The following is a 131,279-nucleotide window of genomic DNA, read 5'->3' on the forward strand; positions in this document are numbered from 1 at the left end:
GCATTTTCAAAGTGGGTGAATTATTGTTAGGTGCAAAACTCAGGCAATATATGCTTTAGGAGTGGTTGATATGCATGGGGGTGCGGTGTGCCATGCACTAATTCACGCACACATAGCTAAGCAAACTAGTGAAGTAACCTCAAAGTATGGCAAGAGATGGAACATATTTATTTATAAAACAAAAACGCGACACCCCGAAGCATTATATTTATTTGTTAAGTTGGGAGGCTTAACAAGTAGAACTGTAATAATTAATATATATAACAGATCATTCCTGCATGTGCCTATTGGGCTTAGAAAATTAAAAAAAAATATTAAGGTTAAAGATAATATGTCTCTCTACCTTGAAATGGAGAACATTACAGAGGATCGATCGATGTTGCTTAAAGCATTTGCTTATATGGACTTGTAACCTCGTAAACTGGTTTGAGAGAGACTGTAGCTGCATGCGTGCTCACGTGCATGCAAAACCATGCACGCTATGTCGGTCGAGGGTTGAGTTTGGTCCAAGTCGATTTACTTAAATTCAATATTTTTATCCAATAACCATCAAATTTTGGGTCAAATTAAGAGAGCTTTTTTGATACACCAACAATTAATTGATTATAGACTTATATAGTAATAGGACATCATCACCCCCGTTACGAAACAACAACATATTCTCTTACCCAATATTGATTATTATTGTAAGATATTGTCAATTATCTCAAGTCTAAGTCCAAGCCCGAGCCATCAAAAGGTTTTCAGTACCTTTTAGGGCTCTTGACTTTAAAACACGTTTGACTAAATCAAGAAAATCCCGATTTTGAAACGTGTCTCATTAAGTTAAGAAAGTTGATGGACTTATCACTTGTTTATTAGATTTTTATTTTAGTAACGTGGAGTTTTCTCCATGCGTCCCATAAAATTAACATTTGAACTATACTAATTGCACGCGACACAACCTTGACCAGTCGTCCAACCTTGTTTCTCTCACTCACTGCTTGTCGTCCGTGCAAGCAAAATAAGCAAACAAGTTGCTTTTTGCCTCCCACTGCCAAGACAAGTACTCCTTCTTTACGTGAAAGGCCAAGGTAAGTCATCCTTATTCAACAAAACCAAGGATATTATGGTCATTACACACGTTTCTATAAGTTTAAGACAGCCCAGGATGGCGTAAAATCTGTGTCATTCTCATTCCTTAATTTTCAATTGATGTTAATTAATGTACTGGGATTTGTGAAATTTAGCGTAACGAACCATAAATTGAGACAGAAGTACGAATCTCTCTCTCTGGGTTTATGTGTATGAATTCCCATTGAAGCTTAATTAAACACTTGCGTCCCAAAATGCTGGAGTGATATTTAAGTCATCTAAATAACATTCTCCGACCATCCATTACTTGCCATTTCTTACATTTAATTAAACTTCCACCATAAATATTGTTCAACCTTTCGTTTAAGGGTGTTAAAATCGAAAGGTCGAACAATATTTATGGTGGAACTTTAGGGTTTTATTACTTTATACAAGGTGTCTTGATTTGGTCAAAATCGAAGACAGAGATGAAGTTGTGTTGATCTAATTATTAGAATATTAAATTAAATTAATTACAAAAGTGACTTATCCTTTTGAAACCTAGTTAGAACAAAAAACAATGAAAAGTAAATTAATTATTATCACATTTCATACATTTATTAATTTATCCAAGTTTTTCGTCAGTAATTAGATGGAAAGTGCTAATAATTATAGACGTGGCTACTACTACGACCTCCTAATGCATGTAATTGCCGGATCACAACTACTTTCGCGTCACTGTTGATAGCTCCATATCATCTAACTTCTTCAGTTCTTATTTGTAATATTAATTAGCACATATATAAGTCTATTTAATTAACAATAATAATAATGATGATATATATATATATATATCATTGTAAGTTTGACTGCGACAGAACATCCAGCCATCCAAAAGACCGACATGTCGATAGTATTCCTGTGATGAGAAAATGAAATACCTAAGATTAGTTGGTAAACATGATGCATCATTTACACATAACAAAATCATTATGTTCTGTCGGTGTTTGTTCAGTAACCTCCAAATATGTACTAATCATGTTGAAAATTTTATCTTAATGTGTTCTCATAGATCATTTTCGGCGTAATCTGAATTTGTGTCAAGAGTTGTTGTACCTAGCTACTAGAATCTCTTGTGCCTAAGCAATACCAAATTCCATTTTTAAAAATTCCTAATTTGTAGGAATCTATATATATTTGGTTGTCATAATAATGAGGGAAAATCAAAATGGAGTAGAATTTTATTGTCCGCGAAACACCAAAAAATCCTGTTATGATCAAGCTAATTATTGAATTAAGGAGTGCATGTTTTATTCTATTTGGATTTTTTATGCTAATGTCTCACTTTCTAAGACAAAATCAACCACTTGGTATGATAATTAATTAAGCGATGGAGCCTTTTACAATCTAAATTAACCACGAACGATATTTTCATTACGCTAATAATTAGAGCAGGCTAGTTTAAGGTTTTGAGCATCAATTTTTTTTCCAGTCCATATGGGCAATTATGATGTATATAATCGTACGTCAAATAACCATGAGTTAATGATGATAATAAAGCGAGTAATGCTAAAGCTCCCAAATGTGAATCCCCAATCCATATGACATGTGGGGTATCTATTGATTATGAACATAAATATAGGACCCATCATACATATAACATGCCCCATGATTAAAGGTTAAAATGAGTGTAAGAAATTGGAGGACGAAGCATTTTCCTAATATTGTACATCATACATTTTAAGATAGTTTGAGCAAGTCAACTAGTTGAACTTAAAAATAATTATGGACTTTCAAATTTTAATATGTGGGGCAGTTAGCTACTTAACCTACAATAAATGTTACACTGACGACTTTTATAAATATATATATTCAAGTTTTTTTTGAATATAAGGAAGGGGATGGGTGGGTCTCGAACTCGAGCCCTCTATAAGATATCACACACATGAGTGTCATTTGAACTACTTGTAGTTATATATATAGACTTATTAGAGTACATATAGAGTAATAGAGATTTAAGGTTACTTGGATAAAGTCATGTTATATTTTGCATAACAAATTTCATCTTAATTAATTTTAATATCAACAAATATTACTTGGGTTTTCTGCCATTTAATTTTCATCAAAAACATCGTACTAATCATGAGTAATAGAAAGCTTTGCTGCAAATTACGTTGCCAGCATGTGGATATATTATGAGTTCTATACTTTTGGGGGACCAAATCAAAAGACTCCCGACACAATAATCTCACTTTTATGGAAGTTGTTTCCGGTTAAACCGTGTCATGGCTTCTTTAATGCCTTTGAATCTTTCCCTTCTGTTGTGTCTTTCTTTTATCCAGTGTTAGTGCTTTTTTTATTAAGGTTATTGATGGTTGTAAGAGGAACTATTGTCCTATATAATTTCTATTTTTCCTAATAAATTCTGATTTATCAAAAAAAAAACCAAATGTTGCATTATTTACTACTTTCAGAAACCAAACCCACACAAGTCAATGATGCTCAAGCACTACTAGTCGTCTACTACTACTACTCTAATTATTCTTCGCTTGTTGACTCCGCAACCAAGCAGAAAAAAAAAAGTTAAGAAAAGAAAAAACCTAAAGGTTAATAATTCTCATGAAATAATAATTAGAGGACTATATCTTTTGATATAATTTTTGTAAGATATAATTGTGGTACTAATAGCTATGCACATGCATCAAATATATATATGCATCTTGTATATATAAATTACATCATTTTTTATTTGTCCTAATTAATTGGAAATTTTTTTAATGACCACATGCGGTGCTTAATTAGTGACTTAATTGTGCATGTTTTTTTATTGACATTGTCAGATAGTAAATTTTAATTCGAGTTTTTTTTTTTTTTTTTGTGTTCATGACCATTTAATGTTTTACACACTTGTATGGTTGTATATGCATGAAAATGGTAGCTAGCCATTTAAGTGAGTGTTTTTTGAAAGAGAAGGTTAGAGAAGGGAGTTTCACAAATCATGGGATATTTCAATATTTCCAAGGCTTGATCAGTGCTGTTTGGAAAGCCAATCCAATCATAAAATATCAATTTTGGGGCTTTGGGGGCAAGTTCGTGGATAATGCCATAAAAATGTGTGTGGATGTGGACCTTAGTTTTATCAAAATGGGAGGTGATGATTTGGTGAGAATTGAAGATAAAAAGGAAGTTGTGGCATCCAGGGAAAAAACTATATTTTATTCCTTTTCTTAGTCGAACCTTTTATTTTGTCTCATGTTTCAAATTTATCTAATCAAATTGAAAATAATTCGTTTTGTGTTAGTAATTAGTATTTTAGTACCATAGTTAAAAAAATATTATCTATTTATTTGTATATTTTATTGTACTGGGCTTAGTCGCTCTTAGGTCGATAGAGCCATTGGGCTTCTTGTTTCGGCTATTGTTGTCCAAATGTAAACCAATTGGTACATGTAAACCCGAATACTTGGATGGCACTATTCTCTCAAAATTAGGGATAGCAAAAAAAATCGATCCGAGCACTATTCACAGGGTATCCGATCCATTTAAAACCCAAAAACCGATCCTATAGGTTTTGGAAACTGTTTTTGTTTTGGTTTTGGTTTTCAAACCCCGTAACTGTTTAGGGTCGGGTTTGGTTTTTGATGTCGGATTTAGGGTACCTGAACCGTTTAATAAACGATCCATTATAGTAATAATATTATAAATAATCTATAAAAGTATACTACTAGGATACTAAATTATAACATGATAAAGCATATTAAAACTTATATATTTATAGAAGCATACTAATAAAACTATAAATTACACTAATTTGAATTATAAAATCATGATTAATATAAATCATACTCAATATTAATTTACATTAATATAATCATCAAAGAAAAAAAATAAAAATATTAAAAGTTAAATGGTAAACGGGTATCCGATGGTAAACGGTTATGGAACGGTTCCGGGTTTGGAAATTTAAATGGTTTTTTAAATGGTCTTGAAACGGTTTTGGTATAGAATATCTTAAATGGAAACAATTTTGATATTTACTAATTGGAAGGGTACCCGACCCGTTGTCATCTCTACTCAAAATACCTGATAAATGGCATGGTATTGATAATTTGATATCCAAGCCAAAACCGATGGGCTTTTAATTAGAAAGTTACAAAGATGCGCTGGACTTGAACTGAAGCCCAAACTAATAGGCTTTTTGGGTAGCTTGGACTTGCATTTTATGGGCCTATGGCAGTCTTAATTTTATGGGCCTTGGCCCGCTTCAGGATAATCTTTAGATCTCCTTATACTTCCATGGTTATGTGAAGTCTCAAACTCAAACGATTCTACTTGGAAGACGCTGGTTTTGCTTTTCAAGCCCTTACAACAGGTATGCTCTTGCTATTCTCTTTAGCGATTTCAATTTCAGAGTTCCATGTCCGAGCCTGATCGCAATTTGACGTATCTGAAGTAATTTGTTTGATCAATTTTGGAGTTCCAATTCTGTTGATATTCTAGGGTTTGTGAATTGGAAAAAAAATTAGTCGTTTCCTTGATCGGAGTTTCAAATCTGAATGAGAAATAAAATTCAATTTTGCAATTTTGTTTTTAAGGAGGAACAATGGGATTTATCATGGAGTTTGCGGAGAACTTGATATTGAGGTTGATGGAGGATCCGAAGGAGAGAGACCGCAAAACGAGGGAGCACTTGTACAAGATGAAGGCCGCAGGGAAGAGGTTTATGGATGATAATAGCTTGCCTATTCGTCCGTACGGGTTCTGGACTTTCGAGCGTCACAATGCTCAGCTGCGATGGGATCCTCAGATCAGCCATGCTTCTGGAAGGAGGGACCCCTACGATGAGGTCCTTGAGCAGACCTACAAAGATGCATCCAAGTGAATGCAAGGTTTGTTTCTTCTTGATTTTGTCCTGTAAACTTGAATGGATAGATGTTGTGATTAGGATGCTAATTGCTAAATGTGGAGAGTTTCAGGTTGCTTGGTGAATAACCTTCATGAATCTTGGAATTTTACATATAGGATATTTGATGTAGGACAAGATTAGTAGTTTTCTTTATTAATTAGCAGGTAGTTTAGTTATTTTCTTTCCTTATTAGAAGTCCATTTCTAATAGAATTATTAGGAGTTTTAGTAATTAATAGGAATTCTAGTCAAATTAGTATTTTTAATTTTGTTAGGGTTTCCTTGTTTTTAGTATTTATAAAGGTGTAGGCGTGTAGCCATTTCGGCAAAAAAAGGAGGATTGATGAATTAATAATATCTTAGTGGATTCCGCACCGCGTCGATATTGCTTTTAATTCAATTTTCTTCTGAGTCCGTCAGATATTATCATTCTAAATTCTTGGTGTCTATCTACTGATTGGAAACCTTTTTTTTTTGTTGTTGTTTCAACAATATTTAGATTTTGTTTTGGATTATATGCTCGTTCCAGCAAGTTTTGTAGTGCCATGAACTGGATGTTCTTAGGGCATTCTATTGTCATTTCTGATTAGGTATGTTAGTGATATTGAAGCTGGGAAGTTGAGCTGTGGCAGAGAGCACGATTCCCAGTCATGTGATGTTTTCATATAAGCGGTATATGTGTAGTCCCATAGATATTTGTAGGCTTCCTTCCAATGACAAGTCTTGCATTTTAGGATTTTATTTGTGTTTGAGAAAGGTGAGGATATGTAACAAAACCGAAGCCTACTCTTGTATTGCTATTTGCTAAACCATTTTATTTGCTAGTCTCTCTACTCTTCAACTTGGCATGTATTTAGAACTTCTTTACGTCAGTTGATTATATACTGCTTTGTAATTTGACTTTAACGTAATGCTTATTTCATAACTTGAAGCAAAAGTGTACGGTGTAGAAATAGGGATACTTGTGATTAGTTGTCAATGGTAGCCCTTTCTGTTTAGCTATGTCAACTGAGCTATAAGCTATAAGGACATTCTGGATGAAATAGCACATTTGCATCAAATGGAGTGGCGCTTTATCATCATTAACAGTGGACATGAATTCCAACTTTTGATCTTTCTATCTGAACTTGTGTCTGAGGGTCTACTGAATTGGGAAGGAGTCTGTTTACTTTTAGTAGTTTATACTAACCGACATTCAAATTTCTGGTATAAGAGTATCAATGATGAGATGCTGTGTGTAAAGCAAAGCTGAGATGACCTTTAAATTTGTCAATATCGAGTGTCGTTTTTAACAATATTGTTTCATTGATGCAGAAAATTCTAGAGCCATTAGCGGGTGGATGTCTCTGAATTGGTGGACATTTGAATGTAATCCTGTCGTAAACTATGATGATGTATGCAACAGAATACTGGTTTGTGATTTTGTGAATGTTCCAAACTGGTTCATGAGTTTAAATAATTTGTCCATGTAACACTGCTATCGTGGAATTCGTCTTCCTTTAAAGATGTTTGATTGTCGTTACCTAAATATCGTATTAGTTGAGTATATCTGCCTATTACCATTAATTAGCATGTTAATGTGTAATGTCTAAATACATATCTTGTCGATACCAAAAACATATAAGATCTGTAATCATCCTGATTCCTGAAGAAGTTCTGCACAAGGTGAGGCTGTTGTATTGCAACCTTGTCTTGACTATGTGGGGTGGATGGTATGAAGTATGAACATTGAGTTTTATAACAGCTATGACCGTATGTGTATATATATATATATATATATATATATGTAGAGAGAGAGAGAGAGAGAGAGGATTAATTAAAGGACATATGTATATATATAGACAGAGGATTAATTAAAGACCAAAGATTTAGATCTCCATTGCATGATTATTCATAATATATAGCATAAGCCACACCCAAGACTCCCAAATTGGATTTTTAGCAAACCAGATTGAAACCCACAAAAGGAAATGAAGAAAAACAATTTGATTCCAACCGAATTGGGATTAATCTTCTTTATGCTTGAACATTCCGGCAATCTTTTGAAAAGGATGACAGAAGATTCCATCGAGCTTGTGCAGCATATCCTTCATTGCTGCAATGATGAACTCCTTCGTGATAGCAATAGTGAGACCAATAGTGAGACCACGCATTGCTGCCAAAGGATTTTGGACGGTTTGTATGGCCGAATCAAAAAATTTCTTGGTCTCCTGTTGTGCCTTCTTCATAGCATTGTCGCTTTGAGTCACTGCCTGCTTTGCATAACTACTTACATTTGTGCCAAACTCTTGAAAGGCTTTGTCCACCTATTACAATCAAAGTTTTACCACTCCTGTTTAATTAGAATCCTTGCATGATAATTAAATGTTAAGAGCGTGTGATTAAATGAATAAAATTGCTCTAGGTTATCAGAGTACTTAGAGAGGATTATACGATCTATCGGGTGTGGAAGTAGGTCAACATTTCTATTGGAAAATAGGAAGTTTCCAAATAAATACTTACTACGTCTTGGGTGGAAATTGCTATCTTAGTAGGTTCAGTCATTGTAACTCTTCGAAACCATTTCGACTAGCAATCATAATTTATTCTAGTATGTTCTTGAATTCATTCCAGAGGTGAGCAAAACTTAGATTGGAGAAGAACCAGAATTGGGTTGATTAATTTCGTAATAAAATATAAAATAAAATTTTAGAGAAGAAAAGCATTGTCATTCACCTTCAATTTAACATAGTATGGTTCAAGAGAAATGAATCAAAAAGAGAAATGTGTAGTATTGAATTCCACCTTCTTATCAGCAAACACATCAGGGATGCCCTTGAACTTGTCATAGACAGGACCAAAAAAGTTGGTGACAGCACCTCCAACTGTGGATTTCTTGCTCTCAATCTCCATCTGCATTTTATCAATATTGATTTTTGATTGAAAACCATCGAGGAAATTCAAAAACCATGGAGAAAATTACATAATTAGAGAGATCAGATCGCCCAACCTTGTTCATAGATATAACACAATGTTGTTTACGTTTGACAAAGAATGCTCTATATATAGCACATAAGATGAAAACTATCACTATGATCGATCTAATAAATTGGACGGTCGAGATGGGATCTTGTTAAAAGTTTTTGTGGGTCCAAAAATTGATCAACTCACCTTCATAATGCTCAACATTCATTGAGATTCTAAAGGGTTTTGGCAGTGGGTCCTATTAATATGAAAGGTTATTTCTCCATATTTCTTATATTAATTTTTAGAATTATATATTTATTAATTTCCTATATAAAATCACGTGCATGGTTCAGCCCATAATCATAACAAATAGAGGTCAAGATTATAATTTCAATTAAAATGCATTAAATCTTCATTCGGTAGTAGGCCAATATATATATGATTACATGGGAAGGGGATGATCGAGGTTTGAAATCGAGACCTCTATACCACACACATCTGAGTTATTTGTGGTTCTCTTAATCTATATGATTAAACGTACCAAATTATAATATTATATATAGTATATATATGAAAAAAAATATTGAAAGATTCGTAGTCATTATCATTTTTGCTATAGTCTATTAGGCCTACTTTTGTATATTGTGATTATTAAAATTGCAACCGTTCAATTTTTAATCTCTATAACTTTTAGAATTTCCCAATTTGTATATTGCTAGAGATCCCCACTTGTCAACATGGTGCGCACCAGATCAAATTACATCATTGCGGCTCACGACCCAACTTCAGCTTAAATAGGCCAACGGCCTAAACAATAACGGGCCTAAGGCCCATGGTCACCACAACCCAAATACATGTTCCATGGACCTCCCCAAAGCCCAGTCCAACCCCAGCCCCTGACATGACCTGCAAGAACTAGGTTCACCTAACAAGAGCAGAAAGCCAGAAGATCCAAAGGAGCTAGTAGGATTCTTAAACCTCCTCGACAAGACGACAACTAGGGATTTGATAAGGATTCTTGGAGGTTGCAAACGGGCCTCAAAGCCCGTCAATGCAGCCCCGACCGGCCCAACATCTCTTCAAGGGCCGTACCGACGTTGATCAAATGTCTCATTAAAAGCTCAAAAATTATGTGACCAAGGGAACAAATAACCAATTTTATCCAGAATACACACACACATACATGTAAAGATCTTAAAAACAAAGTAATACTAGTACTCGAAAACACCCATTAGAGATAACTAGAACATAACACATCCTACTAAGTAAAACAATATTACATGCATCTAGAAAACACAAGAGTAGATAAGAGTCTTGATTTTAAAATAACAATAATAATAATAATTCAAGAGTGTAGTGTCTGATCACTGATCATATATCATGACCTAAACTCAAATCCTTTTTGGCAATGTCAAATGACATTTTCAGCTAAATCAGTGCCTATCTTGATTGGATCCGTCAAAGGATCAGTGACTTTAAGATCGAGCGACGGGAGAGACGTTGGCAGATCGAGCGACGGGAGAGACGTTGGCATCCCTGGAAACGTTGGCAATGCAGGGAAGTGACCCAACTTAACCAGTAATTGCATAGATTCAGTCATCACAAATAATGCAACCTTTATTCCTACGTGCATTGTGACACTACGTATCCCTCCTTTTCTGGTCTTGTCACATAATTCCTCAGTTGTCTGGGTAGCCCATTGGACTATGCTCATAATTTTCTTCACGAAATTCGGTCCATGCTTGTCAATTATAACAGTAACTTTGTCCACCTGCATGCACCACAATTAAGTAGTTAACCATTTGATGCTGCCAGGAACCACGAACAAGGACTAATCCAACGTTTATTCAAGGAAACAAACACTGGAATAATATCCATCAGACAGAGAGAACATTCTCAAGTTATGATTATTTTCTTCAAAAGTAAAAGATAACAAGTTCTGGAGCCTAGTTGAGACGGAATTTGTCAAAAATATGATGACATACTGGCATATATTGTGAATCACGTCGAAACGAGTCTCCCAACCAAATTTCGCACAAATATGACAAGGTGACTTTTCAATCCTACTAACTGTTTTTCTTTGTAATTATTTCGACACTAGTCCTACATCGCCATTCATATTCAGTCATCTAATTAATTAATTAAGCAATAAATTAACTATATATGTTTATACAACTTTAAATCATTAATTACCTGGGCGTCGGCAAACAAAAGGAGACTATAGAGGCGTTTGTTCTCCTTGTAGAAGGGACGCACTACAGCAATGATTTTACCCTCCAGGAAGACGACGGTGGGTTTTAAGGAGCCGGAGTTCTGCTTCAAGTACTCGTACAGCTTGGACATACATGCCAAGAAGAGCAATGTGCCGGACCACAGGAACCCCAATTGTTTCAAGTCTTCCCCATCATCCTTGTTTTTAATCAGTGTTGGAATTTCCATCTGCATGTATATATATATATATATATTTAGTAGCCATATGATGTTGGAGTTATGAACTGTATATGTAGTATATATATAGAACGTGAAAGAGTGAATATATGCAAAAATAACCAATATGAGTGCTCCAATTGAAGCACCCGACCATAGCCTCTGCAATGTCAAGCTTAAGCTAAGTAGTGCTGGGCGAGTTACTAAGTGACATTGTGACAATGAGATTAGGTATTATTAACGCGGAGGAGAGGGCTGTTACACCAACAATTATCCAACACAAGTTATTGAAATTAGTTATTAATGTGTTACATTAATACACAAATGGTTGATGTTCCATTTGCACATCAATTAGAGGATTAAGGTATGCACATGGAGCTAGCTGACTCGAGATGCTTTAGATTTTGTGTTCATTAACTTGGAGACCCCTATTGTACGAATTCCACAAAAGGAAAAAAAAGAGAAAGAAAAAGGCGAATGCATTTTTTTGTCTTTTACTTCTTTTTTGAGTTTTTCTCCATCACCACAAAGCTTCTTTTTCTTTTCTTTTTTTTGAAAACACACCATCTTCAAGACTTCATCAATGATCAAACCAAATTCAGTCGTCTTTTTTCTGTACTGTGCAAGATTTTCTAGATCTAAACATATATACCTCAAATATTATCAATTTCTTAAAGGAAAAAAGAAAGTATTTTCTTGTTTTCATTTCCGACACTGAATATATATATATATCCCAGCCACCACTGATTCCCTGCCGCTCGAATTCCATTAAAGTATAATATTTTGCTAGATTCTACTCTTGAAACCTTAATATGAAGTCCAGAAAGGAATAAAAAATAAAAAAAAACTTTTACAAGAAAAAAAAAAACCAACAATGAGAACATTATTGAGGTTTACCTTTCACGATGTCGGCAGGATGTGTTATGTCTCCGGCGAAAGCAGCGACACTGCGATGGAGTGTTCGCTTGTTTGTTAATCTGTTGGTACTAGAGTTGTATAATACCAGCAGTGAGGAAGACAAATTTGGTTTGGTTGATGAAGGAAGTGAGTTGAGATTGTAAACTTCTAGAGAGTGTCCTTGTGTGTGTCCATACATATATAGGAGAGGAGAGAGGGGATTGAGGTTTTCTTGGAACTCTACTTTTATATCTTCCGTTTAACTGAACAGTTAAAAATATGCGGTCCTTGAGAGGGATTGGGACTTTAGGAAAAAGTGGGGCTGTGATTACTAATTAGTTATAATTACAGTCCTAAATCCCTCCAAATCCTTTTCTTTAAAAACTTTTTTTTTTAATTAAGATTTAAGAGTTACTATGATTTAATATTTAGGGTTTAAGAACAAAAAATCGTTGATTCTAAATTTTAATAGTTAAGTGAGATGTTTGAACCTCTTAGTTCATGTGCATGAGAAATTATAGGTTTTAAAATTCACTCTTGTATGATTTGACATTATTTTCGTACTAAATTTTAGTTTAAGACTTAAAAGTCTCATGTGATTTGGTTACTTTTACAGACTTAAGTATTAAAGTTGTTTGAGGTAAGGGGATATTTGATATTTTTCAAGGATTCCTTGTCAAAAAAAAGATTTATGTTTATGATTTTTTTTACAAAATTATTTATATTCAAAGATTATAATGACCAAAATACTCATTAACACAAAAAAAAAGGGGATTTGGGTGTAATTGTAACTAACTACAACCCCATCCCGGAGTTTTGGAGTTTGGGTGGTTAGAAATTTCAGAAGTTGGAATCGTGTTTCACGTTGCTTTGATGTGTCAAAATCGTAAGCAGGACCATTGATTTAACGTCTTTGTCCTCCTCATAATAAAGTCTGGCACCTCATTATAATAAAGTCTGGCAGGTGAAATTACTGTAATAGTATTTTTTTTATTTTATTTATATTCATTGTAAACTTGGAGGACGGTGTCAAAATCGTGTGTGGGCCCAAGTTTTAGAAATAACACAGAGGTGAGATTAGTAATAAGTACTTTTTTAATTGTGAACTTTTAGTTAGAGATTGGCGTGAAAATCGCGTGTGGGCCCAAGTTTCAGAAAGAACACGGGTGAAATTAGTAATAGTATTTTTTATTTGTGAATGACTGGCGGGCGCTCATTAGTGAATTTTTGAACGTTTAGATAAAAAAAAAAAATACACAGACATACAAATAACGATCACCTTTATAATGTCTCTGCACAAAGTGATTTTTTTCTTTCTATATCTATTTTTTCACAATTTAAAGTTTAAAAAATTTTAGATATATTGTTTATATTCTTCATTATTTTCATTTAGGTGTAGATATTGGGTACAAGATTTTCATTCTAGATCTTCTTGAGTTTATGTGTGTTGGATCTTAAACAATTTGTCAAGTTTTGTCAAATCATTCAGACATGTTCATGTTACAGTTTGAATAATAAACAAAACTTTGTCATGTTTCTTAATAGAGCAAATGACCTTAAAAAAAAGACAATACATTAGCATTATAATATAGATAAATATTAGTCTAATATTACTTTGAGACATTTTATCTACACACCACAAAAATATTATATTTACATCACTTTTTGAATATGATAAGTCTATACACAAAATTATAGTGAAAAGATCAAATTATCATTTTTATACAATATTAGAAATATTAATGTTATGATTACGCACTATTAGTATTAAAAAGTTACAAGCTCACATTTCTCTCTCTTTAAGTAACTCCTGTACACCTTCTGCAGCTTCACCGCTGCTGTTGACTCACACGGGCCTCCTATATTCTGCTAATGTAATTCACAATGATGGAGAAAAGACAGATTTTACTGAGGGGCAGGAGATTGAATTGCAAAATTTACTGTCTCAGTATGAAAGTATATTTCATATTCCTACTACTTTACCACCTCAGAGAGAGATCATGATCATAGGATTCCTTTGGTAAATGATGCTCAACCACCATGTAAGAGACCATATCAATATGGTGCATTGCAGAAAGACGAAATTGAGAAGGCAGTCAATGAGCTTTTGCAAGCTGGTTTTATCAGACACAGTCATAGCCCTTTCTCCTCTCCAGCTCTGTTAGTCAAAAAGAAAGAGTTATGGCATTTGTCGTATTTTTTATTTATTCATTGTGAGCTTGGAGGACGGCGTGAAAATCGTGTGTGGGCCCAAGTTTCAGAACGAACACAGGTTCATGTTCAGCTGGCTATTGCAATGCAGGCCAACAAGAATGTGAAAATCGTGCGCGGTCCCATATCCGGAAAGAACACAGGTTCATGTGCAGCTGGCCATTGCAATTCAGGGCCGCGCAGCCCGTACTCCTGCCTGAAGGCTGAAGCCGTGGACGAACTTTCAGAGCTTCTTAATTGGGCTACCGTTAAGTAGGCCCAATACTCGAAAGGCAAATAATTTCACCTCCCGAATACCATTACAATGCAGGCCCACACGGCCCAGATTCTTTCCCAAACGAACAGAAAATACTCGAGACAAACTTGCCTTAGCTCAAGAATTCACGTCATCTGGCTCACAAAGTCATGCCCACTTGCCAAAACTATATCGGCTCAACACAATCTCACAAATGTATTCGCAGTATAACCAACTGCCCAAGTTCTAACAATATGAGGTAGTCGTAGTCCCTACTCCTTACGAGTCATTTGGTTCATAATTGAATTGAGTGTACATTTGATTCATAATTGAATCAGTGTAACAATGAGATGAGCATGAAATGAGTTTGACAATGAGCAATTCTCACCCTCGTCTCATTCACATTTCACGTTGTAAATGCCAACCAAATGTCCCGTCAATCCCAAGTGCTGCCAGCACGTTGCAAGGACGACTAAATGGCAAAAACTCGAAGCAGGTTGTATGTGCGGAAAAAGGGACTAGAATTTGCCACGTACCAGTAATATTAAGCAACTCTAATTAAGAACATTCATAACTTCAGACTCCACTTACTTGAAAACAAACTACGCATACACACTTGCTCCTACTCTGTAGAATCTACCAGCCATTTTCGTTCATTGACACAAGGGTTGAGCGTCTAAAACTCATTTACAAGGTTCATATCTACATTGCTAACACACCAACAACAAACCTACTTAGATTTTAGAGCACTGCGACCAGAAATAAACCGACTAAACAAAGGACACACTTTATTCTGATTCATGTGAAGGTGTAACTTCCTCATTCCCTGCTTCAGCTTGGTCGAATGCTTTCCCCATCTCTTCAACAGGAACCAATGGGATATGACCAACGATTGGATAACCTTTCGAAGCCAGGGCCTTCACTACATTATTGTACTTCTCCGCCCAGTGGGCGACAGTGGGCACAGCTATTTTGGTCACAGAGTGTACCTGCGGATAGTTGTTTAGTTTAGCCCATGTCTTCACAGATTGACTCAAGAGGAACTGCCTAGATTCTGTTGCAGCATAATAGAATGCAGCGCGCGGCCCACCTGTCCGAGCTTCACTAACAAGTTTCTGTGCCTTCTCTGATGCCTCTCGCACAAAGCTATGGGCTAGGCCGACAACTTGCTTGACAAGAGATGGGGCATGCTCATCAAACTTATGAGTAGCATCATCCACCTGCAACAATCACAATTAATTGGTCTTGCTTAAAAAAAATCTAACTACTGAGATTTTCACATACAGGTTAGGCACAAAATCAAATATATTCATCGATCCTGTGCTGTAGTGTAAATGAAAATAAAACATTATAAAATCAGGCTGAAGATGCAGTTAAAATATAAATTAGCAGCCATAAAACGCAGCTTCACAGTCCAACTAAATGACCAAGCATGAAAATAGCAATTACTCTTGAACACATATTGGTTTAAGTATGCAAACATGCGCGATAAGTGAGTATGGAAGATTTTCAACAAGTTGACAATCAGACATGCAATATTTCTATAAAAAACTAAACTAGCAAGTCAGACTTCTACCTTTCCATCAACGAACTCAAGGAGACCCTCAGGTACACCCTTTAACTTCGCGTAGACGGGACCCACAACGGTGGTGACAGCACCCTCCACAGGCCCGACAGTGGATCTCAAAGGCCCCGAGTTCTGCTTCGCGTACTCGTAGAGATTGAACACGTATGCCAGCGCGTGAATCGCAGCGATCCTCACAAACCCTAAATGCTTCAGCTCTCCACTCTTGTTCTCAGTCTCCATCTGCAAAAATCAACCAAGAAAAAAATCCCGCCTCAGATCGATTGCACAGACAAGTGAGTAGCAAAGTTCTAAGCAATATATATATAAGTTATCATAAGAACAGGAAAAACAAAAAAAAGAAAGATTGACAAACCTTGTTCGTTGCAGCAGTGGTCATGAAGTTGGTGATTTCTTTCCTTTCTCAGCTTCTTTGCGTGCAACTTGAATATCAGAATCGTTGGGATCCCTTATTGGAAGGTACCGGGCTTATATGAACCAATAGACGGGAAGGGAAGACGGCCAGCCTCTGAAATCTTCTACATTAAGAGTCTGGCCGTCAATCTAAATCGTTGACTTTATCTGACGGCTAACATGTGATCTGATTGAACTTCACATGGGTCCCCTGATTGGATCCGCCTCTGTAATATTCTACCTTGAGAGTCTGGCCGTCAATCTAAATCGTTGACTTTATCTGACGGCTATCATGGGATCTGGTTGGACTTCACATGGGTCCCCTGATTGGATCCGCATCCGCCTCTGTAATCTTCTATGTTAAGAGTCTGGGGTTTCGTTTTGTGGGGCCCTCACGGGTTGCTAGGTTCGTATCGACAATTCGTGAAGGTACTGTGAGGGACACGTGGAGGCTGTTGACATGTAGATTGGAAATATCTTTGAACTCTTCTGCAGTGTTTGTTGACTTATCCCGAGTACAGCATATCCCGCTGTAATGAGTTTAAAGTCATTGCAAAATTATGTTTTTTTAAAAAAAAATTATGAATGTGTTTTAATTGGATTTATAATCCTAACAATATATTTTTTTGTCTCAAAAAAAAATTAAATTAAAGATTAAAAAATAAAAATTATAAACTTTTGAATAAAAACCTGAAACATCCTATATCTATATGATGAACACTATTTGCACTCCATTTTTTATTAATTAAATTTCATTAACTATTTAAAAACACACTAAAGTAGGGTGTACTTAATAAAAAATAGGGTTCAAATAATATTCATCTATCTATATTATGATAAACTTAAATTTTTGTTTAAAATAAAAATTATATCATTAAACTCGTAAACACAACCAAAACTCATTAATAATTTTATTTTATTTTTTTAAAAATTTTAAATTCATTATATTTATTAGGGTGGGGTCTACTGTAATTTGTTTTACAGCAGACCTCGACCCCCATTTTTCCCCGAAGACCGAAACTGAAGCCCTAAACTAGCATTGATCATGCGGATGTCCATCGCCCAACCTAACTTAATACACAGTTTACAGTTTGCTAGGGCCAATTACTCACTCAAATCCATTCAAACAAGTTGGAAAAATTAGATAAATGTCACGCTTTGTCTTTAGTAGTATTGACCTTATTGATATCCTCAAATTATGGAACCTTTGTTCCATAATTTGCTCCTCAAATTATGGAACAAATTATGGTACTTTTGTCCCATAATTTGCTCCTCAAATTATGGAACCTTTGTCCCACAATTTGCTCCTCAAATTATGGAACCTTTGTTCCATAAATTGCTCCTCAAATTATGGAACATTTGTCTTAGGGTGTAATGTTTGATCCCTATATATATGAGATTGTAATTGTAATGTTTCATCAATATACATACACACCAAATATTGTCTCTATTCTCTACAATTGCTTCTATTTTTTCTACATGGTATCGGAGCAGGTTTATTGTCTTGTTTAAGTTCTTGTTTGCTCAACAATTATGGCAAACGACGATTCTATCTTCTCTGGCGCAAAGTCGTATTCTACAGGTGCTTCAAGTGCTCCTGAGTTAGAGTCCAATCCAAATCAACGGTTGTGCTCTGTGCTTCTTAATGAGTTTAATTATCTTCCATGGTCCAGATCTATTACACTGGCTCTTGGTGGAAGATCTAAACTCGATTTTATTGATGAAAAGATTCCTTCTCCTGATGAAAAATCTCCAGATTATGGAGCATGGTTATCAAAAGACCAATTGGTGCGGTCATGGATTCTTAATTCCATGGATTCTTCTCTTGCAGAGATCTTTAGTTACTCAGAGTCTGCTTCTATCTTGTGGTCGGCAATTCGTGATATGTATGGCCAACAAAATAATTCTGCCAGAATTTTTGAACTTCAGCGAGATATTGTGAATCTTCAACAAGCCGGAAAACCTTTTGTTCAATTGCTTAGCTGTCTTAAAAAGATGTGGAACGAACTTGAGTTGTATCGTCCTCACACAGTTGATGCCACGATTCTTCGCAATCGTGTAATGGAGGACAAAATATTTCAGTTGTTAGCAAGTCTTGGACCTGAATATGAAGATCTCCGCAGCCGAGTTCTCATGTCTCCAGAACTTCCATCGCTTGCTTCTGTCATCTCCATGATTCAGAGAGAAGAATTAAGAAGGAAAGTCATGAATGTGGAAGCAAGGCCTAACCTTTCTGAGTCTCGTGCTTATGCATCATACAAAGGCAAGCGACCGGATTTAAAATGCCAACATTGTCATCATCTGGGACATCTAGTTGAACGGTGTTGGGTTCTCCATCCAGAATTGAAACCAAAGTTTGCTAAGGATAAGGGACTTTCTAAACCAAGAGTCCATGTTGCAAAAACATTACATGGAGATATGGTAAATTACACCTCAAATCCAATTTCTCTTATAAATGAATTTGCAACCTATCTTCAGGAGAAGGGAGGACATGGAGTTTCTGGTACAGAACACTCTAATTTCACAGCTCTTCTTGGTAAGTTTGCTGGGTTCTTAGCAGACTCGGGACATCAATTCAATGACAACTTTGAAGGTATTTTCAGTGCACTCTCTACTGCTATAGAATTTAATATTGTGCATGATTTTTGGATTGTTGATTCTGGTGCCACCCATCATATGACAAATAAATTAACAAATTTGTCTGACTTCAAAAAATTTTCTACTCCCCCTTCTCTATTCTCTACAATTGCTTCTATTTTTTCTACAAGTAGGAAGAAAGGATTGGACAACAAGAGTAATTACTGGGCCATCTCGTCTTCAATGCTTTCAGATGGAATCGGAGCACAGGATTGTGGTTGTGGGGTTACTAATGTGTACACCGTGACGTGAGTGGTTCGATATTTGTTGCGGGGGTTGATGCCTTGATGAAGTCAGTTAACAATTCACATGACGTGAAGGATCCGATGAGCCTTTTGTCTTGGTTATTTTAAAAAGTAGCTTATGACGTTACGTTTGAATAAAATTCTTCCACTAAAGTATACAAGGGGTTCCGATTTTCCTCCCGAATGACGACAAATCTTCTCCCACTGAGTTTGATGAGACAATTTTATTGATAAACTAGCATGTTGAGGCTCAACCATTGGCTCTTTAGATTGTCCAATGTAATCGAACTTCGAAAATGACCCGAACCACCAAGGAACAATCGTTCTGATATTGCAGACGATTTGGTTTTGGTTCCATTAACTTCACTTCTTATGCACACTTTCTTGGATGACAAATTTTACCCCAGGAGACTAACAGATGAACGGGAACCCATTTAAGATTTAGGTCCAGACACCAAAGCTGAAGAAAATAAGAGCACTCATTGGGAGCTTCCCATTCATTTATCGAGAACAAGTCATTGAGCTAAAAATGCTCTTTCCAATTTTTTTTTACCCAGTACCAGAAGAGCCAAAGCTAGAGAAGTCATTTGGTTTCAATATCAATCAACTTCTTGTTCTTTTAGAATAACAAAATCACAGAAAACACTAACAGGCCATGATGACAGAAACAATGAAATTACTGTAATAACTTTCATCCTCATGGACCAGGTGCCTTAAAGTGTAATTAGCAAGTAATTGAAGTTTATGCTAATGTACTATAACTAAAGAGGAAAATTACTGTGTTACGATCCAAGGAAAATGTCAAATAAACTGGTTAAGGGCAGACACCTGGATAACATGATTGAAGCCTCTCAAATAGCTTGGGATTTCTGTCGCTTCAAGAACTGAAGGATAGGTTCCTTAACCTGCCAAGGGTTAAATAATGGTTACATGAAGAGTAAGTTCAAAAACTTGTTCAGTTCAACACCCTCACAACCCTTAATATATCATTGGAACATACCGTGCTTGTCTTCCTGGATCGCTTGTCTTGTGATGTCCTGCTACAGGTTACTGTGTCTGTCTCATCGCAGAACCTTGTGTTTCCATTAGCTCTGCTGTTCTCATTTCCAGGTATGAAACTTTCTCTTGAAGCTACAGGCTGCAGGGTTCCAGTAGCAAAATTGTCAGTTAGTTGTGGTGCCATTCAATGAGTCCTAATGGTTACGATGCCTGGGAGAAACTTTGAACTCTGAAGTCTGAACTAACCTCTGCTCTGCTAGTTGGAGTGTTGCCGAGCTCCCTTGTCTTTGAAATAGTCTGCTCACTCCTGATTGAACCGTTTTGGTTTATGTCAGACCTGACTTTCATTCGAGTGAGATCAGAGCCAATGGAGTGCAGGACACCGTATGTGGAGGTATCCCTTTGGTTCTCACCTGGCAGTCAAATAAGTATTTTCTCGCTACAAGAGTTAGTACCCAAGAACAGAACATTATAGGGAAACCAAATACTAATATGAAGAAAACTGATTAGATACCCTTAGTGTAGAATTCAGGATTATTGGACTTGTTACTGGGTTCATTGGTATCCACGTCCTATTCAAAGAGTTAAGAACTACATAAACCATACATCCAAATATCCAGTTTGAGGTCTCACAAAAAAGTTCATGGTTATCACCATACGGTTGTTGTCCAAGGCTTTCTTGACTTCATTCAGCTTTTTCTCAGTTTGAGTGGAATGAATCACACGCTTGCCTGTATGAGCAAAGGACACAAACTTAAAATTAGCTAATTTGATTCTCCAGCGATATTAGAAATGGTAATGAAAGTGATTTGGCTGCACACCTAGCCTTCGGTTGACCTTGGGTTCAACATATCCATCTTGTGTCATTTTATCAATCAGTTTGCGCACTGTTGTCTGATTGGTTTCTCCACCTAACTTATTCTGAAGCTTTGCCACAGACACATATTTCATTGGAAGAGCGTGATATAAAGCCTGGAGGGGTAAAATATTGGAATCAGGAAATGCCATGTGCAGTTTAATATCTGCGGAAATGTCATCCAATGTTCTGTTGTTTTAAAGTCAAGGGACACACATTTATTTTCAAATTTTAAAAGAATAACTATCTGAAAAGTCAAAAGTACAACGATATACTACACTGTTTAATATTTTGTGATTCAGAACAAAACTGAGAGATTAGCTGGGTTTAATATTTAGAAAACCATGCACGGACCACACAAGAGATGGGAGAAAAGAAAAAAATAACACTCTTTCGGAGAGAAAGCAACATGAAAGGCATATCAATTACCATTGATTATTAGAAGTTCTTCAATAAGGTAACCACAAATTAACTTGAGTCCAAGAATTATGTAAAAGTATTTACCCTCATATACATTCTGTCAGCTGCTGAGCCATCCATTTCTTCTTTCACGTCAGTGAATTCATAGCAGGATTTCTAGTTTTTTGTTTGGTTGAAAAGAAAATGACTATTAGCAAAATGCAGGTACATGAGCAGATGAATTTGAAATATCAATAAAGTAACTTGAACAACATAAAAACAAAACCTTTTGCTTGGTTATGGTGTAAGTGTCATTTCCAACTTTCGCTAAAGCATCTTCCTTTACAAGCTTCTCAACTATTTCTGAAATCCAGTCGCAAGAGTATCAAAATGTAGGGGAAACAATTTGTTCAAAAGTCGAAAATGTAGCAGAACCCGCTGTGCATAGATGTTAACAAGGCCTAAAGCTTCCATTTACCTTCTATCAAAATCTGCATTAAGATCAATGTGACCAATAATTACTTAAATACAAATTCCAACAAGTAAATACACTTTAGAATCCTAGAACAATTTAGATTGCCAATTGAATATGCCCTTTTTCTATTCAAAAAGAATTGAAATTAGAAAGGAGAAGAAGCCTTTTACCACTGAGATATCTGGGAAGTTTGAAAGAATGTCAGTAAGTTCAACAGTATCAAGATGGAGACAGCTGATCCAGTCTTTCACTCTGGCCAATTGTTGTTCGTCTTCCTCTGGATCCTGTGTATTGTCTGCACAGTGTATGAATTGTCATCGGTCTGATCATGAAGTTATTTTTACTATCCAATAACTCAGTGAAACTTACCCTATTATTTTACCCAAGGAAAGAGAAAAGGAAAGAAAATTTATGTTTTCTACATATGTGAATCATCCAACGATTTTCTCATTTTTAGAAGGCACTATATGCATGATTGACCATCTTATTCTTGAGTTGAAATTGTTCAGTTGAACTTGAAGATTTTACCTTCGTCACCCATCCCTTTATCTTCCTCCATTCGTTGTTTATCTGTGAAGTATAACTAGTTACTTTACAATGATAAGGATCAAGGAGTATGGAGAAAACTGGCCAGAAAAAGAGTTCTCATAATTACCTATTGGTGCAATAATATATTGATTTTCTTGTGATTGGTTAACCTGAAATTAGAAGCATTTAAACAGTTTTCTTTTGACTGAACTGCGGTAATTGTCATTAGCAAAGCTAAAATAAAAGTATATTGCAATTTAACCTCCGTGTCAGAATCAATGGACTCATCCAGTTGTAGAGAATCAGCTCCCAAGCTTACTTCATCATCTTGAATATTTTCATTTTCATCCTCACAAGGATCAAGCACACTCTTTACCTGCATCCACTTCCACAAAAATATAAACCTAAAATATGAGCCATGAACCTAAACGAATGCTGATCCAAGAAAACTATTCATGAACCCAAATATTTTACACTACTGAGAATTAAATTTCTTGCCTTCAGAGCTAATACAAAATGTTTGCTGTTGACATTCCCGACTTCCATTTCTAAAGGACTTTTAGTCCACGGATTCTGAGCTTCTTTTTCTGTGCAGCCTCTGAAAAATGGAGGCTCATAATCTGCAGGCTGCAAATTCAGACTCAGAAAATCATATGACCAAGCTCTTATAGTTGTACAGTTTTCCTTATAATAGATAAGATAAAATACAGAAATGCAGCCTGGAAGTAATTCTGCAAAAAAATAAAGAAATTTATATACGCCTTATTGCATAGCATAGGACACGTGAAGTGGATTCTTGCACCCTATGCTTATAACCACAAAACCCATGTGTGCAGGACTCTATGCACAATTTCAAGATCATTTGCGGATACTTCACTTATTTGTTCAACCAAAACTTGTGACTAAATCATCACAGAATAGCCATTACCGAGTTCAAAGGACTGACTTTGAACAAGCAATTAAAGGAGCATACCGTCATGTCATCATAGTAGAGAAGTTTCATCAATATGGTCCGCTGAAAAACATAACAAATAATGGTCAAATTTTCAAATCTTGTAGAGCTTACAAAATCTCATGCATCTTTCAGTGTTCAGTTGCTAAATTGTTAGTTACCTCCTCAGGCATTTTATCCAGAGTTCTCATTAACTGAATTAGTGTACGCACCATTTTACAGGCAGAACTCCTGAAAGGGTAACATCATAATAAAATTAAGAAATGCCAAAAGCTTAGATGCCATTAAAAGAAAAACAATCTGATCAGATTGATAATTAAGAGCTTCAGTTCAATAACCTCATCTGACTGGGAGTGATTTCTGTAATGGAGTTACACTTGAATGTTCCTCCCTGTTTCTTGTTTCCAGTGCGATTGACATTCATTGAAACCTCTTGGCTATCTGAATTTGAATACCTGAAAGAAACTGCAGTAGAAGACACAGCATCCCCCATCAATGGACTAAAACTTTTCAAAAAGCAACTAAAATCGCATGAACTACAATATGCGGCAATTTTAGGAACAATCGTAACTATAACTGATAAACAACTGCTTTTCCCTAAACAATCACTGCTGCGCATAAAGTACCCTATGTTTGTTAGAACCTCAAGCACAGTAAATTCTACTATCAAGTTTCTGCAGAAAGCTTACATGCATATTCCTCAATAGTTGGGCCCTCTATTGCCTCACAAACGCAGAACAAAAGTGTTCTCAAGTATTTCTTCTGTAAAGCATCGTATACACCTACATAAAATAAACAATGACATTAAATGGTTCAACAACCAAAAATGACTAGTAAAACAAATCTAGTACAGCATCTCTATCAATGAAATCAGCATGCCTTTCTCCATCCAATCAATGAGTCTGCGAGATTCTGCATCCATAGGCATGAGCTTCTTGATCTTCATCTCTGTTGATAATGTCACATTATTCAACAAAAAACAATGGATATTATAAACTTGTTTTCGAAAATGTAAGAAACTTACCAAGAGCAGGAACATGTTTATCATTGAAATACTTCTCTGGAAACAGGCCTCTGATGTAAGTAATATTGAATATGGCAATGCGGAGCAGGTTCCTTGTCTAATCAAGGCAATTCAATTTACAAACATGATCAGCAAACTGTAAACACAAAAAACTACAAAGATATCTTGTAGTACACAGATTGAGACGGCTGAAAGCGTTAAGATCAAAAGAAACGTCAAGTAAATAACAACAAACAAAACTATATTGGCAGCAACACAAAAAAATAAAATAAAATAAAATAAAGTGATCCATTCAATCTCGATGCCAATTTCGCCACCAAAACCACAAAGTCTTTGATTCAATGAACTGACCATGAACTACAAAAGCACTACGAGAGTTAATTATCTTGATTTACTTAAGCACGTAAAACAGAGCATTCATGATATAGAGGAGAGAAGACAGATATCGAGGAAAATAGCTGGCTGTATTAGATTGTATTAGATGTAAATTAGATCTACGGTTACAGTCACAAAATTGTCTAAGACCGTCTTCCAAGTGAAATTCAAAACAACTAATCGTGAATTTCCGTAAGAGAACAAACTAAATCGAGAATAATTGATACAGAGACCTACTGACTTCAGATCTAATAGAGACCTTTCTTTCAAGTGTTTACGGTCGAATTAGGTAAAACTCTATAAAATCGAACCAACAAATAGCGGAAGAGAGAGCATTCGCATAAACCGACTGAAGCATAAGGAAACCGCTAGCGAAAGAAAATCAAAATGCAGAAATGAAGGCTACAAAAATAACCATCACACAGTCATGAATCCGACACTATCAATTGGAAATTTAGCCGAAAAACAACAAATAAGTTTTAAACACGTCTTACGATCGTAAGAACACAACACGGAAATATGAATGAAAGATCTGATATAGTAAATTACCAAGAGAAGCGAGTCCTGCTCAGTGATCTCCGCTTCCTTCACTTTCTGTGCAACCACCTGAGAAAACCGATTGAGTTACCGTGAGAAAATACCGAAGTAAACAATCGTTTTGAGTACAGGATCGAAAGAGGAGACGCAAAGACGAACGAGTCAAAGAGATGTTCCGACTCACCATGATTTCAAGTATCGAGAGAAACTAAGAACTATGCAGCGAGAGAGAACTAGAAAGTTGAGAGAACAAGAATTGAGCGAGAGAGCTCGCTTTGAAATATTCGAATAGAAGTAAAGAATTGCAGAAACTGGCGGGAGCTATATCTGAACCCGGTAAGAAACTTAACCATCGTAAGGTGAATGTGACCGCGGTTAAAAGGAACCACGCTCATTGCGTGAAGGTAGTGGACAGTGTTGGTATTTTAACTGCTGGAGCAGACTACGTGGCGACATAGTAATGGCTCGCGGATGTAATGCAGCTAACTGGAGAGGAATCCGTTGGGCAATGGACCCCACGCTATGTATCGTCAGCGACACACGATCAGTTAGTTTGGTTTTGCAAAATAATTATCATCGTTAAAGTAACTACACTTCCAATTTCAATCTCAAGAGCTTGACTTGGCGGAGTTTATTCCTAACATTTGACGAAATTATTCGAAATCACTTGTCAATACGTTGACGGAGTTGATGTTGATTCCTAGCATTTCATGAAACTATTCAAAATCCCTCACGTTGACGGAGTTTATATTGATTCCTAACATTTCATGAAACTATTCGAAATCCCTCACGTTGACGGAATTGATATTGATTCCTAACATTTCATGAAACTATTCGAAATCCCTCGTCAACACGCTGAAACTATAATCCCTACGCTGACAGAGTAAAATGCGGACCTATATACGGTGTAACACACCTTCGAAAGGTTTCATACACGACATCTGGGTACCTTGGACTCTTGGAGAGGTTCCAACGATAGAAAAAAAGGGTAAAAACTGCGCTTCTAATTTCTCGTGCACTGAGACTCAAGGAGGGAGGGAGGGATAGTGGTACTGTACACCAAGCTGCATTATTCTTCACCATGAAAAAAAAATAGCAGGCAAAGGCGCACACATTTCACCGACAAACAATCCCATGCAGTTTCCCACTTAATTTAGAACAAAAACTAGAAATTATTTTATTCTGAAGCTTGTGAAATAATTAATGTACTACAACGTCTCTGTATAAAATGTTTCAACTGTTTCACTCAAGAGCACAAATTACCTATCTTCTCAGATCAATTGAAAGCACAAATTATTCGTCACAAAGACAGTCTCATGAAGAGTTCTCTTAAAAGCAACTCCCCAATACTTATGGCAGTATCGGCGAACCTCCAAAAAAGTCGTTGCAGTCTGTAACTGGGTATAAGTACATCGTGGATATCACCTTTAGAAGTCATGTACTCTATTTGAAATTAAAGTTGGATAAGTAGCTGCAGCAATCTTCTCCTGCAGGTTGAACTTGTTAGCTATCAACGGTCTAACATCTTCAACATCCACCAAACTCTCCAAAAAGGGAAGCAACAGAAGTAATTCTTGATCGTAACAATTGTCAAACCAGCTCTCAATGGGGATTCCATTATCCACTTGGAACCCAAATGCCTGGCAAAACAAAAGATTTGAAATTTAATACAAACTCAAAGCATATTAGCATAGATGGGGACCAAAAATAAAGGAAAAAATAAATAAAAAACAAGGCATCGTCTTTTGTTATTTCTGGGTACAAGACAAATGATATCACTTTGTTTTACGTATACGGTATACCACAGAATTTGTGCAAAAATCATAAAATCAAGCAGGTACAGCAACTAACCAAAAAAGGGAATTACGGCAATGAGTGCAAATTGTGTAATCAAGAATCAAATCCTCTAGATTGCTCCAACAGTAATTAAAACCTTTTATCCTATAAAAGGTAAAAAAAAAAAAAAGATTGGCACACGAGAGATACTACAAGAATACCTGTGGAGAATTGTCAATTATAATAACATGTGCCAAATCACGGCCATGTACTGACAAATCCTTGAGGTAGTTCCCATCGACATATACACAGGATTCACGAAAAACACGATGACGAAATATCTTCCTCTTTGGATCTAGCACGTTCAATAGCTGCTCAGCATATATACTTTGACTGGCAGTAAATATAATGATTTCGAATAGACAAGAAACTCTGTCCATAAAATCTCTTAAGTGAGGACGGCATCGGACAGAGACTGTATGCTCCTGGAGATTAAAATTAACAGGGAAGGTGAAATCTGCATCAGCACAAGGTTCTAGTGTGGAGTGCACCAAAGTCTCTGGAAAATCAAAATATTTCAATCAGCATCCTTAGCAAGCATCAGTAGCCAAAAGAAAGGTAGGTAAAATCCAGAATAATACACAAGCATAACTAATAAAAGAGTAAAGACAAATATTTCTTTGAATGAAACAATGAATAACTTCAGTTTTCCAAAGTATGACGCAACATCAATTATGAAAAGAAGCCTAAAACCCAAATAGTCATCCCAGAAAAAAATGAAACCATACGGACAATAATGATCAGAAGATCTACCACGTAAAAATACAAAGTAAATATGATGCATTCTTTCATTTAAATTAAAGGAAATAAAACGTATAAAAAGGCCATATCCCAGAGAATAATGAGAAAAAAGTGTTCTCACTACACCCAGGGTCCCAGGGAGAAGCAAAGAACTAGACCCAAACCATTGAGCTACATTCTCAGGTCCATGGGCAGCAGAAAAATATAAACGGCAGTCAATGATGTGCACGAGGTTTGTGTAATTTTACAAGGGAAAATGTAACTAGTTCCGTAAATAACAGCTGGGGGGTACCCCTTTTCAGAAAGATTTCAGTAACCCAATTATTGTATGCATGCAAATAAAACATAATAGATACACCAGATCAAATGTCTTACCATCCAAGTCCAAAACAAGAGTAGTAGGAGGGCAACTTCGAGTCTGTCTAGGAAGTAGCATATGCCGAAAAGTGGGGACGACCGATGATAAATCCGGTAGTTTCTTTATGAATAGATAAGGATCAAAGTCATCAAATTTCTCGTAGTCTTCATCCTCGACAGAAGCATCAATTGACATAGAATCTTGACTACGCTCATCAACACATTCCAACTTTGAGTTCTTCATGGCAAGATATATTGCGGAAACTTCAGATGAAAGCCCAGCTCCTTCTGAATATGTATTACAACATGTTGCTATATTTGTATCCATGGTAAGCATCTCACTGCAGTTCTGCCCATCAAAGTTGTTAGCTACCAAGTTTGTACCCACTTCTATATCACCAGGACATGATGCATTAACTGAAGTTAATGTATTCTCAATCCCTCTGTGACGAGTATCTTGAGCAACATGACCTCCATGAATATCAATCCATGAGTTCTCTATTCCACAATCCTGCTGGAACTGATCTACACTTGGAAATAATTTGGCAAAATCAACTAATATGAAACAAGCATCAACATTTCCATATTACATATATGTACATTAGAAAATGCACCCGCTCTTTTGATTTTTAAAAGAAAGGGGAAAACAAAAGAGGTTAACTTCATCACCTACCTTCACCGGGTATTTCCCCTTCAGAAACTCTGGAAACATGAAAGACAGGAGAAAATATTGTCTCCGTTACATATCCATCATTGCAATCCTGCAGTATAATTTAAGTAATCACATACTGCTATTGCGACTGATTATAAAGTAACAATTCATGAGATGAAATCTAAAGGCAAATAGCAGGAGCATATCAAAAGTTAATGAACACAAGTACTAGAGTGCAAATATATTTCTAAGCATATACCTTACGAGCCATGGAAGCACCAACTATCTCATCATGCACCACACAAGTATCAGAAGTCTCGGCTTGGGGCAAGTCGTACCTGGTATTCAAGTTGGATGCAGCAACAGGTACAGCACTTCTCTTCACTGAAAGTTTGAGAAGATGACAATGAACATCACCAAATAAGCTAATTATTACTATCAAATAAGAATATTCTATTGCTAAAAAAATTGTAGCACCCTAAGTTCCATATACCAGCCCATCAAAGAAACAAAGTTCCACGATATCAGAATCACCTCTGTGGGGCTTGATGCAAAAGCAGATAAGAAACATATAAAAACAAAATATGCTCCTGAAAAGAAGGCAGCCTAATGACAGACAAACATACAATACCTAATGACCAGGATGAAAATGATATACTTTATAGGTAAAGACCTAAATGTAGAAGCAAATTCAGAAAAACCAATAATGGGTCAAAGCCGCCTCAAAAGTAGCTAGCAGTTTCTCTTTTTTCTACATTTTGTTCCGCTTTATAATTGATCCACACATGCATTAGTCACTGTACACAAATCAAATGCAGATTAGTAGGAATAAAGGAATGAAGTACCACATCTCTGCCTTCTGGCTGAAGACGTAATTAGCTCTGTAACCTTCTTTTCTGCGACTTGTGCATTTTCAGCTGCTTTCTTCTGAGCTCTTGACACCCTTGGGCTCGCAACTTCTCGAGAAGGAATTCTTTTCTTGGTTTGCATTTCACCAAAGACTATATTATCTACCCAATCTTCTGGGTGTTATTGGTACCTAATTCAGCAGCAGATAGAGCATAGAACCAGAGATACAACCCCGATCAGAGTTTTTGTGCTCAGTAAAATATTTAGTCCACAAAAAAATAGCCAATGATTCTAGAATAGTACAATAATTCGACTACTTTTTGATAACTAAACTAGACTGCATAAGACAAAAGAACCAAATTGCAACCATCATTTAACATTGCTGTAAAGAAAAAAAGAAAGAACCACTAGAGTACTTATTCTACAGATAAAGATAAAACTATTGCAGCAAAATTGAAATATAACTTGATACATAACTCAGAACGCAAATACTTACAGATATATCTTTAAGGTCCCTTGAAATATTCAAAAATGCTTCAGGGGAGTGATCAAACCAAAAAAAGAAAAATATATATATTTTAATCCAACTAAATCTCATAATTTGGCAAAAGCACATTCAGGCAGCATCCCACATTTCTTTTTTTTTAACAGTATGGCTTGGAGGTTGAAATTTGAAATGGGGAGAATAAATATCAAAAGGTAAGCTAAGTGGAAACAGTATACTATATCAGAAATTTGAATTTTATATCGACAAAGTGAGCTTTTTGAAAATTTTGCCATGTTTAAAAGACATCAGGTTTATCCTTTTCTTTTTTCAATCCATATTCAAATTCTGATTTTCTCTCTTTTTTCTTATAAGCTATTTAATAATATTCTGAATCAAACCTTGCACAAGGTGCAAGTGAAAGGAGTTTTCTAACACCAGGCCACAACCTCCTTTCATTCCAATTTTCTCTTCTTACACACAAGATAGCAGCATAAAAATTAAATCTGCAAGTCCAAACTTTCTCCTAACTAATTAAATGGCCTCCGTGTGTTTAGGGTATAAACTTCCGACAGCAACAAGTATAACAATTTTCAAAATTTCAAATTCAAACGAAGAATGTGAACACAAAGTGTTAAGGGTTCACACCCACAATAAGGTAAAACCAGCAAGAACTGAACTGAAACCCTAGAACATAATTAAACATTTCAAAGCTTAAAGTAACAAATAACAGAAACAAAACCCGAACCAACCCAGAAATTCAATAAAACCTCAATTAGAGGTCACCACATCGTCATGCAGAGTTAAGCAAGCCGTCATCGCAACAAATCGTAACAAATTAAACCCAAATGCACGAAACAGACAAGAACAAACCATAAAAACTACAAATACAAGAAGGTTTAAGCTCAAGAGTACTTCACTTCAAAAAAAGACGTACCAGAATACGAGATCGGGGATGAAAAAACTCAGAAGCTCAACTAAAAGCAACACCTCCTGTAATCGAACACAAAAGAACAAAACAGTGAGTGAAGTTAGAGCTGGAAGAGGAAGAAAAAGCAAAGACTGAGCAGCAGAAACCCTAGATTTGTCACCAGTAGAGAGAGAGAAAGGCCTTGGTTTTGGTTTTTCCCTCCAATGACGGGAAAAGAGAGGGAAAGTAAAGAGGGATCGAAAATTTTATTTTTGTCTGAGCGAAGAATTCGCGATGATTAAGTAAAATTGGAAAAAAATTCTTGGATAATGAAATTCCTTATATGAAGAATCTAATTGAGAAGCTAGTTACCACTTACCTACTCGCCGTTTGTGAGAATAATTTCACACTCGCTTCTGGGAACGAACGCGTGTCCTTTAGGGTTGGCGGATTCTAACAGGTGTGCCAGGAGAGAGGAGAGTGGATTATTTGGTACTAACAGAGGGTGGCGCAAGGTGCCGCGATTTGAAACGGCGTCGTTTTCAATTTAAATTGTTTGGAAGAAATTGATTCCGAAAATAAGGAAGAGAGTGGAGCTTATTTGGACTCTCAAGTTGGGCTTCCGCCCACTATTGTTGTGGACAGACTACAACGGGCTGCAGATGGCCCATTTACTCACGTAGATTTTAGATGATCCATGCCCATGGCCCATGGGTCTTAGAAAATTAAACTCTACTTCTTTTTTTTCCTTTCTTTATTACATAGAATCCGAAAGTACTATAATTTCCTTTTAAATCGAGAAAGACGAAGTACAAGTTAGCTTTTTTTGTATATTCAATATGGATCTAAACTCATACTGTAAGCTCGTACCTACACAAATTTTTCACCTGACGACAAGATAAGTTGGGTCAAAGTCTAACGTGTGGCTACAAAAATATTGTTTACGGTGTAAATCAAACTCAACCCATATGAATTAGCAATTACTATCGTTTGAATGTGCACTACATGAATTCATAGGTTTGAGTAATAGCTCTCAAACCAAGTGTCAAGCAAGTACCCCATAATATTTGGGATTGCCTACGTCTTCACTTTGTGTAATCATGTATTAATTATAGTGTGGCAATCACAATTATATCCCCCAGTACTAATGCAATGACTATAAAGAAATTTACATCTGATGGTGGGGGGGTCCAAGCTCAATCATATAATAGATTAATGGAGCATTTACACATTTAATATGGTGAAAGGACTAAGCCTTTCAAGCTGTCATAAGAAAAAAAAAAAGTAAAAGGCAATAGATTTATATCTTCAAAAGTCTTAAACTTTTGGCTTTTTGGGGAGCATATGATTTTTCTTCCAAATAACATCACAATAATAAATACATGCACGCACAGTTAAATATATAAATTGTAGTATAGAAGTCTCACATTTATCGATTCGTTCGATCATTTATATACATAGTTATTGTGCCTACCTAAAACTCAAACCCTACATACTAGGAGAGGACGCCCTTCACACTGGCACCAATTTGTCCGTTTTGGGCCGAATCTCGCACGGCTTTATCTTCTCAAACCTAGCACCCACTCAGACTAGTTTGAGTCTAGGAAAATCGATTGTTACTAGTTAAGAAGTTTCGACTCAATTATATTTTACACTAATTTCTAACATCGAAGCGATGCGGGATCGTAACAAATACTAGAGACGAGTGTATGTTTGATCTCCTTAGCTGGTGGTCGAAATATATATGCGGCATCGACAACTTCCATTTTCCTTGGTTGTTTTAACTATAGGGGTTCATATTATGGTGTTTCAAACCCTCCCCTTCCTAAAAGTGGATACTATGAAGACGGCATCAAAATTGTATATTTCGTTTATTTTGCAAATGTGAATCAGATATAATCTGCTTCAAATATTGCTTTTGATCAAACTCATGCATGGGTCACCTTCTCAGAATGCAAGCAATCAATGTTTTGATTAATTCGATCATATTGTATTCTTAATATTGAAAGATATAACTATTTTAATTTGGTACTTGTTCTACATAGGAGTGACAAAATTATGTTCGGATGATCGAATTTGTCCGATCCGGATTAAACCAGATTTGTACTTAAGTTATATGTCCGAAATATGGGTCCAAACACAAAATGTTTGTCCGGTTTAAAATCGGGTTCTGGTCCAAAACACATAAATATTGTCTAATTTACTTATCCGGACTCTAACTCGGATTAGGTTATTGTCCGATTTATTTGTCTGAATTTGATTAATTAGGTACGCCCGAAATCTAATCCGGGTTAGGATCTAGCCATACAAATATTCCTTAAACACATGTTATCGACCAACCCGGAACCTTTTTTTTTTCCAACCAAGTTTTTTCTCATATCGTCGTAATAGTCATAATATTTTACATTTTTTCATGTGAAATATTTGTTTTTGTTTTTTTTTCTTCTCTGGATAAACAATAGTTGAGTTTTTTTTTTTTTTTTTTTTCCTTTGAGAAGAGTAGTTGAGTTTTCTTGATAGAAGGGATTTAACAATACAAATAAAATAGGAACAATAATTTACAACATATCTGCATACTTGCTCTTATTCTTAGAGCATTTACAATCTCCAAACCCAAATTCTAATATGCTAGACATTGAATTTGTTCTTCCAGAGAGAGAGAAAAAAAAAACACACAAGCAGAGATAGAGACAGAGAGATATAGAGAGAGAAAGATGGGGGGAGAGAGAGAGAGGGGGGGGGGGGGGAAGGCAAACCATTCAGTAGATGGCCTTGTTGAAGCGAGGAACGACGCGACAAGCTAATGGTTTCTTCATCTCAAGAGAGAGTCTCAAGCATTCCGAAAGATCCACTGGTTGGGCCGAGGCCCAATTGAATTGTTGTAAAAGCCTTGCTACCCACAGGTGGACCGTGGTCAGGCCCAATGCTCTGCCAGGACACACCCTGCGGCCCGAACCAAATGGAGCAAGCCTCAGATCCGAGCCCATTATTGGCACGTCCTCTTCCATGAACCTGTCAGGATTAAAAGCCCATGGATTCTTCCAAATGGATGGGTCATGGGTTATGGCCCACATGTTGACCATGGCCGTTGTACCAGCTGGTATGAACACCTTGTCCACGTGGACATCGTGGATTGCAAGCCGGGCCCAGGAAAGAAGTGGGCCCGGCGGATGCAAGCGGAAGACTTCTTTGACTATGGCTTGGAGGTAATGGAGATTGGGGATGTCGGTGTCTTGCACGTGCCGATTGTTGCCAACGCACGTGTCGATTTCTTCTTGTGCCTTTGTTTGGATGTCTGGGTGTAAAACCATCCTCGCCATGATCCACTCGAGAAGTATAGCAACTGTGTCTGTTCCTCGGAATATCATTTCCTACACAAAATATCGTGAGAAAGTATAAAACAACGAAAATTTAATGATTTTAGTGTTTTTTTGTCAAAGTTATCTCAAATGTTGAGATAATACACGTGATTCAGGTGAAATTGTGGACTCCACATGAGATTCATACAAAATTGTGTGCATTCATTCAAGATTTAAGATAGCACAAATAACGGGTTAATACCATTTTTGCACATCGAAAGATAGTCAGTGTTTCAATTTACACATTATTGTTTAAAATGTTTCAATTTGATTACCCAATGATAAAATTGTGGCAATCAATATTTGGACAGTCAACGTGCCACATGTGCAGTTGGACTGCCTCAAAGTGGAAAAATCTACCCGAAAAACAATTTTATTATTGGATGACCAAATTGAAACATTTTAAATAACAGTGTACAAATTGAAATATTAACTATCTTTCGATGTGCAAAAATGGTATTAACCCCACAAATAACATTAAAATCCATAAGAGTGTCAATAAAACAATCATGTGTTTCACGTGTACTAATAACTTAGCACATCCACAATCATATCAGGCATGCCGTGGTGGAGCCTATGAAGACGTGATTTTCACATGATTAAAAACCTTATATCAACAACAAACATTATGCGGGGTTTATTGGGGTCATATCATCAATTTTTTAATAAAAAACGACATCATATAAATTTATCGTTTAAAAATTCGATATGGGTCTAAACTCAAACTGTTAGACCCACACATACAAGAAATTTCTCACCTGACGACAGGGCAAATTAAATTGAAGCCAATGCATGGCCATAAGAGTTTTCCTCCCAATGAAAACAAAACCAAGTTAATGGGATGTTTAAGCTTTTAAGAGTTATGTCGGATGACCAAACAAGTATTACCGACATGACCTTAATAAACTAATGAAACAGTCGTGGGAAGGAAAAAAAGAAGTGGAGATCTCTAGTTGAAAAGAACAGAGAGCTTGCTTTAGAACAATCATCATAAGAAAACAAAAATAAACCTAATGGGAAGCATGTAAAGATATTTTGCGAAGATAATATCCCACTTTTGGCTCTCTATATGTCAACTCCCAATAAAGTTCGTGCTAGAAAACCATGATCACTCGTTGTTTTCTGGTATGTATATGTCCTGTTCCAGTGATTTTGGTCTAAATTAATTGAAGTCACAATGGTGTGTGTGTGTGTATATATATATATATAGAGAGAGAGAGAGAGAGTTTACCCACGAAACAGCCACCATGTCTGCATCATCTAACTTGTCCTGTTCAGGCAAAGATAGCAAAGCACTAAGAAAATCACTTCCACTAATGAAGTCTCCAGCTTGTTTTCTTTCCTTCACAACTTGACCAACCACCCTGCCAACATCAACTGCAAGCCTATGGCACCTCCTCTTCACACCATACAAATCCAAGAATTTAATATTAGGAAAATAGTCCTCCAAATTAAACTTGACAATCAACTCATACCCTTCCCTAACCATATCACTCACCAACCCTTCTTTTTCTGAACCCAAACCTCTCCCAAACACACTCTCAATCATATTTCTTAATGACCCTTTTTGTAATATCCCTCTTAACACCACAACCCCTCTCTCCTCCATTGATTCCAACACATTTTCCACCATTTCATCCACCACTTGTTGCCTTAATGGCTCTAGACCAGACACTTTTCTAGGAGAAAACATGTGAGTAGCTGCAACCCTACGCAGATTGCGCCAGTAAGACCCCGATGGAGCAAAACCAATGGCACGTTCAAACATCAGCAAGCGGGCTGATTGCTTGATCGGACGGTCCGAAAACACGGACCCGCAAAGGATTTCCTTTGCTGTATCAGGGTGGCTACTGATGATCACTGGGGTAGAGCCTAGGCTAAATGCCATGAGCCTGGATGCATTGAGTGAGTTAGCCATGTTAGCCAGCTTGTGATGAGCTAGTGAACCCATTTGAGGCAGGGTTCCAAGCACAGGCCAACCAACAGGACCAGGAATAATCCTTGAAGGCTTCGTGTGGAGATAGTTATAGTTTCTCCATGCAAAGCCTCCAGGGACCAGCCAGAAGTTGAGGGAGAGGGTGAAAAGAGAGGAGACTGAGATGAGAAAGAGAGTGAGAAACCATGGAGAATATTGATTTGTAAACATTAAACAAAGAAGTAAAAGAGGGATCAAGAGGAGATTGCCTAGAAAGAAACCCCTGGCCTTCATTTTTTTTTCTTGGTAAGTTAATAGAGACCCAACACTAGTAGACTTGGTTACAAAGAGGGTTGCAAGGGTTGGTATTTATATATGTAGGAGTTGAAAGTGATTCTGGTTAATTAAGGATATATATGTGATTAGTTTTTTAACCATGATTGGTGGATATCACAATCATGGTTTATGAGCTAATTAAGCATCCAGCTAGCAAAAGCAATATACTCATTGATCAAGCACAACGCCCAAAACCTAGACCAGGATCTTTTTCCTCCTTTTTTTTTTTTTTTTGTACGGACCTAGACTAGGATCTTGCTCCAACACCATAGAAACCAATTATCGAATAACATCCAATATATAGTGCACGAGTGTACGACACTACGACTAGACAACTTTGCACAAAGCGTGCTTTTTAAAGGAGGGTTTACTTTATTTCTTACTACAGGGCTTTTGCGTTATATTTATTAAGGTTATTAGCCAAATATCAAATCCTCTTTTACAAAACTTGGGCAATTGATGGCCACGTATGCAAGATATAAGATCCGATCTGCTTCCTCTGCATCACTCCACATTTCCACGCATGCTACGACGATCACACCTTGCATTAAACATGTAGTACGGTACTTGCCCACAAAGACACATACAGAACGATAATTGCTCACAAAAATAAACGTTTCAATGTTTCGCCAATAAACTCATTGATGTGGCATAAAGAATAATTGGCAAAAAAAACCGATTCAAATTGAATATGGTTGGATCATCGGCATGAGCGTGCACGCAAGTGTCTACATGTCAAAAATTATATATATATATAGGTCTGCTCATATGGGCAGACCCGCATAATACCAAATGTGCGGGCTTCTATTTTAAGCCGTTAGATCAATCTAACGAACTAGGTTGACTTGTCTAATAAAACACAAAGCCCCTAAATTCCTTTTTACTTTTGTCTCCCACATCCGCGACGCGAGTTCGGCGTCCCACCGATGGGACGAAGCTCAAAGAAACAAAGCCGGAACTCTCAGTCGTCGCTGCCTTGCAGTGTCTTCCGTCTCCATAGATTCCTTCCCCATGGTTGGATAATGTTTGTTCGCCCTGCTTCTTACCTGTGAAGGTGAAATTATTGGTTGTAATCTTGAACTGGGTGTAATCTCGAACCATTTTTGGTGTTGCTAAGTCAATACTTGGATGTAATCTCGAAATGGGTTTAAGACGGAATTAAATTCTAGGTGTAATCTCCAACTGTTTTTGAGGTTTCTTAGTCAATTCTTATGTGCTTCCTCTCGCGATGATAACGGTGAGAGGCAACAACCGTTCTCTGTGCTTCGTTGCTGAGTCTGTGCGAGGACTAAGGAGCTGTATCTGTAGGAGGCGGAAGAACGTTACGCGTCTCTATCTCAGACATGGAAGAAAATTGATACTTTGTGGGGATATGTAAATAAATAAATAAATAAATAAATAAATAAATATATATATATATATATAGACGAATTCTCTTATGAGATCCTAAAATGAGTTTATAACTTTTAGGGATTAAAACATTTTTAAAAAAACTTGAAAAAAAATATATTTGTATTTTGATCTGTTTTACAAACCCGACGACATTTTTTATTCGAAACAAAAATCAAATTCAACATGAAAAATGTATGATAATCCTGAATCATTGGATATAAAACAAGACATTTCATACTCTTTTTAGGTTACATTCAATTTTTGTTTCGAACAAAAAAATATCGTTGGGTTCATAAAACGATCAGAATACGAATATATTTTTTTTCAGAATTTTGAAAAATATTTTAAATCTTAAAAGTAAATCCTAAAAATTAGAACCTCATTTTAAAAACTCACTTTAAGACCTTAAAAGTGAATCCTACAAGTTAAGACCTCACTTTATGCAACACCCAATTGTTTGGAATCAAAATGCAATTTCTGCACACAAGACCACTTTGAGCAAACTAAAAAGTTCGAAGATTAATCACAACCATAAACAAAACCATAGCTGGTCCATGCAACCAAAGGGAATCAATCACCACACTATATAAGGTCCTAAATGAATTAAAAATTATCGTTAGAGCGGCCTGAGCAGTGAGCGGGCACAGTTGTGACAAAAACAGCTGGTCCAACGAAAACCATGCAATTCTCAAATAGGAATGACAAAATATGCAGACAAAACGCCAACCAATAAGATTTCTAATTTCCTATCCAGCAAAAATTGTTTTAAATAATGAAATCATCATCAAAGTACCATAGAGACCCTTCACACCCCCCATTAGCTCACAAATTAAATATAAGTAACCCCAATACTCACATTCAAACCAAGACAAAATCTCTGAAAGAAAAGTATGTCGCTCCCACCAGTGAATTCCTTCACAAACTTTGATGCAACAGTGTCCACTTCACTTGGAAAAATAATCAAACATAATTGAGAGGACCATATCCAGTATATTTAATATGGGAGGATCATATCCAGTATATTTAATTAAAAAAAAGCTCAGGTATACGCGTGGAAGCCGTTTCTCCTCTATAATTACACCAATTTTTTTTGCTGTTAGATCACAAGCACTCTACTTTAGGTAAAGCATGACAACCAAGGGGAATATAAAACATCCCACTAAGTCCTAAATAACTCCTATAACCTCATCTATTGGATGGAAGAGGCACGCAATAACAAATTACACAACAACAACCAGTAAAGCTATCAGGGGACCAATAACGAGTATTGTTTCAATGATGCAAAAGTGACCTCTCTTTGCAGCATAAAAATAATCCTTACCAGGTCCTTCTGGGAGTATCCCTTGGAAGAAAAACCTGAAAGCTAAGCAAAGTGCCAAAGTGGGATGCTTTGTTAACTCAATAATAACACCCACCCTATCATATAACTTCTAACATCCACAAATCAAATCCGTGCACATAAAATACTTCATTCTCACACCATTTGCATGGTGAGATTCTTTCCAGCAAGGGAAAGTGCCCAACTCAAATGCGCCAGCTTTACCCTCCCACCTTATTCTATAAATGGTAAGTGGTGGACCTGCCCCACTAAGATACCCTTGATTGCTAAGGAAGTCACAATTGAACAAAGAATATGTAAAATATCATCCTATAGTTGCACAGTACATACAAGACCCCAATTTGGACATTCTTTCCTCACATAGGCCTAAAAATAGTTCACATCATCTTCAACTATCCTGCAGCAGTGAGGACCTAATTAATGTAAAAACAGGTTAATGTGTCATCCTAACAGAGAAAGAGAAATTTTCCCAAAAGTTGAATCCAACCAGGTCTGAAGCCACACAGGGAAAGAACCACAAAGGGACTGAACTTTAATCTAAAAGTGTTTTTTTTTCTTCAATTGGTATATATCTGCATAGGCAAAACTACTATGTTCAAGAGGAACAAAGTTCAAGGGTGAGAAAAGGCACAAAAATTGGCTGCTTATAATATTATTATCCGTATTGTTGGTGAAATAAGCAATTTAAACTTGATGTAATGCTCATGAATGAAGTCTAAAAGCACAAGATGGGAATGTAAAATATAAACGAAGAAAGATCCTTGTATCAGTGATGCAACAAAATACGTCATTACATAATCAGGCCAGAAGTTTAGATCATGATAATAGTTGGAGTACAAAGCTTCAAGGAGTACTACAATTCAAAATTTCATTATACATTGTGCAAAATCGAGCACGAGGTTATTACGTGGTGTCCTTCCAACTTAAGTGGGCGAGTTTGGGTTGGGGACCGAGCGAATACTTGAATTTGCAACTAACCTTCAATGTTTTTATTTAAAGGGTTTCTACTGTCATTGGGCGGCGCATGCATGCAATCCTACAGAGTTGTTCTTTCCTCTATCTCAAACTTAATTTTCCCATGAAATAACTGTTTCCTATCTCATACAAACAATAATTTGGATAAAAATCAAGCGTAGGAAAAGTAATTACACAGAATATTAGAACTAAATCTGTTAGCAGATCTTACTTGTGCTTTATAGCTTTCATGGTTTCATACTTTATATGGATTGCTATATTGCTTTCACTGCATTCTCTATGCTAGCTCAGAATGAATGATCATGATGCACAATATAATTCCTCGTATTTTTGGGCAATTATAAAAATTAAATGCTACAAAATGGCAGAAAATCTGAAAATAACTAGCTATATATATATATATATATATATATATATATATATATTCCTGTAAATCAATTACAGCAAAGAGAAACCAAGTCCGAACGAAAACAAATCATTTGCTAAAGCCATAGAAGATGATAAAAACAAAAATAGTTTTCCTCTTTCGCAGACAATTATAGAGTACATGGTGAAAATATTAAATATCCATGATGAGAAGTCATAATTTAAGAAAAAATTATCAGCTTAACAAAATTAGAAAATAATACATAAGCAACAGCAATCAAAATAAACGTGGCTACAATGCGACATGCAACATTGAACTTACTATAACTTCCCCGGTTCATTTGGTTCATTACTTCTTCATTTTTGAAAACATCCAACAAAAACAAAGACATGGTTATTTTAAACATGGAGCAAGTTTATGGGCTTATCTTGGAGGAGGGGGAGGGATATGGGATTTTGCCATTCCCACCCATGCAACAATTCCAACTGCTAGGATTATCCATCCAAAAATGTCGTACTTGAGATCATTGCTCTTATTCTTCTTCTTAGAACTCTGGGAAAAAAGAGAGAGAATAAAACAGAAATACAAAAAACAATCTACACGAAAAAGGAGTGCCCATCAACAGGCAGTAGTCAATCCAAACAACCATATCACAAATGTGAGAACGATCAATTAATTCATTATTTTATTCTTTCTCCACAACACAAATTCAGGGCCTTAGCATACTTTAACCCATTTCCATTCACAGTTTGTCACAAATCACACCTATAATGGACCATCTCCAATTAAATTAAAACCTAGGTAAGAAAATTGCCTATACAGGTGTCCAAGTGGGCTTGGCATTGGCAATCCTCAATAAAAAGTAATTGCTCAAAACTTTCTGCAAAAATAAAAAATATTTCACATATTATCCAACTACACCAAGGAATATATATGGGATTAGACTAATAATTTACTGAGAGAAGAAGGGGTTCAGAGTCTTCAGACCAACAAAGTCCATCAATCTCAACCATGGCTAGCACTAAACCAGATTGAAGAAAGACTTAACTTTTCACTTGAGTGTATATTAACATGGAAACATGTACCATAACACCATAGAATGATCTAGAAACACAACAGACAATAATAGCCACGAAAAGTACCTAAATTAAGATTGTGATGGGTAATCATTTAAAAAAGTATTATTTTGATAAGGAAGACGAGGAACAGTTGAAAGAAACTAAGAAAGTAAAACAATATTTTCTAGGAGAGGAAAAAGGACATATGTACAAAGTTTTATTTTCCACAGCAGGTTAACATAAAAAGAGGGGAGGGCCAAGAACCTCGAAAGAACGAAAAACTACGTCAAAAGACTCTGAAAGTAAAGTACACACAAATGAGAAAGCTGAAAGAAAAGAAAAAGGTAATAATTAAACAGCAAATATTACATATTTGTGTACAGAGAAAATCATTTGCTTTCACCCACCATCACCAGCAATTGATCATAGTTAACGACTTAAGGCAACCACAAAGATTCTTTTTATTCAAATATTATATATGCAAAACAGGGAAAAGGTCCTGAAAATGCAAGTCTAAAATAAACTTGTGCTTAGGTAAAGCTGCATTTCTCTCACCTTTGCATTAGCAGAAGCAGACGATCCCCCATCCCCACTCTGCTGCTGACTAAATCCATGCTTATGGATCTCCTTGTGCAACTCTGGTGCCTAAAACAAACAGCAATGAGTTCAGCCATGGTCACACCATGATGTCAACTCGAATCGATAAAATAAATATTATCAAAATCATTGTTGAAGCAGTTCCACTAATCCTAAAAATCAATTGATTTAGAACATCGACAGCAAAGAACACCTCCAGCTCAAGGCATCACAAACAAACATAACATCACCAAGGAATCATCCCCACAAATGTCCAACAACTTATCAAGTAACTGAACCTCATAGAGTCCAAGATATTCATCGCACGACCCCTCTGTAAACCAATGATTCCCCACAGAGAAAAATACCAGCCTCTACCAAGTGCATGCTACCGACCACCCAAGGTCACTAATTTGTAAAAAAATTTAACCATGTATTTAAGGTTGTGTTCCATATATCTCGCTTGTCAATATATGTATTTATACAATAAACATTCAAATTATGTAAAAAAGAGTGGAGAAAAATGGTTACATGATGACCACCATAACCACCCTCATACTCTCATAACTCTCATCAATTGTATGGGGCATATGAAGCAAAGCTATTGTGAATGCCACAATATCAAGCCTTGTGGGTTTGGGATCCCTAATGTATCACATCCATAATTCCTGCTCTAAATCAATGGAGCAAATCTATCGAAGCAAAAATTCTAGAGTTCATAAACTACATCCCCAAATACTCTAAGACCAACACATTAACTAAACTGGAAAATGAACTTCAAAGAATAATACACAGATACATGTTCTGCATGTTCTTGGTGGTTCTTCAAAATTATCCATAAAAAAAACTTTTACTGAATAGATAACAGCCAGCTTATATATGCAACCACCAAATTAGAGCTTTCGGAAAAGTCATATTGGATCTTAGTCTAGAATTCTTGTATGTCAAGTAATCATATCCGCATAAACTACTAATCAGAGAAGGTTACAAGAGAATACCTTGGCAGCAACTTCTAAAGACTTGCGGTAGAGTTCATTAGTCGAATCCTACAGTAACAGGTTCCAGCTTTAAGCTTCGGTTAGCACAATGCATGTTCAGAGCTTTAAATTGAATGTTACCTCATCTACTGCTTTTTGGAAAAAATCAGCAGCCTTATCAAAATAACCCTTAGCTTCACCAGGGTCAGAGAGCATAAATGCAAACGAAGTGTGTGCATTCCCCAGGTACCACAGAACATCAGGCTTTGCAGGGTCTATAGACAAAGCCTCCTCTAACTTTGACATTGCATCTAAGCAATTAATATTCATGCTGTCAGTAAATAAAGAAAACGTATTCCAAACAAGAAAACAGCAAAACATGCCAAACATTCAGCCAAAAATACATACCATTTAACATATTCTTTGCTTCTGGAACAGTTTGGAATTGAGACAATTCAATCAATGCTGCACCCCATTTAGCGAGATTCTATGATCATATCCACCATACCATAATATCAAGGAACTTCTCCACGGAAATAATTTCATTTAATTACCCGCCAACACTCAAGAAAATTAAAAAGTTGACGATCAATCATAATAATTGAGAAAAAAAACCATCAAACATCAAGTATATTTACATAAACAATAAGAAGGTAAAATTACGATCAATAAACAGTAAAAAAGAAGTAAAGGGTTCTGCAAAAAAAGAGACGTACATCGGCATCCAACGGGTCCTTGGCGTAGGCAGCCTCAGCGGACTTTCGAGTGTGCTCGAACAGAAGCAACCGATCGAAGTCGCTCTGCGAAAACTCCATTTTTCACGTTCAGGGATGCTGCAACGACGAGTTCTAGGGTTTTCAAGTGAGAGAAATTTCACTCAGTCCGTGGCCGCTTTCTGGAGTTAGGGTTTTAAAAAAAGGGAAGAAAAATATCTTGGAGGGTTTTAGACTTTATCCTTCTGCGATGTGGACGTACAAAAAGTCTTCTGCCACGTGGACGTCGTTGGGGGTTCGGGGAGATAAATCTCTATTTCGTTGCAGCAGGATTGCAGGAGGTCGCCTATGACCGTGCCGGACGACACCGCCAGCGAGTATTTTTTGAGAGAACTTTTCAATGTGAGATTTGAATTGGTTCACTTGGAAAGTTTAACAGTCGAGATTTTAGGAATTCTCGGAATTTCTCCGATTCCTCACCGAGAAATTTGCAGAAACTGTAAAGGAGAAGAAGTGAAAGATGGTGAAACTCGAGCACGTGCGAATCGTCGTTAAGAGGCACCGGTCAACTAGCGATGTTCTCATCGGCGAACTCCCGGTGCCAACTCAGTCATCGGATCGGCCGGAGACTGATAAGTGCCATACTCGGCCAGCCGCTGGAAAACTGGCACCTCCAGGTACTCGCCGAATTGACCATTTGTTCTCTAAGCCTGCAAGCGACACCACAGTTCAAACGAATGAACCCTAGATTCTCTTTTATTTTCCATTTTCATTGTCGAATTTAAGTTCCATCTGTTGTGATTATAGAATGGCTAGATTTAATTCGAAATCAAACTTGCAATTCAATTATGTGTTGACTCAATTTTACATGTTCACTATGTGTGCTTGTGCTTTGTGTCAAATATTTCCTGCATAGACAATGAAAGTCAGGAGAAGTTCTGCTTTACATGCCTAAAAAAGCAGTAAATTGCAAATACACAAAATCTATACATGCCATAGAAGTAGCATCCTCAAAGCTCTTATTTTTGCCTGCAGTCACGAACTTGAGGTTCTGGATGCATAAATACTCAAATTTTGTTCTTAATAACTTTATATGACATTATTGTTCTTCAGGACATAGTCTGTGCTTATTTTAAACGATTCTGCTCCATGACTCCCAATGGCATTGGAAATCTAATTCAAAATTCAGGAGACAAAGGGCCAGAAAATGTTGACACCACTGAAGCTGTTTCATCTCTAAGATGAGAAGCGAAGTTGGATCGAGCAAACATCTTTTGGTTATGAATTTTCCTTCCTTCTTTTACATAGGAAATGCCTTGAGTTGCAGAATTGATACTGTTGGATTCCATCTGTTGAATACCTAGAGAAAGCCTTCTGTTTAGAGGGGTAGCAGTACTACAACCTCCATTTAAACTCATGTTTAGAATACGGCGACTACTGGTGCCTGGCCTGAACCCTATCACCTTTTCATGCTCGAGTATGACTTGGGTTTGCACCTTCTTATTTTCCTGCATCATCAGCCTCTAGAATAGGTAAGCTCATTATAGATGCCCTACCATGCTGGTTTTTCTTTTTATTATTTTTTGTCATTACATGCTTATCTTTATAAAATGTTTCGAAGGCTACTACCATAGGAGGAATACAAAACATGCATATTACCCTTTGCTTTTGCTTCTCCTCCTCCTTTTCTTGCCTTAGCATGTTGTATTCTTCCAACATTGCCAGGAGAGGTACCTTAGAAAACCATAAATCATGCAACAAATTTATTAGGTCTCCTAATAGGAGCTTAAAATCTATTATAAACCAGTGCAGGATCAATTCATGGATTCACAACATTTGAAGTATTTCAAACTTTTCATGGATTTCCTACATTAATATAGATATTTATTTATTGAAGATACATTTTTTTTTCTATTAATGAATTTGACTAAGAATATCCCTAAACAGGACTTTTGAACTGATGGTGCTACTTGACTAAACTTTACCATTGCAAAACGAGCTTTTACATTTTATCGTGTCCAGCCAAGGAGAATGATTCTTATAGCAGCTCTCCATTGATCTAGAAGACCTTATTGCTGTTAGGAAAACTTGCTTTATAACAAATGCATTTTTTTGTTTGATACGAAATCAACGCCATTGGAAAAAGGAAAAAAAGAATGTTAAAACAAAAGAGTTGACTGAGAATGCTTTTTATCCCCCTCTCCCCCTTCAATGTTTAGCCGGGAAAACAGCAGTTATTAGAGAAATGAAAACCTTACCTTTGTGTTCCTCGTACAACATTAAGGACATTTCCTTTTGCTTTCAAACCACACACATAAGTAGCAGATAGTCAAATGAAATAATAGGTTCAATACAATCTCCTGTAATAAATTATCTTACCTCATCATACAAGAAAACTTTGTTTCTTTCTTCTTCCCAGCTTTTAGTCTTTTCCATAAGTGAGTCCACCAAAGCTGCATAATGTTTCTATGTAACTAACAAATACATATATGCATACATTGACACACAAATGTAGATAGCTATCTTCACGCATGTATCCATAAATGTTATTTGCAGGCCCTATCACTGTATGTTTTGAGATTAAAAGGAATTGCTTGCAATCAATACAGATATTAATTCCAACTCATCCAGGTAACATCCTACTTGGTTAAGCTTGCATGTAACACCGCTTTAAGTGCATCTTCTATGTATTTTCTGTCATTTTACAATTTGGTGAAGGAGTGCTGGAGTGGTGATGGTATGGAGAATGTATTAGGGTAAAAATTTGCTCTACAAAAATTGTTTTTCTCGTTTGACATAACTAGATCAAAGCATAGAAGTTTTGATGTCCAACTTCCTTTTGGAGTTAGAATTGTAACATATTGGAAATTTCCAATTCTACCTTGGATTTTTTTGACCATTATTCGGGCGCGTTCTGCACGTCTCAGGTTTTTATGAGCACCTCTGCTAACTGAATATCGATTCTGATCCTGAAAACATGCGGGCAATAGGAAACATGATCTGGATACAGCAATTGGAACCTATTAAACTTGATGTACATCAGTTTGTGGGAGAACTAACCATGCTATATTCTTCTAACCAGTGCTCTTCATCACGTGCTAACAGCCATTTTTCCACCTTCTCCATTATTCCCTTCCTGCTAGAGGCTTCTTCTCTTACTTTTGAAATCTGTTCATCCATGCTCATGAGGAGATCAGCGTGATCAATCTCCCCTATGGTACGACTAATGTCAGTATCTGGGCCATAGCAGTTAAAAAGTTGAAAAAGAACAAATTTTTTAACTGAACCTACCAGAGTTTATAAGCTTCATGATATTTTCCATTTCTAATCTTGAAGGGATCCCCATATGTGAGTTGTTGCATATCTCCTCCAGTTCATTCTGTTTCTTGAGAAAAAGTTCTTTCATTTTGCTTGCTTTTAACTGATCCAGTCTCTTGACTTCAGCCTCGGCCTTAAAAGGAATTTAATTAACTGTTATGTGTAGTTGCTTCCAAAATGTTGCAGTCAATAAATCATATATACTTACCTGCTGAATTATATTTAACGTAAGGCTTCCGGGATCTGCTACTTCCACTGAGGAGACTGATAATAAGCCAGTAACATGTGAGAACAGTCGACGATCTTCATAGGGTGTGTCCATAAGATTCCACAAGTTTGTCAGTGCTGTTCCAAGATGGTGAAGCTGACAAATTCAGGAAAAACAGAGTGGGCTGAATCTTAGTGATAAAGAACAAAAGGGGTGGAGACGATGAGTGTGGCTGGAAACCTGGAAAAAACCTTGAGTGCACTAACTATATCATAAACTTCTGATTTTACCATATTTTTGGTTGCTTCATCTTCACATTTCAAGTTACATGTCATCATTCTGAGTATTTATATCTACATATCACCTAGGCAGCATGATTTTCTGCTGCATAGGTGCCAAATCTTGTCGAAATAGTTTGCTTAAAAGAGGGTCTACTACATAAGACTCACCTTCTCAAGTCGCTTTTGTTTTTCTTCCTCGAGGGATACCACAGTGCTGTTGAGTTTTTCCAAAATGCTGTCACTTATGTTTTTTGATATTCCACAAAGTTCATTCAAGCTTGGATGAACCTTTGTTATAATCATGGAAGACTCCATACCCAATGTTGCAGATAAATTCTGGATTGTGCCTATATATGCTTCTACTCTCTGGAGCCTGTCGCTCTTTGGTGTCAATACGAGAAGGATACATGTTTAGAATCCTTGTTAAAGGAGGGTAAAGACCCACATATATTTAAAAAAGAAAGTCTGCGGAATGTACGCAAAACATTCCCAAATCATTGTCGTGGTACCTTCTCATTATGGAGTGTTTGTAGCTCAGTCTGACATTCTTCAAGTTTCTTCAGTGAAAGATCATTCTCGTTTATGATCACATTTGTTGATGAATCATCATATACTGACTGACCTGCTATTTCTGCTGATATTCTCTGAATCTGCCCTTGCACAGCTCTGAACTGGTTGACCCTCTCTTCTTTTCTTAACCGCATCTCCCTCAATGCAGGTGTGATGGCATCGAGCTGCTCCTTCAGTGTTCCAGAAATCTTTTCTGGCTGTATAGATGGTAATTGTAACGAGCATGGAAGTATGAGCCAGGTAAAAATCATTAGGGCAAGGTGAGCACTTGTTGGAATTTGGCGATTAAATAGGCAGTGTATATGCCCAGTTTAAATTATAGCATGCTTGGCCTTTAGAATTACAGGGAAAAAGGTATTGTGATGCATATGATTCAACTTTAACAAGGTAATATATGAGTATAATATATTTGCATCAGGAACTAGATTTTTTTTTCCTTGATGTTTTTATATAATATGCAATGCTGTTCCTGGATTCATACGCTGTTGAATGATTTGAAGTTCTGATTACACAAGGGCTATTAAAATAGGTCCCATTTACGGGAAAAAACCTGCAATTGTTTTCTAATGCGTGTCTGACTACTGACAGAGATTGATGGATAACCTACCCTTCCAGGAAGCACTCGTTCTCCGAGCGACAAAAGAAGGTGGGTAAATTCAGCTTCAGATTCTGCCAACTCCTGATGCAGACGAGCCCTTGATATATTTGCATTGTCCACTTTTCTCCTATAGACCTCTAAACACTCTTGTTCTAGATCCAGCAGAACCTTCTCTCTTTCAAACTTATCCTCACCAACTTCATCCCATATCATCTGCTTTGTATTAAGGAAAATGAAAAAAAGAAGTTAGAAAAAGCAAAGCCCATTAGATTATAAATATCACTATAATTTATAAACGATCACTTGCCTGCAATTCTTGAAGTAAATAGCCACATGATGTTTCTATTAACGTAGAGCTTCGCATTCCAATAGGTGTATTAGTTGAACCCATCTACTGTCTTTTTGGTTTTTGGTGGAACTGGAGAGATGCTAGGATATGTTGAAGGAAATGGTTTTGGAACAGATGCGTCCTCCACTACTTCTTTCAGTAGCTGTGGGTCTGCTCTCATTGATAACTGTGGAGAAAGACAGAGATGGTGGGGGCTTTGGGTGTAAGTTTTGCTTGAAAGACAAGGCTGACAGTGGTAGGTGTTGTTGAGGCTGGCTTTGTGTTCAAGGATCAGCCAATTCAGTTGATGCTCCAGCACAGCTATTTCCCATCCTTTCTGAAAATTGAAAAGGTAAGAGACACATATTTGTCTTTACCATAATTCATGAAAGCTAAAGAGTTTCTTATTCTGTGATGTTTCACTTATTTGTCACAATCGAATTAATCTTAGATAGAGATTTATCTAAATGCTTGATTCCCAAGCAATCCATACTCGGATGAAAAAGATATTACATCCAATGCTAAAATCTGGACAACCAAAGCTTTTTGCTACAAGTTAGTATTAAATCACCCTAGTACTAGGGTTCGAATCTCCCTTCTCGTTTAAAAAAAAGAAAGTATTGAATCATCTCCAATCATGACCCTGCACGTGTTAGAGACATTTTGTCCAATTCCAGTAGACACCTAGTTTTTCAAAAGCAGCGTCCCACCTTATTCACCTTTTGTGTACCACGAATAAGTGATGATTAGTCTTCAACTCCTAGCTTTAAGATTGAATTACTTGGAAGGGATAGACAAGACTCTTGAATCTTTATGTAGCAATGAAAAAGGTCGATTTTTTATATTGAGAACACATCGGGAACACATCAGAACTTAACCCAAATCCATAAACAGGAACACGCCGGGAAAACATTTGGAATGCGATTCATGATGAGTGCGGCCCTCAGACCTAAGGATAGGCCACCTCAAATTTGGGTTTGAAATTTATCCAGCTTCGGAGCATCAAAATTGAAAGGAAAAAAAAAGCAAAGATATCGACATGTTATAAGACTTAGTAAGATGCATTTTAAAATCGTGAACCTGTAAGGTCCTGGAAGGCCATATGAAAATCTTGTGATGGGTTGGGTTTGGATTTGTGTTTGGGAAGGAAGACAAGATCTTATAAAGATAGTCAAGGTCAGGTTAGGGAGTCCTAACACAGAAGCTCCTAGTTGTTTCCACACGAACAAAGCACTTGTGGAATGGTAGAGCAAATCAAAGCCAATAGCCATCCTCCATAGGTTTCGTTCATGCATCTAGAGCTAAAATAGACCATACCAAGTACCAACAGTCTGTAATGACAATTCATTTCAATATCCTTATCCAAATTACTTTGAAGGCCGCATTCTTCTCAGATGGAAATACACAATTTAGAAAATAAGAAGAAGTTGCTGCCTCACCATTGTCTTTGTTCTTTAGCCGGGCCACACCCATCAGAATACAAAGCTTAAAACTAAATGGCAGGGCCAGGATTTGCTGTATACACTATACAAAAACAATTGAGATTTCACTCCAGTATGTGTGTGAAAAAGAGAAAGGGATGTACAAGTTTGAAGTTAAATAAAAGCGTGCAGGAAAATGAAGTTCCAGTTGACTTGCTAACTGAGAAGGAAATAAGAAGGCATGTCTTCAATCCGTAGAACATCATCCATTAGAAGTTCTCTTTCAAGCTGAGCCCTGGTGGATTTCAATACATCCTGCAAACAATAAAACATTGTATGATTCTGTAAATGGCAGAAGATTCACTGTCAATTTTGTTGAATTAGGAAGTAAGTAGAGTACACACGTTGAACTCCATATAATTGGCATTCCTCTCTAGCCACTGCTTGTCCATGACCACAAAAGCCACACAATACAGCAAGTCAAATGCCCATTCATTTTCTGGATGAGAATCAGAACAATGTAACCGCAGAAAGAATCCAGTGAGTTTAGGCATCCGCTCAGCTTCATATAACATGACTCAAAAGTCAAAACAGAGTTTAGGGTGCACTGCCGGGCTCTTACCTGACAACATTTGTAAGAAAACTGATCTGACAAATGTCCTAGGTTTTGCTGCAAACAAATAAATGGACTTTTATTAACAATATTCACACCAAAAAAAAAACTAAAAAGGGACTTGAGCTTCAAGCTAATTCACAGATAAAAATGTGTTCATGGATCAGTTCGGTCTATAATGAGCTTGACCCTCCAAAAGCTCAACTTCGGAAATTCTAGTATAAAATGGGAAGAAGAACATCAGTTTCTTACAGGCCTCAAGGTCAAGCATTTGCATGATCATGAATGTGATATTTACACCTGCAACAGCAAATGGATACTCCCAAGAAGATCGCTTCCCTCCTTGTTTCTTCAATAAACGTTGAAACGATGTCTGGAACAATTAATGGAAGAGAGTATAATCAAAAGACAATGTATGTTTGCAAAAAGACACCCACAGCAAAGTCTGAAGCCCTTAGTTATCTTATTCCACTTTCCAGCAAATGGTATTTAATCTATATGATTGGCAAGAAGATTGAATATCGAAGTGCTTTTACTGTATGACAGCTTATGTACTTACTGAGAATGTCTTTGCAAAGAATACCAGGTTTTCCAAGGAAATGAATCCAGCCCCTCTGTTTATCAGAAAGAAACAGAAAAAGAAAAAAAAAAAGAAAAGAACGTATAGCTAATTGTTTTGAGATGCCTGACTTCAATAAAAAAATTGTATACCATACACTGAAAGAAAGCAAAAGACAAAGGAAAACCAACCTGAAATCAGTAGATGGATCTCTTCCTTGCCATCCCATTTCTTTCCATTGATCAGATATCAAACCATGCAGTTCCTGACCAGGAAATGTAGCAGACCATAAAGCTTTCAGAGCTTCCTGTTTTCAAGCAGATTGCTTTGTGAGTTCCTAGATAGAAATTCTTTAATCCTTGTCCAGAAAGAAAACCCAGTTTGGAAGCTTATATTATGCCACCCTTGGGTTTAGCCCCTGCCATCTAGGCATTCTTTCATGTGTGCAATTGGTCATTTGAAAAGAGTTCCTACTATGGATGTTTCATTTTTGTTATCTTGGACAGTCTCACAAGCATTTCTATGCTATATTCAACTATCAATTTTGTGAACACCAAAATGCACCTGGTGATCCGGCCTAGAAGAATCAAAGTAAACCTTCATCCGGTGCTTCAACCTTCTCAGTCTTTCTTCCTGCATATATTTGGACAAGTCCATCACATACAGATACAGCACACTATGTTTATGCAAGAACAGTGGCAACCTAACAGCCAGCTAAAAGAATAGCAATATATACAAGACTAGTATTCCCCAAAATTGTATGCACTCTTTCACCAGAATTTGATGCAGTTTTAAGCTGAAGAATGCATTCTTTATGCTATGCAAAGGGCACAATCCAGAAAATAGAAAAGACACAAAATTCCAGCAGATAGGAAGGATTAATGAGAGAGAGTGACCAACTATACAATTGTCAGCTCCCGTTAATATTTGAGGCATTTTGCTAGGGGTAACACAACCACTTAACCATGGAAACAATTCAATAGAGAAGTTGTCAAGTGACTTCAAACCAGTAAGGCATGGCCAAGAAGTGGCAACCTCATTGGTTCAAATATGAAAACTGATAATTTTTTTATAAAAAAAGAGTGTTTCGCGCTCCTTTCATTTATTTCTTGATAAATTGGCGTACTTGCCTGTAGGGGAGTCAGGTTGATGCAAATTCTTTCATAAACACCCTTTCGCTTAAAACAAACACAAGTGAGGCCCTTACCAATCCAAGTTGGTGTCCCACAAGTTACATCATCTGCATAGAACGATGAAACCAGTTATACAATTGCATCCACAATCTACATACAAGCCATTGCCCAAATAAACATCCGGGAAGAACATCAAAACGTGCCAGAAATAAACAGAGCAAGCAGTTCTTATCAACCTGACAAAGAAACCAGACGAAGGCATTTCATAGCAGCAATGTGAAACAGCAATACTATTTAAAACTCACACCAAGAAGTTCAACTGCTCTAGAGACCAAGTTGCAGTTTCTCTACAAAGCGGGGACACTCATGGTCACTTGGGTATGGCCAAAATTTATAACCAATCAAGCACTTCAAAAGGTAGTAGGGGCCCACTGACAGGCGGCTGGACATAATAGCCCCACGTGCCCCACGCAAGAGACGTTACGGTTTTCACTCTAGTCCATATAAACCATAGACATCAGAGACAAAATCAAGTGGTCTTTTGCGTGGAGTGCCATCCCAACTCGGCAACTCCTATTAACGCACAACCAGTGCAGCTTTAACACCGCCCATGACAAAAGCAAACTGGAGAGTACAGGGTTTAAGCTTTCAACACCCGCTGCTCTGGGAGATTGCGGATTGGGATCACAATTCGACAACAGGGGAACATATAACATGTGTTGTAGAAATGAGTACTTAAGCCAATCTGGTCGGAAATATATACACGCGCTCCTAATGCGTGTGACGGAAACCTGAACCATTCCTCCTAATATAATGTTGCCAGAAAACGCACTATCTGTCGTCCGTTCGACACGTCCTCGTGAATAATGAACCTCAGAACAAGGAGAAAAAAAAAAGCACTAAAATTTAATAAAGTTCTAGAGCCCAATAGATTGACGGGCCATGAGTCCATGACCGTCCACATGAATGTGGGGCCCAATAAATTCACCGGCCACGAGTCCATGACCGTCCACGTGAATGTAGGGCCCAATAGAATTGATGGGCCATGATTGGGCTGAACCCCCCAGTGACCAGTGTGATGTGCCCTGATTTGCGCCAAATTCTGTATGGTCCCTATTCCCGGTGATGGCGATTTTAAACTAATTTTTCAGGAAAAAAAAAAAAAACTCCCATCATCTCTCACTGTCTCTGTCTCTGCAACAATAGTACTGGTAACATTCACCGATTTCACTAACGCCTGTCCTTAATTTCATGATTTATTAATCAACAAACATTTAGCGGTTTCAGATCGCTAAACTGAGAAGGAGCCGATCGTGGAGGACTTGACATGTCCTAGTGAATCCACAATAGAAAAGTTCTATTGAAAAATCGTAAATATGAACCAGAATCCTCTAAATCAATCGACTAAGAACACGTAGAAGAATTTGACAAAAACAAAGGTAAAAAACTAGATTAAAGTGAATCAACATAGCATCGCATAGTCACAGATAGGGTGAGAGAGAGGAACCTGAAGAAGCAGAGCCGTGTGAGCATCGATTGATGGATGAAGAAGGAGAAAGTGTAAGGATTGCGACGCAGTTACCTTGAGCCCTAACTACGCTCATCTGGAACCACTTGCTCTCAAATTCGGCAGTAACAGGGCGCTGATAGTACAGCAAGAAGAGAGAAACGGAGAAGGGAAAGGACGGGTAGTGTTGTTCGTGACCTTTTTGTGATTGCGAATTAGTGCGATTGATAAATTGTGTCGAATGACGATAGCAACCTGGTCCGGTCCCGGCAATTATGTACACTATAGAGTAAGAAAATGTATTTATTTATTTATTTTCCTTTTTCGTCTCCAGTGGCAATAGAAGGTATTTAAATTACTGGAAAAAAGATGTGAAGATTTATTTATTCCAATTTAAAATCAAAGTTTTCAACGTAAAAAAAAATCCGGATTTTTAAATTTTGAAAGGTAGTGAATGTTTGAAGACTTACAGCATTCACATTGAGATCCATAAACACACCACTTGCATACAACTGAGCAAAAACTTCTGTTTGAAACGGCTTGGCAAGAACATAGCAGCAAAAGCAATTGCCATTCATATGAAACATAAGCCAAGTAGAAAGACAAGGGTTAGCTGCTCTAGAGTTTTCTGTATTTGATGACTTGTCTATTGAGTAAACTTTGTGGAAAAAAGAAGAGAGAAGATAAACAGCTGATTAAAAGCAACTCCTCTCTAAACTCTCTGCGTAAACAGCCGAGGATGCCATTGCATTATCAAGAACTCAGTTGAGCACCCTTCTAAAAGAAAGGAAAAGGATCAGTAACTATGGTACAGAGAAGATGATGGGATTGAGGTATTTGTAACTATCGAAGAATCTGATTCGCCGTATTGATAAAGGAGGTGGAATGGAAGAAAGGGTAAAATCAAATTTAAGATGAAATGAATCAGAAAAGCTGGTTGAAGTTCTGTTTGGGGTTATAACCACCTCTCATGGTTCCCCTCATAGGTTGTCAGTATGAAAAGGTTGGATAAGGTTGTGAATGTACGACGTCACGTAAGCCAGTTCAAGAGATCATCTCCTCCACCAGTCTGGGACTTTCAATCGCTGGCTTCTATGAATAGAAAGTTCGACCCAAGGAAGCTTGTGCTTTACCTGTCTCCATAGCATATCAACAGCATCTTCTTTTTTCGGTGGATATTGAAATTCGTAGTGATGGGAGATATTCTTAAGACGTCTCCACATTTCAATCCATCTCTCCTTTGGAAATTTCCGGAGCTGATTGACAATGTACCCAGGTTCCTCTGCCTCCTTAACAGAGAAGAAAACTGAGAACTGTTTGTAGTCGATTTCATCCTCATAAGGGAGCTCAATTCTATCACTCACGATAACAGGGACACAGTGACTAACTATAGAATCAAATAGACGGCAAGATGAAGGGGTGTCTCCAGCAGGGTTTAGGCAGAACTTTGATGAGCGCATTCCTTGTGTAGACTGGCATATAATACAAGAGAACAAATGAGTTAGGGAAGACTTTACTCAAAATACTTCAATATATACATATATCAATTGATTTGGAGGTCCAGACCACTCATGAAATAAATAAGACTCCTATCCTGGTGCAAAAGACAATATTTTGTTCCTTTGGACAACTCACAGATCCCACTAGGAATTTTTTTCTCCTTTTTTTTTTCCTCGAGAAAGGATGTAAAATATGACAACAGAATAGAAATGATCAAGCGCTTGATAACAATGCAATGTGAACATCAAAAAAGATTTATTCTAGGGGGGGGAGGGACTAGATGTCCAATAAAAATAATTTTGAACCGCCTGTATAACTTTACTACATACCGCTTTTATTGTTTCCGATGTTGCAGAGCTCCTCTCATAATGAACATCATCATAACCAGATAATATCTTGGTCAATTTAGCCCGAACTATGCCCCCCTGGAACAAGCAAAACCCTTGTTGATCAATGCTTAATCTAGACGGAGGGTTTTAATATGAATATGAAAGTATCCAACTTAAAAACATACATCCTTCCTGACAGTATTCCCTCGGAAGAAAAGAAGCGTGGTACGAGACTCAAATGGATCAGGAAGGTCATCGTCTATGAAGGACTCCACAACGTGTACATAAGGTGATACCACATCTTTGCTGAGGTTTGACATGTTCCTTGGATAGCGACCAAAATCTACAACAAAGAAAATAGATGCATTCACCTGGTCCCGTAGAAATCTGAAAGCATTTGGATGTGTCATGGGAATGACATGATCTCTGCCTCCAGATCGCTGCCAGTATGTAGATTTGTGCAAAAATTCCACTAAATCAACCTGAAATCAGAAGAAACCCATATTCAACTGCAACTAACAACAGAACTTCAGACAAAGATATCATGTTGAGATTGTAGCATTTTGAACATCTTGATTTGTGAGGGGTAACAAAAATGCTAAAAGTAGACAGCACTAAAGGCTGGATTTAAGTAATTAAAGGGTTAATTACAATTGATACTGTTAACCACAATTATGAATTATCCACCACAGTTAGAATGGAACTACTCCACATCACCATGTCCACAGTGCCCTGGTCCACATCATACCCACCCATATAAATTTATGCTCTCTCTCCTGATGGACTCCTAAGTCCTAATAGAAAATGAAAATAAAAAAGCCAATACAGACAGCTATCAGCCAATTATCACCATGCTCAGTCTCCACTCAAAGCAAAGGATTGAGCCAAACTGCAGAATTTGAGTTTAGCATAGAGTAGCTTGCACAAAGCTGGATTTGTTCAAGAAGATGTTGGTATTCTACTTGAAAGATGATTTGAAGAGTGATAGAGGGAAGTAAGCCTCAAGAGACAAATCTTAGGTGAAATATGTGGCAAGAACATCCTAAGGCTGCAGCTGATGACATTAAGAGCTATATACTTCACACAAAAGTTCTTGTTTTCTTGCCCAAAAAAGATCTTGATGAGAAACACCCACTCTTGCCCTCCCACTCCTACGAACTCTTGGAAGTATTCTCAATCACAACTTGACCTCGTTAAAATTGAAGAAGGTACGAATTGTTGATTTTTCATAATCCATGAGCACATGTGTTCTTCACACATGCAGTCCATAATTTCTAAATTTTAACCTCATTGAGATTCACACAATTCCCATCTCACTATACGCCAGAAAAGGTCCCACTGTCAAGTAAGGTAAAATTATTAGACTATATTTAACATACATTCCGAGGAGACTAACAAAAGAGGAGAAGCAAAATTGAATTTGATTTTAATAGATCATCTGTGAAAAAAGAACGGCCAAAATACTCTTGGTTGCTTTCCTCCCCTTCCCAAATGTTCTGGATTTCCTAAGATAAAGAAGCACAAAAGAAATCCCAAAAAATGAGAAGTCAAAAGGAGGCAGCATTTTGAACTCACCGAAACTAATTTAATGTCTTCGACCACATCATTTTCATTTATATAGATAGTTCTTACTTGCAATCCTGAATTTCTAAATTTAGTCCATATCAGATCTCACCAACTCGCATCCACCTATATGAGCCAAAATAAGGCTCTACAGTCGCAAAAGGCAAAGATGATGGAATTCTGTTGTTCAGCTAATCCAATCCAAGGAATGAAGGGAATATCCAAAATGAGATTCAGAAATCCAGTTTGTTCCAAATAGTCATTTAAGAGATTATATGTGGACATAATACTAAACCATGTTGGTTACTTGTTTATGCTTAAAAAATGTTCAGAATTTCCATAGACGGCAAACAGCCTAACACAAAACGAATTCAACCAAAAAAAAGGGGAAGAAAGCATTTCAAACTCAAAAAAACTAATCCAATGCCTTGAACAACAGATTTCAATGCCACCAATAGTTCTCCATAATCATATCACTGTCTCGCACAAAGTGCAGTAACCAAATTACAACTAACCAAAAAGAAACTCACCACCAATACAATGAATCAATTAAGTACCTGCAATTGGCGATCAATTTCCGTCTCCGGATCTGTCATGGTATGCCCGTGACTATTAAAACTCAGCGACGAGAAAAACGGCACGAAGAATGCATCAGCGCTTTCTGGATCCATAACCCTAACCGCCTCTCTCTCCTCTCCACCACCTTCATAAAAGAGCGACGCCATTAACCAGTATTCCACACTGTGTTGCTTCTTCAGCCCCCAATTCGATGGCCAGGGAGGCAAATTCACAGCAGTAACCGGTTTGTCGTCAGGGCTTCGGCGATCAATCATCCCGACATGGAACCTCCTCGGGAGTTCATACATGTAGACCCGGAGAGGCTGTCCGTTTGCACAGAGAGTGCGTGCATACGGCGGTGACTGTAGCAGAGGGAAGAAGTACGGTCTAAGATCGACGGTGCCGATGTAAACTGAGCATGAAATCAAAAGGAGGAAGGCAAATATGAGAGAGGCTATGACGTTTCCATACATTTTTTCTGCAGATCTAGCGGTGCTTTCTCATATTTTCACATCTCCCTCGCAGAGAGGCTGAGCTCTGCCGTTGCTCGCACCAACTGAATTGTCCGTTTACTGTTATATTGTAGAAGGCAAAAATGAGGAGTAATAATTGGGAGTTAATTCCAACAGTCCCTGCAATAATGATTTATTATGCCTTTTTTCTTTTCCTCACGAATAAGAATGAGTTTTTTCTCCAAAGTAACACTCTCACAACAAGTATTTCCCAATATAACACTGGGATGAAAATATTTCTCAATTTAGCACTACACTCCATTTACACCGACATGATTATTGAAAGTTTTTTACAATCACGTCATTCGTATTGACGTGTTTGTTTTTTGCATAGTCACGTTGTTGCTACTGACGTGACTAGTGTTAGACTTTAATCACGTCATGAACAATGACGTTACTTAAAAAAGATTGAGTGACGTCGTTCTCAATGACATCACTTTTAGATCTTTGATAAGTCATTCTGGTTCTCCGTCACTTTGTGTCCTTCACGGATCCGATAAAAGATCTTTGCCCATGTTTGTGGTACCGAAATCAATCTTTCTAGAGGGTTCCTACTCCAAGCGCTTGAAGGATCTGATCATCACTTGTGAAACCCAAATCGTATCAAGAACTCAAGCCTAGATCTACTCAGCCATGAAGTCAAGATTTTCAACACATCCAAGCCTAGATCTACTCAGTTCTAACAATCACAAACCAGAGAGGACTTTCTCTTTATTTCAGAATACCCATTTATGCTGCGCAGGTCATCGATTAGGGAGGAGTATTTGGATTGGGAGCAAAAATAACAACGATGATGGGGTTTTGCTGTTGTAGTAGATGATGGGTTTTGATGTTGCTCAATCAAAAATTCTGATTTCTTTGGTGGTGTTGGCAAGGAGGGGATCAAAATTTATGGGTCCATATGGTGTCATCCGTAATGATCCTCCAGCTTCATACCCCTCAACTGCTTCTACCTTACTCAAATGGGTTTTGTAGTGTATCAAGAGAGACATAGGAGAATGGTCGGGCAAAACACAAGAATAAAGATCACGTCAATAACGTTGGCGTCACTTTATGACGCCATTGTTATTGGAGTGATTGTTGAAAAAACAATTACATCATTGTAAAAAACTCACTAATCAGGTGTTATATAAGGAAATATTTTCTTCTCAGTGTTATATTGAGGAATACTTGCTCTCATAGTATTAGTTTGAAAAAAAATTCGAATAAGAATTATGTGAATAAAAAACGTTTTTGATTTTTAAAAATTTTAACTTTCTAATGTTGTAAGTGAGCCGGTCCGGTCCGGAAAGGAACGGCCCACGAGTGGCCAGATGCGTTCGTGGTCCGACTCGGCCTATTTGGTCACAGTGTGCGGGCCGGGCCCTAAATTTTTGAAGTAATTGTGTTTTAGCAAGGGTTAGAACCATGAAGACTGCGTTACTTCTGCTTCTACGACTTCACAGTTCACAACCATCAACTCCTCCGTCGCGGGCTTTGTCTCTGTATCTTCGACGATCTTTTAAATTTTCTCGGTAAGTTGATTCTCTATTCTCCTCGATCGCCGTAATGATTCGTCACTCTGATTTCGTGCTTTTTGGTGCGATTATAGTGCTCCATGTCCGATGTTTGGTTCTCCTTGAGAAATCCAATTATGAATCAGTTAAATTTGTTGCTTAAATCTGCATCCAAATGAAGCGATTAGATATCTGTTCTTGATTTCGAGTGTCTCATTTTTGTGAAACTTTGTTTTTCGACTTCGTTTTCCGGTTTAGGGTTTAACAATTTATGTGATTGAGCGATAATTTTGTGCGGAGATGGATTGGCAAGGGCAAAAGCTATCGGAGCAGCTGATGCAGATAATTCTGTTGACGTTCGCTGTGGTGGCGCTTGTGTCAGGTTACGTGACGGGATCGTTTCAATTGATGATTGTAATATACGCTGGTGGTGTGGTGCTCACCACATTGATTACGGTCCCCAATTGGCCTTTCTTCAATCGCCACCAACTCAATTGGTTGGACTCCAGTGAGGCTGAGAAGCATCCCAAGCCGCAGAAAGCTGTGAGTGCAAAGAAGAAATCTGCTAAGAAATAGGTCAATTTTTTGATTGATCCTAATATTCGTTCTTTCTTAGGTCACAGTCTCTGCTAATGGTGTTGTTCATGTGTTTCTCAGTGAATTGATATGAACAGTTAACTTATTTTCCATATATTCTGAACATTCAAGCAATGATGATTGAAAGAAATTCTTGGTTTCAATCTGTTATATTTTCCAGTCGTGCTGCTGTTCTTGTTGATTTTTCTGTTTCTTTTGATGTTTCTTCACTAGTCTTTGTCTTACTGGAAAATTTATAAAAGAACAAAAGCGAAATAAAATAGCTTCCTTATGTAATTATCACTTTACTGTTGATCTAATTTATAGGGTCAATCTTTTCATTACATGGATATCATGAAGTAGCTTGATTTAGTTCTCAAGCTAGCGTGTTTTCTATGGAAAAATCAATGCATATGCTTCTAATATGACATTTGATATTTAGTTTAGATATATCTTTCAACCTTTGTATGTTTTGAAAGTTGAAACCTTGGAGTCATTTTGCTGTTTAAGAGAATTCTATCCATCCTCTTTTGGCAACTAGTGAAAACCTTTTGTGATGAAAACCTTGGGGATTGTAAACGGCTTGCATACACGACTGTCATCTCTGGTTGTGCAAAGATGCATATATCAAATATATGATATTATTTATGAATAATGAATAATGATAAATCTTCATTTACTGAGTCTAAAGGATTAACGCAAGAGAGATATGTTGCGTATGGTTCGTCTGCTGTTGGTTATGTTACTGGAGAACTAAATGTAAAACCCATCTGTTCACATGCCATCATTTGATCCTGATGTTTGGGTCATAGTTTGTATTCCGAACATCATTTGAAATCCTGATGTTCAACTTTTTAGTTCTTGTGGTACCACTTTTCCGCTAAAGATTCTGGTGTTATTCCTGAAAGCTGCTGTGGCCGCATTAGATTGTCTTTCTAGTGTATCGTTTGTAAATTTGGCATGTAATTGATTTGGTTTTTGGATTATACTGTTCCTCTTCTTCACAATCAAGATTTAGGTCTTATGCTTAGTGTGCGTGCTCATTTTGATCAAGTAGCAAGCGCCAAGATCTGCTCAAGGCATGCTATGACTGCAATATTGACACTTTGATCAAGTACCAATACACCCAGTTCAACTTTTTTCTCTATGATAACTGCCGATGGTTTTTGATTTCAGCTAAGATCTATAATCGCGAATGCTTCTCGAAGATAAACTAGTCTCATTGGAAATTCTGCGAATGCTTCTGGAAGATAAACTAGTATCATTGCAAATTCCGAGGATTCAGCTGTCATGAAAGAAACCAGTAATATTTGCACCATAAAAGACCTCACAAAACAAGTTGGGAGTCCACCATCGTATGTAGTATGTACAGGTAACCACATTCCGTGAATGGGTGTTCTTCATTCTCTTTTATGGTTATGGCATTGCCTCGGCATTTACAGTGTTAAACGCAAGGCAGTTAGGTTCTCATTCCTTATTGGACGATTCGCGGTTAAAAGGCACAGCGGTGAGAAGAGGACTGAATGAGGGCAAATGCAATGGTTTCTTATTTATTGGGCCAATAAAAATGTTGACCCGGTCTCACCTTTATTACACAAAAAATCAAGTCAAATACGTATTCTAATACAGTCACATCAACAAAACACATATTTCAATACAACTACATCAACAAAACACAAATTTCTATATAATTTCTCTTCCCACCCAACATGAAAGCCAACAACATTTCATTCTTCCATATTATACACAACAAAACTACATCAAATATCAATACATCCACATCAATAAAACACTTATCCCAATACAACCACATAAACAAAACACATTTTACAATACAACCACATCAGCAAAGGATAACATCTTTGTTGGCCCAACAACACTTTACCATTGCTTTTGCCCTGACTGATAGAATTGAGAGGACACGAGCAGCGCGTGGTCGTTCTATCCCTTTTTTGGGTAAAATGTAAAATCACCCCCTAAACTAATGTCGCGTTGCAACTTGATCCCTGAACGACAACAAAATAACAATCAGCATGAAAATCAATTATTAATATTACATCGTTAAAAGGAAACTAAGAACCGACTCCGGGGGCCCAATTGCCCAAGTCTCTTACCATTTAACACGCGCTGGGCCTTCAGTTCAGACGCATTGAAATTTCTGCTAGTGGAAGAGGCAAATAATCAAACACCTGAGCTGCAACGCACTGTAAATACCAAAAACCCAAGAATGGAGCCATCTCCCTAAAAAGGTTTTGAAAGTACTTTAGATGCGCCAATCTTTCCTTTCTCATCTGTGCGACTGTGTCTTTCACAATGTTCGGCGCTCAATCTTCTACTCCGGCCTTCGGTACTCCCTCGTCCACCCCTGCATTCGGGACTCCGTTGTCGACACCGGCTTTTGGTACTCCGTCATCGACACCGGCTTTTGGTACTCCGTCCTCTACGCCGGGTTTCGGCACTCCGTCTTCGACCCCAGGCTTTGGAACCCCGTCGACCCCGGCTTTCGCTACTGGTTTTGGCTCGTCTCTCTTTTCTACGCCATTCGCGTCACAAACGCCGCAGCAGCAGACTTCGCTGTTTCAGCAGCCGTCCACTGGCTTTGGATTCCAGACTCCAATTGCCGCGCCGCAAACGACGCCCTTCCCCAATGCGCAATTGACCACTCAGATGGCACCTGTGGCGCCCCTTCCTTTCTCTCTCGCCGATCGCGACATTCAAGTGCGTTTCCTTGTAACTTGTTTCGTTTTGTTGTGTTAAAACCCTAAACTAGTTCTGCTTTTGGCCCATGGTAGAGTTGCAACCTAGAGTTAGAGTTCATAGGTTCATAGGTTGAATTCTTGGAAAGAGTCTCCCCACATAATATGTGTATGGTCTGCGTACATATTGACTATCTCTCCCACGCGCCCACGGTGATAGGTTGTGCAATGGTGTTGTTTACCTTTAGACTTATTTTATTTTCTCTGCGTTTTTGGAACCAATGCTAGGCAATTGTTGATGCGTACAAGGACGAGCCTGGAAACCCTAAGTATGCCTTTAAGGTGCGTTTTCCAATTCCTGACTTTGAATGTGCTATCGTTCTCAGGCAGTAAAAGTAAATCAGTGAGCATTTTATTTTGATAAAGAAAATGAGGTTTTTGCGTTTCTGTTGTGTTATCTTTGTTTCTGCGGGGAATTAACTAGTGCAATATCTAGGATTCAGAATGATATACAACCGAACAACATATTGGACTATTGGAGGTTTAAATGGTGTGTTGATATTGCAGCATTTGTTGTTCAGTGTCACTGAGCCGCAGTATAGGGTGAAGCCTGCTGGCGTATCAGATGTGAGTTTACTGGTTCATTGCTCTATCTTTGATTGTTGGGTATAGTTTGTTCTGTGTGTTTTCCTTTAAAGCATGTTTTACTTTCATCGAGAAGTTTTTTAATTAGACTAATTATAGAGAATAGCTTGCATTTCTAGATCATGTGGGCAGAGGCTATGGCAAAACTGGAAGGTATGGATAGTACAGATCGGGAACGTCTTTGGCCACAGCTTGTTCAGGGTTTCAAGGATCTCTCACAGCGCCTGAAGGTAGTTTTTCTGAATTAAAGTTCATGTATATCGAATTTGGAATCCTGGATGTAGAAATTTGAGGGTCAATTTTTTTTTGTTTCTGAAACCTGTTGAAACTGTGACTCTGTGACTGTGAGACACAGAAGCCGTTGGTGATTTACTTGGCACAGAAAATAGGTAGTTAACTAGTTATACATAACCATTTGATTTTCCTCTAAAAATGGCTCATATGCACTGATAGGACTTTGTGGATTGAGAAAAGAGAGATTCAAAATCTTGATATGGCATTTCTAGGAACCAATTTGCCATAGGTTTTTGGTATTTGGAAATACAAATTGGACGAACTGGGCTTTTAATACTGAAAATTTGAGAGAAAATCATGGAACTTTTAAGAAGTACAAAGTACAATGTGTTTGATATGTTGAAGGGAGTGGTACACTGAAACAAACACCAATGGGGCTAGAAACAATGTTTTCAGGCTCTCAATGTGGCCTTAACTTCAGGAGCTGCATTTTTTTCCCTCGACAAATTTGGGAGGAAGGAATGTTGTTGCATTCAAATGTGTTAGGGCCTAGGGTAACTGGGGATGTAATGTTGCCTGACTAAGTTGGAAGGAAGGAATGTTGTTGCAGTCAATGCTGTATCTTGTTAGGAATATAGTGCCTTACTGGTTACTATCTGTATTAGTGGCCTGGGGTAATTGGACTTCTATTTTGTATTGCAGATCCAAGATGAAGTTATTCTTTCAGATGCCGAGAGATTGAGAACGACACAAAGCAATGTGAAAATGGTATTTCTGTCATGGATTATCTTCATAGTTGTTTTTTTCTTTTGCTAAAAAAGAAGAGTTACTTTTTCTTAATTTGCCTCTGATACACAACATTCTTGGCAGCTCCAAAGACATTTTCAGGCAGACACTCTTCCTTGGATTGAGAGATTGAGACAGAAGGAGCAAAGTCTTCAGAGGCGCTTATTAAGGGTGAGAATAGTAGTATCCTATATTAATAAATTTTTTCTGTAAACTAGGGGGTATGTTTCATACACAGCATGAAACTTTCTGCTTGCCCATGTGTCACAGCTACACAATTACTATCTGTGGAAAACAAATTTCTTATTATTATGCTTGAGACCTAATTTTTAATTTCTTCCTTCCCTTTTGCTTGTTGACTCGTGGTTTCCTTACTTTATGCTAGCTACTCATAATCTACTAGAGATGGCTAACTGACCACTGTATAATTTCCATTGTTGGGCGGGTCTGTTTTAATCAAGCTGACATTTACCAATGTGACTCACTTTTGCATATAAAGCTAATTTACTTGCATTTCTCTTTGTTATTTTGCATCCCTAAAGGTGATGAGAATAGTTGAGGCACTGGAGAATAAAGGTTGCAGGTTTCCCTTAATGAAAGGGGAAGCAGAATTGGCTGAGAAATTAGCTGCAATAACCAGGCAGGTAAAAGTCCAATATTCTTTTCTTTAATCTTTGTACTTGGCGCACATAATCAGCAAATTCTACTAACAAGCGGAGTTGTCGCAGCTGAAAGGATCTGGAGCAGAGCTTTCAAGGAGAGTTCAGAACCTGCTTACTGTATCTCGTGTACAAGCAACTGCTATTAGTGGTGGTTCTGTTTATCTTCCAGGGTCAACCAAAATTGATGATCAGTCTCTCGCCAATATGCAGGAGGTAAGCATTTAAACATTTAAGGTTGAGTTGTGATTGCTTTTATAAGGTGGTGATAATTGCTTTCATGAAGCATATTGCATCTTTCTCCTTTACCAGGGAAATGAGAGAAACAATAATATATTGCAATATTTGTTTCGAAAAATTGCCATTAAATCTTTTAAATTGTCCTCATGGTTCATGGTAAAGATGATTATTCTACCAGCGGCAATAGCAATCTGGTATTACATGCTTATGTAAAGTAACAAAGCATCTTTGCTCCTGTGCAGGTTTTACAACAACAGACCGAGGTGATTGCTAGGCTTGGCACTGTGTTGAAGCGTGATATTAGGGATATGGAAATTATAATGGCGGAGGACACAGAAATGACAGAAGATGTGAGCTTGGGAGGTGAGATAGAAATCTAAAAAATCTTGCTGATTTTGTTAATCATATTTTTTCACATGTTGAAGTTTTGTCATTTGATAAAACAGTAGTAAATTTATTTACTGACTGAGATTACTGTTGATCTTGAGAAGTTTTATCAAATGTTCATAGATTTTGGTCAAATTTTAATGCGGATTGCCAATAATATTACCGCAGTCCTACTTTATCCAGGGTTGATAGATGTCCCTAGAAAATCCTAAACGTTGATACAACTGGCAAATCACAGATGATAGTATAGCAGTGAATCTCTCTATGTTCGATTCTCACTGAGAGCAATATTCTTGTGGAGCAATCCTCGAGACCATCTCTTGGTTAACTAGTCCCTGGTGTCCAAAATCACATCCATTATGGTGTGTCCAACCATATTCGCTCAACTCATCCTAGTCTTGGCAAACATTCCGCATGAAGTATATCTCCCATTTGCTCAACTCATCCAATCTTTGTAGCATGATAGACAAGCACAGCAAAGAACTTCTGAATTCTGATAGATGCAGATTTCCATTACTTCTCTATTGAGTTGCTGGATGAAAAATTCTCATATAGATTGTCAAAATAATTTCATAAATGGTTTAGGAAATACATCAGGCTAGCTTCCCAATTTTGAAAATTTATAAGCTGGAGACCAAGTATGAAGGCAAGAGAGGAAATTGAACAAAGATGATAGCTACAAAAATATAGTATACACACATAATATGCAGAAAACCTAATGCTTGGCATAAGCATTTGTGGGTATTGGAAGATGAGGATTCCAATACATTTTTTTGGTATCATCACATAAATAGTAATATATTATACGCGTCTGCTAACATGGATGTCCATAACTTTATATATTACGAAGGTCCACTATTGCCCGGACGTCTGCACCTGAGAACTGGCCATAATATCATATATGTATATCTTGTAAAGAATCATAGGCAGAAAGCTAACCAAACACTTGCAGATAATGTTAGCTTGGCCTACAACCCACCAATGGGGGGTCAGGTTTGCCTCTTTTTCCTCTCACTCAGGCTCCGCACCAAGTTTGGAATTGAAAGGCAGCATTGCGAAGATTGCGTCGATTTCACTTTCCCAGTATTTGAGCCTCTGTTCGAAGTTGTTCTGAAATTGCAAACAGAGGAGTTTGCTAAGGATCCGCATCTACTTGGGTTTGTAGATTTTGGTGAGAATGAACAAGTGATGATAGGCTTGGCATCCACTGCTACTTTGAAACTTTGATCGGCATTATCCGAGTCATCATCGCTTGATTTTTCATGGAAAAATTCAAATAATTGCTTCTTCATATCCGTTGGAGAGGGTTCCGGTGAGGAATTAGGAGTCTTATTGACGATCACAGATCTTTCGCTCAGAGTGTTTCCTGGTAAGCTGCTCTGTTTAGCTGGAGTTTTTTCATATGATGGAGTAGAATCTGCAGACATACAGAGTAGGAAAACCATTGATGAAAGATACATGAATCGTTAGAAAAAATAAATAAAAATTCATGTAACCTTACCACCATTTAGGCTAACGAAATCTTCATTGTCAGAATCTATCCAAGCTTGCGAATCGAAATACAGTTCATCGTTATTAGCTGCACAATATGTTAATAGAGATGTAATTTGAATCAATGATATATTTAATTGATGTTCTTCCAACACTAATAGTTATGGCACATACATAGTTAATACAACTTCTTCGTGAATCTGAACTAGAGGGGTAGGGGTAATGCAACTTTTGGTCATTAAAAAAGTTGGTGAGGTTTGACTCGGTAACCGAATGTTTAAATGTTTCAACTTGAGAACTCAAAGTTGAAAATTGTTTCGACTTGGATAAATTTTCAACTATTTGGACAATCAATGGCATAAAAAATAAATATAAGAAATATGTCCGAACAATGAGAAATATGCTCGTGTGTGCATATTAGAACATTTTTCAATTTTGGGTTCCCAAATTGAAACATGTGAACATTTGGTGATTGAGTTGAAAATCGACAACTCTTTTAGACTTTAATGACCAAAAGTTGCATTACCCTAGAGGTGTACTGAAGGTTTTGCTTGATTGTTAGAGTATTGTGTAGGTTACTCTACTTTCTTAAGAAAAGCAATATTTATCTCAAGATTTAATATATATTTCTGATGAACCAGAATCATAGCATGTTTTATCATCATCATCATATTATCATCATTGGTATAACCACAGAACTGGCAACATTGTTCATAAAGTCACAATATTGAATCACTAATGAATTTTCCTAAGATTAAAGCATTCAATTCTGAAAGGCCCTCTCCCCTTGTTTGAAGAAAGGAAATGATAAATATCGAGAAATTTAAAGCATGAAAGCACTGTTTCCCTATCTGGGTTCAATGACAAATTTTCTAGGTTTATCCCCAAAAGAAAAGCACTCAAACACATATAAAAAGCAATGTTTATGATTCAGAATCATACTCAGATCCTTGAAACTGTCTCTGTAAGGCAATGGAGATGACTGTGGCTTGGAATTTACTGCATCCATCAAGTGCTCCTCCCCATCAATTGCCCTTCCCTTTATAGGTGATTGAATTTGAACTTTGTCTTTCTGTGAACTGATAGAGCAATTAAGCTCCATTGTTGGGTCTTTCCTCTTCTGAACGGAAAGACAATCTCCCATGCCTTCAACAAAATGCTCTTCTTATTCATCACATAGCTTGAAACCCAATTTTCTTCAACACAAACACAGGATCATTGCTTGGAGGATATTAGAGTTGTTACTCCAACAACAATCTGGATAGTTAGTTGAATGGTCTTGAAAGCAAAGTTATGGAACTGGCAGCTGGTGGGGGACCTGCATAAACTTTTTCTTTTTCTTTTAAATTTTCTTTTTCTTTTTCTTTCTTTTAATATCTGCTTTTGCAGGACAAGAAAGAAAGTAAAGCTGCCTTTTGGGTTGGTTTGATTATATTTTTTCCTTTTGGCATGGTAATGATTATTCTGGTTTATAACAATTGACCTAAATTCTGAACTATTTCCATGCATGTATTGGCCTGAAAAAGAAATCATTTGGACTTGGGATGGGTAAAAGAATTATCTAATATCTATTATCCTGACCGTTGGATGGAGCTGGAGATGGTAATTTGTTCTCTTAATTGATGGGATGGAAATGTAGCTGATTAGTAATAAAGTATCACTCATAATCACATATCCAACTAACTTGTCGTGTAAGTAAAAAGATCACACATTTGTATTGGAATATTTATTAAGGGATAATCCACTTGGGTGATAGCCTAATGATGAATCTCTCTCTGGTCAAACATATGAACTCAGAGGGCCCATCCGAGTTTAGACCCACATCAAATGTCCAAAAGGCAAATCGTATAGGATTGGCTCGGTTGTCTAAAATAATTCAGGCACAGTAAAAAACAAGGGAGAGATTCAAAACTTGTAAATACATATTCACACAGCAACATATTATTGGTATGCTGGACTTAAAATTTTTCACTATATATGGTAAAGGTAAACAACTTCCGTGCTTGGTGCCACTATCAATGTATGCAAACCGATGATCTCTAGGTCGCACCACTGGGTCACATGTTCGACTATATATATTCTACTATACATAACCATATATGTATGCTTCAAAGATCACAAAGAAGTACCCTTTCATTTGCCATCCACTCCTCTCTGTGACTTGACAATCATGTATCAGAGACAGAACGTGACACTGATTTTCCTTCCCTTTGCCAAGCAGTCTCAAAAAGCTCTAGAATGTCATCTTTGCTTCCAGTAGTTTCATCACTTTCATTATCGCTTCCTCCTTCTTCGTTGGTTTTTTCCTCTCCGATATCAGATTGTTGGACGTGCGTCTCCTTTTGATCTTCTTTTTCTTTGTTTTCAGTTGTCCCCATCTCTAATGCTTCCTTGTATGTGCTCTTCATGACTGTGACATCAACTCTCTCTGCTTCTTCAGGTTGTGGACTTTCAGCAATGGGAGGAAATTCCTCCATATCTTCTATTGCAACAAGGGTTGTGGTGTATTCTTGGTCCGCCTCAGCTTCAACAGTCGCCGATTCAACATTGCAGCTCTTATCGACCATAATTTCCTTGTCCTTGGTAGTAGTTTCTGTTAATACAGAAATCCAAAAGTTGAGCCAGGAAATGACACGGAGCAATGCCCAATCCAACAATGGAAATTGGTGAATAACCATATAAGCTTTGTTGGTAGCATCATCAAACTTTCCTGGCAAGATTTCCACAATTTCTACATACTGGTCAATCTTGTTGAACACATACTTTGATGGCGGAAAAACTGTCTCAACAATGCTTTCAACAGCTAATATACGATCATCGACAAACGACAAGAGTGCTAGAGATTGATACTGCAAGGCATAAAGCAATGGTTCGACAAACTTGGCGATTTTGGCTAACCTTTTAGCCATGGAACCTATCGGCCCATTCAAATCTTGTGCTTTTATGTATGCTTGGTCAGCAATAGCTAACGCTGAGACTCCACATGTATGCAATGGACGCCGCCTGGAGCTCAATCTGCCGGAACTGGCAGTCTCTCTGGATTCCTGAGAATCTCAATTTCAAGAAACTCAATAAACTAAAGTGCCTCAAAAAATTTCACAGATCATCAACTTTTGCATCACAAACGAAGAATTCAACGATCAAACATGCCTAAATCAACAAAAAATTTTCATTGAGAAATATGATCAAACACATATAGAGCATCTCAAAATTTAATAAAAAACAAGATTCCTGGAAACAAACATCAATCAATCAAACAAAAACAAGTAATTTCTTTTTCGATATCAAATTAAAAAACGAAGACATTCAACTTTGTGCTTTGAATCTTACCATCAACTAGGAAGCCGCTATGCGAATTCTGGTTATGCCCACCCACAATATGGAAAACCCGATTCTGCGAGAGCTTCAGATGCCCGAAGGAACAGAAAAAAAGAGAGGAAAAAGAAAATAAAAGAAAAGCTGAAAGAATTGACAAACTTATAAAACGTAGGGGAGAAGTGATGGATATGAATAACCATCGATTCGTTTTCAGTTCTTGATTTGGTTTTCTGGACGCAATTGATGGACAACCAACGGCGGGTATGTGTTTTAGCGGGAGCAGAAGGTTGACGATTAACGGTCAATTGATTTGACCATATGAATAAAATAGATTAAAATAATACAAATATGATGAAATATCTTTGCTGAATCAAAACGGTGTGTATCACCATTCCTTAGTAAAACGGCACACTTAAGGGGAAGAGAAAAATTAACTGAAGTTAAAACTTAACCTGAGTTAACCTTTGACTCAACCTTTCGGCTTTCGCACCAAAAAGGCAATAACACGAATCCCTAATTGTAACCTAGGGTAGGAATTAGGAATCTTCAAACCCAGCAAAGGAACCCAGCAGAAGGAAATCGAAATACCATAGCTCGCAACTCTGTTTAACAGCTAGGGCTTTAAGAAGGGCATTATAGAATCATTGCCAGGGTTTAAGGTTCTCTGTCTCACAGGGTGAGAAATGAGGAAGCTAAAGTTCCATGAGAAGAAGCTTTTGAAGAAGGTGAATTTCTTGGAATGGAAGAGAGAAGGGGGCCATAGGGAAGCCCGGGTTATGCAACGCTATCATGTGACCGGTCGTGATGATTACAAAAAGTATAGTATACTCTTACTTGTTTTTCATGTGAACTCTTGATTCTGGGATTTGTTTCTGTTTTGGGTTTAGTTAGGACTAATGTATTGTTTCATTGAACAAAATTGGGAACAGATATTCGAGTATTTGTCGGATGGTTCAGAAGTTGGTGAATATACTGAAGCAGTTGGACCCAAGAGACCCTTTTCGGGTTGAGATGACTGATTTCCTTCTACAGAAGCTGTGAGTTCGCATTCATGTGAATTTCGTATCTTGTTATATGATTCTTCAAGCATTAGTTTTTTTTTTTTTCCTTGGCTATTGTTTAAAGTTTGTTTCAGTTTCCTCCAGTTCTCATGGATTTTTTTTGGTCTGGAATTATTGATATTTAGTTTGGATGTATGCATCCCGAGTGCGAGTCTGTGTGAACTCGAGAAATTGGTTTCACGAAGGAATGAGAAGAGCTTAAGAAATTCGTCTCCAAAATTTTCTGAAATGATGTGTATTGGCTGTCTTAAGACTCTTAACCGTTTATAGTTGTGGTATGTTGCTACTCGGATATGGCTGTAGAACTCTGTTGTGTTTCCATTAGTTTCCCATTATACACTAAAGCTTTCATGGGTGCTCCCGATTAATCTGAGAACAAGGTTTTCATGCAACTTAGGCAGGACCTAGCCTAGCATAATGGTTCATTGCAAGTTACGTGTTTCATGTTCATGCCACAGAAACAGTCACACTGATCATGGGGGTTAGTTCCACTTCCAGGAGCCTGCCAGGCTGCCACCGTTATAGCAGTCTAGTGCAGTTGGTTTTGTTTCCTTGCAGTTTTTTCCCTTGTAAGTTGATAGAAAGTGATTTTTCCCTCCTTTCAAGGCCAACGTTTTCTTGAATAATTCTCAGACCAGATTTTACGAAAGCTTAAATATATGTACTAAAGCTTACAGTGCTAAAGCTTAGAAACTGATTACAAAAATATGTTGACATGATCAGGAAGCTGATGTACTGGGTAAAATAAAAGACCTTTGAAATACTAGTTTATCACAGCCCTCATGTATGAGAATTTGCACATAAGTCTTAATGTCACGAGTAGTTATCAGTCCCCATCATGCTAGGTCGTCTTATTTTTAGCTTGTCTGAATTGGGAATTAGTGTTGAACCTTTTGTCTTAATAGACTTAATTCATGGCTAATGCGTCCATCCAACCTCCGTATTTATTGTTGCTCTTTAGATTATCTAGTACTGATTATAGGGTGTTAGTTAAAAGGAATATTAAACTGGACTTCATGTTGTCTTTTCTTTCGCCTTAATAGTTACCCCTTGCCTCTTTCCAATTCCTTCTTTTTCGGTTTCCCTTTTAAAAAGGTATTGAAACTAGCCTTTTGTTGTTTGTTTGTAAATAACAGCTTCGATATGGGTGTGATACCAACCAGGAAAAGCTTGGCGTTGTGTGATCGCCTCTCAGTTTCATCCTTTTGCAGGTGAATTGACGTTTTTATAGTTGCCATTGTTGCTTTAAGTGATAAATTTGTGCTAATTAGTTGCGTGATGTAAGTTAAAAATGCTACCGGATTTAAGGCTCTTCTTTTGTGATTGAGTATTGTGGAAATAGTTTTTCCACATTTCTTTAAGAAGGGTGGTAAACTTTGATTTTAATTAGTCAGTTACTCTTCTTTTTAATAGGATTTTTAAAAATGTGTTCTCTTAGCCACTCTCACCATGAACTTTCTTATACTTCTCTATTAGAACGCATTGATTTTATTCTTCTATTTTCATTGTCTTAAGACGTAGGCTTTCAACTGTTTTGGTGAAGAAGCAATTTGCCGAGCACTTGAAAGAAGCCATCACATACATTGAGCAAGGACATGTTCGAGTTGGTCCTGATACAGTTACTGATCCTGCCTTTCTTGTGACGAGAAATATGGAGGACTTTGTTACTTGGGTAGATACATCCAAGATAAGAATGAAGGTGTTGGAGTACAATGACAAGCTGGACTCTTATGATGTAATGAAATGAGTGCTTATTAGTTATTATGTTATGTGAACCATGGTTAATATGGTTTTAGCAGAAAACGAAGGCGGTAAGCTATCAATACTTTCTGTCTCATCCGTCGGTGTAAGAAAATTTTGATATTTTAGTAAATATGGTTAAGAGGTATTTGTTCTGCCTCTTAAAGAACACTTCCTTACAAGCCTATGTAATGTGGTGGTTTTTCTATAATTTTAGTACTGTGATATTGATGATCCCCCCCTTTTCTTTTAGAACTTCCCTTGAAGTTGCAGAATGCTACATTTGAACAAGACTCTGCACAAGAAGAATTTTTTTCTAGGAGTCCCCACTGTGATAGTGTTTTACTTAAGACTTAAGAGCAGTTCATTTTAGAGATTTTAGCTTTTTGAAGAGAAAGTAGGAATCTTTTTGATTTCTTTGAAAAAGTTAAGGTGCCTCATTAAAGATTTTGGTTTGATTTTTGAAGTGCGAAAATACGGAGGGTTTTTTTTTTTTTTTTTTTTTGGTGTCTTCTATAGTGCAATCCCCTTTTAAAATAATGAGGAAGTTTGGTCCTAAGAGAATCATAACCATAGAATACGACCCTAACTGAAATACATACATTTGTGAGAATTACAACCATGGAATACGACCTTAATTGAAATTCATACATTTGTATCATACATTATAGGGATTATAGGGATGGTGAGGAAGAGAGATATTTTATAATTGGAGATATAGAAGTTGTTATAAAAATGAGAAATGCCATATTTTTTAGAGTGGTTTTATTTTTGATAAATTGTTCTTCTATGAGAGAAGATCAAAAATTTAAGTGTTCAATAATTTGAAAATTAATTGTATATTCTTATGGCATACCTAAATTTATTTATACTTTTATGAGAATCTAAAATTGAAATATTTAATTGGAAAATTAAAATTTTTTATATTCTTACGGCTCAAAAATGTCTGGAATCTTATATGCGCTTTGTACAGATACTTCTTTCCACGAACTCCAAGCACAACCACAGCCATCACAGAAATGGAATCGAATTCGATTCTCAAGGCGTCTCGCAATCGCTCACCGCGAAAGGTTCCATGTCTTTTGGCTCTCTGTTGTCGCTCTCATGCCTCCGTAGTCAATCTCAAGCTGTAGCTTATCAACAGTGAACTTCCATTTCCCAATCAAATCGAAATCGAAATCAATGTCTAGGGTTTATTGTCTGATGAATTTATGAAATGCAAAAAGAAACAGGAAGGAAAAGGAAAGGAGAAATAGTGTTTGCTGTTTTGACATTCCTGTTTGAAAGATGCCGAAACTGGACACTACGCTTGGTAACGACCCGGTTCAGTTTCGATCAATTCGTATGTAATCATCGCGTTTGATGTTTACTGCTTTGTTTTTAAAAAAGAATCACAGAAGTTTGTTCCTTCTGAATGTTCACGAAAAATGAGTTTCTTTGAATTTGATACTTTGCTTGCTCTCTGTGTTTTTCGATTCGGTGTAGCTTGGCCACAATGATTTGGGTTTGGCTTATAGGAGTTTGATTCTTTACTTCATCTTTATTAGCTTGGTTGCTAAGATTTACTTGTGGTTCTATTGTTATTGAGATTTTTGAACAGTGTCCCTGCCCCCCTTCCTTTTCCTTTTTGATCTCTGGAAATTTGATAAAATTTAAAGAAACTAATATGGATTATGGGTTAGGTATGGCTCGCGTCCACAATGTTTTTTATTAATAATTGTTTTGACTCATTTTTTTTATGAATGTTTTGGGGGATCTAAATCTGAAATATTGCAATGCATTCTATATTTAGTTGATTGGGTCGTTGTCCATGATAAACTGCTATTAATTGAGCATTTGAGCCGTGTATACATGACACTATCTTTCCAATTGTGATATAGTTTTTCACTGCTTTTTTTGACACGTGATTAGTTTTTTGACATGTGATTGATTAGTTTTTTGACATGTGATTAGTTGCAACGTTAGGACATTTGCTTCCCGGATTACGGACTATTCTTAAATTCAATTTTCACAATATATTGTGCTGCGCATCAAGTAATATGTATGTTTGTTTTGCATGTGAACACTTGTGAAGGTGCTAATGTTGAACTCTCGAGTTAATGTATAGACTGAGATTTAATAAGTTTGTTGTATTTAGGGATACCTGGAGATGGACGATGTTTATTTCGATCTGTGGTTCATGGTGCTTGTTTGAGGGCTGGGAAGCCATCTCCAAGTGGTAGCTATGAGAAAGAACTTGCAGATGAGCTCAGAGCTAAAGTAAAGAACTCTATATATATATATACACGTGTGTGTGTGCGCGCGTGCGCTGTTTGTTCATTCTTTATTAATTATTGAATAAAAGGAGGCTAATGCTACTTCGGTATTTTTAATCACTCAAGTTTTAAATCTAACCATTTTGTTACTGAAATCTTCATTATCATGTCCAGAAATATTTAATTTTAGGCAGTACACATCTTCTTACTGATTGCTGGATATGTACATTTGCGCGTGCTTTCTTTAGTTCAGTTGAAACTGACTTCTGATCATGTTACTAGGTTTTGATGAGGGTGCAACAGAAATTTAAATTATATCTATGTGTCTGTCTCTGCTGTATGCATTGCTTTATTCCTTAGTTAATATAGGATGCTCATACATCCAAAAAGAATTTTATGTTGCCTGCCTATTTTCTCTTCTTCATTTTCAACTTTCTGATAGAACCATTTTAAATGGATTTAACAGGTCATAGATGAATTCATCAAGAGGCGAACAGACACAGAGTGGTATTTTTTTTCGAGGAACCTTGTGTCAATCAATATTTTCTTGATTTTGAATGGTGTTTAAATGTCCAATAATCTTGTTGAATGCTCGTCTCCTCACTTTTTGGCAAGAATTAAATAATAGGCAGTGACAGGTTTCTTGAAGATGACTTCGAGAGATATGTGGGAAAAATGCGACAAACCCATATTTGGGGAGGAGAGCCTGAGTTGCTCATGTCCTCGCACGTCTTGAGGTAAATTTGTTTGTTCCCAGCCTAGCTTCTTATTCATCTCTCTGAATGGTATGTATTGAAATAGATTATGTGGATGGCCTTACCGGCTTACCCTCATTGACAATATGACAAACAAATGCCTACCACTACCGATAAATTTTACCATTACTTTCTTTTATGCGACTTCTACTCATCAAATTGAATAAAATCGATGAGTTTCATTTTTTTTTCAGCCTTTTCTTTCAAATGTCAGACATTATATTAAACTTTACCTCATATACTTCTCTTAACGGGCTTTTAATATTATGCGATTGCTATTTCTAGGATGCCAATCACAGTTTACATGTTGGATAAGAATTCTGGTAGCCTCAATATCATAGCTGAATATGGGCAAGAGTATGGCAAGGAAAACCCCATACAAGTCCTATATCATGGTTATGGACATTATGACGTGCTTCGTATTCCACCTGCTGGTACCGAGACCAAGCTGTAATGATTTAATTTATGTACTGATGGCTGCTTTGGAGCGCATTCTTGTCTGAATTATTATATAGTCACAGTAGTTCGTACTTTTGAGTAATGAGTCTTGGTTGGGTTTGACGTTCCTAATTTCATACGTAGATCTACCTGTAAGGTAAGAGAGGAGAGGGATGCGGCTAGTTTTTTCGCCTTCCTTTTGGGCCTTCTCTCTTTTGGCTTTGCAGAATTCAATAAATGACTCGGGGGAGCTTTAGCGTTAATTGCCTTCAATCCTTGCATGCTGAATTGCATATTTTTGTTGGAAGTTAGCCTGGTCTCTCACAGATTTCTTTTGATTTGCCGTAGCAACAAAAGATGAAGGAGGCCTTCAATTCTTACTTGGATAAAATATGAAAAATCTAGATCTGTGTTTACAGGAGGAGCATCTAGGAAGCTTGCATGGCTTTAATTTCATTGGAAGATTGCATGGGCAGGTATTTGTTATTCCTGAATGAACAGCATTAATAAAATCCCAGTTAAATGGTTTACAGTGTCATCCTCCTCTGCCATGGGAGAGCCTTGGGACAACCAGAATAAAATTAATCTAATAAACAACCATGGTAAACATCAACGTTATTATCTTCCCAGACCAGTAATAGATTTATATTTAAAAGAACAAATCAACAAAATATCCGTAACATGGATAAAAGAAATTACTTTTTTTCTGTCCTTTCAGTAGATGATAGTCTGATACCCTCCCTGGCAAAGCTTTTTGACAGGCATCAACTCAATAGAGAGAGAGAGAGGCCAAGTTCAGGGCTCAGATTCCAAACTCAATTGGCTAAGAAAGAAAACTTGTGCATAGCCAGCTCGGATTGGCTGATAATTGCAGCACTAAAAGAAATTGTACCTCAAAATCACTTGAAGAACATGCCAAGAAAATAAACTTCTTCACGTCACTCTCGCTACTAATCTCAATCATTCAGACGCATTAAAAAACAGCTAATTGACCAGGCAAAAGAAGCAGAACTATCAGGTTCTACTCAAGTTTAGCACAACCACAATGCAAGCTGTACTTCAGGATTCAACTTGGAAATTTGAACCCTTCGCCTTTCAGGTTCACATCGACTAGATGGAACGTAAATCAAAACATAGTTTAAGTGTACATAAAACAAAGACTACAGACATTATTAACATGTACCAAAAGGGATGTTTGGGAAACACAAGACTTCTGCCCGGATACAACGGTAAGTCTATTGATATCTTCGCAACAGTGAATGAAGTTAATCATTGATACAGGTTCGAAATGGGGAAAAATAAATTGAAACTGGAATACCAGATGCCTCAAGCAAACAATTCTGCCAATGTTCGCTGTACTTTCTTCATCTTTATTATTCGCCAATATAGGACATTCCCTGCAGGTAAGAATACCAGAAAATTACACATAAAACAACATGATCACTTCAATATTATGCTGAAACTAAGGTTGTAAAAATGACGAGCAGATGCAAGATGCCAAACAAACATTGTGGTGTTATCATTACATAATCTCCTATGATTTCCTTTTAAGGAAGGCAGGAAAAGGGGAAAACAATATAGCACCCATATATTCCCTTCTGAAACGAGGATACAATATGATTTTCATTTCCATTAACTATAATATTGACCTCGGTCGGTCTGCCTAGGCGTCCACATATGGTTATGGCCTTCAAACATCATGGCACCCCTTGCATACCAGCCACCACACATGACCCAAGGAGAAAAAGATAGAGAGAGGCTCATACAGTAAACAAGGACCCAAGGAATGAGACACAAGAAAAGTTATTCAACGTAGTTCATACTTAAGAAATATCAGAACTAATAGAGTCTAAGAAATTGTTAAGAGTACCTGATAGCCGTAATTTCAAGTGATTAGCCAGTTGTCCATGAAGAGACCCATATTACTTGTATTCTTTTTCACAAATATCCTATTGTTTCTTTCTAACCAAACTAGCCAGCGGCAGGTTACTAACAGATTCTTCTTTAGATTTGCATAGTGGACATTTGTCAGTATTGCAAGAGTTAACCAAACAGAAAGCTTTATAAACACCATTGATACTAGTTTTTGTCTTAAAAAATATTAATGTCAAATTGCATAAGTTGACAGATACTCTCCTTTTTTCTTTTTAATTTCTTAAAAGAAAATTAATCCTCTACAAAAATAATAAAGCATGAAGAGTTTAAGAAGCTACCTCCATAGCAAACCTAAGCAGCAGCCTCCAGTAATTCCTTGTCTGCACGCTCCCTGATCCTTCTCTCCAGCTCTGGCCTAAAATGCCTTATGAGACCTTGCACAGGCCAAGCAGCAGCATCACCAAGTGCACAAATCGTGTGCCCTTCAATCTGCTTGGTCACCTCCTGAAGCATGTCAATCTCTTCCAACTTTGCATTACCGACCTTTAACCTCTCCATGATCATCCAAAGCCATGGTGTCCCCTCTCTGCATGGTGTGCACTGGCCACAACTTTCATGCTTGTAGAAATAAGATAGCCTGGCAATTGCATCTACAACATCAGTTGATTTATCCATCACAATTACAGCTGCAGTCCCCAGTCCTGATGTAACAGCCTTAAGTGCATCATAATCCATCAGCACGTCATCACAAATATGCTTGGGGAGCAATGGAACAGATGAACCCCCTGGAATAACTGCCAGTAAATTGTCCCATCCACCTCGAACACCTCCGCAATGCCTCTCTATCAGCTCCTTTAGGGGTATACTCATCTCTTCTTCAACAGTGCAAGGCTTGTTCACATGACCAGACACACAAAAAAGTTTTGTACCTGAATTATTCTTCCTCCCAAAACTTGCAAACCATTCTGGTCCACGCCTCAAAATGGTAGGAGAAACAGCCACTGTTTCCACATTTGTTACAGTTGTGGGACAGCCATATAACCCTGCATTAGCCGGGAAAGGAGGCTTCAACCTTGGTTTCCCCTGTTTTCCTTCAAGGCTCTCCAAAAGGGCAGTCTCTTCCCCGCAAATATAAGCACCCGCACCATAATGGATATGTACATCAAAATCATAACCAGATCCACATGCATTCTTCCCCAAAAGTCCAGCTTCATAAGCCTCGTTTCTGGCTCTTTCAAGGTTCTTACGTTCATTCACATACTCACCCCTTATGTAGATGTAAGCAGCAGTAGCCCTCATTCCAACCCCGGCAATCAAACAGCCCTCCAATAATTTGTGTGGATCGTGACGCATGATTTCCCTGTCCTTACAGGTTCCAGGTTCACTTTCATCAGCATTGACAACAAGATATGAAGGGCGGCCATCAGATACTTTGGGCATGAATGACCATTTAAGGCCAGATGGAAAACCAGCACCACCACGTCCGCGGAGGCCAGACTTCTTCATTTCATTAACAATCCAATCAGCACCCTTAAGTACCAAATCTTTGGTTCTGTACCAATCACCCCGTTTCATTGAACCCTTAAGAAATGGGTCATGCAACCCATACAGGTTTGTGAAAATTCTGTCCTCATCTTTAAGGCCACCGAAGTGGGTTTTTTCAGGAGGTGGGGGAGGCAGTGGAGTACTAGCAGTTGGTGCACCTTGGGTGCTGAATGATCTGAAGCCAGCACCACATCTCTCACTGTGATGTCGTACCAAAGCTGCCTGCCGCAAGGAAAGAAAGCTCCTCATGGGTGCCTATAGAAAGAAGAGGAAATCAATAATCTGGAAGAAAGATTATTTAAAAAAAAAATAAAGGAAAGAGCAATCAGTTAAACTATATTGTCGAATTTCATTTAGCTTCATGAATGTTACTAGTGGCATCTTTACACTAGAGTCGCCCCGAAATAATATCTACATGCTCGATAGTCGATACTTCCAAACAATCAAGCTGTTAGAAACACAACTCACCTAATAACATTGGCGTGTTTTTATCTCATAGAGATATTTTTCAAGACTCGGGTACCGGATCAATGTCGCAAAGACTTGAGAACAACCAAGGTAGTGGTTGTTCTGTCTGATAATATGATGAAAGAGGGTTGTAAACATGGTTGGACATGTCCAACGTAGTGATGTGAATTGTGAATGCACTGTTGTAATTTTAAAGACTTTTATGTAGGAGATTTGACAGTTAAAAAAAAAAAACAAAGATCACCAAATTCACTTACCAATACAAACAGTACTTGTCATATAAAATGCATGTCAGCACCAAAAGCTATACCATGAACACAGAAACAGCTTCCAGAAATACGATGTTAGATAATGAAATCATAAGTCCACCATTCCAACTAGTTGCACAATCATGACTTCTAAACAAACTAATTGAGAACGTGACCCTTCTCCTTACAGGCATCAGAAACCCAGAGAAACAAGAATCACAGTTATTCTAGCATAAACGATGACTGCTTGGGCTAAATAACAATAATTTCTAAGATATAAGGACATCAAATCACACTCCTATTCTGCTCAATTTTCTCGGCATACATATTGAAAATAACGCAAAAAAATTATCATCATCGCATCTGGTTTCAATACAAGACAACTCGGAATAACGATTACCAGATCAAAAACGAAGCCCTAATACAGTGAAACTTAAATGTTTCAAGAAGAAATTAAACACAATTGAACAGAGAAATGTGTGACAAGGGAGGGATTGTAAGTACCATAACGTTAAATGCAGCTGTTGAGCTCCGATTCGTTCCCGATGAAGCTTTAACACGACAAATCCAGGTATGTCGACAAGAAAGGTAGGCTCTGGAGAATGGAAATACGTATCCGCCCTCGCGACCCCCGTGCCTCTGTGGAATCGACGGTGGAGATATGTCAATCAGGTGTTGAATTTTGAGGATGGTTAAGGAGCCACGTACTCAAGTGTGTGACCGGATTCGGGGTCTATAGACAAGTGCAAATTGTGACCGTCAGATTAAACGGTATATATGTGACGGACCGACGGTCAATATTCTAGGGTTTTTCCTCCCTTTTTATATTGGGCTTATACCAACTAAAATGTGAAGCCCAGTTTGATATTCATCGTGGATTCTTGTTGTAATTATGGGCCAAAATTGAGAGTTGGATATATGGTGTTTGTACTGCTCATTAATAGGCCCAGTACAGTCCACCCAATAGTAGTTAAATATCAATGATTTAAATTAGCCTTCCATAACTTATATAATATATTTCAAAATGAATTATCAAATTCACTTTGAAATTTAATGAACACTAGTTTTTGTTTTTATTGAAACGGAGAGGGAGGATTCGAACCCTAGTCATCAGAGTGATACACCATTCTTACCACTCTAACTAGTGACTCGGCTGTATGAACACTAGTATTACTACTGTGAGTTTTATCACTTTTATTATTATAATATACGTGTTATTAACCCGAGAATTTTGATCCCATTATTATAATTACAAAATAATCTCATTAAGGAATGCAAAGGAAAAAACCCCAAAAAAAAAATTTCAATCTCCCACCCCATTAATCTAAAAAAAATTGAAAAAATAAACTAAAGTTTCTATCTAGATAATATGATTATAAATTGATAGAGTACCAGTGTGTCAATTTTTTGCCGAATTTTTTAAACTAATTTTGATTGTCAAGGGAAATGAATTAAGGTCAGCATTAAGGTTGTAACACTGTAAATAAAGCAGGCCAAGGCCGGCTCGTCTTTTGCGGTGAATCTTTATGACAAGACGGTAGTGCATGAACGGCACTTAATACTTTCTTATCGATCCAAGATTTACTCTTTTCCCTTGGCATTGTATTTAGTGCTCGTCTGTTTCTCTACTATTGATTTAGAAATTAAAAAGTTGACTAATAAGCATTTCTTAATCAATAACGATATCGTACAAATTTATTTATTTTTTAATATTTAATATGAGTTTAAACTCGGATAACCAGACTCGCATGCACAAAACAACAAAGTAAATTAGACTAAAGCTTAAGGTGTGGTCACAGAGTTATTCCTCTCAGCGGAGAATCAAACTCAGAATCTTCTGAATTCGTACGATTTGATCCCATATAAATTCACCAATAAACCATCATCAAAGTGGTTTTGGACCTTTTGGCTAATAAGTGCGAACACATATATTAGATTGCTAGCTAATTTGCATGAAGTATCATTAATTGTGTTTACTTATTTGTAAATATGTTCAATAATAAATAATTGATGTCATAAATGTATGCTTGAACTTACAAGTTACCTAATGTTAGGTTCATTGGTTAAACCAACTTACAACAACAAAAGAGAATAAGGTTTTTGAAAAAAAATGTTAATTTTTTTTGAGTAAATTATTGATAATCTAAATGATCTTTTCTTCCCTTTCCAAGTAATGGTGACCTGGTCAAATTTATTTCAACGACTGTTGGGCCGGTCACCAATAAAACCCATGCATTCCCTCCTCCTTTACCCCCTCTTCTGCCAAGGCTTCTCTCTCACGCCAAACACACATTCTACCCTCAGACCGACTTAAAGCGGGAGTCGGAGAGAACTCTCCCGCACAAAACGCACGCTCCGTTCGTGTTCATGTGCTCTTTGAATCAATAATCGCCGGTAATAGTACGGTGAACTGGAAATGACAGTGTTTGGAAACGCCGGCGCTGGATTCATCATCGGGAAACAGGTGTTTCCGGTGGACTACGAGGCGAGGGTGTCGCAGCTGCTGGTTGAGAGCTCGCATATCAACGATATGAAGGCGGCGTGTGAGTGTCTCGACGATCCTTTCGTGGACGTGAATTTCATCGGAACGGTGAGCTGCAAGTCCAGAAAGGCCGAAGTCGTGTTGCGAGATGAGTCGGCTCATGAAGTTCGCGTGGATTACGAGGAGTTCAAGACGGATATCACGGCGCTGTTTCTCTCTGCTCATAACGGAAACTTGACACTTGTCAGGAAGTTACTGGTACAATATTAAACACTATTATTTTCACTTTCGAAATTATACTATTTAATTTACAGAAAATTAGAATTTGAAACTTTGAAGATATGATGGTGTTACCGTTTGGCGTCGATTGAGGATACTTGAATTTAAAATTGAAGCTATTATTGCTGAAATTTGAATGGATATGAGGAATTATATCAGGGAGTTATGTAGGATTGATAACTGATGAGCTATGAGAATGGAGGCTTAATGTGCTATGTGCACTCAGGATCTGACTATGGATAATCTGAGAGGTTTGCAGGGGCCTATAGATTTATTTTTCTTTATCAGATAATGAAAAAAGAGTTGGTATGAGAAAAGGAAGTTTTTGGCCACTTTTTGCTTCTGTTCAAAAGACAATATGGTGATTTGGTTCAATGTATGAGGGATTGATCTTTTGTGTGCATTTCCCAATTTTCAAGCATGATTTTGTATGTTGAGCCTTGATATTGTAGCTACTAGATACACTACTCAGAGGCTGTTTCCAAGCCACCATTCAGTTGTGCCCAAGTGGCCAGCACATTGTAGGACTGGTAATATGGTAAGAGTCGCTTGATGTGGTCCATTATGGGTAATCAACAAAGTGAAAAAAAATGGAATGAAGCACCTTAATCGTGTAAGCCAAGCTTGGTATTTCCATCCTTTTATTTGATCAAAGTTAGTATCCAGATACCATCCATAGAGACTGACCATGGGTGATCGTATATCATTCTGACACTACTTTTGTCTTTTGTATTATTTTGATCCTCGTACAAAATCCTCGTACAAAAGCAACTAAGACTAGAAACCAATGTTATGGTGTCTCACATATTTGTACAATGTTAACCTTGGTATGTTGTTGCGACAGAATGTGGGAGCCAATGTAAACCAGAAACTTTTTCGAGGTTATGCCACAACAGCAGCAGTGAGGGAAGGACATTTGGAGATATTAGAGCTATTTATCAAAGCAGGCGCATGTCAAGGAGCTTGTGAGGAAGCGTTGTTGGAGGCCAGCTATCTGGGGCAGGCAAGGTCTGCAGAGCTGCTAATGGGGTCTGACTTGGTCCGATCGCAAGTTGCGGTGCATGCTCTTGTTTCTGCTTGCTGTAGGGGGTTTGTTGACGTGGTGAACACACTCATCAAGGTAACTTTGTGCTACTTTTTGTTCCTGCTCCCTATGGTATAAAATTGATTACCCTAGTGACTCAAGTTGATTAGATCTGTGGAAACCATCGAGTGTGAACCTGATATTAAGGGGATTGTTGGATTGAGCCTGTCATGAATCGCAATTCCAAATGAATACAAAATATACAATTCATCCATGAACATTATTGAATGAAATCAATATGCTTCATTCATGACAGTGTGAAGTAGATGTGAATGCAATTGACCGGACGCTGCTTCAGTCTTCCATGCCTTCACTGCACACAAATTTCGACTGTAACGCACTTGCTGCTGCAGTTGTTAGCAGGCAGACCCCTGTTGTTCGGTTGCTCTTGCAAGTAAGCGTTTTTAATCTTCTGACTTAAATGCAATTTTATCCCTTGTTACCATTTTTTTTTTATATAAATTAAAGGTTAACATTCTTAATTTGTTGAGAGAGAGGATAATCGAACCTTACATCTTGTGCAAGTGTAAGAAGGTAGCCACCACTAGGCCACGAGAGATAATAGGTAAACAACACCTGTGCACAAAGCTCCCGCTATGAGCGGGATCAGGGACATGCAAGATGTTTGCATATCTTTTCCCCACATAATATGTGAAGAAATTGTTTCCACTAAACCATGAGAGTTTCTTCCCTTATTACCGTACTTGAGTAGCTATTGTTTAGGGATTGTAATTTTGAAGAATATAGGCTGGTTTCATTACCTTAATTATCCATGGATATTCGTGCTCGCTGTAATGCTGTAATGGCATAGGTGCAGTAATTTTTTTTAAGAAACATGCTCCTCATTTTTCTCATTTTAGCCTGTTGTTGTTTGTCAAAATTCTTAGAAAAACGAAAATATTGAGCTGTCACATACCATGGTATTTACCATTATGTACTGGACAACAGGCTAATGCTAGGATGGATATCAAGGTAAGGCTGGGAGCGTGGTACTGGGACATGGAGACAGGAGAAGAATTCCGGGTTGGTGCTGGACTAGCTGAGGCTTACTCTGTTGCCTGGTGTGCTGTGGAGTATTTTGAAGCCAGTGGTGCTATATTACGCATGCTCCTCCGGCACATTTCCCCGAACAACCTTCACTATGGAAGGACTCTCATCCACCATGCCATCCTATGCAACAATCCAAGAGCAGTAGATGTGCTGTTTGATTGTGGTGCAGATATAGAATTTCCCGTGAAAACGTCTTCAAAAAATGAGTTGCGTCCTATTCATTTAGCTACGCGTCTTGGTTTACCCAAAGTCCTTGAGCGGCTCGTACTTGCTGGGTGCAATCTTAACAACCAAACGAATTTTGGAGAAACTGCAGTAATGATATGTGCTAAATACAAGCAGGAGGAATGCCTTAAGATTTTGGCATCAGCTGGTGCTGACTTCGGTCTTGTCAAATCAGATGGCCAGTGTGCTAACTCAATAGCAAAATCAACTGGGTGGGCTCTTGGCTTCCAGCAAGCTGTGCTGGATGTAATTCGAGGAGGGAAAAGGATTAAATCCAGCAATTCCTCAATATTTTCCCCTCTGATTTTTGTGACTCAAGCAAATGATTTCCAGGCCTTGAAAAGACTGGTTGAGCAGGCAGATGTTAATATTGACGAACAGGATGGTGATGGATTTTCTGCTGCCATGATAGCTGCAGCTGGTGGTCATGTAGAGGTTTTCAGGTTGCTTCTTTATGCTGGGGCTAATGTTAAGTTGCAAAACAAGCATGGCGAGACAGCAATGAGTTTATCAGAGTTGAACCATTATGACGAAGTACTTGAAAAGGTGTTTCTTGACTACTCACTTGAAGAGGGAAGCAATGCTTCTGCTGGGTTTTATGCTTTACACCGTGCAGCTCGTCGTGGAGACATAGACTTGGTGTGCATGTTAACTAGGAGGGGTTATGATGTTAATAACTTCGATGGTGATGGTTATACCCCACTCATGTTAGCTGCGAGAGGAGGTCATGGTAGAGTGTGTCAGCATTTGATCTCATGTGGAGCAAAATGTGAGGTTGAGAATTCAAGAAAAGAGACAGCACTCTTGCTTGCAAGGAAAAACAGCTATGGAAATGATGCCGAGAGGGTAATATTAGATGTACTTGCTCGAAACCTTGTCTTGGGTGGTGGTCGTGTCAAGAAGCACACGAAACGTGGTAAAGGATCTCCCCATGGTAAAGTAATAACAATGGTGGGGGATATTGGCGTTTTGAGATGGGGAAAGTCCAAGAAAAGAAATGTAATTTGTAGATATGCTGAGGTTGGGCCTAGTGATAAGTTTCGGTGGAATCGTCGAAGAAAGTTTGATGTCCAAGAGCCAGGAATGTTCCATGTAGTAACTACAAAGAACAAGGAAGTGCATTTTGTATGTGAGGGTGGGATTGAGATGGCCCTGTTGTGGGTTAGAGGGATTAAGCTTGTAACAAGGGAGGCATTTTTCGGCAACAAATAAGATGCTGATTTATTGTATGAGAAAGTGTGTGGAAATCGTTATTCCTTGTATTTTTGTCGCAATATGCAAAAAAATTTTAAATCTCCAAACGTTGAGAATTATGAGTTCCAGTTTTTTTTTCCCCTTGTACCGAGTGCATAAGCTTACAAGTAAGACTATCTATTGTGCTTTGATGATTTGCATGTGTAAAGTTCTTAAAGCTTTCTATTTGCAGGTGCAAGGGGTGGCGTTTCATGTTGGTCAAAAATTCGGAAAACAATTCTCTCAAATAATGCAGAAGATGGCCAAAGGTTGGTTTTTCTTTCTGTTTAGATGGTTAAGACAACGGTAATACGGGTGCATTTGAGCCTTCCTGTTGGCTCTGGTTGGGGTGATCATATCCAACTGCTGCAAATTTTAGAGCAGTGGGATCGAAATGGCTATGATGTTGAGTTTTATATGCAATCAAACACACTAAGGATGATATTGTGAAGGGATTAATTTGCTTAGGGTCTGAAAATGGAACCTTCCAACAATGAAGAGTCAGAGCATTTCACCTTTTCCATTTGCAATGAGGGATACTCCTCCAACCATTAAAACTTTGTTGTGTCTTTAAAAAAACTTGGGCAATGAGTGATACTCTCCCCTCCAACCATTCCCAGAAATAAGAACTTGGTTGGGGCGTTAACGAATTACATTAGAATATCTTTTACAAGCAAAAGCCTAGTCTTCGAAAGGAAGATCTCCCCATTTTGCTTATAGGAACTAAGAAGAACAAACAGCTCCTAATAGGGCCCTGATGGGCCTAATAAAATATTTAAACAGCTCCTGACATGGCCCTGATGGGCCTAACAAAATATTTAAACCATCAGGGCCTAATGAAATATTTAAACTAGACTTGTGGGCCTACTGTAAGGTAGAGCCCTCCAAAAAATAGCGTATGCCGCTATCTGCGGCGCACACACGGTATTCTTTAGTAAAAGGCGAAAGAATAGTTCGCTTTGTGTGCACCGCGCGGCTGCGTGCTTTGGTAAAAATTTCATTCCTAGTTTTATTCAAACCCAACTTGTCTAAGTTTTGAGATGTTTTCGATGTGGGACTTTACAAACTCAAAAACGACACTAAGTCCGTCCGTTTTGTGTAGATAACCGTGTGTCAAACGTGAGCAGCTCAGTTCACTTTCCGAGTATGTGTTCGGTGCTGGTTTTTTCCCTGGTACATCAAATATTCTCTTTCGTTCTCAATCCCGCGTAGTATTTGTGTCTCCGTTTCTTCAATTATCATCAAATCATGTCAATTTTCTGATCATGTTCCATATCTTATTCGATGACTTTTAACTGTTTAGGTTTAATTCACTAATTTTGTTGCTTTAATTTGTAATTGACTGTATTAATTTCGTGACGATGAAGTTGAATTTGGAAGGAGAAGATGAAGTCGACTCCGATAGAGGTGGAGAAACTAGGGCTCGTCAACGTTGGTTACCTTGCGCAGAAGCGCCTCGCTCGTGGTCTTCGCCTTAATTGCACTGAAGCTGTTGCGCTTATCGCCACTCAGGCGTTCGTGTTTATGTTTGTGTGAGTGAGGCTGTTAGGGAGTTTCTTACTGATTTTGTGAAACGAGGCTTGGTTTGATCATTGATGTTTACTCTTTTGCATTTTCGTTTTTGTTACTTACAGATGTTGGAGTTTGTTCGTGATGGTAATAATAGACAGTGGCAGAATTGATGGATCGTGGGAAACAACTCCTTGGAAGGTATTACCTCTGACTACCATATCATTGTTATATTGTTGTTTAACTGTAATTCTATTTTCTTTGGCATTATGCTGATTGTTGAGAGAGGAGCTGGCTTTGTCTTCTATATGTTTCAACGTTTCATGAGTCCCATGTAAACTTCTTCATATTTGGCAAGGATCCGAGGGCTTTTCGGAATTCCTATTGATTTATAATACATCTTCTTATATTTGTAAAGCTTTACAATGTTTAGTCTGGGGGATAGTTAATGTTATGTGGAACATTCTTTCATGTTGATGCTGCTACTTGCGTCGTATACACATTATGGTGCATGACTGTATGGAGACAAGTTCAGATTTGACAGCTTACATGGGTTAGTTTGGGTTCTATCCTTTGCAGGAGACAAGTTCTTCCAGCAGTTTCTTACCTTTTGGATAGTGTACTGGTAGAATGCTATTCTTCGTCATTGACATTGAAAATTTGAAATGTCTTTTTTGTACTCATACTCGTAATTGAGACCGAGCCCAACTCTGTCATAATTTCTGATATCTAAGTCACTGAAATATTCACTAGAAATGGTAGATTCTCTTTGTATTTGCCAATATTATGCATGGAATAAAATTTAAGGGCGAAGATGTGGAAATTGCTTCAGCACTAGAGATTAAACTCTTGTCAACTTCATACAATCAACCCATCTCTGTCTTTGAAATTTTCACTAGAGAGGGCAGATTCTGAGCCCTTGCGTGGGGGAGATACTCTTGTTCTGCCCCCTTCTTGGGATTTCGAGTAAGAATATTTTTTTGTAATATAATTTTCCTATTACGCCTTTAAGGGAGGAGAATTTGTTGTATTGTTTTCTTACTCATATCAATGAACTAATCATTGTTTTAGAAAGTCTGAAATAGCCTGCATTATGCTGAACTCTTATCAGAATTCCAAACTTCCTAATTCCAAAACTCATTTTTCCTCTACAAAATATTTGCATCCGTTATTTATAATTAAACAGTAACAGAGGTTGAAGGAACATTTCCTGATGGGACGAAGTTGGTCACTATTCATGATGCAATTGATAGTGAAAATGGAAATCTAGAGCTTGCTTTTCTGGGTTCTTTCCTTCCATGTAAGTGCGTACGTTTACTCATTTTCTGTAATGCTTATAGATACTTTCTTACCTGAAATGTGGCCTTCTTTGTCTCTGTAGCATCTCAGCTTCAGGCTCTCTTGTTCTGTTTCCTTGTTTTTTGAACTTGAAAAAGCTCTAGTTATGCATGCTATAGCTAGCAACTTCTCTATATCAGTAACGATTCCATAACTCTTTTTATCATTTTATTTTTTATAATCTAAAAGTTTCACATGAAGTTATCCGTGCTTTATATGTATGTCATGAATTATGGTGGCAGTCAATCGTTGCAATTTTATTTGGTTTGATCTTATCCTGGACTTATGCTAGGGCAATATTCTGACAGCCAGCACCTTATTTCGCTTAGTCTGCAATTTGCAAGTTATTCACTTTGATGACTATGCAAAGCTCTGGGAAAGAGAATCTGATTTTTTGGTGCTTATGGAGGAACATATCCGTCTAAGATATCATCTCTCTTAGATAAGCCATAGATTCTGAATTTATCTTCTTCTAGAGTTCTTGGTTGTCACAGCTAGCCAATTCATGACTCTATTCCAGACCACTGGGTACAGTGGAATAATTACTGCCATAAATGGTGATGATTTTGCGGTAAGTCTACACTTCTCATTTCCTCTTTGTAACTTTTCAGACAAATCATATTTGTGGATTCAAGTTCTTCCAGGTCCCTTTTTCATGAAGCATTCTCTCAGATGTGAGCACAAATACCTTGTATAGGATCCTTAATTGCGACATGACAAACTGATGTTGATTTTTTTTTTTTTACAAACACGATTCATTTAACACTGTTATTCATTAAATATTTGGTTTTATCACTGTTTTGCCAACTTTTGAGGTCTCCTCAGTTCAGGTCATTGGGATAAGTATTTCACTACATGCTGCAACAAAAAAAAAATCCCATAAGAGCCCATACCATTGCTTCTCTGGCACGTAGATGGCATGCACTAGCGGCATGCTGTCCCGCTGATGTTTCTCTACTGAGAACAAACAGTGTGGGCAACGTAGAAGCTTCCAGTTCACCAATCTTGCTGCATATAAATTATTCTGAAAGTTATCTGGAGTCACTCGACTATGTCCTCATATGACAAGAGACGCCTTTGGTAAGGAATTCATATATTCGCCTATGTCAGTTCTGAGTCCCTCTCTGCATACCATATCAAGCATCATGATAATATCACGTCAGTTCTAAGTCAATTAACTTCAGTGATTTTGGCACATATTTCTGAGTTTTAATTTTTTCCTGTTTTCTTTTTTATAAAAATCAGCACTTCGATGAGGAGCAAAAATCAAATGATTAGGGCATATAATATTATATTATCTTCTACAAATCAACTGTACTCATCCACTATGGAGCACAAAAAATGCAAAGGGACTAAGGAAGAAAAGGGTCAACAAGTATTGTTCTTTCCCTAATATTAGTATGTTACAAATCTCATTTAGAAATTTTTAATCCACGATTAGAGACAATAGGCAAGCATTAAACTCTAGTCTCTAGGAAGCAGCAACATCAATTCTATTCTTGGCGGTGTATCAACTTATGCATTTACTCCATGTATAGAATTCTTTTCTTGGAATTTTTAGGTGCACAGTAGAGATTGAGGGTACAGGTCAAAATCCACCCAAAACGTTGAACTGGGTCCTAGATTCCTAGGTTTGCGAAAAAAATTGTATGCTTGTATTGTTCATTCAGAGTCCCCTGTAACCAACAGAGGAAGGGGGGGGGGTCTTTTGAGGGGCTTTCCTGAAAATCCTTTGTTACACTGAGAGGCCACTGAGAGTTATGCGTCATTACTGATATAGTTTAACTGAATGTGAAATGGATACGAAGTTATGAAATATGAACACATTGATTAGTTGATTTTTTTATATTTTTTTCCCGTTATCAAAATAAGCTAAATTATCTTCTTCGTCTATGTTAGGAAGTAGCATTCATAAGCGTTCAATGTCAAATTAACCAATGTGCTGTGCACATGGAAATACTAAAGCAGATGGAACGCTTCCCATTCCCGCTTTCAGGCTCAAAACTGAAATGCAACTGGATTCAAATACAAATAAGGAACACTCCCCATTGCTGCGCTCCGGCTCTTAACTGAAGTGTGCCACTGGATACAAATACAAATACGGCAAGCTTCCTATCTGCTGGGCTTCCAGGCCCAAAACAGAAATGCAAATGGATAAAAATACACCGATACTTCCTAGCAAACCCGCATGGGTACATTGCCCACTAACGAGGCTCCTCCACAGCTCCACCTCCGGCCCAAAACACCACATTTACAAGCTTACACCGACAACTTTGCTCCAACAACTAATGCACGCCTTCACTCCCTCCGGTTGAAACTTGAAACCCCCAACATTTTTGCTCCCAACACATTAACTCAATGATTTTAAGAAACACGAATCGAATCCAAAGATACTTGTTTGAATAATATATTAAAAAAAATTGAAATACGCATTAAAATTTACAAAATATTGAAAATTCAACTTACCCTCTGAGAAACACGGAGAAAAAAGATTGGCATGCCAACATATCGAAATGCATCATGTTTCAATGTGCTAAAGGATATTCAAATACATGTCTTGTTTATTTAGGCTCAGCTCAGCTAGAAGCATACGCCAACCAAACCACCTGACTGTTAGTAGAAAAGTTCCTAGTAGAAGGGCCGGTAGCCACAACTACATATAGATAGCTCTCTAAGTAAATCATTCTAATTAAGGCTTGCCCTCCTATCCCACTAATAATGATCTACTCAGAAAAAGCCCATGATCATATGGCATTTCACCTTTTTCCCCCAGTTCCTCTTTGACAAAACACTCTTGTACATCAAATATCATCCAAGTACCCTATTTCGTTCATAGTTTTTCATCAAAAGGGAAAAGAAGCTTTCCTTAAGCCAAGCCAACTATATAACAGTTGCCAAACATTTGCAACAATGCATGAACACATTAAGAAAAAGGACAGCGTATACCTCCAAGACCAGCTGCAATACAACAGAAAGAGGATTGTTTCAAAAAGAAATCTCAACAATTTCAATTTTTTTTGGTGAAGTCATTAAAGGCCATAGCCAGTTAATGGCAGACATGACCCATCTATGCAGGACAGAAAGCCAAAAAAGTGGTGGTTCTCCATGAAAGAGAGGATAGTGAGGGAAGGAAAAAAGAAAGCAAAATTCATTTCAAAGAGATAGAATCGATGACAGTAATATATTTGCAAGCCAGTTAATGCTAGAACACAAAAAAGAACACCTCACTGCAACTACCAACTTAACAACTTTCCAAGGAAAATAAATTGCAACAACACAGTTTATATTAAATGGAACTGACCAAACTGCAACATCCAGAACATGTGCTCAAAAATAAAACAAAGAACTTCTTAATATAAAAACAAGATGGGAAAAGAAACTAATCATAAACATAAAGAACTGATGAAAACCCATTTATCACTTTTGACCACCAATCTCAAATGAGTATATCCTTTCAAATTAGTAAAATTACCCAAACTAGATGCGAAATGAACTAAACAAGCTCAATTAATCACCTCCACCTATTTTAACTATACTGGTGAGGGGTTAGACTGTTGGAGGGTTTCATCTAGGGAGATGCCAGGGGTTGGTGGGGGGCGAGTGTTTAACAACAAAAGGTGCACGTGCTATTTCGGCACAACCAAGATATTATACTGATATGGACTAAATCCGTAACAAAAAAGAATTATCCCCCAAGTTTGCTTTCATGAATTATCGTTCCAGATGCCTCATTGCCCATAAAAGAATCACGCATTTTTTCACAATGAATGCCATGTATCATCAAATTCCAATGATACCTAAATAAGTTACTCAGTAAAAAACTAAAACTGTAAGAAAGCTATTGCATGTCATCTACATCTACAACATTCTTCATGATAACCTTTTCTAGTATTCTTGAAGATAATTGACCAGTGAATTCGGCCTAAGTTGACTAACTTTTCTATTCTTTATTTCTCATCTCGAATCCCACTTCTTAATAATTATGAGTCCCTGAAAATACATATATCCCACTAAATAATTAATTAGTTGAAGTTTTAAACATCCCAGTTAAACTAACAAATGCAAGGTAACGTTTTCGCAATCTATCATCTTTTTACATGAAAAAATATATATCTTTGTTCTATGGCAGTCATTCCAAGTACTTAACAAGCTGATTTCTCAACATTCTCAATGTGAAACACAACCAAAAACCCTGCATGCAATTCGATCTTAATTAAGAATTATCCTCATTAGAAGAAAAACACACATTTTCTAAATTTCCATGAAAGAAACCTACAGTACATTTCCAAAAACACCGGTTAATGATTAAACTAATCCATGAATAAACTATATCACTACATCAAATCTGAACAGACGAACTATTTCATTTCAACAAATTATAACAAACCAAGGTTTGTATAGTACCTCTAGCGAGCCTGGAGAACATCTAATTGGAAGTTCTATAAAATCCACAGTATGCAGGGAGCCTCCTCAACCTGCTTGCTTTGATACTGCAGTGACATTCGCAGATGTCATAAAAAGTTTCTGGGACTGTCATAGGTTTGAATTTTCTCATACCATCAGTGCAGAAAAGAACAAAAAATGTAAAACAGCTGGCCTCTTCCCTTTCAAGATGTAAGGTATTAACGTAACATAAATTACACAAGTATTAAAACAATGGAGTGTTTGTGTTTAATGACTTCCAACACAGAGCGAATACAATGTTAGTCCAAATCCAAACATTGTGCTTCCATAATTCAAAGTTTTTCACCTTCTTCCATGATATGAATAGAAACAAAGCAACACAGGATAAAACAAAATTGTTCATTTGATTTGACATCCTCTCAACAGGAGCAAGTGCGCATAGACAATTACAACTAGTGAGAATTTTTTATATTAAACGGGCTCGCCTAGCAATTTAGAAACAGTGCAGTTATGAACATATATGATACATCTACATCCTAATTGAAAATGAAGCAAAAATGACCACATGTATAATAGCTCAAGTTCACCCATTAATGTCTCTCCAAGAATGATCCCGGTATAGATTTCAGTCTCTATTACTTACTCGGCTTCTCAGCCACAGCATTCATTGAAGTCATATTTCATGCTAGTTGAGACTCTAGAATTGTTAGCAGGGACATGGAAAGCATCACAACATTCCATATATATCAAATTGATAAATTACCTCGGAAGTATATTGGTTACTCTCAAATTCTTCATCAGTGAAAAGCTAAGAACGTCTTCTCCACTTCACACCAAATGTCTCTTGCAAACACAATGTGAAAATTAAAAAAAAAAAACAAAACTGATAATGGACGTTAAATCCATAAGGTGCTACTATTTAAACCAAATTTTAATAAAATTGTTTACAATGTGAGAATCAAAATATGTTACACATACAAATTTCAGCTGGAACTGGTTTTTAAAAGAAAGGGCGTTATGCCACACCTTGCAATGCAAGCAGCGTCACAGTCGATTTTCTAAGCTGAACAAAGTTAACCTGCACTGGTTTGACAGGATGCGGCAAAAGATATTCCACCCATATCATCACTTGTCCTGCTAAAAAACAGCGTGAATGATTGTCTGATAAAGAATACTGGCAACTTCCTTTCAATGCATGCCTCTCACCTCAGCCATGTCCATTTGTCAGAAACAGTGAAAACTAAAGCATGAAGGAAAGGTCGTTGCCACAACAAAGTTAACATGTACTGGTTTGACAGGATGTGGCAAATAGATAATCCACCCAGATCATCACTTGAAAAACAGCGTGAATGATCTTCTGATAAAGAATACTGGCAACTTCCTTTCAATGTATGCCTCTCACCTCAGCCAAGTCCATTTGTCAGGAACACTGAAAACTAAAGCATGGAGGAAAGGCCGCTGCCAGTAAGGCTTAGCCAAACAAACCACTAGCCCCTAAATCCCCTTGCTGCAACTCCCTTTTCCGTTGCTCTTCCAAAGGATCAGGACTCTTCATTATTCTCCGCAGGCGCCTGATAATAACCCCAAAAGAGACTCAGACAAACAAAATGAACACATAAAACTACTCATGAGAAGTAAAACTTTCAGTCATTTCAAGGGTACAAGGTCAGGATACCTGTCTTGAGCATGTTGAGCGGGAAATGTCGGCATAAAATCTTTAGACTTTGGAAGAGGAACTTCTTTAAACCACTCATGGTCAAGAGCAGCTTTGGCAGTTATCCGCTGTATGATGCCCATGACATTTACATAAGTTACTAAACGAACTACACAATTTAAATAACCGTAGAACCAACAGCTAATTAGTGCTTTACCTTCTCAGGATCATAAGTTAGAAGTTTGTTCAACAAGTCAAATCCTGCATCAGATAAAACTGGGGATCCAGTGAAAGAGGTCGCAGGGAATTTCTTACGCAGCATATTATACCTGAAAGGAGTATATCACCAATTAATAAAAACAAGTAGAAGATGCTACATCACTGAAAGTATCACCAAAAGAGGCCACACAGCCAGACCAGAATCACCCAAAGCTGAAGCCTGGGAAAACAGTGGCAATATAAGAACATCAGCAATTAATCATGGCTTGGGAAGCTATAGGGTCATGAAAAATCAATACTTACTGCTGTTTGACGAAATTGACCTTGACTCCTGGCAGCCTGGAAAACCCAGGCCAAATTGTTTCATTTGGGGTCCCAAGGGTTCGGAAAATCTGGAAACAAAAATCCTTAGTATAGTTATAAGAATGGTGATGAATACAAAAGGGGGCAATATCATGACACTACAGCAACTTTTAGTACAAAATTACATATCAACTAAATAAATTTACCTTTCTTCACTGGGATTTAATTACCTTGTCAAGTTGATCAAATTCTGTTTTCCCATTGAACAATGGTTCCTTGGCCAATAATTCAGCCATAATACAACCAAGTGACCACATATCAATTGCCGTTGAATATTGTTTCGCTCCCAGCAAGAGTTCAGGCGCCCTGCATATGACAAAAGGGATGTTAACTGCTTCAATCATAAGTTAACTAATGTACAAGGAGATCACGTGTGAAAACATGTTAAAGTCACCTATAATCAGATAAGAATTCTTACGCAAGCCGTGCACACAAGTATAATGGGTTAAAAAAGACAGTATATCTGGCCAAACAGTGAAAATCAAGCATAGTATGCAAGGAGACAATAATAACACTAAATAGAACAGGTCCAATATTGAGAAAGTTTCTCGCACAGCCAATAGCTCAAACATCTGCAGATAGCTTCCAATCAGTGGCTTTTGCTACAAACAATTTATCAAATAAAAATATACCAACCAAAAATGCAGATCAATATTTGAATAAAATCTCCATAAACCTATCGATGAAGAAGTACAGAAAATCATGCAAAACAAATATGTCAGCTCATACAGATTAAAAGATAAGCAAAGAAGGCAACAGGCCCTATCAACTCTATGAGATGGAAAATACGTGAATGTGCAAGTGTTGCTCACCTGTACCAAAGAGTAACCACAAGATGTGTGTAAGGTTTCAACGGACTGCCATACTGACGAGCCAACCCAAAATCACAAATCTTCAACTCACCCCGATTGTTTAAAAGCAGATTTGACGTCTTCATATCTCGATGAAGAACCCAGTTATCATGTAGATATTTCACACCTTCCAAGAGCTGAAGCATAAGGCATTTAACCTCACTCTGGCTAAATGGCTGCTTCATTGATTCCATGAGTCCTTTCAGATCATGTTCCATATACTCCATCACCATAAAAATACTATCTAGGCTACTCCCTACAACAACTTCTTTAACATCCACGATTGATGGATGATGGAAGGAAAGGAGAATGTTTATTTCCCTCAAAGAAGTTAATGGAAAACCTTCTCTTTCTTTCTCCATCTTCACCTTTTTCAAGGCTACAATTTCTCCAGTCTTCTTATCTCTCGCTCTATATACAACACCATACGTTCCTTCATCTATCTTATTTAGTCTTTCAAACTCGTCGACACTTCTACAACCCTGAAGCATGTTTATACTTCTCTGGGGAGGAGCAAGAGGCTCTGGAGTTGCATGAGAATCATCTTCTTCCTCGGTATCTGTATCTGACCGGCTAAGACTATTATTATTGTTATTGCGTTCCTCATCAATGTCCATGTAATCTTTCTCTGAATCAGTACCAGTGTAATCATCCCCACTGAAAGACCTAGTACGTACACCTCGTTCATCAGATTCAGATGACCTCGCCCTAGCTCCTTCAGAGCCTTCTCTCTGTGGCTCTCCTGCCTCGGGAGTTTTAGATTTATTCCGTACTTCAGCATCCAAGGACTCTATATGCATCATTTTCTTCTTTCTTCTTGGCATTTCCTCTTCTACGATTTCACCTTCATCCACCGGAGAATTGTTTCCAGCTGCCCATCTAGAAGATGAAATATTCCAGGTTGGCACATAATCATCATCAAGCTGCTCTGCTTCCTGATATATTCCCCACTGCAGCTCCTTTACTGTCGAAGATGACAAACCCAAAGGGGATTCAAATGGAGAATCTCGTGCACCCTTAGAAGCCACAGAAGGCTCTACTGGTGAAGACAATTGCAAACCATTGGTTTTACCATCCTCAATTGGAGATATTTGTATGCCCCCACCAGGAACAACATTAGGTGATTGAAGGTACAACTTGGGCAGTGGTGGTAAGGGAGGTAGAGCTGCCACAGAAGGCTCTACTGGTGAAGACAATTGCAAATCATTGGTTTTACTATCCTCAATTGGAGATATTTGTATGCCCCCACCAGGAACAACATCAGGTGATTGAAGATACACTTTGGGCAGTGGTGATGAGGGAGGTAGAGCTGCCACAGTTGTGCTAATTCTACTTCTTGATGAATTACTTACTTCCCTGTCATCTCTATCCCAAACAATAGGTGAAAACTTCCTTTTTTTCACCAAAGGCGAAGCACGAATCCCATTCTCAACAGTCTCAGAGGCCTCACTATCTTTAATCTGTGATTCAGATTCAATGGCGTCTTCGGAGCCACTCTCACTTGACAACTCACCAGGCTCCCTATCAACAGCCCTAACTGAAAAACCAGATCCCTGGGGCCAATGTCCACCACCACCACTGCCTGAATCACTCCTACTTGAAGAGGACCTGTATCCACCGTTAATCACATCCCTCTCCTTGATATCTTTCTGTCTAAGCCTTCCCTTATCTCTTATCCCACGAGCTTGAGCCCGTCCATCATTATTAGAATTACCACCATTCCTGCTCCGATCATACTCCTCCTTGGGATGAGCAAAATTCCTCCTCGACACCTCAATACCAGACTCACGGCCCCTGAACTCGCTATCACGAAAACTCCTATGTCTCTCAGCCGCCATAAAGTCAGTGAACTACACCTCAATAAAGCAAAAACCTCGACACCAATCACAAACAATTCAACTATAAAAACCCTAGCCCTTACACAGAAGCAATCAGCTTCACCAATCTTTCTGTTTTCAATTTTCAAAAAATAATCTCTAAACAAGATCTAAAAGCAATAGAGATCAAGCAGCAGAACAATAAACTAAAATTGATCGAAGAATCTCGAAATTATTATCCTCCGAAGAATTTAAAACAAGGTTCAAAAACAAACCCTAAAAATTGAAGCGCGAGACAAAGAAGCAAAAAGCAAAAAGGAGGAAACCCTAAGAATCGAGAGAATTGAGCGATGAGCGACCTCCCGTGTGTGACAGGGCTTTCCAGATGTGGAGAGGAAACCCTAAGATGCTGCGATCAGTGCTCCTAGAAGAGAGACTAGAAATAGAACGAAGCCCGAGAGCGGACCGTCAACGACTCAACGAGCGTTTTAGGTCGGTTTGTGAATTGTGATCCGCGACGGGATGGCCCTTGATTTTTATTCCTTTTTATCATGGGCCCGATTATTCGGGGAATATCGCTATGCTCAATATTTTGTCTCGACTCTGGAGTATCCTAGCAACACGAATATTAAACTGTTGGAATCTCTAGCATTTTCATATTGATAAATAGGGATGGCAATCTGTCCCCGACCCGCTCTGATCCTACCCTATCCTCCCTACCCTGCGTGTATTTTTCCTAACCCAAAGCTTGTGCGGGGCGGGGATGGGGCAAAAAATCTCAACCCACCGCGGGGAGGGGCGGGAGTGGGTATGCCTTCCGACCCGACCCGATCCCCCGCCCCGCAACTCGACCCACACCCGCCCCACTATGGATATTCATATATTCATATATATATATATATTTGTCTAAACATATTTTAATTTGATATTATTGTTAAAATTAAACTAACACCTAAACTGTAAGTCCCTAAACATAATATTATCATACTCTTAATTATATTGAATAAATGTTGATAAAATCTTCCCCTAAACCCTAAGTTAAATATGACTCTGCAGTCTCTATTTCTAAGTCAATTGAATTGATCTTGATAAAAATATAAGAACCTAAATCTTAAGTTGAATATGATCATATACTCCTAAATCCTAATCTCTAAAACCTTAAAGGCCCTAAACCCTAAATCTCAAATCCCTAAAAACCCTAACCCCTAAACCCTAAAGGCCCTAAACCCTAAAGGCCTTGAACCCTAAACCTAAGCACTAAACCCTAAAGCCATAATATGATCCTCTACTCATAAATGTTGATAAAATCTTAAGACCCTAAGATTTTATAAAATAAAGTATAGACTTAAACAATTTTAAACTATAGATGTTTATAATATAAAATTTAAAATAAATACCCATTAAGCAAAACTAAAATTATTTAATTGTGTTAATTTAATTAGTTGAAAAATGTATCATGAAAGTAGCTTTGGTTTGTTGGGTAATTCCTTATTCTCCCAACTAGAAGTCCTAGGATGTGCAATTTAATTTGAGGTTTCCAGGTTTGAATCCTAGGATGTGCAATTTAACTTGAGGTTTCCAGGTTTGAATCCTAGGATGTGCAATTTAATTTGAGGTTTCCAGGTTTGAATCCTAGGATGTGCGGGGATCCGCGGGGTAGGGCAGGGCGTAAAAGTCGCCCTGACGTGAGGGCGGGGCAACCATGATCCGCCCCCGCCTCGACCCGTTGCCCCAGGTTTGAATCCTAGGATGTGCAATTTAATTTTGCAATTTTCAAAGATGTTGAATAGGGGCGGGGAGAAGCGCGGGGATCCGCTGGGTAGGGCGGGGCGTAAAAGTCGCCCTGACGTGAGGTGTGGGGGCGGGGCAACCATGATCCGCCCCCGACCCGTTGCCATCCCTATTGATAAATATATAAAATTCGTTAACTATTTAATTCAACTTTTTCGGAATGTCAATTTCCTGACATGAAAACCAGATTTCTTATTTTCAGAATTTCAGCTAGAAAAATCGAAATCTAACAAATGAGAGTGATTTGCGTTTTTGCCTCTTGAAACAGTCCCCCAAGAATGTGAAGCAAACCGCGGTGAGAATCTGAACACATTCCCTTTGTCAATAGTTAGAAAACAACTTGTTAATTTTGTGCACTCCTTAAGACAAGGGCCAAATGGCGCTCCTTTGATCTCAAATCTCATTTCCCTTGGCTACTACACAACACTATCAAAAATTTTCGAACAGAAAAAAAAATGATGCAGATAGCACCTAATAGCAGAAATGGTATATCTAATCGCACCAAGGATGGTAACCAATGCATTGAAGGTATTTAATACGAACAATGCAATCGATCAAATTACATTCTGAATGCAGTTCAATGGAATAAGGTATTACGCTATAGACAACAAGAAGCAAAGACTTCTGATATCAATATGTGAGATGTAATTATGTCATGTACCCTTCTGGAATTCACTTGTTGGTGATGCCAATAAGACAATATCTATGATCTATGTGAACATCAGCTCTGACTAGTTAGCTATGTGATCAAATTCCCAACTGCTGCTGTGGCAATTCCGACCAAGGCACCAGCAACAACCTGTAAAAAGATTTGAGAGTGGCAAAAATAAGATCTCATGCTTTAGCTTGCCAAACCTAAGATCTAAAATAACGCCTCATGTGCCAAAGAAGCTAACATATCACACTGAAAATCAACATTTGACCGAAGTTTCAATGGTCATTTTTCCAAGCAAAGGCATGAGACAATTTGCAATTTTGATATTGTAAAGAGAGAAAGCAGAACATCATCTCCCTGAGTTAACATGACATGGACTTGTGCTGATTAAGCTGCACTATATGATACACTACGCATTTCTTGAAAGGTGTTAGAATGCAGCATCCAAACCTGTGGAGGGGTGTGTCCAAGAAGTTCAAGTAACGGTCTGCTCTCAGCCAGAGGATGTTCAGCCGGAAGTTCATACACAATTTGATTCAAAACCTGCAAAATATTCATTTATGATAAGCAAAAAAAAAAAATAAAGAGAAATTCCAAAGAAGTCGTTCATTCAAATAGTATAAACAGTATAGCATGGTTGCAGTCAAAACAATAAAAATCTTCCATGAGATGCAGTATATGGGTGACAGGTTGCAGGACAAAAGAGAAGAAAGGAGGAGTCAAAAGACTCAAAACATCAAACCTCTGCTTGGCGACCAGCATGCAACCGCACCCCAGTTGCATCATACATCACCTGCCACCAAATTGATAACATTCAAAATCTCTCCACATTTCCACTTAATTATGAAACCTTCTTCTTTGGATGATAACTTTGTTACTACAAGTATATCAAATTGTATCAAAATCTTATAGAGGGCTAGGAAGTATGAAACCTGTATATCTGCTGATAAAATACTTAAACACAAACATGATCTTAGACAAAAAAAACCTCAAGAGACTAGGAGATAACTTACAACACAAGCAAAGACCAATGCAATTGCAAAGAGTGATCCTCCAAAGCCTTCTTGCAGCCCCACGGCAAAAGCAAGAGCAGTGACAGTCGCAGAATGGGAAGATGGCATTCCACCAGATCCAACAAGTTGCTTGAGATCCCATCGTTTTTCCTTATACCTGCAAATCTAAGAAACTTGAGATTCTTAGGAGTATAGTAGTTATATGACTCCACAAGTCACAACATAATAAATCTAGTGCCACCTTAACATTTTATGAGAAAAACAAATTGTTAATGGCCAATTGAAAAGCTTGGAAAAAAATTCTAGAATCCTACCTGGTTTTTCATCTCAGTCTGTAATACTTGTGAATGAAAGAAGTCAACAAAATTAGAATTTCCATCAGCTGTATAAAAGACTGCACCATCATCTTGACAATGAAGGTTAACGAATGAGTCAGCCTATGAGTTATGAGTGCTCAGAGCATAAAATCTATAAAGCACAGTTTTCTTTTTACACTTTTTTCGACGTTTCAATCAAGATGGTTGCATCTTATCAAAATATCAGAAAATCCTAGAATTTTACGTAGTAATTCATTTCATTTAGAATTCCCAGCAGCTACATATGAAAATTAGATTGAAAAAAAAAAACAAAAACCAAGGATTTAAACCTCATAATTCAAAAGCAAATCTGATAATTCATGCCCTAAATGCAATGAACAAGAAAAGCGATTTATGAACGTGAAATGAGCTTTCCAGGAGTTTATATAAGTGGGTTCAATACTTCTAATCGAATTACATTCGTCCCAAAGATCCAGCTTAACAGTTCAATAACCAATCGCAATTACACTAACATGTCGTCAAATTTCAATCACAATAACCACGAACAACCTTCAAAGACAGTAATACACGCGCACATTAGTCCACGAACACAACATGTCAACATCCAGATCCAAATATCCATAAAGATCTCAAATCTCTAGACCAATAAAATCCAAAGAGAAAGAAAGGAGAAAGGAGACGGATTAAAAAGTACCAGGAGGTGAAGAACTTGGTAGATTGGGCAATTAAGAAGGCAACAAGCGCAGATATGAAAGGGTAGTTGGTGAAGATTGACGACGACGATATCAATGAAGCGTCGCTTTGGATCAAGGACTCAGTCGTCGACGTCGCAGCCATCTCGTCCATGTTTAGGGATTGAAATTCAATAAAAATAAATAAAAAGAAGAAAAATAAAAAGACGGGATGGTTAAGAGTAAAGACTACGTTTACGTGAATTTGATGGAATTCGTGTACGTAGCGAGAAGCGAAGAGGTGAGACGAAGGGAAGGGAAGAGTTTTCTACTTTTGTCTTATTCGTTTGTTATTGTTTCTTGCTTTTCCTTCTTTATGAGCTAACGGTCTTTGTGTATGCTTGCTTACCAAGCGATCCTGGCTTTCAATACCCTGAAATTGTTGCCTCCGAAATCCGAATACAAGCAAATGCAGCAGGAACTAGAGGGACAAACAAATGAACAAGAATAAATTAGAGTGTTCTAATCCACATTTATCTCTAATGTGAACCATTTTCGAACCAGAATAGAATAACTACAAGAATGCTGCAACCGGATAAAACGCAAACCTCCAATGCTTATCACTAATATTAGCCTAATGACAATAAACAGCTTTACAATTATGTCACCAACATTATGTGGTGTTTCATATAAATAAATTGGAATTAACAAGAAACAAATTGTCAACAATCCCTTCAAACACAAAACCACTTACATTACATTACAAGCACCCGGTAATCTCGTCCATCTAACCAGTGGGAGTAGCAGAGTCGTATGGTGGAATGAATGACTCACATTATTGTGCAATTGCACTTGGATTCCAGCTTTGGAGGCTTTATACTGTCCATCTTTTTGGGACGCCCAACATTTTGCATCATAGATTCGTCAACATTCTCATCGTTCTCAACTTTCTTTAAAGGGGGTTTCACATCAGTTTCCAGCCGCCTCTGCCTTGGTTTCTGGGATTTTGGGCTGCGTCGTGCAATGTTTCGGCCACGTGGGTCCTTCTTGCCCGAGTTGAATTTTCCCAAGATTCTGACGGTGGGCTGGAAATTTTCTACGGGGTCAGAAGATTCCTTTTCAATTGCTATGGTTGCAGCCTCATAGGCTAGATCATGGACAATGGAACTGCAGAATAGTATCGTATCTGTTGCTTCTTCTAGTGTTAGGCTTCTTCCCTTGCTTTCTCCCTGACATTCTATCATTACAGTTGATTTCTCTGTAAAATTGAAGTAAATTTTTCAGAAAGTGAGCTTATACACAAAACATCACAAAATCAAGGATCAGCATATAAAAGAGCACATCATGCTGTAAACAACAGCAATTTCTACTTCGCCAACCAATAAAAGATTGGTTGGAATGTTCTTACAAGGGTAAAAAAACCACTTGTCAAAATAATACGAGACGCCTATGCTTTTAGAGAGAAGATAGATATCACACAGTTTGAAAAGCATCCAAAATACTACGTCATAGTGTCACTCATTCAAGCTTATGAAATGTGAAGATAGAAAGACACAAAACGTCTCAGGGAAAGAAGCTATAGATATTCTAATTCATAAAAAAGATTAAGGGCCAAAGTAGATGATCAGATCAAATCAGAATGCGAAACAGAACATACCTGCTGTATCGATATCTGAAGGAGTGGGGCCTGATGGCTCCTGATACTCATTTATTGTGCTCCTGGAAACCGTTGAGACATCCTCATTCTGTGAAACATCCATACTCTGATAACAATCCTCAGTTTGTATTTCAGATACTGAATCCAAAGTGCTTTGAGCTGGAAATTCTGTAACATCTACAGCATCGAAGCTATGGCTCAGCCTTGTGTTTCCTGCTTTAATAGACGACTCGGGAGTGATAGCCAATGCTTCTATATCAGAGGCACTCCTTGCATGATCTGAAAAACCTTCACCAGTTTCATTTAAAGCATGGTCTTCGTAATTTGGAACTGATACTGATGTATTCTCATCTAATGGAGTGCCTACTGAATGACGTAACAATTCCGAGGAAGAAGTATCATCTGTTCTTTTACTCTCAGTACATTCTAATAAATTTTCCTTAACAATTGCCACATCAGAAACGTCCACTTCTCTGTTCTCCCCAGTAAGCAATTTTTCATGAGAAGAAACAGGTCTTTCCTCCGATTCAAACTTCGCATCAGCAACAGAAGCCCCTTCATGCATGCTTGTTGCAAAACCAGGTGACTGTTGAGCACGGTCTGAAACTCCAGGTAAAGATAATCCAATACTTTGGGATTTAATGTTCACATCCGACCTGTGGTTCTCCATGTCAGACTTCTTTCCGCTTAACTGCCGTTGCACGCGAGTCTCTACTTGTCTGGAGCCAAAATCAACAGAGGATGATGCAGAAGCACTGCCATGCCCAATCGAACTTCTCAAACTGTTTGTGCTGTCTCTTGCATACGAAAGATCATTGCGAGGTATGGAATTGGCAATGAAAGTCCTACCTTGAACAATAGACCCCTTGCTACTTCTAGACCGATTCAGCAGTATAGAAATGCCAGAAATTTCTGAAACATCCACGTTTTCTATATGGTCATTATTCTGCTGCAATTGTTGTCCTTCAACATCATTATCAGGTAGGCTATGACCAACAAACAGTTGTCCCATTCCTTGCTGGTTAGCAAGGCTCTGCTCATCCCCCTCCACCAGATTACTTGGAAGAGAATTCTCTCGCAAGTAAATCTGGCTATGTTCAAAGTTACAAGCCTCGCTTTGCTTAACATTCTCTTCATGCTGGGAAGAAATAATCTCATCCACTTCAGTGGTTAGTGATAGTGTGTTGGTTTTAGCTGTCAGGGGCTCCAATTCATCCAAAACATTTTCTTCAGACTTCTTCTTAGCCGGTTGTGCAGTGTCATTAGCAATTGTATCCAAAATAGTGGCAAGATTGTTTTTCTTACAGCAATCTGGACAAAGATTTATACCATTTTCCACTGGCCGAGTGACAGGATACCTGAGACCACATCTAGAGCAAAGTTCTGAGCTTTTAAGACTGCAAACTTCACTACAGTCGTCCCTGAGATTCAGAGCATCAGACGCTATACTAAAATTCGCATCAATTTTATGCAGGCCAGGCTTATCAGAGTTACCAGGGTCACAATCAATTGCAAGGTCTCTATCATAATCATCAACCCCTATGTGAAGTGACCTATCAAAAGTGTTATGCTTCTCATCTTGATAAAATGCCTCCACCTTATCGAATGCAAATACTTCTTCCGGAACATCAGGATACGGTACTTTCCCGCTTTCACATGCCAAATCATCCTGAAGGTGATCACTCCCTTCAGTATCAAGTGCAGCACAGGTACCTTGATCAGAACTTGCGTTACTGCTGGTTGTTACTGAGGAATTCCTAGACATCATTGAGCGATGAGCAGAACTAGCTTTCCCAATATAAAAGGTGGTACTTGGGACACTTGATAAGAGAGGCCTGAACATATTCTGCGGGCTTTTCCGATTATCCTACACATAAATACCAATTAAGTTTATCTGACCAAAAATGTTGACCGTGAAGTGTCCACAAATATTTTAGGAGACCAAAAATACAGAGATAATATATAACATGATAAGATGTTCCATCAATGACGTTGCAACACTCTTAAAAATCAAATTTTATGACACAAAGTTTCTAACGGGGACACATGATATGTTTAAGTTCGAACCAGCCTAACATGTAACATAATCTACGAGATGGAGTATTAAAAATATTTTATAACTCTGAGGTCATTCTTGCTTTGTGACATTCGTGACTATTCCACAAAAAAGTTTTCTTTTAGTTCACATAACACTCAATCACTCATCCACATTTGACTAGTGTTCTTTTTATTATTGTTAATATTTAACCTCTATTTTCTGCTAAAAATTAACAACCTAGGATCGCCGACCCATTTTCTATTCATGCAATTAAAACAAAAGGGCTCCCACTTCTTAAATGTCAACATATAACCATGCAAAGAAGAACATGTCAAACAACGAATGCACACAGACAAAGCAGTTGATGCTTCAAGATTGTAGTGGAAATGCCAAAGTTTCCTTACCAATAAGGGAGGGGAGGGGTAAATATACCACGTTGAAGCTATCTCAATGAGAAGAAGGGTATGATTCTACTGGATCAAACCTATGGGAGGTAAGGAATGATGAAAGAAAACGACAAACCATCCACACATATATTATGGACTCTTCACAAGATTTTTTTGTCTCGAAAAGAACACAAATAGAAAATTGAAGAAACTAGTGAGCATGAACAAAATTCACAACACCATAAGGGTAAAATGGAAAGCATCGAGTCATAGTCAATTGACTTTCCAGATTCTTTTCATACATACACCTAAGAAGATTAAATCAATATAGTTTAAAAGGAAAGAAGACAAAAACAAAGAGACAGATCATGCACACTCCCATCCCCTTTGCCCCCAAATGCACGGGGAAAAAAAGGGCACAATAGAAACATTGCAGCTTTATGATGAATCACGACAGGGTTAAAGGCACGCCAATGGCATTCAAACATACTGGCCAACAATTTGTTAATAGTTGCGAATCGACAATCAGTTGTAAGGTTGAAATTCAAATGTAATACACAACAATATACCAGTTGCCGAACTGCAGGGTCAAAGGCTCTTTTTGAAGCAGAACCAGGAGACACTATTTTAGATGACTTCCAAGAGAAGCTCGGAGCTCTGTTATTGGAAAACGATGGGCCAACTCTTTTTGAAGTTAAGCGATCTAAGCTGCCCACGGGAACTGATTGTAGAGAGTCCACATCATCGTCTCCAGATGATGCAATAGAACCTCTACTATGTGAACTAAATTGGTCCCGATCATGACCATGTGATGAACTGACACTTCGAGAAGCAGTTGGAGACATTGATTGCCTACCAACTCTTGACCCCAAATCCCTACCATTTCTGGATGCTGGCGAGGAACCCCTCACATATGATGCTGGCCGATCACCCAATGAAGTTCGAAGATTGGACGGAGCCTCTGAGGAGAAACCGGGGATATTGGACTGCCATGCTCTGATTTTGGGTGAGGCAGAGTTCCCTCGACTTGTCCTTATGGGTGAAGTTCCCCGAACCCCAGTACCATTAGACCCTATGCTCAACCTGCGTGAAGTTGGAGTTGAAGACCTTGGAATGGGTGTGGAGGGTTTACTTGGGGGAGGTGATGGCCTTTGCACTGGAGTGGCAGGCCTCAAGTTACGAGATGGACTGGAATTAGGTGCAGAAGATGGCCTTCCCCTGGACTGGAATGTGCTATTCCCAGACCGAGGTGATGGGCTCAAGCACTTTGGACTTGCACTACCCCTGCTGCTTCTGTAACCCTTCTCCATCTACAAGGATGTACATGTCGCGTATAACAGGAAGAAAAAAAATGAGCATCACAAATGCAATGAAAAGATACTGAGAATACGAGAAAGCACAAGCACTCCAAGTATTAACCAGAAGACCTACTGTGGAAGATCTCGACAAGGAAATTGGGTGGCTCCGAAGTCTGCCTCTGGTTACAACATTAACTGGTGGCTGCTCATCATCCAGCGAAGAAAAAAGAGGAGTCTCTGGGGGAGTTAATAGCCTATTCAAGTTAAAAGAACAGACATTCCATCAAAACCAATGGCACGAACAAATTATTAATACCAATCCAAAAGCATGATAAAAATGATAAATAGCGAAGTGTGATTTTAATTGAATGATTTCGATTCAATTTCAGCTCGTGGGTAAAACTGACCAGCTGCCAAAAGTTACGTGCTACAAAATTTAAATAACTGACCAAATACATTATATCACAGTATCAGAGCATATAAGGAAACTTTGTAAACTTTCCTTTGGCTACGAGCCCTCCATTGTCTAATATAATCTCGTACCATTGATGGTATTTTCAACTTACAATAATAAACACGACTCACCAATCGTAATCATTCTTCTCCCCATCAGCATTAAGCAGTTCACTACTCTCCCCTCGAACAGGGATGGAGATTTCGAGCTTAATATCTGAAAAGTGTTTCAATTTTGTTGCTGCAATTAAGAATTCAAAATCTCAGAGATTAATAGCATTTTCAGGAAGAAGAAACAACAACAATCTACGGTCAAGAACAATGTATAGAAGGCAGTTCAGAAAATTACAAAATGTGTTTTCAAAATCATCTGTTGACTGAAGCAAGAAATCTTCTTTTTCTCTCGACTGCATTTCATTGAACAACGCAAGATCGTCGTCTTTCCGTTTAAAGAGTAATCCACCCTCAAGACTGCGCCCTCGCTTGTGATTATCTGCCCTCATCTCTCTCCCAGGAGAGACTCTCAATGCCGGAGAAGGAGGCATATCTCCAACCACAATGCAGTGTCAAAGATGCTACCTTAAACTCTTCATACAATCAGTATTCAGACGATCCTTTTGCCAAATCAAGTAGCCTATATCATACATTCGACCAAAACCCACACTGGTTGTAAACCAAAACTTTTCCTGTTAAAATACCAAATTTATTCGATTCTCCACCTTTACCTGTTCCATTAAACTGAAAACCAGCTAAACCAGCTAAACAATGTGTAGGGTTTTTGGCACAGAAACAAATAAGCAGCTAACTGCACACCTTAATATATTGCACTCAAACTGAAGCAACTGTACCATTGACAATGCGCACGCTCAGCATGGCTGTCTAGATAACAGCCAAATCGTGATCATACTCGGGCCGGGCGTACAACCTCAAAACCCTAGATTTCGGAAGTTAACAATCCCAGCAGTGACAGTACAATCACGCTAAGCCCTAATTCAACTCAAAACTCAACTTAAATCAACTGCCTATCCTCCTTCAAAATCAAATTACAGGCCAAACTCACCTTCCCGGGTAGCAGGTAAAGCTAGACTGACAGGCATTCCAAGTCAAAATTCTTCCAATGGACGACGAAAGCTCGTTGAATACCGATTAAGATCCCCGATTCGAAGAGAGAAAAAGTACCGAAATGCCAATTAGAACATGAAGAATGTCTTCTCAGACACACAGATCAAAGGCAATTTACTGCTCTATCTGAATACCATATTATGCGTGCAGATCGAGACTCATTGTTGACAGGGATCGTATTATCAACTTTCTCGCATTTCTCTCTCCAACCAGAAAACGGGAGAAAGTGAATTCCGGAGAGCAGAAAACCTTTACTATTGTTTGTTTATCAGGTTTGCTTCTTTCCTCCGCACCAAAGCTTTCATTTCCTCTCTCTCACACTGCTTCTCTCTGCAGTCTGCTCCGCCATATTCCTTCTTTTTTTTTCTTTTTTCTTTTTCTCTAAATATTCCTATTTATTTATTAATCAAACTAAAATTAATAATTTGTGCCTTTTTTATTTTACTTTTTTTGGACAATAAGAGATTGAATGATAAATATTGTCTTGTACCGACCACACACGTCCATAACCATGCAATTAATATAATGTACGTCTTCTTTTAATTTTGATGTACGCAAATTTGCTTTTTCATGTGTTGTTGTCTTAATACGACTTTTTATTTTGTATCAATATCAATTATAAATCTAACAATAATGTGTTTGTCAAAAATCCATGTCATCAAAATGACATTGAAAGTGCTTCATCCCACAATTTTTCAACTCGGATGTTTAGTCGAAATATATTTGTATTCATAATCAATAGATATCTCATGTGTCATGGATTAACTTAAGTTACTCGAATGATATATATATATATAGAATCTTATTTTTATATTAGAGATAAATAATTTTTATGTATTATAATAATATACGTTGAGGTTGAACATATATGTTTTTTTTTTTAAACGGGAAGAGAGATTCGAATCCTAATGACTAGGATGATTGTTAGGTGTAAAATACACCTAGTTTTATGGGCTTAAAAGTATTATTTTTCTATGTTGATTAGTGCAAAATACTGCCCATATTGGTATTTTTATGAACAGGTACTGCTGGAGAATAAATTCATTACTGGATAGAATTTGTAACATGTTCGCAACCTGTGCGGCCGCAGATCGCGGGAATCAGACTTGTGTGATTGAGTTGCTGACGCGGCAAGAATAGATGGGCCAGTTTAGGGCTTGCTAAAGACTATATAAAGAGTGTTAAGCTGAGACAAAGGGGAGACTTTACTTTGCGCAGCCGAAGACCAAATATTGAAGAGAGGGTGTCGGCAGGAAGGAGGAGAAGCAACATCAAAGCTGGGCATATCAATTCTTCAGCAAATCTCTACTCTTCCATTGATTTGAACATTGTTGATGAGTATCTTTATGATTTTTATTATGATTATGTGTAGCTAAACTCTTGTCTAGCTAGGGTTTGGTAATTCTTCTACCATAAACCTTGTGCACAGATTTGATTGACAATCAGACTAAGTTTAATTCTTTGTTCTCTGGATTGATTGCTTATTTCTTATTTTTTATGCATGCCTGATCAACAACATAATTTTAGGAATTGTTAGTTAAACATATTCGGCTGACCATGACCCGGTGTTTGACGAAGTAACAAGAACTTGCGTAAGATCCAAGTTTTGGGAACATAGGACATAATTGATTGGGTAATAGACCATTATCCTAAATTATGCAACTGTCGATTTCCTAGTGCTTATGCTTGTCTTAGGAAACTCTTAGGATAGACCAACCAAGACTCCTTTAATAAGAAAAGATCTTGCAACTAGACCAAAGTCAGGATCGTTGTTTAGGGAAATCTAATTGACTGCAGCTGGACCAAGGCCTTTCAATTGACATTGTTAAACTTTTAAATTGTGTGATTGCGTATTAATCTGTGTGCACAGGTGGAGGTAGTTGGCAAACCAAACCCAAGCTAGTTTTTCATCAATTGATATTTAGTTAAATTTTTATTGCTAGTTAATATTAGAAGCTCTGATATTTATTTACACTATTGTTAGCAGTTATAGTTGGTAATTAATACAGTCCTCGTGGATTCGACCTCATTCACTATTATACTGTCAGTAGGCACGTACACTTGCGATTGGGATAAACCCGTCGGTATTGAGTTGCAAGTATTTCTTGCAATAAAAAGTATCGAACAATGATACGCACTATACCTTTTGACATATGAGTTGTGCGAAACAAATATATTTGTAATTTTAAAAATTAAAAAAAATTTAAAACAATGAGAGGATTTAGAATGAAAAAATATTTGTTGACCAGAGGAGAAAATCTTCCACTTATTTTTTTAGTTGGAGAACATCTAACATCTTCCAATTGACAACAGAAAAAATGAAAACTAAAACAAATGAAATTTAGATTTTATTTCTAAATATAGGCCAACAAAGGATTTTGAAAAATATCGGCAATTTTATTGTGTGGGTGGGTTATGAATTAGGGAAAAAATATATATAAAATATCAAAATTTGTGACATCCAAAAACAGTTATTTTCGTGTAATGGTAGGTAATTAACACAAAAGTCCCATCATGATAAATGAAAACTTATTAGGATGATTTTATTCCTAGTTAGGGGTCATTTTTATCATAATAATTATTTATTTCCTCGGCATTGGATATTATAAAATAGGATAACATTTAATTTCTATATTAATTGCTTCCTTGGATGTCCGGGATCCGTTGTAGTCGTTTCGGGATTCAAATTTTTTTTAAATATCATAAATTTATAATATTTGTTCTAATGAATCCAACGATATTTTTGTTCAAAACAAATATTAAATTTATCGTAATCGAAATATCAAAGGTTTTGAATTTATCCGATGGTGTAGAATTGTTATGTCTTTTTCCCATAACCACTCACATTTCTTCAATTTGCTCACCAAATTTATATTTAATTTTTTTCCTGAAAAATTTAAAACCATGCTTTCCTGTAACCTTACCTTATAATGAAATTGTGATTAGTACTCATCTAATCAATTAATCCAAAAAAATATATAGTTGGAATGTGATGAGCATGAAAAGCCAATGCAACAAGAAGGTTACGATTAGTTGTGTTCCATGCATGGAATGATGTCGTTTTAATTGGTTGGTAATAGGATAAACTTAAAAGGTTCAATCATCATGATAACTACAACAACTCTTTTCCACACCTAATATGCTTGGTTTCAAATCATATCTATAGAGATATTTTGTATTGAAAGTTTTTATTTAATAATAATTAAATAAAAGGTCGCTTCAAAAATTTAAAAAAAAATGATAATAATAATTAACAAGGGCAGGCATTTAGTCAACTTGGCAGGCTTTCACCAATTGGTTATTCATTTTTTCTTTGATTAAATTAAATTAAACTAAACTATTATATATAATATGGTGTTTAATTAGCAAGAATTGGTTGCATTGAGAAATAATAATATCGTCCAGTTAGGTCAGTGGTCTCCTGTGTCTACTGGAATCCGATCGGATCAGGTCTGGCCTAGCATTGAACTCCAGTGCAGATCGAGGAGCTCCAGTGCAGGTCTGGTCATGTGAGCCGAGCCGAGCCAAGCAATGCAACCTGCCTTGCCAAGTGGTTGAGACAGTCCTAACTTGGGGAATACAGTTCGAAGTACGGATTGCTAGCTTAGTGGAGGCTCCCCTTTAGTCAGTTTTAATGAAGTAATCAGTCAAGTATTTTACAGAACAGAAAACTTCACATGTTTCTGAATCCACACAAGGACTGTATAACGGGTGGGTTTTTCAGACTGGGTTTCTGACATTATAGCAATGAGGTTCTTTGCTACTTGGTAATAGTAGTGCTGAAAGTGGATTAACTATAATCTATATGTACACAGGTAGATTAATTGCGTTTAATCTGGTACTACTATGTGCTTTGCATTTGTTTTGTGTTCGGTAGACAGGAAATGGCGGGGCTTTATCAGTGGACATCTATCAGTGAACAGAAGTCCTGAGGCAAGCAAAGGAGAAGCAGACCCTCGTGCATTGGAAGGTTGATGAGTATCTCACATCGAAAAAATAGGGCGATCAACTCTAGTTTATAAGGATCCAATGCACCCTCACCTGGTAAACCGGTTTTCTGGGTTATAGTTCTACCTTGGGCCTTATGGGTCGGGGTGGGTATTCATCATTGGTGCTTTCATTGAGAGAGTCGCGTTTGCGGAGAGGGCTGCCGTCTGAAGGGCGAGCGTAGCAGCAGTGGACGTCGACTGTCCAAGGGGGTGGTTTGATGAGTATCCCACATCGAAAAAATATGGCTACCAACTCTAGTTTATAAGGATCCAAGACACCCTCACCTGATAAGTCGATTTTCTGGGTTGTAGTTCTACCTTGGGCCTTATGGGCAGGGGTGGGTATTCATCATTAGAGGGCTGCCGTCCGGGAAAGGGCTGCCGTCTGAAAGGCGAGCGTAGCCGCCGTGGACGTCGACTGTCTTAGGGGGTGGTTGGATGAGTATCCCATATCGAAAAAATAAGGCTACCAACTCTAGTTTATAAAGATCCAAGGCACCCTCACCTGATAAGCCGATTTTCTGGGTTGTAGTTCTACCTTGAGCCTTATGAGCCGGGATGGGTATTCATCAAAGGTCCAAAACTTGGGGTCTGCATCAGTTTGATATAAGAGTCGAGACCCGGATGGGATGTATTGTATGTGGGATCAGTTGAGGACGTGCGTCTTTGAGGAGGTAATGATGCAGAAGGTCTGATGAGACGAGGATGGCTGGACACGTCCTTGAAAACATCACTCGCTCCTAATCCATACCACAACCATCATGACATAATAGATCATCACTATTCATTTTATAATCACGAATCATAAAACCCCGAATGCACTCATTTACACATTTTTAATCATATTAACTCCAAATTTTTTTTCATAATCTCGAAAAATCAAACCAAAATATTAAAAATTTAATCCCCACATTTTGAAAAATCAAATCAAAATATTTTAAAATATTACTTTTTGTTACCATCTCCTATTTTAGAATTAGTCCTACTTAATTGATAAATTCCGAAATCATTCAAAATCCCAATGAATCTCAATCCCGAACAGGCTCCATACCTCATAAAGCAACAGATTCGCTCAACTTCATCCCTGTGTTGGAGCAGGATTGGATTCAAAGTCTATCCGCAAGGAAAAAGAAATAGCACAAAATGCAAGAACATAAAAATGAACCAAGGGAGAGTTAACGCAACAGACCACAGCCATAAGTGAAAAAAACATTGTTCCAATTTGCATTTCAAACTACTCCAGAAACTGGGATTCCCAGTGAATTTTACAGCCGAAATTCCAAAAAGATGCAAAATACCGGAAACATACAAAAAGGATAGAGACGCACCACAGTCTTTATTCAATCTCCTGCAGATGGAACATCTCATCCTAAAACCCCCAACAAAATTAAAACAAGCTTGAATGAGATCATATCATTCATTGGTGACGTCTTCAAGCCAGGGTCTTGGCCATGTGAGAGATCAAGTCAATCACACGTGTACTGCAAAGTACACAATGTAGGAAGGGATATAAATAGAGCAGCACCCGTGAAGAAAGAAAGTATTCTATAAGTTGACAAGTACAAATCCACGAAACCAAAATAGTAGAACAAAGATTACCTGTAGCCCCACTCGTTGTCGTACCATGAGACAAGTTTAACAAAGTTCTTGCTCAAAGCAATGCCAGCCTTAGCATCAAATATGCTAGACCTGCACACCAAAACCAAGAAGCTTGAGCTCCCTAACTCAACACTAAGACAGGGAATTTCCTGATTACAAGATTTTTTTTAAAGGGGTGTTTGGGGGGGGGGGGGTGATGGACGTCCCTTTAACAACCTTAGGGTATTAATGGTTTTTTAAAAAACAAAGTACTAATGAGGGTACGAAATCACCTTCTTGGATCTTCCTAACACGACCTAAAATTATATAGCAATGGCAATATACCCTCTAACTTCAAATAAATAACTAACAAGGCAAAAGCCATGTGAAAAAAGCAAGGGCAAAGCCAAGTGAAAAAAGAAGTATATCCCTTACCTGCTGTCACCAATGAAGTCAGAGGACACTACATCATCTTCAGTATAACCCAAGATACCCTTAAGATTGCCTTCGGATTCCGCCCTACATACAGGGGAAACAGTGGTAAATTTCCAAACAAATGTTCGAAGTGATGATATTAAAGAGTTATTTAAGAGCAAAACAAATTATGCATTAAGAGCACATACTTAATGGCAGCTTTGATATCCTCATAGGTAGCCTCCTTCTGAAGCCTTACAGTGAGGTCAACCACTGAAACATCCACAGTTGGAACACGGAAAGCCATACCAGTCAATTTGCCATTAAGTTCTGGCAGAACTTTTCCCACGGCCTATTTTGTTACGAAAATAGGACTACACACAGTCAGTACGGTATCTCAAAAGCCAAACAGCCAGGCCAATATGCACAACTAGTAATTATTGGATACCATATAAGACAATAGTCAGCGAGTATACCTTGGCAGCACCAGTGCTGCTGGGAATGATATTGAAGGAAGCAGCTCTTCCACCTCTCCAGTCCTTCATTGATGGACCATCAACAGTTTTTTGAGTGGCTGGGACATTATACAACAATAACTAATTGTAATTCCAGTTCATAAGACCATTTAAGTGAAAATCAAGTAAACAGGGTGAAAAATGTCAGTAGTGCTCACCAGTCATGGAGTGCACAGTTGTCATGAGACCCTCAACAATTCCAAACTTGTCATTGATAACCTGTAGAAAATCAACAATATAATAATGAAATACAGTACAACCAACTAATATTCCAACTGTAAGTAGATTTAGATATGTTAAAATACAAAAATTATTCAATCTACCTTGGCCAGGGGAGCAAGACAGTTGGTGGTGCAGCTAGCATTGGAAACAATATCAAGCTCGGGTTTGTATTCCTTCTCGTTCACACCCACCACAAACATTGGTGCATCCTTGCTTGGAGCAGAAATGACCACCTTCTTTGCACCACCCTGAGAAACATAATCATACCAAATAAGCTATACTCTGATACTGATCCATAGCTACAGTAACACAAATTCCCATACAATTGTCTTCCAGAATCCATAAAGATAATTACAGTAAAAAGCTAAGCAAAATTACCACGGCAGAGCCATGGGTTATTGGTGAAGTACTATGAGGGTTCAAATGAACATGCATTATAAAAGTAGCCGCGGCCAAAACACAAGATGAAATGTAGAAACTATCTCGGAAAAAAAAAAGTAAACAAATACAACCTAGATTATTACAAATAAAGGAAACAAAAGAATTAGGAGATGGAACTAGAACCTTCAAATGGGCAGCGGCCTTGTCCTTATCGGTGAAAACTCCAGTTGACTCGACAACAAAATCAGCACCGGTCTGGCCCCATGGGATATCCTCTGGGTTCCTTTAAAATCACCAACAAAAACTCACAAATCCCATATCTACTTAAATCTCCAACACAAACAAAAAAACACATGAGATGAGAACAAATAAAAAGAAAACTATGGTAATTAATTGTACCTGATTCCGAAAACAGTGACTGGTTTATCACCGAAAAGAAGTGTCTTCTCGTCCTTGACCTTCAACTCATGCTTGTTCCACAAACCATGAACACTGTCGTATTTGAACATGTATGTCTGTTCCCAGATCCAAACAGAAACATCGGTTAGTCCGGAAAAAATATAACAAAAAAGCACCAATCGAATCAAAACTATGATAATAGTAACCATGTAGTCAGTGGAAATAAACGGATCGTTAACAGCAACAAGCTCGACATCGTCCCTCTGTAGAGCAACTCTCGCAACCAAACGGCCAATCCTTCCGAAACCTAACAATTTCCCAACCAAATCATGAAATCCATGTCCGAAACACAAAATTACGAAGGAAAAAAAATCCAAACACAAATCAGTCCATTACCATTGATCCCGATGTTAATTTTCTTGTCCGATGCTGCACCAAACCAAATCACATTCAAACCAGCAAGATTAGCCAAGTCAAAACCAGTTCTGAAACAAGAAAGAAACGAAGAATCGAACAAGGTGAGAGATTATTTACCCATTGGAGAAGAAGCGAATCAACCGATGCAAGAAGAACGAATCAGAAGCAGACGAGAGAGGCAGGCGTTAAGTAGAGTGAGAAGGTAATTACGAAGAACGAGGCTTTGTTCTATTTTTATAAATAAATAAATAAATAATTATGGGGGTGAAAATAAAAGTTTAGCTTGCCTTTGAGCCGTTGATCAATCTACAATGGCGTGAGAATCAACGTGGAATTTTCGTCGTTTTATGGTTGTGCGTGATCCGGTGGGCCCGGTGGGTAAGATGAACGTTAATCAACGGGCGGAAATTGGCAGAGGATGTAAGCCCGAGCTCACGTCAGCCTCAGGCATAGGTGAGATCATCATTTCTAGAATGTTCTCTTGGCCTGTGAAGATGTCAAATTATGACGTAATAATCGTATAATAATCCTGATTGAGAAAGTTTTCAATTTTTCATTTCACTAGCAATGTTTTTTTTTTTTTTTAATTTCTCTTAATTTTTCCGAAATTATTAATCCCTATTGTTTTCTGTTCTCTGTATTTGCATTTCACTAGAATGTTCTCTGTATTTTTTTGGTAAAAAGAATCTTAAATTATTGTTTTTGGTAGGTAAAAAGGAGTGGGGGTTCGAATTTGAGTAACACTCAATTCAAATATATACATTAACCACCTCGGTTAAAAGGGTTGTTCGATCCCAAATAGGGTCATAAAATTATAAAGTGCGAACTAAAACACAATATAGTCAGGCTGAGTGCATGTATGAGGAACCACACCTTCAAAGACAATAAGGCTCTGGAGATCTGTTGACTTGGCCTTTAAAGCTTCAGTTTCATTTCTTGCAGGAACTTCGTGGGTTATATTATAACTACCATTCAAATTACTTGTAACTTGTATTGCAAACATTCAACTATTCACAAGGGCAAGTCAGATGCATCCGATGATGATGCTTCTTATGATCTTTGTGGAGCTTCTGTATGTAGATGCGACCGAGCTGTATGCTGGCGGACTCACTACTAACTAATCGTCACGATTATCCGACCTCCTCAAGAATTCAGCCACCAACTTTGAGAATGAAGAAGAACTATCATCAAGCAACTGCAATGGGGAATTGTACTCTACAACTTTGCCTGCAACAATTTGTTAAAACGTAAGAAAAGTCGACTAGAAGTGACTGCATTCATGTTTTTGGGGCTAATCTAATTAGAAAGAGCAGAGAAGAAGTTTAAATTTTAATCTGGATACATTCGGGTTACCTTCATCGAGAACCAGAACTAAGTCGTTGTCAATAACAGTGGGTATTCGGTGTGCCACAGTTATGACCGTGCATCTACTCGTTTGTTTTCTTATTGCCTGTTGAATCACATTGTCAGTTGCAGTATCGATCGACGCAGTCGCCTCATCTAAGACCAATATTCTTCTTGGCTTCAGTAGCATTCTGGCTAAGCAGACAAGCTGCCTCTGTCCGATGCTCCAGTTTTCTCCATCTTCTTCAACTGCCAAATAATCTCAAAATATCAACTATATATTAACTCACATCAAATAGACGACACTCTCTGAGGGGAAAAACACTTTTTTTCACAATTTACCTGGTGCATCAAGAAGCCTTGCGTCCTTCCTTACTATCTCCGCTAGACGGCACTTGTTGAGAACCTCCCAAATTTCTTGATCTGAGTGCTGTTGCAAAGGGTCAAGATTGTGTCTCATGGTTCCTTGAAATAATGTAGGATCTTGTGGGATAATACCTAGTGCTGACCTTAAATCCTGAAGGCCTATTTTAGAAATATCGAGTCCATCGATAACAATTTGACCTCGTGAGGGCTCTACCACCCTAAAGAGAGCTTGAATTAGAGTCGATTTCCCGCTTCCTGTTCTGCCAACAACTCCTATTTTCTTTTTTCCCGGGAAGATGCAAGATATTCCTCTGAGGACCATTGGAAGAGTAGGACTATATTGGACATGGAGCTCCCTGAGCTCGATTTTTCCTTCCATTGGCCATTCAGGATTCGGTCTACAATTGGCGATCACGAGGGGAGCTTCACTAGGTATGTTTGTGAATTGGAGAATTCTCTCTACTGAAATCATTTTGTTCTCAACATTGCATAGGTTCCATATGACCCAAGCTTGAAGAACATTTAGGTTCAAACCGTAGGTCGCAGCAAGCCCTGCCAAACCTGAGAGCACACATCAACAAAAGTATGGAGTTATGTCAAGTAGCCTCCATGACACAAAAGTGTACAGAAACTAGGAGTGGAGAAAGAAATATACTTCTGAATCAGTAAAAGTGAGAGACAAAGGGGAGCTTACTGGGATCAATGGCAGATTTAGGCAGGCTCACCAAGATGATCAGAACAATAAAGACGACAAGGTTAAACAGAAAGTTGATCCGAACACACAGCCATTCCATTGTCCCCGAATTGTGGAAGACAACGCGAGAATAATCGTCAATCAAGCTAAAAATCTTCACCAAAAAGCGGTCTTCTTGATTGAAACAACGAATCGTTGTTGCCCCAGCAATGGATTCTGAAAAGTGATGCAAGATTGGAGCTTTTCTGATTCCAACCATCCTCGCCAATTCCCTAGCCGTGGTGATGTAATACGCCTGTAGGAATTTTTTATCAAGCAAAAGAAATAATTGACTATAAGTAATATTAATAAAAATCATCAACAGATGTAGAAGATCTAGCATACATGATATCATTTTGGTTTGATCATCTGTCAGCAAATGCAATTCATGCCTTGTTTATTTCCTCATTTTGCATGTATAGTTCAGTTAGGTAAAAGCAACAGCCCAAAAATGAAAGAAGAAAGAGGACATCAATTCAAAATAAATTCTATTCTTACTTGATACCATGCAGATATACCGAGGATTGCTAGGAAGAGAAGGAAGACATGCCAAGCAATCTGAGACATAAGGATGATGACGCTAAAAAGCTGAATTAATGCAAATACCAATCCAGCTAATCTGTAAGGAATGTCTGTATCTACTATGCTTTGATCTGCAGAAGACTGTACAAGGAGACAAGAAACAACGACAAGATCAACTTCAGGATTATATAAACAAACACTAGAGAAGGCAAGCAATGTGGAAAAATATAATCATTGTAAAACAAAAACTGACCCTATTGAGGATTCTACTAGTAGGAGTTGCGTCGAAAAATGAAATGGGTGCCCGGAAAATTGATTCAGTCATGCCACGAAACATATTCTGTGCAGTTTCAACTGCAATTGTTGCCAGAAAAACTGCCCTTCCCAATATAAAGATAGAGCTTCCTCCGGACAACAAAATGAAAACACCAATCAACTTCTCTCTACTGACCATTCGTTCTTCCTCTGTTGCCCAAGCAATCCAGTAGTTGCTGCCCATTTGCAGTCCCTGAAAGAGGACCTGACAGATGAGGATAACCGGGACAAGAGCTCCTTTATAAGCAGAAGTGACAAATGTCGAGTAAATACTCCATTTTACTCTGCCTGTTTCTGATGCCTCTTCTTGAGTTCTTCCTGAAATCCCGCAAGGATTGCAATTATCGACCGACTCTCCAATATTTTCTTCCATCACTTCATTTTCATTAACCTGACATGGTTCACTGGTTGATGTAATGACTACATGTGCTTGGTTCACTTGTTTCAATGAGTTTCTATGGGCAGTCATTTGTCGAACAAGCTCACCTTTAGAGTCTGCAATCAGGTCTGCATACTTTCCAGACTGGACAATCATGCCATCTTTCATGACCTACACAGGATATAGTTGAAAACAAGTTAAAAAAGGCATCAGGAAAAAGGTCTTCAAGGTTTTACAATATGAAAAAATCGAAGTGACTGCCTACCCACCAGAACAAGGTCTGCAGCATCTAAAAACTCCAGCTGATGGGTAGCGTACACGACAGTCTTTCTAGACAGAAGTTGCATCATACATTTCTGCAAAATAACATTCAGTTTTTTAAGCAACAGATCATCTTTGAACACAAACGCATAATAAATGGCACATGAATCAAATGAAGTTTAAATAAATACCAGATGTTCTCACCTTAAATAAATGTGTTCCAGTATGAGCATCAACAGCGCTGAAGGGATCATCGAGTATATAAACGTCTGAGTCACTATATACAGCCCTTGCCAATTGAACTCTCTGCTTTTGTCCTCCACTTAAGTTCATCCCCCTCTCTCCCACTAGACTCAAATCACCATCAGCCCACAGATGGATATCCTGATTTAGAGCACATCCTTCCACCACATCTTCGTAAAAAGCCTTTTTCATATGCTTCCCAAACAGTATGTTCTCCCTGATAGTACCAGTTTGAATCCAAGGACTTTGGGCAACGTAAGCCTTTTTTCCATGAACCTTAATTCCTGCTCCAGATATACAGGGAATTTCACCTAAAATGCTGCAAAGTAGGCTTGATTTGCCCGATCCCACTGTCCCACAAATTGCAACCTTGTCTCCTTTCAATATTTTCATCCTCCCTGTGATTTTTATTGTAGGTTTTCTCAAAGCTGGATCACTTGCATCCCAAGCATATTCTCCCTTCTCGATCTCAATGGCAATGTTGGATGCTCTTGAGGTTTGATGAGGTGTAAGCCACTTTTGATCGTCTTCTGTGATAAACTCTTCAATTCGATCAATTGAGACTTTTGTTTGAGCAATCATAGAAATGAGCTCTGGCAGGTTGTAAATGGGTTCTTGTAAAATTCGGAAAGTGGCTAGAGCTGAGAGCACTGTGCTCGGTGACAATGGTGTTTCTAACAATATACAAACACCAAAAGTAATTACCGAAACTAAAGTCGGTGATGCCCAAAAAAGGAAGGCCACTGCTGAGCATGTATAGAGGTATTTCTTCAACCAGTTGCTCTCTGTTCCTCTAAGTTGGAAAATCTTGTCCGAGAATGTAGATTCCCATGAGTGAAGTTTAAGAACTCTCATGCTTTTAAGAGTCTCAGAAGTTGCTTTAACTCTCGAGTCTTTAGCTTCCATGATCTTCAAATGAAACTTCTCTTGCATTCTAGCCAATGGTGTGTTGCTCACCATGACCAAAATTGTGGAAGAGAGTGCAGCAACAGCAGGTAGCAAACCTAAGTTCCAATACAATATTACAAGAGCCAAGAATATCTGAACTGGCAGCAACCATACTCCATGAATATAAGAGAAGAAGTCCCCAATTCTCTCAACATCCACATTGATCAAATTTGTAATTTTTCCATTGCTAGTACTAGCAAACTTGGTTGACAATGACTTCTTGAAGACTAATACCATGAGAGCAGCCCTTACTCGAACACCAATTCGATGAGCACCAAAGTACCATTGTCGTTGCGTTAGAGACTCCACTGTCTTTGATAGTAAGAAGACAAATGCAAGAATAAGGCCATAGTAGTTGGTTGAGTCTTCATGCTCGCTCGATAAAAAGTTCACAAATTTTGTGATTAATACAGGTCCTACATAAGATGAAATGGTATTGACTCCTACATGGAATCAAATGGAAAAAAAAAATAGAATAAAATTACTCAGCTTGTTAAAAACTAAAAGGAAAGCACAAGAAAATGATGCATACCAGCAAATATTGCGTTCACTGCCAGAGATTTCCATATAGCAGATGCTATGGCTTTTGACAACGAGGAAGCTTCAATTTTCCGTTTTCGAAGGGATTCTTCCAAGAGTAAGGAAGCATGTTCTGCTGCTTCAGATTGAGGAACTAGCGGGACATTAACTAATTCGAGTTTTTGGGTTCTCCCGCTATCAAAAAGAGGGTTTAGCCATCTAAAGCTAAGTTTGCTCCAAAGACCAGCCTTAGTGAAACTATCACCCTTTTCGACATATTTTCCGCTCTCTTTTTGAAGTAAAGGGTGCTCAAGATCATTTAGTTTAATGCAACAACAAATTGTCGTCGCGGCATTAAAACACAGCAAGATCAACAAAAGTAAGGAAACAAAATCAGGTATGCTAGGCTTTGGCAAGGGATTAGGCCACTCTGTGAATCTAAAATAAGTGATGATGTAAAAAGAGACCGAAAGTGTCTCAAAAATGAAAGAAAACAACCACCAAAGAACAATCACCACAGGCCACCCCCTCCCTTCTCTTAGACTTCTCCTTTGTGAACAGAATGCAACTCCAGCAGCTAGAATCCAAGTGATGGCCAAGGAAAGAGATTTCCAACTTATGATTCTAACATCCCAATACTCATAAAGTCCAAAACCCATGTACAAAATGGAGAGAATAAGGTTAGAAAGAGGAGTAATTTTGGTAAAAACTGACATTTCTCTCGAGGTTCCATTCAACTGGTTTTCTCCTCTGTCTCTCCTTGACCTAAAAACTTCAATCAAAACCCAGGCCAAGAACAGGAAACCAAATGCTAAATTGATAATGTCAATGGAGACTCCATTGGAGATATCCATACCAAGCTCCCTCTAAAGTCTAAACCCTCAAACTCAACAGTTCAAAGCCAATCAAACAGTGCTAAGAACAGATAGATGAATCGCCCACCACCAATCAACGAACAGAGAGAGTGAGAGAACCTGCAACAATACCATCAATGTACTGATATAAAAGACAGAAACAACCAGAACCCAGTTCAGATAAAGGCCATAAAAGTCACGGGAACAACACAACTGAAACTGGAAAGAACTAAAAATCTTCATTATTAGAACAAAAATTATAAAATCTTGGTTGGTTTTCAAGAGTTTGGAAGAAAACCTGTAAAAGCGTGCAGAAATCACGTGCGGGTTATTCAAGAGTGGAGACGAAAGTAGTGGCTTTATGCCTTTACACATTGCCTCTTAAAGATTCTTCAAATATAGACACTGCACACACACACACATATATATAAATCCACCAAACAAAAACAATCCCAATCGAAAGAATCACTGAAATCCTTGTCAATCCCTATCCCCATCAATAAATATATATGTTTCATATATGAATATTATTCAATACGAATTTGAGTCAAGGATGGGGCAAAGAGAGTCTCAGAAACTGTACGTCTTAATCTCGTTTTAAAATCAACTATGACATCATTTCAACGACATATACTCGACAACATTACTACATTCATTCTCTCTTCGTCCTTTCTTTGAACTTTTAAATTTTATTAATTAATTTTTCCTGGAAATTAAAAAAATAACATTAAATAAAATATTTCTACATAAATCTGCAGCCTAAAGAGGATATAGTTAGGTGGATACTGTGCCGTATTTGTATTTTATTGGTATTAGTAATAATTATCATATCTATGACAATGACTATGAGTATGTAATTGAAAAAAAAACAGAGAGATTTTTGTTCTTAATATGCCACCTACTGAGGAAATTATTACTTTTTTACCAAAAATAACGTTATAAATATTTTTAATACCACAATAACACTGGCTCACAATTTATTACCGATATAGTATTTGACGGTGTTTTAAGTCAGTATCAATGGTGTCATTAGAGCCATTTTTTAATCACGCTATTGGCAGTGTGTATTATGAAGGAATCAAATTTACTTATAGTTGACCAAATAATTAAGATTAAATGCATATTATCATGTCATTGGTCAAATCAATTTGTTATTCACTAATTAATGCACGTTTATTTTGAATTAATACATAAATTCTGCAATGAATAGCCTATTAAAGTCATAAAAATTGGTTATGTATTATGTTTGGTAATTTGATTAAATCAATAAGTAAATTTATACTGTTACCTAATTAAAAAATATTATTTAAATATATGCCTTTGATAGTTCTAAAAATGGATTTAATCAAGAAAATCAATAAATATTTGTTAATGGAGTTCAGGGAAATTTTCCTTGTTTTTAATACCAAAGATTATGCTTCATATATGATTGTCAACGGTTTTTGGAGAATTTATTTTTGCCTAAACCCTTTTTTTTGCTTAAACTAGTCTATTATTAAAATTAATATATTCCATAAAAGATGCTTTAATTATTCTTTTTTGGGTCGTCATATCTATTAGCAAAAAATGAATTTGTCATGAAATATGCTTTAATGTTTTAAATTTACATGTTTTTATTAATAACGCCACTGCTAATAACGTCATTAAGTTATAATTAGTGATGTCATTCCCAGTGGCATCACTATAAAAAAAATGCTAGTGACGCCACTGTTATTAGTAACATCAAGTAATGTTTTAATAATAAATTGTGACTCAATATTATATTGATATTTTAAATTATAAGGGGTTTTATTTTGGTTAAATTAAAAACTCTACCTAAGGAATCTCTTTTGGTCACACTTTATGTTACACATACATTTTTTTTTTCTAATAAGCATGTTGCACATACATTTGAAAAGTAAGACAAGACATAAAGAGATAAGGTTTGCAACTTTAAATTTAGTGACAACTTTCTTATATAAATAAATAATTTTAAAATACCCCATGTAAATCAATAACGTGCATGTTTTTTTGCTTTTAGTCTCAAATTATCTTCACTACAATAAACAACACAGCCAGAAAATTTTCTTATTATAACCTTACAAGTGGCCGAGTAGGAGAAGTGTCCCTTCACGTCCCGAGTTTGATTTTGACTGAAAATAGTATCTTTGTAATCACATGATGAGTTTTGTCTCAATTTACTCTATCGTTAGAATAAAAATATTTGTGTGCGCGAGCCTGACGACCCCAAATTTATACCCATATATATCAACTGTTGAAATGACAAATTTGTTTTAAAAACATGTATCATGTATGGCCTCTTTTGCCTGACACACGAGTGATTTGCCAAATATAAATGAATCATTCAATGTGTAAAGTCTATGGATTTTTGATTTTATGATGATGACGCGCCAATCAAGGGGCGTGGGGTCAAGCTCAGGGCGTGTGGTTTAGTCAATGGTGGCTTGTGGTGGGTGTGTGGTGGGGCAAGGCCAGCTCTACTGTGGCTTGTGGCTTGTGGCTTGTGGCCATTGCTAACTCCATATATTAATGGGTGTAATGACATGTTTTGGTATAGACAAATAGTAATCATCACATGATCAATTTTATACAAATTTCCAACCACTATCATTTGTCTTCTTTGGGTTGGCAAGAACCCAAATTTGAATCTCCCAACACTTGGAATATTCAAGCAATTACTTTTGGAAAAGATAAGGATAAACTTTGATACTTCAATGCATATGTACAATGTACACAGTTCAATCACAATCCAAAGAGAAACCAAACACCATTTTGTGAATTTCCTTGAAGTTTAATTTGTGGCTAAAAACAGAAAGACCAAGACCCATGCTTATAGGGGAAAAAAAACAAAACAAAACAAAAACGTAAGCTTTACACATAACACATCAATAATGACAATTCAAACTTAACTAATTGCTTATAGGATAATGAAGATATATATCATATCCTCTAAATAAATTAATACCCATATCGAATCTACTTGTAAATTGCAGTTTTTGTTTATACTTTCTCATAAATCACTAGCCGGGTCAAAATTTATAAACCAAATATTATGAGTAAAGGATTTCTCTAACTATGCGTTAATTTCTCACAATTCCTCGGCCGGATCAAAATTTATAAACCAGATACTCTGGATGAATGGTTTATCCAATTATGCGCCTTGATGAGACTATCCTTTGGACAATAGTTATGTCTTAAATTGAACATTTAGTAGCGAGGGTTACAATACTAGTAGATAATATCATAATATAAATACAGTATTGGAATTTAAATACATTTCAATATTTGTTTCTAATTTCAATCAATCCAATAAGTAATTAATGCATTTGGAAAAAAAAAACATGAAGTGATAAATATACACAAAAATGTCGACACTGTGAGAGAAAATGTGTGTATCGGAAAAAGACTTTACCTAGAACTTCCTTTGAGGTCCCTTTTGTGTGTAGAATCTATGTAATGGGAAAATAAAAGTAAAGTTAGGGATTAAGGAATAGGAAAAAAAAATCTAGATGGACCACATATATATATACCCACATGAGTCATCCTCTTCTCAACATCTCGATGAGCATGAAATGCCTCATCCTTTTTGGTACACAATGAAAAAGAAAGTTTTAGCTTTTTATGGTTAGAAAAGAATAAAGTTTTAGTTATAGATTTTTTTTCATGTACTAATATGAACCATTAGATACTGGCATCATTATATATAAGCCCTAAAACATTAATAATGGTAATTAATTAGTTGGGGATTGAGGGGGTTGCCCAATGATAGGTTTCTAACCCCAAGACCTTGAGATTTTGGGTTCAAAACCCATGGGGGTTTGAGTATTTTTCCCTGTGGGACTTGATATATAAAACAAAAATAATACTACTAATAAGGTTGTTCCAAAGAGTGCTTGTGACTTGTAAGAGGATTCAAGTATTCAAATTTGAGCAAAACCCAATTTTTAACGTTTGTCTAGCTAACAAAAATCCCAATTGGGAAAAATAAGTTAACTTATAAACCGTCAAATATGTTGTCGGGTGTTTGGTGATATCTTTAAAATTACACCAATTTACATTTAATAATTTTACCATACGCTAACATATTTTCGGAATAAATTCATTGGTGGAATTTATATTTTTTGAACGAATACACTAGCGTATATGATGCGTTGATAAAGCGATCTACAATAATATTTATGATAGCTTATACGTTTTATGAAACAAACCCATCATATAACCACATCATTATAAGCCCTAAAGTCTAAATAACAAAGGTTGTAATTAGTTAAATACCTCATTAGTTAATCATTATTTTTTGTCCATAAAATCTATAGAAACCCACTTCATTGCAACAATAAAAAAGGCTACCTTTTTTGGTATCATCAAAACATAATTATAAGCTCTAAAGTCTAAACAACAATGGTTAGTTGCATGCCTAACTATCTGTTTTTTTTCTGATCATTATTCAGGTCCACATCATCTATTGAAAACTCACCAAGTTGTAACAATAAAAAGGGTGTACATGATATATATATATATATATATATATATATATATGGTTCA

The 131,279-nt window shown here is 37.5% G+C and overlaps 25 protein-coding genes, 1 long non-coding RNA gene and 1 other non-coding gene across 68 annotated transcripts; 9 read left to right on the forward strand and 18 right to left on the reverse strand.

Annotated features, from left to right (window-relative positions):
• The first annotated feature begins 5,302 nt into the window (after positions 1–5,302).
• Positions 5,303–7,526, forward strand: LOC119990803. The gene is made up of 3 exons (XM_038836905.1): positions 5,303–5,425; positions 5,649–5,942; positions 7,273–7,526. The coding sequence occupies exon 2, from the start codon at positions 5,657–5,659 to the stop codon at positions 5,933–5,935; it is 279 nt and encodes a 92-aa protein (XP_038692833.1). The 5' UTR covers positions 5,303–5,425; positions 5,649–5,656; the 3' UTR covers positions 5,936–5,942; positions 7,273–7,526.
• A 2,630-nt stretch (positions 7,527–10,156) lies between these two features.
• On the reverse strand, positions 10,157–12,447 carry LOC119992049 (REF/SRPP-like protein At1g67360). Its single transcript, XM_038838657.1, has 3 exons — positions 12,229–12,447; positions 11,098–11,343; positions 10,157–10,675 (listed from the first exon to the last, which is right to left on the reverse strand). The coding sequence occupies exons 2-3, from the start codon at positions 11,341–11,343 to the stop codon at positions 10,316–10,318; spliced, it is 606 nt and encodes a 201-aa protein (XP_038694585.1). The 5' UTR covers positions 12,229–12,447; the 3' UTR covers positions 10,157–10,315.
• Positions 12,448–15,193: 2,746 nt separating this feature from the next.
• LOC119991285 (REF/SRPP-like protein At1g67360) lies at positions 15,194–16,775 on the reverse strand. The gene is made up of 3 exons (XM_038837610.1): positions 16,615–16,775; positions 16,251–16,481; positions 15,194–15,894 (listed from the first exon to the last, which is right to left on the reverse strand). Exons 1-3 carry the CDS (start codon positions 16,636–16,638, stop codon positions 15,463–15,465), a joined length of 687 nt encoding a protein of 228 aa, XP_038693538.1. The 5' UTR covers positions 16,639–16,775; the 3' UTR covers positions 15,194–15,462.
• Positions 16,776–20,133: 3,358 nt separating this feature from the next.
• Positions 20,134–26,054, reverse strand: LOC119991286 (meiosis-specific protein ASY1). Its single transcript, XM_038837611.1, has 22 exons — positions 25,864–26,054; positions 25,692–25,748; positions 24,768–24,864; positions 24,623–24,691; positions 24,433–24,525; positions 24,082–24,208; positions 23,905–23,974; positions 23,765–23,806; positions 23,290–23,418; positions 23,054–23,167; positions 22,919–22,961; positions 22,792–22,833; positions 22,434–22,558; positions 22,267–22,279; positions 22,075–22,151; positions 21,894–21,965; positions 21,355–21,505; positions 21,188–21,264; positions 21,048–21,105; positions 20,780–20,946; positions 20,535–20,672; positions 20,134–20,439 (listed from the first exon to the last, which is right to left on the reverse strand). The coding sequence occupies exons 1-22, from the start codon at positions 25,864–25,866 to the stop codon at positions 20,386–20,388; spliced, it is 1,818 nt and encodes a 605-aa protein (XP_038693539.1). The 5' UTR covers positions 25,867–26,054; the 3' UTR covers positions 20,134–20,385.
• Positions 26,055–26,827: 773 nt separating this feature from the next.
• LOC119991284 (CTD small phosphatase-like protein 2) lies at positions 26,828–31,943 on the reverse strand. Of its 3 annotated transcripts, none has more exons than XM_038837609.1 (8): positions 31,888–31,943; positions 31,536–31,591; positions 30,111–30,304; positions 29,525–29,649; positions 29,287–29,374; positions 28,632–29,138; positions 27,677–28,014; positions 26,828–27,319 (listed from the first exon to the last, which is right to left on the reverse strand). In XM_038837609.1, the coding sequence occupies exons 3-8, from the start codon at positions 30,253–30,255 to the stop codon at positions 27,107–27,109; spliced, it is 1,416 nt and encodes a 471-aa protein (XP_038693537.1). In that variant the 5' UTR covers positions 30,256–30,304; positions 31,536–31,591; positions 31,888–31,943; the 3' UTR covers positions 26,828–27,106. The 3 variants fall into 3 exon arrangements, with proteins under 3 accessions (XP_038693537.1, XP_038693535.1, XP_038693536.1); XM_038837607.1 differs by lacking the exon at positions 31,888–31,943 and adding an exon at positions 31,690–31,827; XM_038837608.1 differs by lacking the exon at positions 31,888–31,943 and adding an exon at positions 31,676–31,785.
• Positions 31,944–34,022: 2,079 nt separating this feature from the next.
• LOC119992078 (cytochrome P450 78A5-like) lies at positions 34,023–37,128 on the reverse strand. The gene is made up of 2 exons (XM_038838700.1): positions 36,099–37,128; positions 34,023–34,879 (listed from the first exon to the last, which is right to left on the reverse strand). Exons 1-2 carry the CDS (start codon positions 37,074–37,076, stop codon positions 34,268–34,270), a joined length of 1,590 nt encoding a protein of 529 aa, XP_038694628.1. The 5' UTR covers positions 37,077–37,128; the 3' UTR covers positions 34,023–34,267.
• Positions 37,129–41,394: 4,266 nt separating this feature from the next.
• LOC119991664 (mitochondrial import receptor subunit TOM20-like) lies at positions 41,395–44,708 on the reverse strand. 2 transcript variants are annotated; one of them, XM_038838056.1, is made up of 6 exons: positions 44,519–44,708; positions 44,211–44,289; positions 43,944–44,113; positions 43,824–43,871; positions 42,805–42,894; positions 41,395–41,743 (listed from the first exon to the last, which is right to left on the reverse strand). In XM_038838056.1, the coding sequence occupies exons 1-6, from the start codon at positions 44,615–44,617 to the stop codon at positions 41,615–41,617; spliced, it is 615 nt and encodes a 204-aa protein (XP_038693984.1). In that variant the 5' UTR covers positions 44,618–44,708; the 3' UTR covers positions 41,395–41,614. The 2 variants fall into 2 exon arrangements, with proteins under 2 accessions (XP_038693984.1, XP_038693985.1); XM_038838057.1 differs by lacking the exon at positions 41,395–41,743 and adding an exon at positions 41,840–42,071.
• Positions 44,709–44,826: 118 nt separating this feature from the next.
• Positions 44,827–49,621, forward strand: LOC119991666. Of its 2 annotated transcripts, XM_038838058.1 has the most exons (5): positions 44,827–45,038; positions 45,127–45,192; positions 47,072–47,146; positions 49,041–49,152; positions 49,481–49,621. In XM_038838058.1, exons 1-5 carry the CDS (start codon positions 44,864–44,866, stop codon positions 49,485–49,487), a joined length of 435 nt encoding a protein of 144 aa, XP_038693986.1. In that variant the 5' UTR covers positions 44,827–44,863; the 3' UTR covers positions 49,488–49,621. The 2 variants fall into 2 exon arrangements, 1 of the variants encoding a protein (XP_038693986.1); XR_005466248.1 differs by lacking the exons at positions 44,827–45,038; positions 45,127–45,192; positions 49,481–49,621 and adding an exon at positions 45,910–46,047 and having other exon boundaries at positions 49,041–49,346.
• On the reverse strand, positions 45,059–50,340 carry LOC119991663 (65-kDa microtubule-associated protein 8). Of its 2 annotated transcripts, XM_038838054.1 has the most exons (12): positions 49,798–49,881; positions 49,500–49,703; positions 48,832–49,089; positions 48,491–48,703; positions 48,042–48,197; positions 47,807–47,966; positions 47,576–47,727; positions 47,397–47,484; positions 46,895–46,968; positions 46,175–46,249; positions 45,676–46,023; positions 45,059–45,192 (listed from the first exon to the last, which is right to left on the reverse strand). In XM_038838054.1, exons 1-11 carry the CDS (start codon positions 49,879–49,881, stop codon positions 45,694–45,696), a joined length of 1,794 nt encoding a protein of 597 aa, XP_038693982.1. In that variant the 3' UTR covers positions 45,059–45,192; positions 45,676–45,693. The 2 variants fall into 2 exon arrangements, with proteins under 2 accessions (XP_038693982.1, XP_038693983.1); XM_038838055.1 differs by lacking the exon at positions 45,059–45,192 and having other exon boundaries at positions 45,629–46,023; positions 49,798–50,340.
• Positions 50,341–51,148: 808 nt separating this feature from the next.
• Positions 51,149–55,357, reverse strand: LOC119992108 (ELMO domain-containing protein C-like). Of its 2 annotated transcripts, none has more exons than XM_038838738.1 (9): positions 55,052–55,357; positions 53,542–53,651; positions 52,976–53,044; positions 52,603–52,718; positions 52,412–52,466; positions 52,105–52,225; positions 51,862–51,909; positions 51,644–51,738; positions 51,149–51,554 (listed from the first exon to the last, which is right to left on the reverse strand). In XM_038838738.1, exons 1-9 carry the CDS (start codon positions 55,146–55,148, stop codon positions 51,456–51,458), a joined length of 810 nt encoding a protein of 269 aa, XP_038694666.1. In that variant the 5' UTR covers positions 55,149–55,357; the 3' UTR covers positions 51,149–51,455. The 2 variants fall into 2 exon arrangements, with proteins under 2 accessions (XP_038694666.1, XP_038694664.1); XM_038838736.1 differs by lacking the exon at positions 55,052–55,357 and adding an exon at positions 53,781–54,247.
• A 180-nt stretch (positions 55,358–55,537) lies between these two features.
• Positions 55,538–59,639, reverse strand: LOC119992107 (probable arabinosyltransferase ARAD1). Of its 2 annotated transcripts, XM_038838735.1 has the most exons (5): positions 59,473–59,638; positions 59,001–59,363; positions 57,066–57,362; positions 56,881–56,976; positions 55,538–56,523 (listed from the first exon to the last, which is right to left on the reverse strand). In XM_038838735.1, exons 2-5 carry the CDS (start codon positions 59,307–59,309, stop codon positions 56,104–56,106), a joined length of 1,122 nt encoding a protein of 373 aa, XP_038694663.1. In that variant the 5' UTR covers positions 59,310–59,363; positions 59,473–59,638; the 3' UTR covers positions 55,538–56,103. The 2 variants fall into 2 exon arrangements, with proteins under 2 accessions (XP_038694663.1, XP_038694662.1); XM_038838734.1 differs by having other exon boundaries at positions 59,001–59,639.
• Positions 59,640–60,899: 1,260 nt separating this feature from the next.
• Positions 60,900–63,035, forward strand: LOC119990797 (probable signal peptidase complex subunit 1). Of its 3 annotated transcripts, none has more exons than XM_038836899.1 (3): positions 60,900–61,027; positions 61,268–61,585; positions 62,762–63,035. In XM_038836899.1, the coding sequence occupies exon 2, from the start codon at positions 61,310–61,312 to the stop codon at positions 61,583–61,585; it is 276 nt and encodes a 91-aa protein (XP_038692827.1). In that variant the 5' UTR covers positions 60,900–61,027; positions 61,268–61,309; the 3' UTR covers positions 62,762–63,035. The 3 variants fall into 3 exon arrangements, with proteins under 3 accessions (XP_038692827.1, XP_038692829.1, XP_038692828.1); XM_038836901.1 differs by lacking the exon at positions 62,762–63,035 and adding an exon at positions 62,598–62,613; XM_038836900.1 differs by lacking the exon at positions 62,762–63,035 and adding an exon at positions 62,277–62,571.
• A 710-nt stretch (positions 63,036–63,745) lies between these two features.
• On the forward strand, positions 63,746–67,367 carry LOC119990486 (nuclear pore complex protein NUP54-like). The gene is made up of 9 exons (XM_038836426.1): positions 63,746–64,303; positions 64,570–64,623; positions 64,849–64,908; positions 65,046–65,156; positions 65,863–65,928; positions 66,031–66,117; positions 66,489–66,590; positions 66,675–66,821; positions 67,088–67,367. Exons 1-9 carry the CDS (start codon positions 63,899–63,901, stop codon positions 67,223–67,225), a joined length of 1,170 nt encoding a protein of 389 aa, XP_038692354.1. The 5' UTR covers positions 63,746–63,898; the 3' UTR covers positions 67,226–67,367.
• A 125-nt stretch (positions 67,368–67,492) lies between these two features.
• LOC119990487 (uncharacterized protein At3g27210-like) lies at positions 67,493–70,065 on the reverse strand. Its single transcript, XM_038836427.1, has 3 exons — positions 69,666–70,065; positions 68,734–68,811; positions 67,493–68,649 (listed from the first exon to the last, which is right to left on the reverse strand). The coding sequence occupies exons 1-3, from the start codon at positions 69,865–69,867 to the stop codon at positions 68,222–68,224; spliced, it is 708 nt and encodes a 235-aa protein (XP_038692355.1). The 5' UTR covers positions 69,868–70,065; the 3' UTR covers positions 67,493–68,221.
• Positions 70,066–70,627: 562 nt separating this feature from the next.
• Positions 70,628–72,325, reverse strand: LOC119992004. Its single transcript, XM_038838579.1, has 2 exons — positions 72,054–72,325; positions 70,628–71,767 (listed from the first exon to the last, which is right to left on the reverse strand). The coding sequence occupies exons 1-2, from the start codon at positions 72,054–72,056 to the stop codon at positions 70,892–70,894; spliced, it is 879 nt and encodes a 292-aa protein (XP_038694507.1). The 5' UTR covers positions 72,057–72,325; the 3' UTR covers positions 70,628–70,891.
• A 232-nt stretch (positions 72,326–72,557) lies between these two features.
• Positions 72,558–75,079, forward strand: LOC119990770 (U3 small nucleolar ribonucleoprotein protein IMP3-like). Its single transcript, XM_038836861.1, has 4 exons — positions 72,558–72,858; positions 72,971–73,078; positions 74,239–74,313; positions 74,618–75,079. The coding sequence occupies exons 1-4, from the start codon at positions 72,725–72,727 to the stop codon at positions 74,847–74,849; spliced, it is 549 nt and encodes a 182-aa protein (XP_038692789.1). The 5' UTR covers positions 72,558–72,724; the 3' UTR covers positions 74,850–75,079.
• Positions 75,080–75,702: 623 nt separating this feature from the next.
• LOC119990997 (OVARIAN TUMOR DOMAIN-containing deubiquitinating enzyme 4-like) lies at positions 75,703–78,553 on the forward strand. 4 transcript variants are annotated; one of them, XM_038837165.1, is made up of 5 exons: positions 75,703–76,154; positions 76,980–77,101; positions 77,564–77,604; positions 77,730–77,834; positions 78,138–78,553. In XM_038837165.1, the coding sequence occupies exons 1-5, from the start codon at positions 76,130–76,132 to the stop codon at positions 78,304–78,306; spliced, it is 462 nt and encodes a 153-aa protein (XP_038693093.1). In that variant the 5' UTR covers positions 75,703–76,129; the 3' UTR covers positions 78,307–78,553. The 4 variants fall into 4 exon arrangements, with proteins under 4 accessions (XP_038693093.1, XP_038693091.1, XP_038693092.1 ...); XM_038837163.1 differs by having other exon boundaries at positions 75,704–76,184; XM_038837164.1 differs by having other exon boundaries at positions 75,711–76,184; positions 77,736–77,834.
• A 787-nt stretch (positions 78,554–79,340) lies between these two features.
• LOC119991705 (NADH dehydrogenase [ubiquinone] flavoprotein 1, mitochondrial-like) lies at positions 79,341–83,089 on the reverse strand. Its single transcript, XM_038838116.1, has 3 exons — positions 82,931–83,089; positions 80,504–81,965; positions 79,341–79,687 (listed from the first exon to the last, which is right to left on the reverse strand). The coding sequence occupies exons 1-2, from the start codon at positions 82,931–82,933 to the stop codon at positions 80,517–80,519; spliced, it is 1,452 nt and encodes a 483-aa protein (XP_038694044.1). The 5' UTR covers positions 82,934–83,089; the 3' UTR covers positions 79,341–79,687; positions 80,504–80,516.
• Positions 83,090–84,700: 1,611 nt separating this feature from the next.
• LOC119991197 (ankyrin-3-like) lies at positions 84,701–88,878 on the forward strand. Its single transcript, XM_038837455.1, has 4 exons — positions 84,701–85,166; positions 86,032–86,307; positions 86,528–86,665; positions 87,220–88,878. Exons 1-4 carry the CDS (start codon positions 84,843–84,845, stop codon positions 88,756–88,758), a joined length of 2,277 nt encoding a protein of 758 aa, XP_038693383.1. The 5' UTR covers positions 84,701–84,842; the 3' UTR covers positions 88,759–88,878.
• Positions 88,879–89,639: 761 nt separating this feature from the next.
• Positions 89,640–89,757, reverse strand: LOC119992335. The gene has a single exon (XR_005466341.1). It is a non-coding gene; the product is annotated as a U5 spliceosomal RNA (small nuclear RNA).
• Positions 89,758–89,795: 38 nt separating this feature from the next.
• LOC119991198 (urease-like) lies at positions 89,796–93,346 on the forward strand. Of its 18 annotated transcripts, none has more exons than XR_005466183.1 (6): positions 89,797–89,952; positions 90,147–90,311; positions 90,414–90,489; positions 91,475–91,588; positions 91,919–92,300; positions 92,442–92,825. XR_005466183.1 is itself a non-coding variant. In XM_038837457.1 (4 exons), the coding sequence occupies exons 2-4, from the start codon at positions 90,166–90,168 to the stop codon at positions 92,066–92,068; spliced, it is 372 nt and encodes a 123-aa protein (XP_038693385.1). In that variant the 5' UTR covers positions 89,800–89,952; positions 90,147–90,165; the 3' UTR covers positions 92,069–92,369. The 18 variants fall into 18 exon arrangements, 5 of the variants coding, with proteins under 5 accessions (XP_038693385.1, XP_038693386.1, XP_038693387.1 ...); XR_005466184.1 differs by having other exon boundaries at positions 91,935–92,300; XR_005466185.1 differs by having other exon boundaries at positions 91,481–91,588.
• Positions 93,347–93,583: 237 nt separating this feature from the next.
• LOC119991196 (cyclin-dependent kinase G-2-like) lies at positions 93,584–101,454 on the reverse strand. 8 transcript variants are annotated; one of them, XR_005466172.1, is made up of 10 exons: positions 99,079–101,454; positions 98,437–98,572; positions 98,207–98,295; positions 97,902–98,013; positions 97,706–97,812; positions 97,433–97,601; positions 97,057–97,164; positions 96,794–96,871; positions 96,031–96,116; positions 93,584–94,584 (listed from the first exon to the last, which is right to left on the reverse strand). XR_005466172.1 is itself a non-coding variant. In XM_038837453.1 (6 exons), the coding sequence occupies exons 1-6, from the start codon at positions 100,953–100,955 to the stop codon at positions 97,502–97,504; spliced, it is 2,421 nt and encodes an 806-aa protein (XP_038693381.1). In that variant the 5' UTR covers positions 100,956–101,454; the 3' UTR covers positions 96,921–97,501. The 8 variants fall into 8 exon arrangements, 1 of the variants encoding a protein (XP_038693381.1); XR_005466170.1 differs by having other exon boundaries at positions 96,794–96,873; positions 97,237–97,601; XR_005466171.1 differs by having other exon boundaries at positions 93,584–93,943; positions 96,794–96,873; positions 97,057–97,601.
• A 1,736-nt stretch (positions 101,455–103,190) lies between these two features.
• Positions 103,191–105,742, reverse strand: LOC119991117 (uncharacterized membrane protein YuiD-like). 2 transcript variants are annotated; one of them, XM_038837332.1, is made up of 6 exons: positions 105,405–105,742; positions 104,708–104,799; positions 104,394–104,558; positions 104,123–104,173; positions 103,831–103,923; positions 103,191–103,524 (listed from the first exon to the last, which is right to left on the reverse strand). In XM_038837332.1, exons 2-6 carry the CDS (start codon positions 104,717–104,719, stop codon positions 103,465–103,467), a joined length of 381 nt encoding a protein of 126 aa, XP_038693260.1. In that variant the 5' UTR covers positions 104,720–104,799; positions 105,405–105,742; the 3' UTR covers positions 103,191–103,464. The 2 variants fall into 2 exon arrangements, with proteins under 2 accessions (XP_038693260.1, XP_038693258.1); XM_038837330.1 differs by lacking the exon at positions 104,708–104,799 and having other exon boundaries at positions 104,394–104,550; positions 105,405–105,740.
• Positions 105,743–105,913: 171 nt separating this feature from the next.
• On the reverse strand, positions 105,914–112,695 carry LOC119991116. Its single transcript, XM_038837329.1, has 6 exons — positions 111,563–112,695; positions 111,346–111,454; positions 110,894–111,014; positions 110,032–110,772; positions 107,039–108,905; positions 105,914–106,639 (listed from the first exon to the last, which is right to left on the reverse strand). Exons 1-6 carry the CDS (start codon positions 111,756–111,758, stop codon positions 106,212–106,214), a joined length of 3,462 nt encoding a protein of 1,153 aa, XP_038693257.1. The 5' UTR covers positions 111,759–112,695; the 3' UTR covers positions 105,914–106,211.
• Positions 112,696–115,411: 2,716 nt separating this feature from the next.
• LOC119991750 lies at positions 115,412–117,790 on the forward strand. The gene is made up of 2 exons (XR_005466255.1): positions 115,412–116,305; positions 116,900–117,790. It is a non-coding gene; the product is annotated as an uncharacterized LOC119991750 (long non-coding RNA).
• Positions 117,522–120,498, reverse strand: LOC119991749 (glyceraldehyde-3-phosphate dehydrogenase, cytosolic). Of its 2 annotated transcripts, XM_038838191.1 has the most exons (12): positions 120,368–120,498; positions 120,230–120,262; positions 120,040–120,140; positions 119,834–119,949; positions 119,618–119,717; positions 119,155–119,301; positions 118,990–119,050; positions 118,793–118,890; positions 118,526–118,668; positions 118,338–118,421; positions 117,924–118,013; positions 117,522–117,805 (listed from the first exon to the last, which is right to left on the reverse strand). In XM_038838191.1, the coding sequence occupies exons 1-12, from the start codon at positions 120,369–120,371 to the stop codon at positions 117,757–117,759; spliced, it is 1,026 nt and encodes a 341-aa protein (XP_038694119.1). In that variant the 5' UTR covers positions 120,372–120,498; the 3' UTR covers positions 117,522–117,756. The 2 variants fall into 2 exon arrangements, with proteins under 2 accessions (XP_038694119.1, XP_038694118.1); XM_038838190.1 differs by having other exon boundaries at positions 119,834–120,140.
• Positions 120,255–127,230, reverse strand: LOC119991748 (putative ABC transporter C family member 15). Of its 4 annotated transcripts, none has more exons than XR_005466254.1 (11): positions 127,033–127,230; positions 125,894–126,854; positions 124,375–125,804; positions 124,179–124,265; positions 123,469–124,080; positions 123,192–123,356; positions 122,655–122,949; positions 121,937–122,521; positions 121,604–121,843; positions 121,124–121,477; positions 120,255–120,318 (listed from the first exon to the last, which is right to left on the reverse strand). XR_005466254.1 is itself a non-coding variant. In XM_038838189.1 (10 exons), exons 2-10 carry the CDS (start codon positions 126,732–126,734, stop codon positions 121,368–121,370), a joined length of 4,338 nt encoding a protein of 1,445 aa, XP_038694117.1. In that variant the 5' UTR covers positions 126,735–126,854; positions 127,033–127,230; the 3' UTR covers positions 120,979–121,367. The 4 variants fall into 4 exon arrangements, 2 of the variants coding, with proteins under 2 accessions (XP_038694117.1, XP_038694115.1); XR_005466253.1 differs by lacking the exon at positions 120,255–120,318 and adding an exon at positions 120,606–120,736; XM_038838189.1 differs by lacking the exon at positions 120,255–120,318 and having other exon boundaries at positions 120,979–121,477; positions 124,375–125,777.
• Positions 127,231–131,279: the final 4,049 nt, after the last annotated feature.

This window comes from Tripterygium wilfordii, chromosome 22, assembly GCF_013401445.1.
Source record: "Tripterygium wilfordii isolate XIE 37 chromosome 22, ASM1340144v1, whole genome shotgun sequence".
Taxonomy (NCBI): domain Eukaryota; kingdom Viridiplantae; phylum Streptophyta; class Magnoliopsida; order Celastrales; family Celastraceae; genus Tripterygium; species Tripterygium wilfordii.

What these genes read in the sequence shown, in the direction of transcription:
- LOC119990486 (XM_038836426.1), top strand. Translation starts at nt 63,899, where the DNA reads ATGTTCGGCGCTCAATCTTCTACTCCGGCCTTCGGTACTCCCTCGTCC. An exon ending in ACCCTAAGTATGCCTTTAAG is followed by an intron (nt 64,624 to 64,848) that starts GTGCGTTTTCCA and finishes TTGATATTGCAG; the next exon opens with CATTTGTTGTTCAGTGTCAC. An exon ending in TTCAGAGGCGCTTATTAAGG is followed by an intron (nt 66,118 to 66,488) that starts GTGAGAATAGTA and finishes GCATCCCTAAAG; the next exon opens with GTGATGAGAATAGTTGAGGC.
- LOC119990797 (XM_038836899.1), top strand. Translation starts at nt 61,310, where the DNA reads ATGGATTGGCAAGGGCAAAAGCTATCGGAGCAGCTGATGCAGATAATT.
- LOC119991749 (XM_038838190.1), bottom strand. An exon ending in AACTGTGCACTCCATGACTG is followed by an intron (nt 118,891 to 118,989) that starts GTGAGCACTACT and finishes ATAATGTCCCAG; the next exon opens with CCACTCAAAAAACTGTTGAT. An exon ending in GACTTCATTGGTGACAGCAG is followed by an intron (nt 118,014 to 118,337) that starts GTAAGGGATATA and finishes TTTGGTGTGCAG; the next exon opens with GTCTAGCATATTTGATGCTA.
- LOC119992049 (XM_038838657.1), bottom strand. Translation starts at nt 11,343, where the DNA reads ATGGAAATTCCAACACTGATTAAAAACAAGGATGATGGGGAAGACTTG. An exon ending in TTTTGTTTGCCGACGCCCAG is followed by an intron (nt 10,676 to 11,097) that starts GTAATTAATGAT and finishes TGGTGCATGCAG; the next exon opens with GTGGACAAAGTTACTGTTAT.
- LOC119991664 (XM_038838056.1), bottom strand. Translation starts at nt 44,617, where the DNA reads ATGGAGTTTTCGCAGAGCGACTTCGATCGGTTGCTTCTGTTCGAGCAC. An exon ending in AGCAAAGAATATGTTAAATG is followed by an intron (nt 44,114 to 44,210) that starts GTATGTATTTTT and finishes TTAATTGCTTAG; the next exon opens with ATGCAATGTCAAAGTTAGAG. An exon ending in CTTTAGAAGTTGCTGCCAAG is followed by an intron (nt 42,895 to 43,823) that starts GTATTCTCTTGT and finishes TGTTTGTTTTAG; the next exon opens with GCACCAGAGTTGCACAAGGA.
- LOC119991197 (XM_038837455.1), top strand. Translation starts at nt 84,843, where the DNA reads ATGACAGTGTTTGGAAACGCCGGCGCTGGATTCATCATCGGGAAACAG. An exon ending in CACTTGTCAGGAAGTTACTG is followed by an intron (nt 85,167 to 86,031) that starts GTACAATATTAA and finishes TTGTTGCGACAG; the next exon opens with AATGTGGGAGCCAATGTAAA. An exon ending in TGGTGAACACACTCATCAAG is followed by an intron (nt 86,308 to 86,527) that starts GTAACTTTGTGC and finishes CATTCATGACAG; the next exon opens with TGTGAAGTAGATGTGAATGC.
- LOC119992108 (XM_038838738.1), bottom strand. Translation starts at nt 55,148, where the DNA reads ATGAGCGTAGTTAGGGCTCAAGGTAACTGCGTCGCAATCCTTACACTT. An exon ending in TCAACCTGACTCCCCTACAG is followed by an intron (nt 53,045 to 53,541) that starts GCAAGTACGCCA and finishes AAATATATGCAG; the next exon opens with GAAGAAAGACTGAGAAGGTT. An exon ending in AATGCTTGACCTTGAGGCCT is followed by an intron (nt 51,910 to 52,104) that starts GTAAGAAACTGA and finishes ATTTGTTTGCAG; the next exon opens with CAAAACCTAGGACATTTGTC.
- LOC119991284 (XM_038837609.1), bottom strand. Translation starts at nt 30,255, where the DNA reads ATGCAAACCAAGAAAAGAATTCCTTCTCGAGAAGTTGCGAGCCCAAGG. An exon ending in GTGCTTCCATGGCTCGTAAG is followed by an intron (nt 29,375 to 29,524) that starts GTATATGCTTAG and finishes ATTATACTGCAG; the next exon opens with GATTGCAATGATGGATATGT. An exon ending in AGGGGAAATACCCGGTGAAG is followed by an intron (nt 29,139 to 29,286) that starts GTAGGTGATGAA and finishes TTCCAAGTGTAG; the next exon opens with ATCAGTTCCAGCAGGATTGT.
- LOC119990770 (XM_038836861.1), top strand. Translation starts at nt 72,725, where the DNA reads ATGAGGAAGCTAAAGTTCCATGAGAAGAAGCTTTTGAAGAAGGTGAAT. An exon ending in GATTTCCTTCTACAGAAGCT is followed by an intron (nt 73,079 to 74,238) that starts GTGAGTTCGCAT and finishes TGTAAATAACAG; the next exon opens with CTTCGATATGGGTGTGATAC. An exon ending in TCAGTTTCATCCTTTTGCAG is followed by an intron (nt 74,314 to 74,617) that starts GTGAATTGACGT and finishes CATTGTCTTAAG; the next exon opens with ACGTAGGCTTTCAACTGTTT.
- LOC119991116 (XM_038837329.1), bottom strand. Translation starts at nt 111,758, where the DNA reads ATGCCTCCTTCTCCGGCATTGAGAGTCTCTCCTGGGAGAGAGATGAGG. An exon ending in ACCCTGCAGTTCGGCAACTG is followed by an intron (nt 108,906 to 110,031) that starts GTATATTGTTGT and finishes ATTTATGTGTAG; the next exon opens with GATAATCGGAAAAGCCCGCA. An exon ending in TTCAGATATCGATACAGCAG is followed by an intron (nt 106,640 to 107,038) that starts GTATGTTCTGTT and finishes TCAATTTTACAG; the next exon opens with AGAAATCAACTGTAATGATA.
- LOC119991663 (XM_038838054.1), bottom strand. Translation starts at nt 49,881, where the DNA reads ATGGGTTCAACTAATACACCTATTGGAATGCGAAGCTCTACGTTAATA. An exon ending in AACGAGTGCTTCCTGGAAGG is followed by an intron (nt 49,090 to 49,499) that starts GTAGGTTATCCA and finishes CCATCTATACAG; the next exon opens with CCAGAAAAGATTTCTGGAAC. An exon ending in CGTTAAATATAATTCAGCAG is followed by an intron (nt 47,967 to 48,041) that starts GTAAGTATATAT and finishes ATTCCTTTTAAG; the next exon opens with GCCGAGGCTGAAGTCAAGAG.
- LOC119991198 (XM_038837457.1), top strand. Translation starts at nt 90,166, where the DNA reads ATGAAGTCGACTCCGATAGAGGTGGAGAAACTAGGGCTCGTCAACGTT. An exon ending in GCGTTCGTGTTTATGTTTGT is followed by an intron (nt 90,312 to 90,413) that starts GTGAGTGAGGCT and finishes TGTTACTTACAG; the next exon opens with ATGTTGGAGTTTGTTCGTGA. An exon ending in GGGAAACAACTCCTTGGAAG is followed by an intron (nt 90,490 to 91,918) that starts GTATTACCTCTG and finishes GACTTATGCTAG; the next exon opens with GGCAATATTCTGACAGCCAG.
- LOC119991285 (XM_038837610.1), bottom strand. Translation starts at nt 16,638, where the DNA reads ATGACCACTGCTGCAACGAACAAG. An exon ending in CCACTGCTGCAACGAACAAG is followed by an intron (nt 16,482 to 16,614) that starts GTTTGTCAATCT and finishes TGATTTTTGCAG; the next exon opens with ATGGAGACTGAGAACAAGAG. An exon ending in TTGAGTTCGTTGATGGAAAG is followed by an intron (nt 15,895 to 16,250) that starts GTAGAAGTCTGA and finishes TGATTGTTGCAG; the next exon opens with GTGGATGATGCTACTCATAA.
- LOC119990803 (XM_038836905.1), top strand. Translation starts at nt 5,657, where the DNA reads ATGGGATTTATCATGGAGTTTGCGGAGAACTTGATATTGAGGTTGATG.
- LOC119990487 (XM_038836427.1), bottom strand. Translation starts at nt 69,867, where the DNA reads ATGGGAGATTGTCTTTCCGTTCAGAAGAGGAAAGACCCAACAATGGAG. An exon ending in AGACAGTTTCAAGGATCTGA is followed by an intron (nt 68,812 to 69,665) that starts GTATGATTCTGA and finishes CATATTGTGCAG; the next exon opens with CTAATAACGATGAACTGTAT. An exon ending in TTTCGTTAGCCTAAATGGTG is followed by an intron (nt 68,650 to 68,733) that starts GTAAGGTTACAT and finishes GTATGTCTGCAG; the next exon opens with ATTCTACTCCATCATATGAA.
- LOC119991286 (XM_038837611.1), bottom strand. An exon ending in ACACCATAACCAAGCAAAAG is followed by an intron (nt 21,966 to 22,074) that starts GTTTTGTTTTTA and finishes ACAAAAAACTAG; the next exon opens with AAATCCTGCTATGAATTCAC. An exon ending in CTGACAGAATGTATATGAGG is followed by an intron (nt 21,506 to 21,893) that starts GTAAATACTTTT and finishes TTACCCCTCCAG; the next exon opens with GCTTTATATCACGCTCTTCC.
- LOC119990997 (XM_038837163.1), top strand. Translation starts at nt 76,130, where the DNA reads ATGCCGAAACTGGACACTACGCTTGGTAACGACCCGGTTCAGTTTCGA. An exon ending in CAGATGAGCTCAGAGCTAAA is followed by an intron (nt 77,102 to 77,563) that starts GTAAAGAACTCT and finishes TGGATTTAACAG; the next exon opens with GTCATAGATGAATTCATCAA. An exon ending in AGGCGAACAGACACAGAGTG is followed by an intron (nt 77,605 to 77,729) that starts GTATTTTTTTTC and finishes AATAATAGGCAG; the next exon opens with TGACAGGTTTCTTGAAGATG.
- LOC119991666 (XM_038838058.1), top strand. Translation starts at nt 44,864, where the DNA reads ATGACCGTGCCGGACGACACCGCCAGCGAGTATTTTTTGAGAGAACTT. An exon ending in TGGAAAACTGGCACCTCCAG is followed by an intron (nt 45,193 to 47,071) that starts GTACTCGCCGAA and finishes TGTTATTTGCAG; the next exon opens with GCCCTATCACTGTATGTTTT. An exon ending in ATTAATTCCAACTCATCCAG is followed by an intron (nt 47,147 to 49,040) that starts GTAACATCCTAC and finishes CCCTCAATGCAG; the next exon opens with GTGTGATGGCATCGAGCTGC.
- LOC119992107 (XM_038838734.1), bottom strand. Translation starts at nt 59,474, where the DNA reads ATGTATGGAAACGTCATAGCCTCTCTCATATTTGCCTTCCTCCTTTTG. An exon ending in GGAATACTGTCAGGAAGGAT is followed by an intron (nt 56,977 to 57,065) that starts GTATGTTTTTAA and finishes TGCTTGTTCCAG; the next exon opens with GGGGGCATAGTTCGGGCTAA. An exon ending in CATCGGAAACAATAAAAGCG is followed by an intron (nt 56,524 to 56,880) that starts GTATGTAGTAAA and finishes ATTATATGCCAG; the next exon opens with TCTACACAAGGAATGCGCTC.
- LOC119992078 (XM_038838700.1), bottom strand. Translation starts at nt 37,076, where the DNA reads ATGAAGGCCAGGGGTTTCTTTCTAGGCAATCTCCTCTTGATCCCTCTT. An exon ending in ACATGGTGGCTGTTTCGTGG is followed by an intron (nt 34,880 to 36,098) that starts GTAAACTCTCTC and finishes TATTTTGTGTAG; the next exon opens with GAAATGATATTCCGAGGAAC.
- LOC119991117 (XM_038837330.1), bottom strand. Translation starts at nt 105,556, where the DNA reads ATGGACGAGATGGCTGCGACGTCGACGACTGAGTCCTTGATCCAAAGC. An exon ending in ACCAAGTTCTTCACCTCCTG is followed by an intron (nt 104,551 to 105,404) that starts GTACTTTTTAAT and finishes TTAGATTTGCAG; the next exon opens with GTATAAGGAAAAACGATGGG. An exon ending in ATGCTGGTCGCCAAGCAGAG is followed by an intron (nt 103,924 to 104,122) that starts GTTTGATGTTTT and finishes AATATTTTGCAG; the next exon opens with GTTTTGAATCAAATTGTGTA.
- LOC119991196 (XM_038837453.1), bottom strand. Translation starts at nt 100,955, where the DNA reads ATGGCGGCTGAGAGACATAGGAGTTTTCGTGATAGCGAGTTCAGGGGC. An exon ending in AATTTGATCAACTTGACAAG is followed by an intron (nt 98,296 to 98,436) that starts GTAATTAAATCC and finishes TTTTGTTTCCAG; the next exon opens with ATTTTCCGAACCCTTGGGAC. An exon ending in GCTCAACATGCTCAAGACAG is followed by an intron (nt 97,602 to 97,705) that starts GTATCCTGACCT and finishes GGTTATTATCAG; the next exon opens with GCGCCTGCGGAGAATAATGA.
- LOC119991748 (XM_038838187.1), bottom strand. Translation starts at nt 126,734, where the DNA reads ATGGATATCTCCAATGGAGTCTCCATTGACATTATCAATTTAGCATTT. An exon ending in AGTGAACGCAATATTTGCTG is followed by an intron (nt 125,805 to 125,893) that starts GTATGCATCATT and finishes GATTCCATGTAG; the next exon opens with GAGTCAATACCATTTCATCT. An exon ending in CTGGAACACATTTATTTAAG is followed by an intron (nt 124,266 to 124,374) that starts GTGAGAACATCT and finishes GTTATTTTGCAG; the next exon opens with AAATGTATGATGCAACTTCT.